The 141,193-nt window shown below is 46.2% G+C and overlaps 4 protein-coding genes and 1 non-coding gene across 14 annotated transcripts; 4 read left to right on the forward strand and 1 right to left on the reverse strand.

The window, feature by feature from the left end:
- Positions 1 to 8,914: 8,914 nt before the first annotated feature.
- On the forward strand, positions 8,915 to 37,382 carry CHD4 (chromodomain helicase DNA binding protein 4). Of its 8 annotated transcripts, XM_053295355.1 has the most exons (40): positions 9,452 to 9,597; positions 10,985 to 11,165; positions 13,986 to 14,113; positions 14,245 to 14,439; positions 14,799 to 14,917; positions 15,473 to 15,714; positions 15,948 to 16,075; positions 16,196 to 16,331; positions 16,860 to 17,041; positions 17,143 to 17,382; positions 18,128 to 18,331; positions 18,424 to 18,629; positions 19,221 to 19,352; positions 19,584 to 19,680; positions 20,473 to 20,664; positions 20,839 to 21,039; positions 21,188 to 21,325; positions 22,695 to 22,816; positions 22,925 to 23,098; positions 23,396 to 23,537; positions 24,073 to 24,204; positions 24,332 to 24,449; positions 24,912 to 25,036; positions 25,221 to 25,485; positions 25,596 to 25,768; positions 26,266 to 26,446; positions 26,543 to 26,629; positions 26,825 to 26,913; positions 27,010 to 27,143; positions 27,471 to 27,615; positions 27,786 to 27,951; positions 28,280 to 28,398; positions 28,759 to 28,885; positions 29,081 to 29,158; positions 29,268 to 29,405; positions 29,499 to 29,607; positions 30,516 to 30,648; positions 30,975 to 31,170; positions 36,581 to 36,756; positions 36,882 to 37,382. In XM_053295355.1, the coding sequence occupies exons 2-40, from the start codon at positions 11,069 to 11,071 to the stop codon at positions 36,897 to 36,899; spliced, it is 5,784 nt and encodes a 1,927-aa protein (XP_053151330.1). In that variant the 5' UTR covers positions 9,452 to 9,597; positions 10,985 to 11,068; the 3' UTR covers positions 36,900 to 37,382. The 8 variants fall into 8 exon arrangements, with proteins under 8 accessions (XP_053151328.1, XP_053151326.1, XP_053151323.1 ...); XM_053295353.1 differs by lacking the exon at positions 9,452 to 9,597 and adding an exon at positions 8,915 to 9,010 and having other exon boundaries at positions 26,266 to 26,629; XM_053295351.1 differs by lacking the exon at positions 9,452 to 9,597 and adding an exon at positions 9,123 to 9,232 and having other exon boundaries at positions 26,266 to 26,629.
- LOC128348434 (small Cajal body-specific RNA 11) lies at positions 28,002 to 28,138 on the forward strand. Its single transcript, XR_008318153.1, has one exon. It is a non-coding gene; the product is annotated as a small Cajal body-specific RNA 11 (non-coding RNA).
- A 3,846-nt stretch (positions 37,383 to 41,228) lies between the features above and the next one.
- NOP2 (NOP2 nucleolar protein) lies at positions 41,229 to 72,947 on the forward strand. The gene is made up of 16 exons (XM_053302794.1): positions 41,229 to 41,448; positions 46,058 to 46,103; positions 50,963 to 51,036; positions 53,024 to 53,262; positions 53,886 to 53,929; positions 54,067 to 54,227; positions 60,280 to 60,479; positions 67,629 to 67,718; positions 67,806 to 67,893; positions 67,995 to 68,135; positions 68,334 to 68,473; positions 69,982 to 70,071; positions 70,690 to 70,812; positions 70,921 to 71,018; positions 71,105 to 71,235; positions 72,399 to 72,947. The coding sequence occupies exons 1-16, from the start codon at positions 41,343 to 41,345 to the stop codon at positions 72,728 to 72,730; spliced, it is 2,103 nt and encodes a 700-aa protein (XP_053158769.1). The 5' UTR covers positions 41,229 to 41,342; the 3' UTR covers positions 72,731 to 72,947.
- A 5,224-nt stretch (positions 72,948 to 78,171) lies between these two features.
- IFFO1 (intermediate filament family orphan 1) lies at positions 78,172 to 102,863 on the forward strand. 3 transcript variants are annotated; one of them, XM_053299754.1, is made up of 9 exons: positions 78,172 to 79,167; positions 91,967 to 92,027; positions 92,114 to 92,209; positions 92,580 to 92,720; positions 93,580 to 93,764; positions 94,836 to 94,956; positions 98,549 to 98,644; positions 101,205 to 101,335; positions 101,614 to 102,075. In XM_053299754.1, exons 1-9 carry the CDS (start codon positions 78,368 to 78,370, stop codon positions 101,648 to 101,650), a joined length of 1,668 nt encoding a protein of 555 aa, XP_053155729.1. In that variant the 5' UTR covers positions 78,172 to 78,367; the 3' UTR covers positions 101,651 to 102,075. The 3 variants fall into 3 exon arrangements, with proteins under 3 accessions (XP_053155729.1, XP_053155727.1, XP_053155728.1); XM_053299752.1 differs by lacking the exon at positions 101,614 to 102,075 and adding an exon at positions 102,101 to 102,863 and having other exon boundaries at positions 78,180 to 79,167; XM_053299753.1 differs by lacking the exon at positions 101,614 to 102,075 and adding an exon at positions 102,101 to 102,863 and having other exon boundaries at positions 78,180 to 79,167; positions 93,604 to 93,764.
- Positions 102,864 to 110,630: 7,767 nt separating this feature from the next.
- GAPDH (glyceraldehyde-3-phosphate dehydrogenase) lies at positions 110,631 to 118,896 on the reverse strand. Its single transcript, XM_053298579.1, has 12 exons — positions 118,785 to 118,896; positions 117,932 to 117,978; positions 115,374 to 115,473; positions 114,854 to 114,960; positions 114,662 to 114,752; positions 114,165 to 114,280; positions 113,959 to 114,040; positions 113,160 to 113,311; positions 112,988 to 113,066; positions 111,625 to 111,708; positions 111,120 to 111,217; positions 110,631 to 110,895 (listed from the first exon to the last, which is right to left on the reverse strand). The coding sequence occupies exons 2-12, from the start codon at positions 117,952 to 117,954 to the stop codon at positions 110,826 to 110,828; spliced, it is 1,002 nt and encodes a 333-aa protein (XP_053154554.1). The 5' UTR covers positions 117,955 to 117,978; positions 118,785 to 118,896; the 3' UTR covers positions 110,631 to 110,825.
- Between the last annotated feature and the right edge of the window lie 22,297 nt (positions 118,897 to 141,193).

The raw sequence follows: 141,193 nt of genomic DNA on the forward strand, positions 1-141,193 counted from the left end.
CTCTGTGCTTCATGGAGCTGCTTAGAGCAGGGCTGCCCATATAGGCATGCAGGAGACACGCCAAAGAGCACCTGCTTGGTCATCTGGGGGGGAAGGTGAAAGCAGTCTTCCCCCTGTACCCTCCCCGTCTGCCTGGGGCAATCGTGTGAATCACCCCTATACCTTCTCCTGATGATGTTGGCATGGAAAAATAGATTTGGGTATCATCAGCATACTGACAACACCCTGCACCAAATCTGATTATCTCTCCAAGCAGTTTCATGTAGATCCTAAACAAAATTGGAAACTACATGGAGCCCTGAGGGACACCATATGAAAGTTCAGATTTTGATGAGCAAGAATTGCAAATCAGTTCTTCCCACCCCCAACCCCCTCAGACACTCCAGAAGGATACTATGGTCAATGAAAGATGCTAAGAGACCCAAAAGGACCAACAGGGTCACACTCCCTCTGTCAATTCCTAATTGGAGATCATCCATCAGGCTGACCATTCTCCACCCCATAGCCCGCCCAGTGGCTCCTCTTGTGTGGTTAGGCTGGATCAGTTGGTTTGTGACTCCTGAGGATATGGACAAGCTGCTTGCAATAGTGCAGCCGACCACCTGCTCTCTTGACCGTTGCCCAACATGGCTTATACCATCTGGCAGCAGGGGGTTGTTGTAGAAGACCTGGTAGAGATTATAAATGCTTCTCTGAGGGAGGGCAGGATGCCTCCTTGCCTTAAGGAGGCAATTATTAGACCTATTCTAAAGAAGCCTGCGTTGGATCCCTCAGAGCTCAGCCACTATAGACCTGTCTCCAACCTTCTATGGTTGGGCAAGGTGATTGAGAGAGTGGTGGCCTCCCAGCTCCAGGCAGTCTTGGAGGAAACCAATTATCTAGACCCATTTCAGACTGATAGATAGGCCTGGTGGATGATCTCCAATTGGGAATTGACAGGAGTGTGACTCTGTCGGTCTTTGGGATGTCTCAGTGGCTTCCGATACTATTTATGTGTTTGTTTGTTTATTTAATTTATATACTGCCTGACTCCAAAAGCTCTAGGTGGTTCATAGTATCCTTCCTTGACCATGGTATCCTTCTGAAGCATTTGAGGGGGTTGGGGTGGGAGACACTGCTTTGCAGTGGTTCCTCTCATACGTCTTGGGCAGATTCCAGATGGTGTCAACATTGTTGGGAGAAGGCATAACTTCCCTAAATGCGTGCCTGGAGACAATAATGGGCTGGATGAGGGATAACAATCAGAAGCTTAATCCAGATAAGATGGAGGTACGTATTGTGCGAGGTCGGAACTCAGGAGATGATCAGGAACTCTGGATGGGGTCACACTTCCCCAGAAGGAACAGGTATACAGTCTGGGGGTGCTGCTGGATCCCAACCTCTTTCTGGTGCTCCAGGTTGTGGCAGTGGCCAGAGGTACCTTCCATCAGCTTTGGCTGATACGCCAGCTCCGTCCGTTTCTTGAGATAAGTGACCTCAAAACAGTGGTACATATGCTGGTAACCAGTTGGTACAGAATGCAGCAGCCAGGTTGGTCTCTGGGTCATCTCGGAGAAACCATATTACTCCTGTGTTGAAAGAGCTGCATTGACTGCCAATAGGTTTTCAGGCAAAATACAAGGTGCTGGTTATAACCTATAGAGCTCTAAACAGCTTAGGCCCTGCATATTTAAGAGAACTTCTTCTTCACCATGAGCCCCACCCGCCCATTAAGATAATCTGGAGAGGTTCATCTGGGGTTGCCACCAGCTCCTCTGTGGGCTACTCAGGGACTGGCCTTCTCCATTGCTGCCCCAAGGCTTTGGAATGTGTTCCGTGCTGAAATAAGAGCCTCCCCATCTCTGACAACTTTTAAAAAGGCCATTAAGACACATTTGTTCAACCAGGCTTTTAGACTTACAGATTTTAACATTGTGTTAAATTTTAAATTATTGTAATGTTTTAACATTTGAATTTTGTTTTAATTTGTATTGTTTTATTATAAACTGCCCAGAGACATACATTTTGGGTGGTACATAAATATGTTAAATAAATAAAAATGTACCTCCAAAAATGGGCGTAGCTGACGTCTCACCCAAAACTGATAAAAAGTGCCCCTAGTCACTGCCAACCTGAGAAATCAGAGAGAGTTTGGGATCCAGGAGCACTCCCAAGCTATGTACTTGTTCTTTATGGGGGAGTGTAACCAGAAGAGGCAGATGTAAATAATCTCCCTTGTTCTGACCCCCACCCCACAGTCACTACCTCCATCTTATATGGATTCAATTTCAGTTTATTATCCTTCATCCAGCCCATTACCACCTGCAGATAGGCATTTATGGAAGTAATGCCATTACCTGATGAAGCTGATATAGAGAACTAGATTTGGCTGTAATTGGCATATTGATATTGGTATACCCAACAGATAACTAAAAAATACCATACGGAGGGCCAGTTCAAGCTAATAGTAGCTGCTACATGTGATAATATGTCTATCATGTTTCTTTTTAGATTGTGAGCCCTTTGGGGACAGGGATCCATCTTATTTATATATTATTTCTCTGTATAAACTGCCCTGAGCCATTTTTGGAAGGGCGGTATAGAAATCAGCTATACCTCCCTCGCAGCTCAGGTGGAAGAGGAATGCTGCAAGTCCATCAAACAGTAGAGGAGGAGAAAAGAGGCCTTGAAGAATATATAAGGGACAGTGAAGAAGATGCACTTCAAATGGTCAATAGCGAGAAACTATTCAACACCAATGAAACAAAGCAGGCCTACCAGAAAGAACAATTCAAGAACCGAGCAGAAAAATGGAGAAATAAGCCCCTGCATGGTCAATATTTGCACAATATAAGTGGAAAATCAGACATCACCAAGACTTGGCAATGGCTTAAGAATGGCAACTTGAAGAAAGAAACAGAGGGTTTAATACTGGCTGCACAAGAACAGGCACTAAGAACAAATGCAATAGAGCAAAAGTTGAAAAATTCACAACAAACAGCAAGTGCCGCCTTTGTAAAGAAGCAGATGAAACAGTGGACCACCTAATCAGCTGTTGTAAAAAGATCGCACAGACTGACTACAAACAAAGGCATGACAAGGTAGCTGGGATGATACACTGGAACATCTGCAAAAAATACAAGCTACCTGTAGCCAAAAATTGGTGGGACCATAAAATTGAAAAAGTTGAAGAAAATGAAGATGTAAAAATATTATGGGACTTCCGACTACAAACAGACAAACATCTGCCACACAATACACCAGATATAACTGTAGTCGAGAAGAAAGAAATACAAGTTAAAATAATCAACATAGCAATACCAGGGGATAGCAGAATAGAAGAAAAAGAAATAGAAAAAATCACCAAATACAAAGATCTACAAATTGAAATTGAAAGGCTGTGGCAGAAAAAGACCCAAATAATCCCAGTGGTAACTGGCACCCTGGGTGCAGTTCCAAAAGACCTTGAAGAGCAAGTCAACACTATAGGGGCCACAGAAATCACCATCAGCCAATTACAAAAAGCAGCTTTACTGGGAACAGCCTATATTCTGCGACAATATCTATAACAACAACAACAACATTGATAATAAAATTCAGCCATCCTAGGTCCTTGGGAAGGACTCGATGTCTGGATAAAACAAACCAGTCAATAACACCTGTCTGACTGTGTAAACAAGAAATAATAATAATAATATCAGAGCCATGGTGAGAATGCGCCTGTCCTGACATGACCAAAAGATGTGCCAATGTGATCTCAGCAAGTCCTTTAAATTACTCATGTAGAGGGGCGATTCTGATTAACACCCCACAGACATGATTAAAGGATGTGCTGGGATTGCATTGGCATGTCCTTTAGTGACACTGATGTGTGCGCATTCTCACCACAGCCCTGACATTACTGCATGTAGTCGCTGCTCTTTGTGTGAACTGGACTATAGAGTTTTGAGTATGATTGAACACATAAAAGCATAAAAGATTACCACAGATGCCAAAAAGGCTTTTGACAGACTAGAACAGGATTATTTGTTTCACTGATTTATTTTAACTTTGGAAAGTTTGCTATTGTTATTCTTTATTAAGCAGAAGGGTAAGATTAAAAGCATATGTATTAATTAATATTGCTAGAACATCAATTTATATCCAAACAAAATTGTTTTATTTTTTACAGTTGTTACTAAAACCAGGGATGAATTTGCTGGTTTTCACCTGGATTTATTATATTGGCCAACATTGTGTACATTCCAACATGGGTGTTTCCAACCCACTAGAGCTACTGTGCATGTGAAAGGCAGCCCTGCCTGGGCAGAGAGTGTTGCAGAGACTGGTAGTTGCACAACTACTTAAAACAGCACACAGGCACTTGTGTTGTGCTATTTCTGTTGTTTCTGCAACACCCCCTGGGGCTGCTTTTCATGTGTACAACAGCCCCAGCAGGTCAGAAGCGCCAACACTGGAATGCGTGACTGCGTCATGTCGGCTATTGTTCTTAATGGATAAACAGAAGCTATTAAAAACTACAATAAAACATGGGGGAAAGATATTTATCAAGAAGTACCACCTGAGATTTAGACTTTTTATATTTTATGGTGGTTCAGAATTCACCATTAATACTACATTAAGGGAGAATTGTATTAAAATGGCCAGTAAGTGGTACTTAAATCCTTTAAAATAATAGCAAAAATATGTAAAGTTGGCCATGGTATTTGCTGGTACTGTAATGAAGGGAATGCTAGTTTTTATCACTTGTGGTAACGTTGTACCAACATTCAACAATTTTGGAACAATTTTCTCATACCTTTCCTATGTAAACCACTTTGAAAACCTTTTTTGAAAAGCAGTATATATGTTATTATTATTAATTAGTACTCTTAATATATCCATTCCACTTGAACTCACCTTTTTTCTATTGAACTTGTTTCGAATGTAATTATTGTAGAATACTATGAAATACCATGAAGCTAAGTTCTAGTTACAACAAGAATTCTATTTGCAAGATTGGAAATCAAACAATGTACCTGCACTAGCAGAGTGGGATAGGAAATGGTAGGAGATTCTTATGCTTGTTACATTGGCAGTTTGTTTAAAATCTATTGATGCTTTTTTGAAACTAATACAATTCTGTTTCTGACAATAATTTGCATGTGGTGGTCATTATCTAACACACAAGATGGTTTGAAAGATTGAATTTTGTATAAAATACAATATAAGGCTGTGACAGATCAGGTGCTATCCTATTCTTTCCTAGGATCTACCCTCAGTAGAGAGATTGCTCTGATCCCAATTTAGGAGCACACCACTCCTTCGAAGATTGGTGACAGCCTATCTTGAAGGAGCGGCATGAGGGCTATTGGACTTGCATATCTGGAGAAATACATTTTGTAGAGGCTTTGGAAACAAAGAATTTTATAAATATTGGCTGATATCCTTACTAACCTAATTATGATATCTGTATTATGTCAAAACGGTGTGTGCAAGCTACCTCTGTAGCATTTGGTAATCCAGAGTCCTGCTGTGTACGTGGGAGGGGGGAATTTTCACCAATCTCCTTAGCCAGAAGTGCTCTTTAATACACAAAAATATGTCCTTGAGGGCTGCACACACCCCCAGGGACATATTTTTGTGTGTAGGGCATCAAGAGCATGTATTATACTCTCTCCAACTTTTCACAAATGAAAACAGGGACATACTTGTAACACCCCTTGTCGTTCCAGGGTTCGCTGCCCGGGACCTGCCTGCCCCCTCCCTCGCTGCATCTTGTATTTGTTTATGATGCAATAGCCTGTCCTCCACTGATTATTAAGCAATAGACTACTCCAAGAGGATGATAATGCTTTTAGTTAAAGGTATATTAGAAATTAAAGCATTAGCCCTTTTCAGACATTATGCTCTCTAGGAAGAGTGAACATATGAAGGGTGCAGTGGGATTACATTGGCTAACTATGTCCCAGTGCCAATGTGCCAGTTAGACATGCCCCAAGGCATCTCCATATCAAGTATTTGTTTGCATAGACAACCACTGAGCACAGGGGCATTTTCTCCTCTTGAGTGAGAATCTTGAGCATTTTCTGGGGAGAAACTTTCCTTACTTCCAGCATCACCTCTGTAGACAAACACTGAATGTGCGTAAAGTGTGGGGGGGTGGCTAGCCAACTCGGTGATGGGGACATGGTTACCAGATGTGCCTGCCTCTCACACATTTGCTCTCCCCAGAGAGGATAAAGCCTGAAGCGGCTATACTTGTTCTGTAATGTTATCAACAGTTCAAAATATACTTCAGCTGATACCTTAGTGCAAATGGTGCTTTAGTGTTAATGCACATTCTACAACTTCAGATGTTGTTGCACATGAAATTACCTATCACTGTGTGAGACAAGCTGTACCTACTCACCCATTTAGAGATGCAATCCTATATACAGAATCCTATGTATGAACTCAGTGGGACTTACTCCTGAATAAACATGCATAGGATTGCGCTGATCACTTCCCTGGGAAGGTAGCTGAATTCTTAAGAATTATAGCACTAGCAACTCACATTAACAAACCAGTTCCCCAAAGGCAAAAATAGAGATATAATAGTGACAGTGATTTTACAGGGACAAGTAACAAGCAGGGACTGTTGGAGCATGTAGTATACAAATGGTTCCAGAGACCTAAAAGATGATAGTGAAAACCAATGTAACAGCATGGGATTGGATGTGTCTTATACTTTTGGACTTGCCTAACAAGCATGAGGTTGCCGGTTCGAATCCCTGCTGGTGTGTTTCCCAGACTATGGGAAGCACCTGTATTGGGCAGCTCTGATACAGGAAGATGCTGAAAGGCATCATCTCATATTGTGAGGGAGATGTCAATGGTAAACCCCTCCTGTATTCTACCAAAGAAAAACCACAGGGCTCTGTGGGCGCCAGGAGTCTACACCAACTCGAGGGCACACTTTACCTTTACTTTTATACTGTTGTTGGAGAATAGCAGCCTTGGCAAAGTTAGGGAGAGGAGCTCCTTGCCAGAATACCACTATAAATGTGGTATTTTGAGGGATTTCTCTGGAAATGTCACAGTATTTGACTGCAGCACACAGAGACTGGACAGCTGTGTGTAATGTTGTTGTGTTTTTATATTTATAGTTAAATTTCTAGACTATTGTGCCAGAGGCTCTCAAAGCAGCTTACAAGAAGTCATTAAACACAATAATTAAAATACAATTAAAATTAGCTACACATACTTGAAACTAGAATAGCAGCTTGGAAAAAATAAAATTCACAATTCAAGAGATCACAGAAGGCCTGCAGAAACAAAGGTTTTTACCATCTGCCTATAAATCCTAATATAGGATGGGCATTGTGCTGTTTTAGTACATACATAGCCATAATAGTGAAATCACTTGTGATCTCATAAACCACAGTGGAATTAACTGAATTCACAAGTTCCTAAGTCAGTCTGAGTTGAGACTGTGACCATAATTATTTAGAACTTTTGAACTGTGGATTTATACTTGCAAAGTATGTTACAGGAGGCTGCCCTATTCCCTGATATGGAACTCCTCTGTCCTGTCCTCCATGGCCCTTTGCCCTGCCTGAATGTATGCTGGTTGGCTTTTAAACGTAGCACGTTACCTGCACTGATTCTTACCTTTGCGGGCCACTTCAAATGTGACAAATTGAAACACTCTGTTTCTCAGATATATCCATAAGATAGCTGTCCTTTATATGGGACAGATATATTGTAGATGATAGTTCATTTATTCAATAAGAAAAAGGTAGATGATAGTAATGGAGGGAGGAAGATATTTGCTATTAAATTAGGGGATGGACAGATGTAATCTTCATCGATGCAATTCACCAAGCACAGCTGCTGAAAATCCCTATTAATTTCAATAGGGTTGGCAAAGCAGCAGTGTAGTGCTTGGTGGGTTGCTGTCCGTGCATGTTGAGGAACGCACTTGATATGGAATACTATGGCAGGTAGTCAACATTGTACATATATTATTGACCACCCTTTTGGTTAATGGGCGTTAATAGTATTAACGGATGTCTGCATATCATAATACTTAAAAATTATAGAATATACAGGCATATGATTACGATTGGAAAAGCTTTATGGAATGTCACAACAGAGATTTTTAACAGACACTATGGATATCCAAGAATGAGCAGTATATTTGTAAATGTTAGTAGTATTGTGGAATATAGCATGTGCATATTGGAAATATACAGTAGATAATATATTTCCAATTTTGATGTGAAAATATTTGTATTATAATGACAGGCCTATGTTTTAAAACTTGTGGGTTGTTATTTTCAGACACTGAAAAGTGGAAGTAATATTCCTTAGGAGGTGCTCATTTGTGTGACTATCACTGAAGTTCGTATGAGCATAATGAGATAATGTGTGCATCATGTTTGCTCATAGGGACACCTGCTATGTATTGGGGATGCCATGCCATATAGCCATTGCTGTCAGTCTGTGTGAGAAGGATGTTTGTATATGTGGAAGGGTGAAGTCTTCCCAGAGGCCTTCGAGTCAGACTGTGAGGGTCTGACTTCTAGTGGCTGCATTGGAGTGTATGAAAGATTATGGGATGTGCAGAGTCTGCATCATCTGAAGGAAGAATAAAGAATCCAGGATTGGAAGGCTGTGCCAGAGTATTATGGGATGTGCCATTGGCCCTATGCCCCCAGTGGTGATTATGGTCTGTGTGTGCAGATGGGGGGATGGGGTGCATTTATAATATATATGTATGCTAAGCATTTTCTTAGGGGTAAGCTGTGGAGAGAGATGCTGGTCTGGAGGGGTTTTGGGGTGTTGTGAACTGCTCAGCAGGGTCCTCTCTCTCAGCCCTGGTTAAGCTGGACTAGGGAGGAACAGAGTGGCAGTGATTATTATGGGCTGCGTGAAGAGGGGGGAGATGTGCAGTAAGTGTGAGCATTGTAGGCTGTGGCTAAGAGTTGCTGGCAGTATTATGGGATGTCTCACTGGACGGGACTATTATGGGATGCCGGTCTGAGCAGGGAGGAAAGAGGTGGAAATGGTGAATATTATGGGATGTCATGGGTGTGCCTATTATGGGATGCCACGGGGGCTCCTATGGAATATTTCAGTGAGGCAGGGGCTGGCTGAAAAGGGAGGAGTGCTTGTTATGGGATGCCAGACTTGGCAACGACTGCGTGATTATTATGGGATGTGTCAGTGAGTGAATGATGGTGGGGGAGATTATTGAGGGTTGGTTGGAATCGCAAGGGAAGGGGATGGGGTAGGTAGTTACTATTATGGGATGCTCAGGGCAGTGAGATGGTGCCTGAGGGAGGAGGGGGGGGGAGAAAGGAGAGAATGTTGTTATTATGGGATGTCTTGTTGGGGGGAAGGGTGACTATTGTGGTGTGCATGAGTAAGGGCGAATATTATGGGATGTTTCCGTAAGGGGGAGGGTGTATTACTGGACGGTCCCCCGCAAGAACTATTATGGGATGTTTTGGAACGGGGGGGGAAGGAGGGAGTGACTATTATGGGATGCAGGGCCAGTCTGAACAGGGAGTTTTGTGGACAGGGGGAAGTATTATGGGATGCCTCAGCCGAGGGGGGGTTGCTGAGGAGACGGAGGTGGGACCCGTCGCTAAGGTACCAGGACATATTATGGGATGGGGGCGGGAGTGTGGGGGGAGAAAGGGGGAGGGGCCTGGCCGAGGCTTTTTTTTTCCCCTTTAAGAGGCGGCGCCGGAGCCGGAGCCATTTTCCCTTCAGCGGCGTCGAGAAATAAGAAGCCGGGCCGCCCCGAGTCGGGTGAGGGCGGGAGAAGGAGAGGGAACCGGGTGGGATCAAAAGCCCCACAGATAGAGAGCGGGGAGGAGGGCCCCCCTGAATCGCTGGGTGCTTGGCAGCAGCAGCAGCAGCCGCCCTCGACACTGAGGCGGGCCCCCCCTCGCCGCCGCCGCCGCCTCCTGAGGGCAGCCCAGCAGCAGCGCCCCACCTCCGCAGGGACCCCTCCCCCCGCCGCCGCCCCCCCCGTGTGCGGCCTCTTCACCGGGGGGGGTGTCTCCGTCTCTGCGGATCTATCCTCTCCCCCCTCCATAGGCTACTCGCTGCCCCCCAGGGCTTGACACACGTGCCAGGGGGCTCCTCCTCGGGGTGGCCGCCGGATCTGTTCCCCCGCCACCGCCCTCCCTCCCCCCCACTTCGGACGGAAAAGATGAAGGAAAGAGGACCTCCTCGCTCCCCCCCGCCCCCCAACCGGCCCTGCCTCCCCACTGGCGACCCTTCCTCCCACCCGCCCCGCCGCCTCCTCCTCCTCCTCCTCCATATTTCTTTCTGACCGCCCGCCGCCCGGCCAAAGCATTCTTCCTTCTCTCTCCTCCGCGGCGCCCCCCCCCCCGCCGCCTTCCATGTGCCTGTCTCTGGTTTCTCTCCCCCGCCGCCCTCATGGCTAGGAATGGGCAGAGTGGGGCAAGTTTCTCGGCTTTGCTCTGAGCTGACTGTGCACCTTTTGTTTGCTCTTTTTTGTTTTGTTTTTAAAATGGGTCTCTATATTTGCTATTCTTCCTCTCCAACTGGACATTTGGGTTAGAACTAAAATAAGAAAGATGAACTCTCCAGTGATGCATTGTTTGCCAAATGTGGTCGTAATAATAATGATAATAATAATAATAATACCACCCAGCCCTCAAGTGGCAACTTTAACAAATCTCGACCTATGGAAGATATCAAGTGGTGGGTGGATATCCCACCTTCTCATGCACTGGTTCTGATTGGCTACAGGTTGCACAGAACTGGAGCCCCAAAGTTGACACTCTCGTCAGTCGACTTATAATGGGATACTGACTTGAACTAATTTGGTATTAGCCTGAAGGCCATCCTTGAGTGCTCAGTCCAAATTGCTAGCAAGTTGCTTGTTCCTCCCTGGCACTGCTTTTCTCCAAACTCCCTTTCAGAGAGTGAAACTCGTTTGCCACTTTGTTGTAACAAGGCTGTGACTTTAAGCCTTATTGCTTTCTCTTCTCTCTTTCGTTAGCACATCACTGGCATTGGTAGTAAGGAGCTGCCAAGGTAGCAGGAGCTGCTTGAGCCCCAAGAATCGTCCTCTGAATTAGAGGACATGGCATCAGGCATAGGATCCCCATCACCCTGCTCTGCTGGCAGTGACGACGAGGAGATGGAGATCATGCTGAACAACAGCATCCACCAACACCAAGGTACACACAGTGTGATATAAGTGACATTTTAGTTTTAGAATGCCTTGAGGTCCTTTTATTGAATGGAGAAACGGAAGACTTCTCTCCTTCTGGTGTATATTTGAACCAGTGGATGGCAGCAACTACAGTGTCCCTCTTGCTGGGTACCTGAGACACTGGGCTCAATCCATGGCTTTGCTTAATGGCTTTGACCTGGAGGTAGAAACTTGTCTTCCATCCTGTTTTTGATGCTTTCTGATAACTGTGCTTGATAGCTCCAGGTAAGGTGAGAGAATGTGAAGTGAGGGGCAGGAGGAGGAGGAGAATGAGAATTGTTCAGAACTTTTAGTTCAACTTCAGATTAATTGCCGACTACTGTTGCTGCTAAAATATTGGATGTGTGCCTTGCTTCCTACTGCAGCCTTCTCTCTGGCTGCCTGGAGAGGGCTTCCTGTAAATCTCTTAACCATTCTGAATATATAGCTTATAATGAAAGCTATAATTTTGAATGAATTTATTTATTTTTTTGAATGACTGTATGATGCAAAAAGACATTGGATGAAGGAGAGTTATGTTTACTAGGAACTTGCACGTATGCTGTAGAAAGATGCATGGAGTACTATTTTCTGTTCCTAAGCATGTGGTGTTTGTTCATTTTGGGAGCCAGTGGGGATGGGGGGAGGTGGAGGAAACCTTTCAGGTGAGTTAATGGGGAAAGAGGAGAGTAAGGGAGATAAGTTCTTTTAAGAAACAAAGTTTCAGCCTTCTGAAAGAAGTATGAGACCGGAGAATGCCTGGCTTTGCCCCACTTTTCCCCACTTGAGATCTCAGACATGTCTCTGTCCAAAAATGATATGTGCCCTTGGCTATTGCATGACCCACTTTTTCTTCCCAGCCACACCCAATGCAGGATTTATTTGTTTTTTGTGAGTCTCGTGACAACTGCTCACCTTAGCCCTGTCTTTTTGTATTGAAAGTGGTCTGGATAATTTGACAGGGAGATGTCAGACAAAATGCACCACTTGCATCTTTTGCTTTGTTCGGCTTTGGAAGAGTTGTATTTGAAATCAGTTGGATGGAGGCACTCTCTAATGAGTTGGGTTTAGGGTAGTGGTTGTCCTAGACATACAATGAGAATCTCCTTGCCTTTGAAGTGCTGTTAGTATTTTGTAACATAACGTTGCTGGTACAGTGAAGGTTTTTGTTGTTCCTTGCGTACTTCAGTGGTGTTCGCTGTCCTTTCCTCTCTTCCAAAGTTTAGGAGGGACAGGGATTGGCAGGGAAAAGGAAGAGCCATTCTATAGCATTTGCACTTCTATGCCAAAGATGATTCCTTTCCTTAGAGTATCAATGCTGGATATTAGAAGGCCTAGAGAAAGGGGTGGAAAGGATGCTTGGATCCAGAGGGCTTGGGAAACACTGTGTTTGGTTTGGGTGGGGGGGAGAATGGGGAGGACATGCTGAGGAAGGGATGCAAGGAAAATACTTCTGGCACAGGATGTATTTGCTCATTTGGGAATGCCGAACTCCACCCTGAGCAATTTCCCCTCTGCTCCTTGTCCTTCGGTTGCAGCAACTGCTGTGACCTGTGGCTTCCCCTGTCCTGCCCAGTGCCTGTGGTTAGGAGGCCATTTTCCCTTGGAGGGAGAGCTGGTGACTCTGACTGCGTGTAATGGGCGGGGGTGGTTGATGAAGAGAGAAGGGAGGGGAGAAAGGGAGGATGGCTGGGTTACTGTGGATCTTGTCACAAAGGAAGCTGCCGGCTGGCTGTGCCCCTCTGGGCTTGTGGGGGTGGAGGAACAGATGGGATTGTGGTCTGTGGGGGTGTGTGTTAGGAGTGACATGTGTTAAGGGGTGGGGGAGAAGGAATGAGTTAAAGCTTGTATTTGCATAGAGAGAAGGTGATCGAGTTTGTAGCCGGCTGGCACCTGAGTAAGCACCTGGTGATTGAAATGGAGGCGCTGAGCAGTAGTGTATCTAGGTAGGATGGGGAGTCCAAGCAGTTGCCTGACAAGTTTATTGTGAATTGTAAAGGTTTCTCGTAGAGGATTCTGAGGGAGGAGAAAGCGTTTGTGCCCCTATAATTAATTAGCAGATACCTCTTTTTACTCCCTCCCCTACTTGTAGACCCAAAATTCATTTGAGAGAGATTAGCCAAGCAAGTGACAGTGCCTTACTAGTGAATCATAGTAATAAAGCCAATATTGTCCCTGTCCTCTGTCTTGCTGTGGGGCCTGGACTAAATACCTAGCAAAGTTTTTTCCTATAGAATGGGGAGCGGGAGATGCTATGGTTATCAAATTCTGGGGTGGCAGGGATAGGATCTTGAAGCAAGTGCTGCCACTTGCCAAGACCTGAGTAGGTTGAAGCCCCAGGGTAAAGGACCTTTTCTAATCTGCATTAATTTGTAGGGATGACTACATCCCTATTGTTCTACCATTCCAGTCCTGACTTGGGAGGAAGGAAGTATGATTTCTTCTGCTTTCTTCTAATGATCAGTCCATGTGTGTGATTTTAAGAGGAGCTCAGATATGTCCTATTCATATTCTAATGTTAATGTTGGGCTAGTGTTCCAATTGCAGATCTCTGAATGCAGCGGCAAGGGATCTGCACCTGAGAATCTTCACACTTTCACCTGTGAAACAGATTATTGGTATCGGGTTGAGGGGACCCAAGTTCAGAAATATTGTTATATGGTCTGACTTGACAGCGTGGTGAGGTAGCACCTGGGCTGCTAGAGTTGGGTGGTCTGTGACAATCGGAGAATCATGGAATGTGATGCAATAGCTGGGATTTGAAAAGTGAGTTGTCATCCCCCTGCTGCCTGTGATTTGCCTTCAGAGCCTGAAGAAGAGCCAGAGGAAGAGCTGTTATCTGAGGCGGAGATGCCGAAAATCAAGAAGAAGAAGAAGCCCAAGAAGCTGAAGGAACCTAAAGTGCCCAAGCTCAGTAAACGTCAGAAAAAAGAGGTGAGGAATAGAGCAGGACTTGAGGCTGTAAGTGGTGGTTTGTTTGTTTGTTTGTTTGTTTGTTTGTTTGTTAAGAGTAAGGTGTTGTTGCTGATTGCATGTGTCAGTTTTTACCTTCCTTCCCAATGCAGCTGGGGGACAGCTCTGGTGAAGGGAATGAGTTTGTGGAGGAGGAGGAGGAGGTGCTACTACGCTCAGACAGTGAGGGAAGTGACTACACCCCTGGCAAGAAGAAGAAAAAGAAACTGGCACCCAAGAAGGAGAAGAAGAGCAAAGCCAAGCGCAAGGAGGAAGAAGAGGAAGAGGATGAAGATGATGACTCCAAGGTGAGAAAGAAATGGTTCAAGCACTTTAGTGGGACATTTAAGACAAGTGATTCTGCTGCCTCAGTAATGCTCTCCCAACCTCCTTTTTGCAGAGCTTAGATTTGGCAGGGTGTGCATGCATATATGCACACATGCAAACACCCCAATGGAGAGAATGATGTCTTCCCTCTGGAAGCCTTGGTTCTGCTTCTACTGGGTTGGTGTCTCTGTTTCTTCTGTTCCTCTCTCTTCTGCCCAGTGTTCTATAAACCTCCCATCTGATCCTGCCTACCTTAGTAAACACTCAGAACAGCAAAGAGAGCCTCTCTAGTGAAAGTATACATCTCCCTAAGATATATCCTTTCCCCCCCTCTCCGCAGGAACCCAAGTCTTCTGCCCAGCTTTTAGAAGACTGGGGCATGGAGGATATTGATCATGTTTTTACAGAGGAAGATTATCGCACTCTTACCAATTACAAGGCCTTCAGCCAGTTTGTCAGGTGTGCTATTTTGGTTTTTACTTCTCAGGAATACAAAGTTTAAAAAATAAACAAACAGGTTCTGGTGTGCTATATGCGGAAAAGGATGGTTCTTTGTTCATCTTTTGGATGACAATAGGCAGTTACTGTTGGTACCTCAGTTCCTTACCTGCACTGTGAGAATAAGGATACTGGCTTACTTTGCATTGCTGTTGTAAGAAATGCTGAGCATTAAGGGATGTACTGTATAAATTATAGTATTGTGTATGCTTGGTGACTTTAAGCATTAAACATGTTGATTTGCTCCAGTATATGGTTTGTTCTTACCAGTTAGATGTGGGAAAAACTTAAATAGCCCTTATTTTAGAAACTTATCAGAAAATCTTCTATTTGTGGTAGAACTGGGCTCTAGGAATGATTGTTTTTCTTTATGCTAACATGCAAGTATATTTCTTCTCCCATATGCAGACTGGTTTCAGGTGTGAATGGTGTGGCTAGTAGTCTTGGGAGAAAGTTCTAAAGTTAGTAATTCCTAAGAAGTCAAATACACGATTTCCCCTTTTCTCAACCACATAGACCGCTTATTGCTGCCAAGAATCCCAAAATTGCTGTCTCAAAAATGATGATGGTGCTGGGGGCCAAATGGAGAGAGTTTAGCACAAACAACCCCTTCAAAGGGAGCTCTGGGGCATCTGTGGCAGCTGCTGCAGCAGCAGCTGTGGCTGTGGTGGAGAGCATGGTGACTACGGTAGATACAGTCCTTCCTCAGCCCCCAGTGGAAGTCCCACTTCGAAAGGCCAAGACCAAAGAAGGCAAAGGTAAGAGGAACGTGTTGTGGGTTGCTAGGGTGGCAGGGGAGGCTGTTATCTCCATAATGACTCTGCCTCATTCTAGCATTTACAGTAAAAGGCAGTATAGAGCACACTTCACCTGGTAGTGTCTTGTAAGTTCTTTTTAGTAAGAGCTTGTCTTGTGTTCCACTTTGCAATGCTTAATGCATTTGGGATCTAAGTACCACTTAATGACAGGGTGGTGGTGATCTGTCTCCTAGGCCCCAATGCCCGGAAAAAACCCAAGGCCAGTCCTCGTGTCCCTGAAATCAAAAAACCCAAAACCAAGAAGGTGGCGCCCTTGAAAATCAAGCTGGGAGGATTTGGCTCCAAGCGTAAAAGATCATCTGTGAGTGTTTCTTCTCTTGGTAAGAGGGTGGGAACTTGCTCCTGCCCCCTTGGCTCCCTGCAAAGTCTAGTGTCACAGGCTTTAGACTCTTTCATCTTCCCCCCCTCCCCCGTCGTTCAGAGCGAGGAAGATGACCTGGATGTCGAGTCAGACTTTGATGATGCAAGCATCAACAGCTACTCTGTGTCGGATGGTTCTACCAGCCGCAGCAGCCGCAGTCGCAAGAAACTAAGAGCAGGAAAGAGGAAAAAGAAAGGTACTGAACTCTGCTCAGCCTAAAACCTGAAGTTGTCTGGAACGAGTGTCTTTAGGGCAGGCCTGCACAACCTTGGCCCTCTAGCTGTTTTTGGACTAACATTCCCGTTATCCCCAGCCACAGTGGCCAATAGTGAGGAATGATGGGAGTTGTAGTCCAACTTCTGCAGCAGGGCTGAAGCTGTGCAGCCCTGCTTTAGGGGGAGTGGGGATTTTATGGGCAGTAGTGTGGATGCAGACTGCGACATGATACATAAAGAAAACTTACTGTTGTGAACCTAGGGAGGAATGAAGAATATGGATGGATCTTTGAAAGGAGACGTCCTGCTGTGAGATCTAGACGCTTTTGAGAAGATCTCCAGGGTCTGTTCTTCAAAGTGAACAATAGCAGTGTTGCTGTTCGGGCCTATGGGATCCAAATGCCTCTGCAGCCATCATAATTTTGAATCTTCTCCAGCTAGCTAGTGCCCTGTGCCAAAACTGGGATATCCCATTGCTACTTGAAGAATTTTAATGCTTTGTCCATTAGGAGAAGAGGATTCTGCCGCGACTGTTGATGGCTACGAAACAGACCACCAGGACTACTGCGAGGTGTGCCAACAGGGGGGAGAGATCATCCTGTGTGACACTTGCCCTCGTGCCTATCACATGGTTTGTCTGGATCCAGATATGGAGAAAGCACCAGAGGGCAAGTGGAGCTGCCCACACTGTGTGAGTTTTGGGTATTATGTTAGAAGACTGGGATAGCAATGGTAGGCAGACTACCTGCTGGGATTTCTCAGCACTGATCTAACAGTTTCTCTCTCCTTTAGGAGAAGGAAGGTATCCAATGGGAGGCCAAAGAAGATAACTCTGAGGGTGAGGAGATCCTGGAGGATGCTGTGGGAGATGCAGAAGAAGAGGATGACCACCACATGGAGTTCTGTCGTGTGTGCAAAGATGGAGGAGAACTGCTCTGCTGTGACACCTGTCCTTCATCCTACCACATCCACTGTCTGAATCCACCTCTGCCAGAGATTCCCAATGGAGAGTGGCTTTGCCCACGCTGTACCGTAAGTTCCTTTACCATTTCATAAATGAGGAAATTAAGCTGAGCTGCCAAAGGCATTGAAGAGTGATTGAACCTTGGCTTTTTTTCATTCAGGTCATTCACTACAAAAATTTCTACTCCCATTTTTAGATTATGTTCTGTGAGCTCTCTCTCTCTCTCTGTGTGTGTGTGTGTGTGTGTGTGTGTGTGTGTGTTTGTTTAACACTGATCCATGACAAGTGGCATGGGGGAAAGGTTTGCAAATCAATATTTTTTTAAAAAAGTGGGGAAGACATGAACTACTAGATGACACTGGGTTGTAGTAAAAGCAGCTAGCTAGATCCTTTAGCCCCAGTTTTTGCAAACTGAAACTGGAAATGTAAGTGTACTCTTGGTGCAGGATGGCCTCTTAAAGACATAACTGTTGGAATTTGAAAATGGCCAACACTGCCTAAAACAGATAATCAGTTGTGATCTATTCTGATTTCTTGGAGACGTAATGCATTTTCCCTGCTTGTTGCCTCTCAGTAATCCGAATACAAAAATGTTGTTTTCTCCATTCACTGGGAAGCAGGTTCTTTTGAAGAAATATTCAGTTGGGGCTAGGGGGCAGGAGAATATATAAAGGAAATTGAGCTTGCCTGACTCTTATGCAGCTGGCAATGAAAACTCTTTAGCTCCAGTTAATGCTGATGTGGTTCAGAGCAAGGGGGAAGAAACTCCCTAGTGAGAGTAATGTTTCTAATGCTCCTTCCTATCTTCTTCAGTGCCCACCTCTGAAGGGGAAGGTGCAGAAGATCTTGACTTGGAAGTGGGGGCAGCCTCCATTGCCCACACCAGTGCCACGTCCAGCTGATGCAGACCCAAATGCACCTTCTCCTAAACCTCTAGAGGGAAGACCTGAGAGACAGTTCTTTGTCAAGTGGCAAGGCATGTCTTACTGGCATTGCTCTTGGGTATCTGAGCTGCAGGTAAGCAAGAGAGGACATTTCACAATTGAGAGCAAAGAAACTGACTAAACCGACATAGAGATGGTGTGTAACCATGTATGTTTATACCACAGCTGGAGCTCCATTGCCAGGTAATGTTTCGCAATTACCAACGTAAAAATGACATGGATGAGCCTCCTTCAGGAGACTTTATGGGGGAAGAAGAGAAAAGCCGCAAACGCAAGAACAAGGATCCCAAGTTTGCAGAGATGGAAGAGCGTTTTTACCGCTATGGGATTAAGCCAGAGTGGATGATGATCCATCGGATTCTCAACCACAGGTGAGGAAGTGATCAGGCTTGCTTGAGTATTTGAATATCCTTGGGGTATGCCCATAAAACGTCCTGAAACTCCCAGAAGGGAGACTAAAATACTGTTCCTACCTAGTCAAGGGAGATTGGTGGATTTTTTCTTTTTTCTTTTTAAAGTAAAATGCTTGTTGCCTTTGCATAGCAAAGGAGATGATTAAAACCTACCATACCAGTAAAAACAAAATTGGCAAGAAAAAGTCAGCCAAATGCCTTCTGGAATGTAAATGTGGGTGTTTACATCTTAGAAGGTGATGATGTGAAGGAAGAGTAACTCCAGCCCTCTTTGGGTAGCTTAGTCCTTAACTTTGGGGCAATAATGGTAAAGAGGCTCTGCTTTTTATGACTGATCTAACTTTGTGTGGATGGTCATAACTGGAACACAGTATAGAGCCCACCTCGATGCAATATCTCTTATTCAACTGAAGATTGGATTTGTGGTTTTAGTTGTTGATCGGCTTATCTTGGAAAGAACAGGTGTAAGAAGTCTAGTTTCATCTCTTGCTTCTATAGACATACAGACTTCAGATGAATCTCACTACCAGTTGCTTTTTTTCTTTCCAGTGTCGATAAGAAGGGGAATGTTCACTACCTCATTAAATGGAGGGATCTACCATATGACCAGGCTTCATGGGAGAATGAGGAAGCAGAAGTACAGGATTATGACATCTACAAGCAGGCATACTGGAATCACAGGTGAGAGCATGGATTTTATTCTTTATTGAATGGATAAGGGAAAGTCTGGGTTGTTTTAGTGGGTTGGTAATGTGGATGGGGCATGGTATCTTGAGACTCCTGCAGCTTTCTCTGAAAGAATTGGGACTATGTAACTGCCTTGGAATTTGTTTCTGGAGCAGTAATATTGTTTCCTGTTTGCCTGTTATGATAGCTTATAGTCTGTTCAACCTGTGTGGCTCTCTTAAACAGGGAATTAATGAGGGGTGAAGAAGGAAGACCTGGCAAGAAGATAAAGAAGGTGAAATTGCGGAAATTAGAAAGACCCCCAGAGACGCCAACAGTGGATGTGAGTTATAGCTTCAGAGGTGGGGGGAAAGGCAAGAAAGGGAAGATAACCTGTTTGGCTCTACAGTTTGTGTCTGGAATGTGAGGGACCCTGTTCCTTTCCCTGATGCCCTATATGCTGAAGGGAGGACTACATTTCTGTAATGCCTTCTGACCATTAACATGGTCAGTTCTAATTTTTGTGCATTAGGGTGCCCAGTGGAAACATTGATGGTGCCAAGTAGTGGAGCAGAAGCCTAATGCGGACTGAATAGAGTGAGCATGCTCAGTCCAGTATTTGCTGCTCCTCATCGAAATGCACCCACTATAGATGAGGCTGTGGAGAAAAGTGGGAGTGATGCTTTCTGTGGTAGTTGCTGGGGAGTTAATGGTGCCCAGAGATGCAACAGTGAATACTGGGGAGCCATGGCTCAGGGCTGCATGATGGTGACTTATTAGTGTTGCATCCATAGCAACCAGCACTTGGTTTTAAACAGGATGCTGAGTGAATGGAACCCTTCATTGGGTAAAGCTTGTGTCTCTCACTTTGTTTTTAAACATTCATGTGTGGCGGGGAAGGAGGAGAGGAAGACAGTAACTATCAATGCTACGGGCAGAGAGGGGAATAGTGGTGAAGGAGGGTGGAGTGAGTTTGGTACAGAATCTAGGCTGCCCATAGTGGCAAGGTTCAGGAAGCAAGTATGTTAGATCAATCTGCAATGGAGCAGCCTTGGCAGTTTGGTGTCTGCCTAATGCTGCCACAGGTGCAGAAACTAAGCATTTCATTCCCTCCTCTTCCCCTATACCTTTGTAGCCAACAGTGAAATATGATAGACAGCCTGATTACTTGGATGTTACTGGAGGAACGCTGCATCCTTATCAGTTGGAGGGCCTGAACTGGCTACGTTTCTCCTGGGCTCAAGGCACAGACACTATCCTGGCTGACGAAATGGGTCTGGGGAAGACAGTACAGACCGCTGTGTTTCTGTACTCTTTGTACAAAGAGGTGAGTGCCAACATGCCCTTCAGCACACTACTTCTGAAGTTCAGTGGGCATGCATTCAGAGCAGCCTTCCTAGTTGTGCCTAGGCTCTGGAATTCTTCCCCCACCCTCCCCGCCCTGCAAGTTCCAGCTGCCCTGTGCCCCCAGCCTTAAAACTCCTTCTGTATCTGACCACAGGGACATTCTAAAGGACCTTTCTTGGTGAGTGCTCCATTGTCCACCATCATCAACTGGGAAAGAGAATTTGAGATGTGGGCCCCAGACATGTATGTGGTGACTTATGTTGGGGACAAAGATAGCCGGGCCATCATCCGTGAGAATGAATTTTCCTTTGAAGACAATGCTATACGTGGAGGAAAGAAGGCTTCCAGGATGAAGGTATTATGGCAAACCAAATTGGGTTCATTTTGGAATGCTGCAGGTGTGGGACCTGCAGAGAATATAGGTTTTGATGTCCAGTGATGGAAAGATGATGTAGCTGTTCATTTTCTTCGAAAAACTAATGTGTGGCCTCTGGTCCTTGCAGAAAGAGGCATCTGTGAAATTCCATGTGTTGCTCACATCCTATGAATTGATCACTATTGATATGGCCATTCTGGGATCTATTGACTGGGCTTGCCTTGTAGTGGATGAAGCGCACAGACTCAAGAATAATCAGTCTAAGGTAGGGAGAAGTTCCTTCAGATCTGTAACCTCAATATGGCATTGTAACACTGAACAACTCCCTTTGTGTCACTTCTTCTTTTACATTCCTTTTTTGTACTCACTGGTCTGTTGCTGTTAAACTTTTTAGACTACTTTGTCACCTGCAGCTGACCAGGAGAGGGATCTTGGGGTCGTGGTGGACAGCTCGTTGAAAGTGTCGACTCAATGTGCGGCAGCTGTAAAAAAGGCCAATTCCATGCTAGGGATCATTAGGAAGGGGATTGAAAATAAAACTGCTAATATTATAATGCCCTTATACAAAACTATGGTGTGGTCACATCTGGAGTACTGCGTAAAATTCTGTTCACCACATCTAAAAAAGGACATTGTAGAACTGGAAAAGGTGCAGAAGAGGGCAACCAAGATGATCAAGGGCCTAGAGCACCTTTCTTATGAGGCAAGGCTACAACACCTGGGGCCATTCAGTTTAGAAAAAGACGACTGCGGGGAGACATGATAGAGGTCTATAAAATTATGCAAGGTGTGGAGAAAGTTGATAGAGAGAAATTCTTCTCCCTCTCCTAACACTAGAACTAGAGGTCATCCCAAGAAATAGATTGCCAGGAAATCTAGGACCAGCAAATGGAAGTACTTTTTCACACAATGCATAATCAACTTGTGGAATTCTCTGCCATGAGATGTGGTGACAGCCAACAACCTGGATGGCTTTAACAGGAGTTTGGATAACTTCATGGAGGAGAGGTCTATCCTCGGCTGCTAGTCGGAGGGCTATAGGCCACCTCCAGCCTCAAAGGCGGGATGCCTCTGAGCACTAGTTGCAGGGGGGTAACAGCAAGAGAGAGGGCATGCCCTCAACTCCTACCTGTAGCTTCCAGTGGCATCTGGTGGGCCACTGTGCGAAACGGGATGCTGGACTAGATGGGCCTTGGGCCTGATCCAGCAGGGCTGTTCTTATGTTCTTATGCTGTGCACATATATGCCAGTTTAGACTCTGGAAGCTATGTTAACCTTCTGTAATGACTGTGTGTATGCTGTGCAGCTCTCCGTTTTGTGCATTATTAGTTAAGCTTTGCAGGAGTGTGTTGAACAAGTACAGTTGCCTTTACCAACAGAAGATGGAATAAAAATGAAGATGCTTCTTTAAAAAGCAACACAAACGCCAACACCACCCTCTGAATTCTCCGTGTTTGTTTTGTATTGGAACAGTGTGGAGCAACTCCGGCTGGCGTTAATGCATTTTCTTTCAATGTTGAGTTATGGCACTTCTTGCATAAGCAGAGGAATATGGAGATGGGGGCACAGTGTGTATTTGGCAATGTGTGGCAGTGTGATGGATGACCTGTGACAACTTCTTTCATTCCCTTCAGTTTTTCCGGGTGCTGAATGGCTACTCTCTTCAGCACAAGCTGCTACTCACAGGGACCCCTTTGCAGAACAATCTGGAAGAATTGTTCCACTTGCTTAACTTCTTGACACCAGAGAGATTTCAGTAAGTTCTACAGTGTACTCAAGTGGAGCTTGCCCCTTGATGTGCAATCCCCATGTTCCTCCTCCCTTCCTTTCCCCCCTTGAATGTTTATCTGGATTTCCTTTGTAGCAATCTGGAGGGCTTCCTGGAAGAGTTTGCAGACATTGCGAAGGAGGATCAAATCAAGAAGCTTCATGATATGCTAGGTCCACACATGCTGAGGCGCCTCAAGGCTGATGTCTTCAAGAACATGCCTTCCAAGACTGAGCTTATTGTCAGAGTGGAACTAAGCCCTATGCAGAAGTGAGTTGGGGAAGATATTCATTTTTTGTTTAGTTTCCTGAAGCTGCTATGGTTGAGTGCAGTGTATCATTCCTATTTTGTTTGCTTCAGGGGGCTGATTAGAACTAAATTTTGAATATGCTCAGTTTCCTTCTGCTTCTCTTATTCTGATCAGCTGTATACAACTCTTACTGTTTGTCCTTCTCCAGAATGCAAGAGTGGGGTGTGGAAGAGAACTGTGCCTTAGTAGTTAACAGGATGCAGCAGACAGATAACCTATAGAAGAAGTCACTGATGCAAATATTAATATTTCCATAGGAAGTACTACAAATATATCCTGACAAGAAACTTTGAAGCACTGAATGCCCGGGGTGGTGGCAACCAAGTTTCTCTTCTCAATGTGGTTATGGATCTGAAGAAATGCTGCAACCACCCCTATCTCTTCCCTGTGGCTGCCATGGTAGGTTCCACTTGTCCCAGAATACTCCTTGTGGTTTCAAGTTTGTTAATGATCTGCATTTTGGGAATGAAACTGTTCTTGCTTCCCCATTTTTGTCCTGTTTACAGCTTAATTCTTCATATAAGTGTATGAATTAACTCTGTCAAGTGTTATCTGCATCTTTCATATGAGAATTTAGTTATTTGAAATAGTTATCAAGGTATCATGCAGTCACTAGAGGCAAGTTTATCACTTGATGATTACCTCTTTAGATGACAATGAATTAGCACAGAGTTTGAAATAGGCCATTTATTTCTTGCTGTGCCACCTCTTCCATGAATCAACTAGAGTTTTCCTGAACTAGAGTCTCCCATGAGTCAACTAGAGTACAATAGTGGGTCAGCTGGAAAAAACGGAAGAACTACTACTATAAGAAAAATCTAATTGGATCAGTGCATAAAATTACTGGAGTACCTGCAGGATGAGCTAAGTGAAGTCTGATATTCACAATGCTGCCGCCGCCTCCTATAACCTTTCTTTTTTAAAAAACGTCCAGGAAGCACCAAAGATGCCGAATGGGATGTATGATGGTAGTGCCCTAATTCGAGCCTCTGGGAAGCTTCTGCTCCTGCAGAAGATGTTGAAAAACCTCAAAGAAGGAGGCCACAGGGTGCTGATTTTCTCTCAGGTAACCAAGAGCATCAGTACCTTACTGTAACTAGGGGTTGTTTGTCAGAGAGGCTGTCCAGGTGGTGATGGCTTAGCTGTGTATGCCCTGTCCGCTTATACTCCTAGCTTTATTTCTTTAACTTTAGATGACTAAGATGTTGGACCTATTGGAGGACTTTCTGGAACATGAAGGGTACAAGTATGAAAGAATTGATGGTGGCATCACAGGAAATATGCGCCAGGAAGCCATTGATCGCTTCAATGGTACGGATATGATGCATTGGGCCAGTTCAGATGATAAACTAAACATAGTTGCCTAGGGTTGTGAACATGACCTCCTCTGCTTGCATGACTCGGAATCCTGGTTTGTTTAAATCTCAACTCCATATTTATGTGAAACCAGTAACTAGGACTTTAATTCTGGCTTACAAACCAGGTTGTTAAACTATTTCCTGTCTTCCACACCAGCTGTTGCTTTAAACAAATCAGGATGTTGTCAGAGCTCTGTGGAGGAGATAAGGGGAGGAGGGGAAGATCATGGGCTTGGGCTACATTCACAATGCTAACTCATTGGCTGATCATCCAAAGTTGGCAAGAACTGGGGCGCCCCTCCAGTTTTGCTATTGATGTCCATTACCTGTTCTAGTGGCCTTGGGCTGCTGGAGAACTCTGTGAAGGAGGACTGGGTATTTCATGCATGTGATCAAGCACTCTCTCTCCCCACAGCTCCTGGTGCCCCGCAGTTCTGTTTTCTACTTTCCACTAGAGCTGGGGGCCTTGGCATCAACCTTGCCACTGCAGACACTGTGATAATCTATGACTCTGACTGGAATCCTCATAATGACATTCAGGTAAGTTTGAACACTAGGATAAATATCTCCAAGAATTGTCCTTAAAATCTCAAAAGCTGAAACAGACTGTGGTGTGGGGAGGATGAAAGGAATAAAAATGTGGGCTGTGAGAAGGCAAAGAAACAGAAGGGAGGGGAATAAATGTGTCATGGGAGACTTTTCTGAGTCCATTTCCCCATTTCAGGCCTTCAGTCGTGCTCACCGAATTGGGCAAAACAAGAAGGTGATGATTTATCGCTTTGTGACACGAGCCTCAGTAGAAGAACGGATTACACAAGTGGCCAAGAAGAAAATGATGCTGACCCATCTGGTTGTGAGGCCAGGGTTGGGCTCCAAGACTGGCTCTATGTCCAAACAGGAACTGGATGACATTCTTAAGTTTGGCACTGAAGAGCTCTTTAAAGATGAAGCTACTGAAAGTGGCAAGAATCTACGTAATGCAATACAAAGTGAGTGAAGAAAGCAAACTTCCTATGGGCTCGGTGGCTGCCATTTTTATTTTGCTTCTCAGCTACTCAGCACATCCTTGAGTGCAGCACATCTGCTTTTTCTCCTGCAGGTGATAACAAGGAAGGTGAAGACAGCAGTGTCATCCATTATGACGATAAGGCAATTGAACGTCTTCTGGACCGGAACCAGGATGAGACTGAGGATGCTGAGCTGCAGGGCATGAATGAATATCTGAGCTCCTTCAAGGTGGCCCAGTATGTGGTGCGTGAAGAAGAAATGGGGGTAAGTGTGAACAGATTGACTGTGTCTTGATTTATTCTCCAGGATGCAAATACATTGGCTGACATCTGGACTAAATCGCTTGACAGAAGTCCTATTGAAATTAAGTTGTCCTTTATTTCATTTCATTTTATTTACTTACATGTTATATCCTGCTCTTCAAGGAGCCCAGAGCGGTGTACTACATACTTAAGTTTCTGCTCACAACAACCCTGTGAAGTAGGTTAGGCTGAGAGAGAAGTGACTGGCCCAGAGTCACCCAGCAAGTATCATGGCTGAATGGGGATTGGAATTCGGGTCTCCCCGGTCCTAGTCCAGCACTCTAACCACTACACCACGCTGGCTCTCTCTTTACTCTACTCTTTCTTTAGAGTAACTCCTGAGTAATACTATTTTGTAACTTACTAGGTGTTGGCTGCTGAGAGCTGATGGCTGATTTGACCAACCTCTAGGACAAAAGGCGATTTTTAACCCTTAATTTCTGGTGCTTTCTGTGGCAGGAGGAGGAGGAGGTTGAACGGGAAATTATAAAACAAGAAGAATCAGTGGATCCAGACTACTGGGAGAAGCTGCTTCGCCACCATTATGAGCAACAGCAAGAAGACTTGGCCCGGAACTTGGGGAAGGGCAAGCGCATCCGTAAGCAGGTTAACTACAATGATGGCTCCCAGGAAGACCGAGGTGTGTTTGTGTGTGATAGGAGGAGGCTGATGTGGTTTAAAGGGGGCATGTGGCTCTTTCCCAGGCAACTTACTTGGGTATTCCTTGTCTTTCCAGACTGGCAGGATGACCAGTCAGATAATCAGTCAGATTATTCTGTGGCCTCTGAGGAAGGCGATGAAGACTTCGATGAGAGGTCGGAAGGTATGGTGGGACGGCTGCAGCTTGTGTGCTTTCCTCTTTCCTTCTGGTAAAGTAGGTTGAGGAACTAGCTTGGCAGAGGACACAGAACAGACGCTTCTCCCACGCTTTCCCCTCTATATAGAAGTGCCATACCAAACTATAGCTGATGTGATCTACTCCCTTGTGTTCAACTGTGTCTCTTTTTTGTCTCGTCAGCTGCTCGCCGGCCTAGCCGTAAAGGCTTAAGGAACGACAAAGACAAGCCTCTACCCCCACTTCTTGCCCGCGTGGGAGGCAACATTGAGGTAAGAGGCAACACTGAAGGAGATCCCTTTTGTGGGATATTTTGAGTCCATGTTCTTGGGGGGACTACTGCATCAAAGCTCCTCTCCCTATCTCAGGTTCTGGGATTCAATGCTCGTCAGCGGAAGGCGTTCCTCAATGCTATCATGCGCTATGGGATGCCCCCTCAGGATGCCTTTACTACCCAGTGGCTGGTGCGAGATCTCCGTGGAAAGTCAGAAAAGGAGTTCAAGTGAGTCTGTGCAAAGATGGAGGAATACTTAAAAGTCTACGGAAAGGGGAGGAGTGAAGTGGTGGCAACGAATTCCGTTTGGCCATGAGTGGCAGAGGAGAGAAGTGATAGAATTTGATAAGCAGTTCCTGAAGAGAAGGCCACGGCAGCCAGATTGGAAAAACAAGAGCCTGGGCAGGCACTCAAGAACATGCAAATAGATTCCATTTGGTGTTGCTAGAGAATAACTCTGGTGATGGTGCTACAGAGTGGAAAGGGATAGCTCATTGCCTTGGGGTTGGTGTCAAGGCTGATCTAACTAGGTTCCCCTCTCCTTACATTCTATAGGGCCTACGTCTCTCTATTCATGCGTCACTTGTGTGAGCCTGGAGCAGATGGTGCAGAAACCTTTGCTGATGGGGTGCCACGTGAGGGTCTGTCTCGACAACATGTCCTCACACGAATTGGGGTCATGTCTCTCATACGCAAGAAGGTGGGTATTACAGGGGAAATATTCTTTTGTGCACAGACAGGTCTTAGCCTTTAATATGTGGGATTAAACCAATGAGTGATATTTTGGCCTCCCACCTTCTCTTTCAGGGTTATGTTCCACCAACTCTGATTTTGAAGAACTAAAAGGAGTGTTTCATTTCTTCTTCTTAGGTGCAAGAGTTTGAGCATGTGAATGGGCGCTGGAGTATGCCTGAACTGGCAGAGATAGAAGAGAACAAGAAGCTCTTGCAGCCCAACTCCCCTTCCCCGAAAACCCCAACTCCCTCTACACCAGGAGACACGCAGCCAAATACTCCAGCCCCTCTTCCTGTACTTGGTGAGAGCTCTCTCTCTCTCTCTCTCTCTGTCTTTTTTTTTTTTTAAGCCCCGTCCAGCCTTCAGCTATTGCTCCACTTGCCACACCTTTTGGTAGGGAGCTTGAGGTGGACGTAGATCAAATTGACTCTTAAGTTAGGAGGGCTTCTTGGAGTATTGACCTGCCCTCAAAGGCACAAGAGGACATCTATATGCGAGGTTGTGAGGGAGGAGGGCTATGGCCGTGCCTTTGGAAACTCAGAGATTTGACTATGACGAAACCTCAGTCTTGGAGTTCTAGCAGAAAAGCGTGCCAAAACTTCATTTTTCTCCCCCTCATGCCAATATAGAAGAGGGCGTGAAAGTGGAAGAGGGAGTCAGTACCAAGGAGCAAGGGGAGCCTACAGAACCTGAGAAGGAGACCAGTCCTAGTGCTGATTCTGCTACTGAAAATGAGGTCCCCATGGAGGTGAGTCTCTGTCAGGTTTGCTTCATAGCATTGATAAGAACTCATATTTCTTCTCGTCTTCCAATCCTCTGATGCTGGAGCTACTTCACCTATCAGGTGCTGTTGTCTCTTGGCCATATTACTGTCGTCTTGATCATTTGTTCCTCCTACTTTTATTCAGTATTCTGGTAGCAGAATATACATTAGGAAAAAAATACAAAATTTCCTAAAGCAGGTTAGGGTCCGAGAATAGAGAGAGCCATCCATTCTCTTTTCTGGATTTACTGTGATGTTGGCCCATGAGGGTTGATTTAGTTATGTTGCTGCCTTGCACTCCATTGAGTAAAGACTCCCTCTCCTGCCTTTCCCCTCTCCACCTAGCAGGCCCCCCCTCCAACAGAGACCCACTCTCAGGATGCTAAATCTCCTGTGAATGCTGTGGAAACTGAAGAGAAGAAACCAGATTTACCAGAGGTGAAAGAGGAGCCAATGGAAACCGAAAACAAAGGTATGAATGTAGCTCATAAGTGTGTGTGTGTGTTGCATCCTGAAGATATATGGAAACTCTAGTGTGTGAGCCACCTTGATGTCTACGTAAGATTTCATAGGTGTCTTCTATGCAGACTTTAAATGTGTTTGGGACTGAATTTGTAACTGCTCACAAGACTAGATACCCAGTCTTTAAAATGCGTCTCTTCCACAGCTGATGTAGAGAAGGTGGAAGAGAAGATGCCTGCAGAGCCACCCTCTGAGCCTCCCACAATTAATCTAGATGAGAAGGGTAAGCTTGCTAGGACATGGCTTGTCTGCCAGGATGCTCCCTATTGTGGATTGTAGTCTCTGGAGACAGAGATCTGATCAGCTTTCAGCAAGTCTCTTTCCCTCTGCAGAAGAGAAGAAGGAGGATGAGAAGAAGGATGTCGTGATGCTGCATAATGGGGAAACAACTAAAGAACCTGCTGACGACAGACATAAGAAGGCTATTAAGCAGCGGTTCATGTTCAACATTGCGGATGGAGGCTTCACTGGTACTAGCTGGTCAAGAGTGTATTGTGCCTGTGGGAGATGGAGGCTTCCTGGCTGTGAGGACACTTTCTGATGGCGTTTCCTCTCTCTTGCAGAGTTGCACTCTTTGTGGCAAAATGAAGAGCGAGCAGCGACTGTTACCAAGAAGACTTATGAGATCTGGCACAGACGCCATGACTACTGGCTCCTGGCAGGAATAATAAAGTATCCTTCCGGACTGGCCCAACTCCGGGCCTTTTAAGATGACCCCATGCAAAAGATTGTAGTGGGATCATCTGTTGCCTGCCCATAAACCCACTGCATCTGCTTGTTACTTTTGATTCTGCCCTTCCCCAAGAAATTTGGGGTATGGTACATGGGTGACCTCGTTTTAGCATTACAATCATTTTTACAAGGTAATTTGGGCTGAAAGCAACTTGCCCAAGGTCACATAGTGACCTTTTTGGCTGAATGGGGTTTGGACCCAAGTCCTAACCCCAGACATTTAAACCTGGAATTCTAACATGAATGCAGGCTACCCACTACTGTCAACATTCCTTGTTTGAACACAGTTTTCTGCCTTCACCTGTTCAGTTTCTGGTTGATGTTCATATTTCCTGCTTTATGCTCCCTGCTGCAATTGCTGCTGTTCCTGTTTTGTTCTCTGCTTATCAAAACTGCTTGAGAGAGAGAGAGAGAGTGTGTGTTGCTGTGTCTGCCAACCCCAATTTGCTCATTTCAAGAAGTGCCATCCAACAGAGAAATGCTTTCTGGTGCAGGAAGGCTATGCTCCAGCAAATTTTGCAGCAGTGGTTTGGCGGGGGAACAGTAAGATGAGGACGTCTGAGCCAGGCAAGAGAGCAGCCAAGGATGGCCGTTTGTCTTGAGGCATACTTCTCACTGTGGAAAGGGATCCTGGGCCTGGTCCGTGACTTGCATCATTGAAAAAGGTCTCTCTTGAGGGGGTAACCTTAGAGGATATCCTTCCCTTAATGACTCCCCTGGTGCCATACCTCTTAGTGGTGGGATTAGACTTTACTCAGACTCCTGGGGATCAGTGTTGAGAGCAACACCAATTGCTGGAACTGTGCATATTTCCCAAGTTATTTCTTCTGAGCTTGGTCAATTCTCAGTCATGGTTATGCTCGCTGGCAAGACATCCAGAATGATCCTCGTTACGCCATCCTCAATGAACCTTTCAAAGGTGAAATGAACAGGGGAAACTTCCTGGAGATAAAGAACAAATTCTTGGCTAGGAGATTTAAGGTGAGAACTTTTTTCTTATTGGAAGGCAAGTTACTGAGTTGGTCAGGTTTCCGAAGGACAAAAGTGGCTTATCTTTCTCTAAAGGCTTTCTGATGAATTTAAGAGTACTTCATAGAACATGTGGCTTTAATTGGGAGGTGGTTTGCTTTGGGAAAAGGTTTGCAAAGGCTTGCCATTTAGATAGAACTTCCCTAGTTCCTCTCATTGAGTGAGAGTCTCTCACCAGTGTTTCTGCACTGATATCAGTATTTCTTTTAAACACACAGCCATGTCTGTTAGTGCACCTAACTAAGGTTTGTTTGTGGGGTTTATTTATTTATTTGCAGCTGCTAGAACAGGCACTGGTTATTGAAGAACAGCTACGGAGAGCTGCTTATCTGAACATGTCAGAAGATCCATCCCATCCCTCTATGGCCCTGAACACCCGTTTTGCTGAAGTGGAGTGCCTGGCTGAGAGCCATCAGCATCTGTCCAAGGAATCAATGGCTGGGAACAAACCAGCCAATGCAGTGCTTCACAAAGGTGAGGAGGAAGCAGCAGATCACATTGAGTGAGGCTGTTGACCGTCCCCCATCTCCCCCCACCCCATCTCTCTCAGGCATATTGCCTGTGTCCATCTCAGTGCTCACCTTCTTTCTTCCCATGAGTGGGGAAGCTCCTCCTCCAGGGCAAGGAAGGCAGACTGTGGTTTTAAACAAGAGGGCCCTGTCTCCTATCCCAAATGACTTCCTGAAGGTCACGCTCTAACAGGGCTCTGTTTGTAGGCACATCAAGCAACTCACGCTCTCCCCGGCAAAAGAGAAGATTATGACAAAACCTTGGAGCAGGAAGTGGGGAGAGCTGGAGATGGGACAGGGCTAGCTGTCTGGGCAACCCCTGCTCAAGTCCCAGCACTGGCTCTGAAAGGGCATTCTCCCCTCTAGCTTCTGGCAGCAGCAGGCATAGCCAAAGAGAATGCATTGGGCTGCCATGAAGCAAAACTGCCACAGCTGCTTTCTCATTAGCAAGGGCTTTTCTCTTGTGCACCTCCTGCCGGGTGGGGACGATACAGTGGGTGCTTCCCTTAGAGCAGGCCTGCTCAACTTTGCACACACACACACACACACCCAGCTGTGTTTGGACTACCACTCATGTAATCCCCAACTACCCTGCCTTAGAGGGTGGGGAAAACAATCCCAGGAATCGGGGCTGGTTTGAAGAGTGGCAATGCCAACTGCTGGCCACAGCCCTCAAGCTGACACAGCAGCATAAGGGGCCATGGCCTGTATAGTGGCATTCTCCCCCTGGCACGTGCATGACTCACTCAGAGAGGTTTCCTTTCTCTTGCTCTCTGGGCAAGAGGGAAAGGAAGCCATCCAGCTGCCAAGCAAAGTGCTTGGCAAGATGGGAGATGCTGATGGGTGGCATGTCCGTGCCCCATTGGTGCGCCAGGAAGTAGCAAGGCAGGTGGGGCAAAAACCTTGGGGGATGACGTAGGATCCCTGGATTTGCCACTCCAGGACACAGCTGCTGCGTGAGACTGTTGCCTGACCTTGCCTCTGCAAGGGATGCAGAAGGTTTTGGCAAGAGGTCCCTCATACAGAACCATTTCTGGGGGAAGATAACGCTAGAGCTTGCGGTGGCCACCGACAGTCATCTTTGGGGAGGAAGCAAGGGGCAGTTGTGTGTGTGGGGGGGGGGGTTTGCTCCCTTCATGCCCCCCCCCCACCAGTAGCTGAGTGGGGAGAGCATCGTTCACATCTCCATTCAGTGGCTCAAGGTGACTAACTCTCCTTATCTGGTCCCAACCTCCTGGCCCCTCTTTGCATTCCTCCTCTCCTATCTAAAGGGCAGTGAAAATTGCAGGCACCTACAGTAGAAGGGAACATTCTCCTTGCTTACAGCTGCTCCAAGGGCAGAAGCTGAGGAAGAAGCTGACCACGCCTCTCTCCTCCTTCCCCGCTCAGATGTAGATGTAAAAGGACCAGCAGGCCCTGGGAGTCTTGCTGCTCTAGATGATGCTCTTGTCATTTGGCTCAGAGACAGGCTCCATCTTAGAGCCTTTAGCAGATCTCCTAAGAAGAAGAGTTCTGCCAGCTTCTGAAAGATTGTAATGCAAGGCTGGGCGACTCCCAAATCGAGTACCGCCCCCCCCTCCGCGCTGTTAAGTTGCTGATGTGCCAGTGTGGCTAAATGTCTGAGGCTCCCCTACTGAGATGCCTCCTAGGATATATGTTCCATGGTGTCCATTCTCACCATTGCCACTTTTTCATGGGTCGGTGAGATGGACAAGGATGGCCTGGACATAGAAAATGAGACGTCCATATGTAGGTGTGCATTCCTTCCTGAGACATCCTGAGGCGTAGTATTTTGTGTCTACATAACTGGGGTGTATATGCCAAGACTATAGCAAACCTAGCTAAATTTTGCTTCTTTGACTGCCTCTGGAGGGTGAAGAACTTGCAATCTTAGTAGAAACTGGTGGCTCTTCATACTTTTTAACTCCTTGAATCCTCCTTGTCTACTAAAAGTCACTTCTATGGTCTTCAAGGCTCTATAGCGACAAAAGCAAAAATAAGATATTCTAGCCTGGGTCCTCTCAATATTCTAGAGAAAAGCCCAAACACCACATTCAAATTATGCCCCCTTCTCCCCCTCATCATGAGCCTGCTGCTTGGAAACCACTGGAAGGAGTTAATGGACATCCAGAAAAATGCCACTGATGGGTACTAGAGTTGCTCTCCAAGTACCATGCTTTGGAATTCATGGGAATACAGACTGATTTTGTGTGTGTTTGCCCTCCTGGCTCCCATATCTAACATCCTTTCAGACATTACTGGATTGCCAAAGCAGTCCTTTGCCTGCTAGATATCTGGACCATCAAACCAGTTTGTATCCTAGAAAAGGTTCAGAGGCATTTCGGTGCACAACACCTTCCCAAAGAAGCATGGTTAGATGTGGGGTCTTGTGGATCTAAAGCATGTCAACTGGTTCTTGGTAGTTTTGCATGGCTTCATCCTTTGTCTGGGGCCTGTCATTGCATCCCCATCAGGAGTAGACATTGCAGATTCTTCCAGTTTAAGTACAGGGGATCAACAGTCCCCAATTCCATGTTCATCTTCTTGGCATCTCTTTGTCTCTTAAGAGTGCTCACCTTAGTGTTAAGACAAAAATGATGACCTGCTTATCTGTTGTTCATTGTAGGGACAGTGCTAAAGTGTACCACTTCCACTCCAGAGATAGGGATTTATAATCCCCTGTTAGAACAGCACACAGGGTCATTCGGTTGCATCTTTACCTGGGAATGGTTCTGAACACCTCTGTGGCAACATGCAGGCCTTGGTGAGCATGCTGGTAACATGACTCCCATACTATCTCACTTTCCACCTCCAGTATCTGGCCAGGCTCTTGGGAATGAGTATTCCCTATCTTGTGTCTCCTATATAGGCAGTGTCCCTCCAAGTCACTGCAGAGCTTTCTACTTGACTTTCAGAGACAGATTGCCAACTGACCTGAAACTGGAAATTCGAGTTCCAGGAATGGCAAGTCTTGGGTGACTGTTTATCCTCTATGCTGAGCTGGGACATACCCATTGAGGATCTATAGTGCAAGCTAGTAATAACCAATGTGAACTTTTAGTGGCTGGGGAGCCACTGTCACTCGCTAACTAAAGAGGCACCTTTTTGATGGTGCCTAATAATGATTCTCTTAATTTCACAGGAGGAGAGCAATTGGCCCTATCCATCCCCAGCACAGCATCCTTTCAGTGGCTGTTGTTAGTGCCTATTTTATGTTTCTTTTTTAGATTAAGAGCCGTTTTGGAGACAGGGAGCCATTTTATTTATATCTATGTAAACTGCTTTGGGAACTTATGTTGAAAAGTGGCATATAAATATTTGTCCTATTCATCGTAAAACAGTAGCCCAGATGACTTGGACATTGCAGGGAATAAGAACACAAATATATGGTGGTCAGACTAGAGCTGCACATTGTGCATCTTATCCAGGGTCTTTCTGCCATGCCCTGATTTATAAGCCTACACTGAAGGCAAAAAGGTGGTTGCTCAAAGTTTTTTTTCTAAACGAAACTAACCTCTTCTCATGGGTACAGAGCCAGCTGGAGTACATAAAAGCAAAACATCTCAAGGGGGATCTTAATCTCCATTTCTGAACTGATGTACTGTTCCATGATGACAGCCAGGTTTGGGAACCGTGTTGCATATTTTGTCTCCTTGAATCAAAAATAAGCTCTCAAAGTTTGGTCCAGAGCTTGAGAGGACCAGGAATAATTGATTGATTGGATTGTCTTCAGTCTTTAGTTCTCATCTCCCAGAGATACAATTCACTAGCAATGGCAGAAATAATCATCAGCTCTCCATGTTACTTGAACTGCTTGAGTTTTAGTATCCAGGGTTCTCTTCCAAAGACATTGGAACATGTATTATAAACTCTTATACATCAGAATCCAGCTTTTGATGTTTCAGCTTGCTGGTTGGAGGTGGGGCAGGACGCCCTCAGAACCCATGGATATTCTAGGGAAATGATCCAGATGCCCATCAACAAATAGTCTCTGGTACCACCAGGAAAGCCTTCATTGGTGACTCCAGTTACCAGGTATTGGCTAGAGGTTATAGTCCTGCATTTCTTTCAGGATGGCTTGTCATCTGGATTTGAACCACATTGTCCACACAGGCAAGTAGTTGATCTAATGACAGTCCCGAGAGATTCAGCCTTTACTACTTAGCCACTCATCTTTGGATTTAGCCATTAATTCCCTGGAGCAACTTCCTTCCCTAACTCTTGGATGATAAATGGGGCTTCAGTGTCATCTTGAGAGGTTTCAAATCCTAAGGCCGTGGAAAGTGGATTCTAGTGACACACTTTCTAGTTGAGCACTGGAGTTGAGGACTTGGAGAAATGGAGCCATGTATCTTTCGCCAGGGTAAAGTGGTCCTTGGGCTGGATTTGACCCTTCACTTCCCAAGCTTAACTCTATATTTCTTGGGGCATAGAACTCATTCTCCCAAGCTTTTATCCATGACTCATCAAGGCATATGCAATTTCTCTAGGACTATCAAATAGTACATGGGCAGAACCATGTTGATTAGACAGGAGAAGTCTCTGTTTGTGTCCCTGTTAAGAAGCCTTCACTTGTCAAAAAGATGCTCTCAGCTACCCTGGTATGCTAGTTGCTGGAAAGCATCTTCCAGTAACTTGCAGGTGCCTGCAGGTATTCTGCCACGCTGCATAAGGGCTGCCTCTGCCATTGTAGCTTTCTGGGAGAGCTCTTCCCTCCGCTCACCCCAGAGATACCAAAACAGCTACTGTGAATAAATTCATCGGGCGCTAGGAGAGATTCCATTTTGCCTTGTCATTCAGAGGCCACCTAAGCCAAGTCCTCCAAATGACTTTGCAGTTGTATTTGAAGTGATACCTTGGGGTTGTTGGCACTGAGGGATATACTGCCTTTTTAATACCTCAACGCTAGCTGTCCTCCTCCTTCCCTCGGTGGGAGAAAAGGAAATTCTGGATATGCTTGTGAATCTGTTCTCGAGGAAAGCAGGGCAGCTAGGCCTAGCCTATGTGGTACCGCTCTATTTCATGGCTCTCTGCTATAATGCTACACTTTAAGGGAGTACTGCTTAGGGGAGGATTGATGCCACCCCTCCACTGGGAGACAGACACACACACACACACACACACCCCTTGCACTCTCCATATTTGTAAAGGTTCTTTTGCATCTGCTTGCAGCTATTTGTTGTAGGTAGTTATTGACTTGAGCATAGGAGCATTCTCGGCTTTGGCTGGGGAATGATCCCTCCTCCTCCAATCAAACTTGGAGTGTGCCTTCCTTGTCCTAGAGGAGGGGTGTTTCCCCAGAGCTAGCTGCCCTCCTTCCCTCCAAGGAGAACAGACATTCACAGGTAAGACCAGAATTTCCTCTTCTTTTCCAGTGCTGAAGCAGCTGGAGGAGTTGCTGAGCGACATGAAGGCCGATGTGACACGGCTGCCTGCTACAATTGCCCGTATCCCTCCAGTGGCTGTGCGACTCCAGATGTCGGAGCGCAACATCCTCAGCCGCTTGGCAAATCGTAGCAGTGAACCTCCACCACCACCACCTCCCCAGCAGGTAAGTGTCTAGCCCTGTCTTCTCTCTCTCTGCCTGACTCTGGCCATGAACTGGAGGGAGGGACTCAGCAAGGTGGGTTCTGCAGGAAGTATTCTGTGCTAAGTTTTTGTCCTCTCTCTGCATAGGTCGCTCAGCAGCAGTGAGATGCTTGCCCAGTGCTGCCAACCCAGTGATTCAGCTGAAGTGACATACGTACACCCTTGTTTTGAATTTTGCCCCCCCTCTTCCTGGCACTCCTGATCAGATGATGTCCTCTTTGGATGGGGGATATGGTTGGAGAGAAGAGGATGTGCAGTCCTCCCTAAGCTACCAGTTGCACTTGGATTGCACTTGGGTGAGAGGGGACATTGGATGGACTCTGTACATAATGACTGGAGGCTGCAGTACCACATCTGTTACACAGAGACCTGGCTGCAACGCTCACCACCTTGGCCCACATTTCCTTGATTTTAATTTTATTTTGAGTTTGTTTACCAAGATGAGTGCAAGCAAAAGTCAGGACAGACACAGCTACCTCCATCAAGATCCTTTTAATACAAAAACTGACTGGACTTGTCCTCTGAAACAACTGAAAAAAGACAAAAAAATCTTGATAAAGTTGAAAATAAAGGTTTCCTTGTATTTTATTTGGTTCTGTCCAAAGTATTTGGGGGCTAGAAGTTCCTCTTTTTGCACAGGCCTGGTCGAGATACAGGAAGTAGGCATATTCTGTGTTAGCTTAAGTAAGGTGAGCAGATCCCAGATTGGGTCAGGCACTTAGAAATGACAAATCAGTTTGAAGGGGATTGAGAAGAATGGGTCATGTCCTCTTCAATAAAAAGCTGCTCTATGTGTGTCTCACAGTTTGACAGAGCTCACTTGGACAATGACTGTGGAGGAAAACGATATGAGCAAATACCTTAAGTCCTCTTTAGATTTTTTTTTTTTTTTAAATATGTGGACACAGTTCAGCATCCTGATAGTGTGTCCTGGTGCTAATGTGCTGTTTGGAAGCATCATCCCTGTGCTAAATACACTGGCAGGAAGGTATTCTCTCTCTGATTGGAAGACTGAGGTATCCTGGGCTTCTAGTCACAGAAAACTTTATGATCTGGATAGTGATCCGTTGCATTCATAACAATGGGTTCTGCGCCTGCGCAGTGACCTCACGGACCGATTAGCTAGCTCCTTGCTCCGCCCCTAACTGCCCTGCATGAGACCGTGCTCTTCTTATCCCTAGCACTTGGGGCGTGTCTCTTTCAGTTTCTGTTTGACCGCCATTGCGTCAACACCTCGGACTTGTCCTTCCTTCCTGCATCTGAGACAGAGCCAATAGCGAAGCAGCTCAGATAACGCACATAGGAGGGGCATGCCCACTGTGCCCTTCCAGTTTCTGCCCTGTCGAGCTCCAGAGCAGGTACCTTGTCTGTCTCTAGGAGAGAAAAGGAGAGGGGACACAGCTGCATTACCCAGCTGAGATTTTTGTTTTTAGCCCACCAAACCTCATTTAATCGTTGTGATGGAGTGTGAGGGAAGCAATGAGAGAGTGCTTCCTCTGCATGCCATGTGAGCTGTGCAAACCTCAGGCAGACTCTCAACTGAAGAAGTGGGAATCTAAGATGCAGTCATGGTCTCCCAAATGGAGATAAACCTGCTTGCCCTTTCAGCTCGGCAATACCTTCCAATGGTGGGGAAGTGGTTGCATATGCAGCAGGTGATGTGGGAGGCTCAGGTAGTCCACCTCCCGCCAAAGGCCTAGAGGAGGGCTGCAAAGTTCTCAAGGGTCAGCATATGCTATTCAATACTGTGGCTGGCAATCCTAGATGTGGCCTTACCCCATCGAACATGGCACAAAATGGACTGAAATCAGAACATATTTTATGGAGGCAGTTTTCTTACTGGCTGCTTAATTAGGAAAAACTTCACAATTAAAAAACCCCACATGTGCCTAATTTCCCTTGCTATAAAGTTGCTGGTTTGCACACAGGACTACCAATCACTTGTCTATACATCTGAGGAAAAATGATCTTAGAATGCAAGTGTTTGCAAAGTAGGAGCTACCTGGATAAGCAGCTAACAGACCCCTGCTAATATTAGGGGCTATCGGCATATGAATATTTGAACACTTGGCTTCTGTTTCTAATTTGTATTGAATTTATTCCTGTCATTCACCTGTCTGCCTTAGGTTTACTGTGTCATAGAAGCATTTATCAATTTCATGAAAGTCTGCAAAGAACAAAAACAAAGTAGAAGCCAAACCCAAGAATATGCAATACTGTTTCCATGCAGACAGAGCTGTGCTTACATGAGAGCAAGAAGCTCCAGTTAAGTTCCCTTCACATTGGGTTTCTGTGTACAATATTATTATTATTATTATTACATGTATATCCCGCTCTTCCTCCAAGGAGCCCAGAGCGGTGTACTACATACTTAGGTTTCTCCTCACAACAACCCTGTGAAGTAGGTTAGGCTGAGAGAGAAGTGACTGGCCCAGAGTCACCCAGCTAGTATCATGGCTGAATGGGGATCTGAACTCGGGTCTCCCCAGTCCTAGTCCAGCACTCTAGCTACTACCCTTATTGGAACATATTGATGGGCATCCTGATCTTGGTCAACTACCCCACCCCCTAAGTTTTAAAAACATTCCAGAGCACAATAGCTCATTAATATATTCTTAAACTGAGATGTGAATCCAGCTGTGGTTATGTCAGTACATGACGAAAAGGAAAAACCTAATGGCCCTGCTGGATCAAGGCCCATCCAGCATCCTGTTTCACACAGATGTCTCTGAGAAGCCCACAGGCAACAGGTGAGGGCATGTTCCCTCTTGCTGTTGCTCCCCTGCAACTGGTTATTTGCAGGCATCTTGCCTCTGAGGCTGGAGATGGCCTATAGCCACAAGACTAGAAGCCATTGATAGATCTGTCTTCCATGAACTTTGTTTAAGCCCCTTCTAAAGCCATCCAAGCTAGTGGCCATCACCACTTCCAAGCTAGTGGCCATCACCACTTCCTGTGACAGAGAATGCCATAGGTTAATTATGTGCTGTGTGGAAAAGTACTTCCTTTTGTTGGACCTAAAATTCCCAGCCTTCAGTTTCAAAAAACGAATTCTAGAGGTGTTTTTTTTGGGGGGGGGGGTGATTTCTCTGTGTCTGCGCTCTCTACTTCATGCATCATTTTATACACCTCTATCTCCCTGTAGTCACCAGTTACCAATCCACTCAGAGCCTTTGGTAGGGAACTTTTTCAAAAGCTTTTTGGAAGTCCAAGTATACTACAGGTATGTCAACCAGATCGCTTTTATCCACATTCCTGCTGACACTCTCAAAGAACTCCAAAAGGTTACTGAGGCAAGACTTGCCCTTGCAGAAGCCATGCTGGTTCTCCTTCAGCAAGGCCTTTTCTTCTATATGTTTAACAATTTTGTCCTTAAGTATGCTTCCCATCAATTTACCTGGCACAGAAATTAAATGAACCAGCCTGTAATTTCCCAGATCCCCCCTGGATCCCTTTTTGAAAACTGGAATTACATTAGCTACTTTCCAGTCCTCTGGTACAGAGCCTGCTTGTAGGGACAAGTTACATATTTTTGCTAGATCAACAATTTCACATTTGAGTTCCTTCAGAACTCTTGGGTGGATGCCATTGGATCCTGGCAATTTGTTAATTTTTAGTTTTTCAAGATAGTTTAGATTTAGAACATTCTTTCTCATCACCTCAGATTGGCCCTGTTCTTCAGCCTCCAAGCTGGAGAAGCTCAGTTCTGTAGCGCCCGGATCTGATCAGTATCCTACGTGGTGGAGACAGATGCAAAGACTTCATTCGGCTTCTATGCAATCTGCTTATCCTTCTTAATGATTATTTCATTACCATTCATGCCCACATCATCTAAGGGTCCAACTGCCTCCCTGGCAAGTTTTCTGCTTTTGATATATTTAAAGAAGTTTTTGTTATTCCCCTTGACACTTCTAGCTACATGTGTCTCAAACTCTCTTTTTGCATCCCTCCTTGCATTTCTTTTGCCAAAGTTTATGTTCATTCCTGTTCTCTTCATTTCGACAAGGCTTCCATTTTCTGAAGGAAGTCTTCTTCCCTTTTATAGCCTCCCTGACTCTACCTGTTAGCCAGGCTGGCGTTGTCCTGAACCTAGTGGTACCTTTTCTCCCTCTTGGTATACAGGCATCGTGGCACTCTATTGCGGATATATTTGGATGCAGGCACTGGAAGCACAGCGCTCTTGGGAACTAGGAAAAACCCAGGTCTGCTACTTCCTGGATGTTTTTCTGAGAAAATCCCCTCTTGCGGTAAACAGCCAAAGTAGTTAGATGGGGCGAGGACCTTCTTTTCTCTGTCGGGTCGGACGGTCGTTGTAGCGAGTGGAAGTCAACAGCCAATCCGAAAGAGACTGAGGGGAGGGAAGAGCCAAGTCTCTCAAATCAAATAAGGCGAAAACAACCCAGCCAATTATAAGGCTGCAAAGGGCGCCGGGGGAGATATCCGCCCAATCAGAGATCGCCTGGAGAGCGGAAGGAAGTCTGCTCGGCCAAGGGGATCACCCACGTGGAGGAACCTGCCCCGTTGCGTAGGAAAAGGGTAGTTGGAGCTATGGGGCGTAAGTTGGATCCGACCCGCAAAGTGAAGCGGGGTCCAGGGCGCAAGGCCCGCAAGCAGCGCGGAGCTGAGGAGGAGCTGGTTCGCTTCCTGCCGCCTGGTAAGTCGTGTCGCCCCACTAGGCCCTCGTGGAGGAAGGGAGCGAAGGGTGAGAGCTGGGTAGAGTACAGTGTGGGCTGAACTCACTCTTTCATGGGTTGCCTTTATTTGCTACCGTTCCCGTAGGCTACTGGTGCACTTTAAAACTTACATTCCAGTTCATATTCCTGATTACCGAATAGTTCTAAGAATTCTTACTGAACGAAGTACACATAAGGTGTTTTCTGCTGGATCACATTAGTTTTTGCAAGAATCCCAGTAACCAGCCAGCGGCAGTTGACTTATTGAGAGTTGGCTAATGGTTCACCAGTGGATGCGGTCAATTTTCTGCTCATTCGGGGTGTAGTGATGGAGGAGAGGAGAGCTGGTCTTGTGGTAGCAAGCATGAATTGCCTCCCTTTGCTAAGCAGGGTCTGCCCTGGTTGCCAATGAATGGGAGACTTGATGTATAAGCACTGTAAATTATTCCTCTCAGGGGATGGAGCCACTCTGGGAAGAGCAGAAGGTTCCAAGTCCCCTCCCTGGCAGCATCTCCAAGATAGGGCTGAGAAAGATTCCTGCCTGCAACCTTGGAGAAGCTGCTGCCAGTCTGTGTAGACAATACTGAGCTAGATAGACCAATGGTCTGACTCAGTATAAGGCAGGTTCCTATGAATGTAATCTGTGTAAACTTATTTGCAAGCAATTTATATTGAATTTGCTGGATCTGATTAAATGTGCTTAGGATTGTACTGCACAAATGTTGGTAGGGAAGTGCCTGGTTTAGCTCTCATTTCTGCCATGAATTCAGAGATGGCCTTTAACACCCCACTGTACTTATTGCTATCTGCACACTGGGGGCAATATTGGCCTGTCTTACAGAGTTGCTATAAAGAGTGTCTACTCAGGCAGTGCAAGTAAAGCCTTTTAAAATATTCAGAATGTGTTTTCGATGATGTTTTGCAGGGTCCCATGGGCTTCAGGGGACTTTCCTCTTGGTTGTTCCCCCATTGCATTCACACATGGCATAGGTTTTTCTGGCAGAGCACTAGGGTGGCCAGATGCAAAGGACGACAGCAGCTTATCTGAATATTTCGTAGTTGTGAAGAAGAGGGGATTCTGGTCAGTGCCGCTTGTCATATGCTTCACTTGCTGAAAGTACCTCTTCTGAACAACCATTAAAGGATGTGTGGTAGAAAACCTTTCCTATATATTTTTTCCACTCCTAAAAATGCATTTTATAACCTTAATTAGTAGCAATAAATGGACACAAAATTGGTCAAATGAAGCAGTTTTCAAGTTATAGCTAACAATTTTCAGGTGACTGTTCCTGGAAATAATCTCTCGCTCTCACATGCTTATTCTTATCTCAGTTTATTTGTAAACAGGGTAGTGAATTGTAATTAAAAGTTCACACAATCCAAACATGATCCAAAATCAGTTAAAGGTGTCAGTGATTTTCTGGCCTAAACATTTCTGGAAAATCCATGTCCTTGCAAGGATCCTTCTCCTTCCTCCATCTGGTCACTCATGAAGTACCTTCTTCTCTTCTCTCTGTGACACTCTGTTTTCCATGGTCAACTCGCTCAAGTATTGCAGAGCAAAGCCATTTACCTATTTGCCACCCTACAGAATCTGCAGTGCAATTCAGATTACTTTCATAAGTGATCCAGTTCGTGTACCCTAAGGAAGCAAGAATATTAAAAAACATTTTCCTCTATTGTTCAAATATGGTGATCAGTTCCACCATTTATTGATTTAGTTGCCCATCCTTTCTGTAAAGAGCTCGTGGCAGTATCACACTCTATTTTTCCAACCATTTTGTGAGGTGGCTTAGCTGAGAGATGCTGCGTTGGCCAAGGCCACCCAGTGAGCTTCTTAGCTAAGCAAGGGCTTAAATTCTAGTCTCCCTAGTTCAAGTCTAGCTCTCTATGCACCACACTGCAGATGAGCAAAAACTCTGAAAGTAGGCGTATATTCTGAGCAAGGCTCTGTAACATCCTTTCTCTAGGATGTCTGTGGTAGGAACATAGGAAGCTGCCATATACTGAGCCAGACCATTGGTCTATCTAGCTCAGTAATGTCTTCACAGACTGGTAGCGGTTTCTCCAAGGTTGCAGGCAGGAATCTCTCTCAGCCCTATCTTGGAGAAGCCAGGGAGGGAACTTGGAACGTTCTGCTCTTCCCAGAGTGGCTCCATCCCCTGAGGGGAATCTCTTACAGTGCTCGCACATCTAGTCTCCCATGCATAGGCAACCAGGGCAGACCCTGCTTAGCTAAGGGGACAATTCATGCTTGCTACCACAAGACCAGCTCTCCTCTCCTGGTAGGCCCTGATACTTAGAAATAGAGCAAAAAGTGAGACATAAAGTGCCAGTGAGACATACAGCACAGGAAGAGAAATCTCAGGCAATTGTCTGACAGCTTATCCAGTTCTGTGCTGCTGAGCCCAGTAAGGTTCTTTACTCCTACTATTCCAAGGAGGATTGTTCCATAGTTTTGCAACTGTAAAGCAAGCTCTTGTGGCTCCCAGTCCAAACCTTCAATATCTACTCTACAAATATCAATTCCTGTAGCTGTTTTTTTTTTCAGTTGTTCTCTCACCTATGCTGGATCATGACAGGCAGCAGTGGAGAAAGGCCAGTGAGCTCTGTGTTGGAATACTCTCCTGTGGATTAAACTCTCTACATATTGAACATTAGCACACTGAGGGTACAAGCTAGGACTAGTTTCTCCACGACATGTAGTTTTCTGTGTGGACAGTTTCTCTCTTTCATGAGGGAGCATCCCTGATGGGGTGCGTTCCCTCATGACCACTGGATTCTGCTGACCGTATACACTGGCCAAGATGCTCTAGAACAAGGTTCGACAAATCCCAGGTCCCGGAGAGCCGTAGTGCCAAGACTAGGCTATATAAAGTAGAGTTATTTAATGATGTCTTTATTTGTCCTAGGCAGCCTTGCTTCTGTTCTAAATACCTTACTTTTAAAGTTGATAAAGAGAAGCCCATCTACTTTCCCACTCCACAGCGTCTGTCACCAATCCGGTAATGAAGGACTATAGTCTGGCTCCTAAATTTTTGTCCCGGCCCCCAAATTAAAAACAACAACTGGTCAAGGCCTGTTCTAGAACAAGAAATCTGAGAGCCTCCCTAGATGTTAATGCTCAGCAAGTGAGAATATCCTTTGATGTAGGGTTTCTGCCTGTTGAATTCTGAAGGCTCCCCCACCAACAGGCAGAGAATGCTGGAGAGGATAGACTGCCTTTCTTCATCCTTTCTTTTATTCTGCACTGCTGAGGCTGTAACACCAAAACACTGTTTAACATTACAAGGATAAGCCTTGGGTTTGCTTGCTTGCTCTCCCCACCACCCCTGTGCATGGCAATTAGTACCTTTCCATTCTTGTTTGTGGCAAATCATAGTGTTCTAGAGCTTTTCTGCTATTTGGGAACAGAAAGGGATAGATGGGAAGAAAAAGTGCTTCTCAATTAATACATTAATAATTTATTAATAGATGGGCCAGTGTAGTATAGTGGTTAGAGTGTTGGACTAGGGCCTGGGAGACCTGAGTTCAAATCCCCACTCAGCCATGAAACTCACTGGGTGACTCTGGGCTAGTCAATTCTCTCTCGGCCTCACCTATCTCACAGTGTGGTTGTGAGGATAAATATAACCATGTATACCACTCTGGGCTCCTTGGAGGAAGAGTGGGATACAAATTAATAAATAAAACTAACCATCAGGCAAACCATAGTTTGCTATTTTGTCTGAACAGGTAAACCACGGTTTTTGCTGGTCTGAAAACGAGGACTCAATCGTAGTTTGTGCTCCTATAGGTATGCATGTACCATGGATTGCCTGTCTGGACAGAATGGCAAGCAGTGGTTGTGGCAAAAATGGAGCCGAAATTATTACTGATTGCCACGTGGAAGGGAAGAAGGATGTTTGTGAGAGCCCAAGGCTCCTTCTCAGCTAAACATCCCCACTGCCTTGCTTCCCAACAGTTAACTTCCCTTGAGGCTCCCATGCGGTTAGCCTGCTTAAGTTCCCCCCCGCCCTTAAATGAGGCTAGCGGAGCGAGCACTCCGCTAACCCCATTTTGGTGATCGTGAGTTGATGCAGCTCTGCGTTTGCCCCGATCCCCGCAGGCCCTACCGGTTCTGTGACGGAGCCGGTAATTGTGTGGGTGGCCAATCCAGCCACCCAGGGCTCTGCGGGTGCTCTTCTGTGGGGAGAGCAAGCTTGGCCTGCTCTCCCCACCTAACACCATCTGGCTCACCACACTGTGTGGAGAGCCTCCTTGTTTGTTACTATCCCAACTCCTAGCGGAAACCAGCCACTAGGGGGAGATAAAGGACAGACAGAGAAGCTGGCCAGGGGCTACTTCCCTAGGTGTATGACTTCTGTCCTTCCAGCGTTCTCTGCCTGGTAATGGGGTACTTCAGAACAAGTAGAGCTCTCCAGCAGTAGGATGCGTCTTTCACATATATCAGTGAGGCTTGGCAGCTCTGTCACTCCAAATAAGTGTGCATTAGAAGTTTCATTCATCTGTGTTCTCAAATGCCAGTACTGTTTGCTATATTGCTCAGCCTTCTGTGGGTTTCTTGTCCCCTTCTTCCTCCCTGCACAGCTCCTGAGGAGGGCACAAGGAAACTCTCCAGTCATGCTCGGCGAAGGTGAGTTGTAATAGCAGTGCTGATCACTGTTTTGTGTTCTCTTTTCTTCTGCTATAGCCACCGAGCAGTTAAAGATTGGGTTTGTTTGTTCTCTGGCTTTTCACTTAATTGATACTTTAAATGCATGTTAAAGAGCCAGTGTAGTTTAGTGGTTAGAGTGTTGGACAAGGGAGACCAGAGTACAAATCCCCATTCAGCCATGAAACTGATTGGGTGACTCTGGGCCAGTCACTTATCTTTCAGCCTCACAGGGTGGTTGTGAGAATAAATGTAACCAGTGTTCCCTCTAACAGGGATCTCCAGGTGTTGTTGACTACAACTCCCATAATCCCCAAGCAAAAGCCATTGCAGCTGGGGATTCTGGGGGTTGTAGTCAACACCTGGGGATCCCTGTTAGAAGGAACACTGAATGTAACCATGTATACAGTTCTGGGCTCCTTGGAGGAAGGGTGGGATATAAATGTCAGAAACAAATGTTATAAATATAGGTGCTTCTCTGAAAATGTGGGAATTCACAGTTCCTGAACAAAACCTGCCAATCATTGTTGGGCCATCTTTTGGGGCGAAGTCCTGGTGAAGTTGGGGCTGGGTGGTTTGGGTCTGGCTTTGAATCCTGATACTCTGCTGGCAGATGAGTAACTGGGAGATGGACCTGAGAGAAGTCCAGAGAGGGCCCGTAGCCCAGTGGGTAAAGCACACACTTGGCATGCAGAAGGTCCCAAGTTCAATCCCCAACACTTTCACAAATGGCAGAGCTGGGCAAAATTTCATTCAAGACCTGCCAGTCAGTATAAAGGATGTTTGGCTACGTGGGCCGGTTGTCTGATTCCATGAAAGACAGATTACTTAATCTTGCATAACATAATATAAAATAGCACAACATAAGATATAAGGAGTCAGTAAATACGGTGAATTTACATTTGTGTTCACAGACAGATGTACCCATTATGTACTCGTTGCTACATATCTTCATTACTGCATGTCTGAACATGTAATACTCATAGCTTCCATATAATGTTGACAGTTTTCAAAATGGTGGCCCTTCCCTCAGATTGCCCTGCAGCTGAGCAGCAAAGTGCCATTTGATTTTGACTATCAGAAGGAGTTAAACCAAGTGACATTTACCACAGATTGTGTGCAAGTATGGGGACAGTGGGTTTATCAAAACCTGTTCTAATACTCTCTCCTCTCACTGTAGAAACAAATATATTTTAAAATGTCACAACCTATTCATAAGAACTGCTCTTGCCACACCTAATGGTTAATATATACATGCCATACAACAAATCTTAAATAGCTTTCATGCTCAACACCATATAGCCCGAGTTATAAACAGTTATATAACATTGCAAGTCCTTCCATAAAGGGGCATAAATCAGAATCTCTACAATAAAATGAATAGTGTCAGTCATAAGAGCCAACAGTCAGACGTGTTTTGACCTGAAATCTGTCATCTTCAGTGGCTTGTCTTGGGAAGTGGTGTTCTCCCAGAAATATATCCAAAGTCCTCCCAGAAAAATCTGCCAGAGCATATACTCCAAATAATATGTATCCATATAATCCAAACATTAAAATGTAGATGTGTCCAAAGATTGTAGGCAGACACATAGTTAATAAGAGATCATAGCAAAAACTTACTGGTAACTTTTATATCAACTTATATCCATCAATGGAGAAACAATACATGTAAATCCTACTTCTCCTTGGGTCCAGTGGCATCGGACACAACAAGCTTAAATGCTATAGTATCAACTGTAGTAAATTAAAGCAGTAAAACTAGACTTAAATAAATCTTTAAAGCAGGGTGGATTTGATTTAAATCATGATTTAAATCACTAGCAGGGTGGATAAAAATAAAAAAAATCCGATTTTTGATTTAAATCCGATTTTTGATTTAAATCCGATTTTTGATTTAAATCCGATTTTTGATTTAAATCCGATTTTTGATTTAAATCCGATTTTTGATTTAAATCCGATTTTTGATTTAAATCCGATTTTTTGATTTTTATCCACCCTGCTAGTGATTTAAATCGTGATTTAAATCAGTTTGATTTAAATCAAATCCACCCTGCTTTAAAGTGACATATACATTAGTTAAAAACATATTTGAATTCTGCAGTGACTTACACATTGATTAACATTAATATATAAGACTTGTCTACGGCTTTTTACAAAAAAGCAAGAGTTTTGAAGGCACAATTACAGGAAAGGGGATATGCCAAATGGATAAGAAAACAGGCCAATTATAAAGCAAAATCTACAAGTAGGCCTCTTGTAGATTTTTCTGGGAGGACTTTGGATATATTTCTGTGAGAACATCACTTCCCAAGTCCAGAATAGTTTTTATGAATAGGTTGTGACATATTTTTAATATATTTGTTTCTTTTGTGAGATGAAATAGTATTAAAACATTTATGGTTTAGTTGCATATACATCTTATCCTGGATTCTTACGTTGTATTTATTGTGGCCTTTTTGTATCTGGGTATCACATGTTCTATTTTAATTGTGTTACAGTACTTGTCACCCAACAGCTCCCAGACCTAACCTTATGCCCCAGGATGAAAGGGTTATATGAGGAGCCCTAGCCACTGTTCCCTCTAAGGCATGCACATATGCGTGTGCCCACACATTTTCTGATGTCTGCTTAGTTAATTTGAGATCCCACTCGGGTTGAATCAGGAAGGCAACACTCTGAATACATGTGCACACACACTGCCTTGATACTGCCACCCAGAACAAAACTCATTCCGCACACAGATGAGAAAAATTAGAGAGAAGACTGTCCCTAGCCCTCTGGCAGAGCATGCATGCCACAACGCAGAAAAAGGCACCCCTAAGAGGATACGGTGCCAGAACCAGTGGGAAGGAACACCACATGGGCCAGTTGCCTGGCCTCTCTACCGGTAACCTGTGTTACCTTTGGCATCTGGATACACGCTCCATTTCCTTGTCTACCTGGTTTACTGGATTATTACCCTAGTATACCACGGTCTCTCCACTCCACCCCCAGACACTGTACCTCATTCATCATGGCAGCAATGGCCTGGCCAGCTGTGAGCTCTGAGGAGCCTGCCCCCTTTCCCCTGCTGGATCTCAAGTGGCTGGAGGAGTCAGAGGTCTGACCCCAGGTAGCAGAGGTGCCCCTCACCCACTCAAAGCCCCACCCAGAGCCCATAGTCCCCATCGTCAAAAGTTCCCCCTTGCCATGTATGCCATGAGGCCCGAGAGAGAGAGCCCCATACTGCATGTTCTGTTTTATATTATTTATTTGTTTGTGGCATTTATATGCTGCTTTTCAGGCAAACCTCCCAAAGTGGTTTACATAAAAACATCAATGAACATAAACCATATGAGCAGTGTGCTTCCATAAATCAGTGCCCTGGAAGGGGGTGTTTTACTGGTGTGGGTGTGCTGTGATGGGCTGCAGAGCAATGTGAATATTATATCCTTTGTTGGCTGGGCTGGGGGGAGGTGGGTGTAGTGTGTTTTGGCTTTCTGTTGAATTCAGTGGGAGAATTTTAATTTGCATCCCCTTTGTTGGTATAGTAGTATGGTGGCATCAGGGCTAGAAACAGGGTCTGGATGAGGACTTAAACTAGGCCTGCTTCGCCCCTAATATGTCCCCGACATTGCCGTTTGGTCTCCTTACCAGTGGAGTTGTGCCAGAGACATTAGTATAACAGTACATTATCTGTGCATCCATGAATTTACACTGATGTAGGATTACTGGTGGTGGCATATATCAAGATTTGTCAGCATAGGGGGATTATTGCCAGACTCTCTCACCCATACCCCTCACCGCTGTCTGGCATAGTTTAAGCAAAAGATTGATGTACCCCAGCATATCTTCTTGCATTTTATCCAAATTGTGGGTTTTAAAAATTTATCTTATTTCTACACCATCCCAAAATTCTGTCTCTAGGTAATTTACAACAACATAAAACAAGTATTAAAAGAAATAAAAACCTTAAAACAAAATTTAAAAGTCTAGTTTAAAAGCTTGGGTAAAAAAAAAGTCTTCAAAGACTTTTTAAAAAGTTATCAGAGACGGGGAGGCTCTTAGTTCAGCAGAGGGCGTGTTCCAGAGTCTTGGGGCGGCAACATAGAAGGCCTGTTCCTGAATAACCACCAGACAAACTGCTGGCAACTGCAGACTGACCTCTCTGGATGATCTCAATGGGCGATGGGGCTCTTGGTTCTCTTAAATACCCAGGGCGTAAGCTGTATGGGGCTTTATGGGTTATAACTAGCACTTTGAATTTTGCCCGGAAACTGATTGGTAGCCAGTGTAGTTCTTTTAATATAGGAGTAATATAGTCTCTTTGAGATGTCCTGGAGACTAACCTGGCTGTGGCATTCTGTACCAACTGCAGTTTCCAGACTATGTACAAAGGCAGCCCCACTTAGAGCGCATTGCAGTAGTCAAGTCTGGATGTTACCTGGATATATATCCCTGTTCTGAGGTTCATACATATCACTGTCCATCTCAAGAAATGGACGCAGCTGCCGTATCGGCCAAAGCTGATAGAAAACACCTCTGGCCACACTCTCAACCTGAGACCTCAGGGAGAGGTTTCGATTGAGAAGCACTCCCAGACTTTGTACCTGTCCCTTCTGGGGAACTGTGACCCCATCCAGAATGTTCAGATCAAAATCGTCTCCTGAGTTCCGACCCCATGCAAGATTCAGTCTGTTTGTTGTTCCTCATCCAGGCAGGCATTTAGGGAGGTTATGCCTTCTCCTGATGATGTTGACATGGAGAAATAGACTTGAGTGTTGTCAGCATATTGATAACATCCTGCTCCAAATTGTGTTTGTTCTTTGTTTTTGTTTGCTCATTCTTCTGTCTGATTTTAGAGCTGCAAAGAGGCGAATCAAATGTGTGAAGTCCCAAACGGGCAAGAATGTCCTTGAACTCCAGGAATTGACAGGTGAGGGTATGGCTGGAAGGGCTAGGGTGGGTGTTCCTATTAATTGCTTCCAAGGGGTTAGGTAGGACTCCTCTGCTGCTGTTCAGTGCCTGGGGTTGGTGGATGTAAAGAACAGCTAACAGAGGACTGTAGAGTGTTTTCTTCCTGTTACTTGCAGAGACCACAAGGGCATTCCATGACAGGCAGTGGCTGGAATCTAGATTTTCTTGCATGAGCAGAAGGGGTGGCTTCATTCCCCCACCGCAGCTGCAGCACTCTTTGCCTCATCCCATTCTGTCCAATGGGTCCTCTGACCCTCAGGAGTGGCTTTTTGGGTTCCAAGGGGAGGAGGAGGTGGCAAGAAAGCCCCATTGCTTGAGTATAACTCTGTGCTGCTCTGGTTCCAAGTCATTTTGGTAGCTAAATTGTCCAGTGTGCATGCAGGAATATCTTGAGATGCGCCTGACCCAACCCAAATTCACAGGAAGGGGGCTCTCCTCTCTTCTCACCAGCCATGCTTGACTTTTGCCACTTTCTGAGAGGACCTGGGCAGTGTTTTTAATCCCTGATATTTCTTGCTTGGGCATTATCAGTTGTGCATTTGGGGGCATTCTGCTCTACAGGAAAACCTAGTACAAAAGTGGGGTCATATGTGTTACCAGTACTGACAAAAAGACCTTACTCAAGATTACCATATTTATGGTGGCATGAGCTTTCACAAATAAGAGCCTGCTGCACCAGATGCTGGGAGAAAACAGTTAATTTTATTTATTGTATTATATTTTTATACCGCCTGATATGTACATATCTAGGCAGTGTAATTTGTCGATGTACAAATTTTGTATTTTGTGTCATTCACTAGCCTTCTGTGGAGCACCACCAAAGCTCTTCCCTGTGCAATATTCTTGATCTGTGCCTGTTTCTGATGCCTCATTCAACAGAAAAGGGGGCTCCTTCTTGATCCCAGCTGGGCATCCCTGAGGCAGGAAATATATAGATTGTTAGGCCAAAAGCTTCAAAAGTGAACAGATATGCCATTAACTCCAGCCCACAGATTAAAATTTGTCCTTGCCAATTAACAATGAAAATGTGTCTTGGTTAGTTCATTGATTTAAAAGTTGCAACCCTTTCTAAATGGATTCCCAACAAGGGAGGACCCAAGTTGCGTAGAGCGTGGCTTCAGTGGGCAGAAGATGGACCTGATCTTCTCAGTGAAGGCAGAGGGGATAAGAACATGAGAACAGCCCTGCTGGATCAGGCCCAAGGCCCATCTAGTCCAGCATCCTGTTTCGCACAGTGGCCCACCAGATGCCGCTGGAAGCCTACAGGCAGGAGTTGAGGGCATGCCCTCTCTCCTGCTGTTACTCTCCTGCAACTGGCACTCAGAGGCATCCTGCCCCTGAGGCTGGAGGTGGCCTATAGCCCTCTGACTAGTAGCCGTTGATAGACCTCTCCTCCATGAAGTTATCCAAACCCCTCTTAAAGCCATCCAGGTTGTTGGCTGTCACCACATCTTGTGGCAGAGAATTCCACAAGTTGATGATGGCTGAGGTTCCATGGAATTAGCTTTCAGTACTTGATCTCCATAGCCAAATTTCTGACTTGCTGGTAGGCAAGTGGGTCCAGCCTACTAAAAATTTACACTTGTGCACCATTCCATCAACCATTATAACAAGTCTTATAAACAAAATCTTGTTTTCAAGAATGATTGCAAGTTTCATTTTTATATGAGAACCTTCCTCCCAAGAGTTCAGGTATACATATGTGGTTCCAAACACTTTAACCCTCCTATTTAATATTTAGCAATACTTGTTTGCCATTTTGCTAAAACTCCTTTATGCCTAGGTTGTGTAGGTGCCTTAAATAATTGTATTTTTTTCCCTTGGAAAATGGAAGTACTTAGCACTCTAAAGATATAAATCCTGGTTAAAAGCCCTAATAGACTTTTTAAAAAATAAATCGACGTCTTCCAAATGACTCCTCTTCTCCCCCCCCCTCCGCTTTCCAGCTGCAAAGAAATTACTCTCAAGTGCAAATGAGGGAGCAGCATCACAAGATGGCTCCCAACCGGGCTTCAGTGATGACAATGCTGCGTGGCTTACTCCTTCTGCCTCTAAGGAAAAGAGATCCAGACCTGAAGAGAGTGATGAAGAGAATGATGTGGCATTCCATGAGAGTGATGAGGATGATATAAGTGAGGATGGGATGATGGACGACTATGGAGCCTTGTCTGATGATGAAGAGGAAGTAAGTACACTTTATATCAGTTGGTGCTAAGCAGGTGTTTGGTTCTGAATACCTGAGGCTGAATGACCTGCACGGCTGCTCCCCAGCACCACTGTCAAGTGACTGTTCCTACCTTTGCAAGTGGCTGTGCTTTTCTCAGCACTGAGGCAACCCTTTAAAGAGAAATGGAGCCCTGCCGAAGCCCACTGATGCATGGGAAGACGTGTTGGGAAGTGGAATCTCCCTGCCCCCCCACCCCAGCCCCGCTTTGCAGTTCTGGCAAACTAGGTTTCCAGATTGAGCTTTGCCACTGATGGTCTGGTTTAGCCCCTAAAATCAGTTGCTCTGTCCAGCAAGGCTGTACTTTGTAAATAAGTGGGATGCAAATAATGGTGTAATTACAGACTCTGGAAGCTGTTTCTGTCTAAGAATTTCCTGTTACATGAACTTTTTTTAAACTTAAACATGAGCTAGCATAACCAAATACGTATGTATTTGTAAAATGAAAATGTAAAAAAACCTGTAGTGCAGACACTCCAGACTCATGCTATTACCTGCCCCCAGCTCTTGAAATTGTATAGTGGTACTTGTGGTATCTGATTAAGATGCCTCTCTCTCCCCCCCCCTTTTTAAATTATCCTCAGCTCCTTCCTATTGAACAAGCTGCCCAGAAGCAGAAGCTGGAGGGGTGAGTAATCCAGGAAAATTTGCATGTGTTGGCTGGCAAGCTGTTTGTCACTTATTCAGGATGGAGTTCTGTAATTTCCTATGAGGTGGCTAGTGGTAGAATCTGTTACTCTAAATGTTTCTCCTCCTGGGATACAGGGAAGGCTTCAGTGAAGACAGCAGTGAAGAGGAGGAGGAAGATCCCCTACAACAAAAGCCAGAGGGAGAGCAGGAGCAAAACAAGGAGACAGACCTGCAGCTCAACCTAGAGGCAGACGAGCGCTTTGTGCTGCCCAGTGGGCAGGAGATAGAGAAAGAAGATATCCTTCCTCTCAATGGTTACTCATTTTACATTAAGACAGAGAGTGTGTGTGTGTGTGTGTGTGTGAGAGAGAGAGAGAGAGAGAGAGAGAGAGAGTGTGACAGAGACAGAGAGAGAGATGTGGGGCTGCCTGGAGCTGAGGGTAATGAACTTCCTTGCACATTCTCTGCTGCTGCAATCCAAGGACGGCTCAATGTGGGTTATGCTTTTCCATGTGGCTCGAGGGCGGGACTATGCAAATTAAGTTGAAGCCTTTAAGAGTCAGGGGAGCCTAGCCCCACCCAGTTCTTTTAGTCTTGTGTGTGGCTCCAGGCAGTTCTCTCTCAGTTTCTTTCGGATTGCTTCCTTGTTTCTCCCTCACCTATTTCCATGTATTCTTCTTGACTGTCTACTTTGTGTCTTTGTTCAAAGATGTTCTAAAACTCTGTCCTATCAAAAAAGAAGGAAGAGGGGAGAGATTAGCTTTAGTTTTACTTTCAGATTTATTTATTTATTTATTTATTCTTATTTTTTACATTTATATCCCGCTCTTCCTCCAAGGAGCCCAGAGCGGTGTACTACATAAGTTTCTCCTCACAACAACCCTGTGAAGTAGGTTAGGCTGAGAGAGAAGTGACTGGCCCAGAGTCACCCAGCAAGTGTCATGGCTGAGCGGGGATTGGAATTCAGGTCTCCCCGGTCCTAGTCCAGCACCCTCACCACTACACCACACTTCTCTCCCCACCTCTCTCCACTGCTTTTTCTTTTCTTCTTTCCCTTTGCTGAATGGACCAAGCTAAGCGCAAAGTTCACATTAGGGTCCTGAAGGGAAAGCACCAGCAAGGCCTTCCAAAGGCCATTGATGCAGCCAGTAAGCCGCCCAGGAGGCCGTATTCCTGCAACTGCCTAGGGAGCCCACAGAGCTCCAGAGAGCACGAAAGCCCCAACCTCCCGCCATCTGGCCATGAGTTTGGCCAAACGTCTGCGAAAAGGGGGATTCTGAGTTGGGAGGAGTGGACCAGGCAGCCACCTCGCTTCCACTCCCCGCCATTGGGGCAGCCCAAGCTGGAGAAGCAGCAGCGCTGTCTCTGCCACTTTCCAGAGCCTTGTTGAGCACGTGGTTGCTGGGAATGAGCCAGCTTCCTTGCCAGTAGCCATTGCCTCCACCAGCGGCATGTCGGGCACTGCAAAGGAAAAGTGCCTGGCCCCCAATGGACGGACTACGGACGCACTGGAGGGTACAGGATCTGGGCACGGCCCAGCTGCAAAGACCTCCTCCTTGGGAGCAAGGACAGTGGTCACAGGAGCACAGCGGCAAGAACAGGGCAGCCAGCTGGTGAGCTCGCCTTCTGCTTCTGCTTCCCTCCCTATCCCAGCAAGCCTTGGTGTGTGTGTGTGTGTGGGGGGGGTGATGAGCGCGTGTCTGAAACTCCTAGTTGGTGTTCTTGGCTTGGCTAGATATGCTGGCACACTCACTTGAACTTTATGACCAATTAAAAAGAGGGCTAGAAGGGAACCATCTTCTCCCTCAAGTGCTTTACCCTCTGCCTCAGAGAGCCCTGCCCCTAAGAAGACACAGGCGGAAAGCGCAAAAACACGTTTTAAGAAATCTAAAAAGGGCAGGTCTAGATCTAGGCAAAAGGGAGAGGAGCGTACATTCGTCTGAACTCTCAGGCCCTGACTTTCCTGACCCTAGAACCGCCCCCCCCCGCCCCTGCGCAGGACCCCTCAGAAGCCTCTGGCTAAGCCTCCATCTACCCCGGGACCTATTATCCCCATGGATGAGGAGCCCATCCCAATGGGAGATTACCCAGAGGACCCCGCTGCAGTGCCAGACCCTGAACACCCAGAAAGAGAAGGAGGGGTGGTCTGATGGGCAAGAACCTGAAGGTTCAGAGGCTTCGCATAGACTTGTCCACTGTTTGGACTTAGATACTTTGGGGCTCAGTCCACCCATGTCTCTGGAATCCCAGCCACCAATTAAAAGTGTGCTGGTGTTTCCTAGCCCAAGGACAAATAATATAGCCCTTCCAATTCCAAAGTTGTTTTTTTTTTTCGTGGAGGCAGCAAAGGTGGCATGAAAACTTCCCACCTCCAACAGAAAGAACTCAGCAATAGCTAGCAAATTCTATCCCCCACCCGCCGCCACCTCAACAGATCCTCCAGTGGAGGTGACGATTTGAGATCAGTCCTCCCCTGGGACAGGGAACCTGCCCCCAAAGTCTCCACTGATAAACGCCTGGAAGATGCCATGGGCCGTACTTATAGCGATGAGAGCTTCTGCAGCTGCCTTTCTAGTAGCCAGGGCACTTGACATCTGGCTAGATGGCTTAATGCAAGAACCAGACTCTGGTACCGCTCGCATGAGGCAAACACTCATAAAACTACATGAGGCACAGGCCTTTATCTCGGCTTCTACTCTTGACTTTATTCACCTTGCATCAGGAGCAGCAATGGCTTCAGTAGTAAAGTGAAACATGCCGTCGAGTTGGTGTTGACTCCTGGTGACCACAGAGCCCTGTGGTTGTCTTGGGTAGGATGCAGGAGAGGTTTACCATTGCCATCTCCCGCCCAGTATGAGATGATGCCTTTCAGATCTTTCTAGATTGCTGCTTTAATTTATGGTTGAAATATTGCCAGGTTGACACTGCCTCCAAAAGCAGCTTTACAGCAGTACCCTTGAGTGGGGGGAAATTGTTTGGGGATGAAGCCTTAAAAGAAACCCACATAGGGTCAAAAGATAAAAATAAAGCTATGCCCTCTTCGATATGTGCACAGAGTTGCTCCCTCATCCTTCTTTGGTGGTAGGGATCGAGGTTTTAGATCACAGCACTCCTCCTGGAACAGATCCAGGCCTTCCAGACAGGGCTTCGGCAACAGGGCAGCCTTCAATATACACACCCCAAAAGCAGTCTAAGCACCAATACTGATGCGGGGGTGTGTGCTCTTGGGTGATCGTCTCTCTGCACACTTGCACGCCTGGGAGTGCACCGCCTCCATCTGCTGGGTACTCATTTCCATTGAGGTGGGCTACTCCATTAGAGTGGCACACAAATCCCCCTCCATGCTTCCTGCCCACTCCAACTTCCCTCCTTCCCTTAAAACACGAGGGTCTCACAGGGGCAGTTCAAGTCATCCTTGTGGCTCTGTTCTGGCCAAAAAAGACCCTGGTTTGTCAGAACTCACCAACCTGGCCACAGCAGAATACCTGATGCTACCTGTCATGGAGCCCTTCTTCAGCAGGGCTCATCCAGCTCCAGGCTGTTCAAAGCTAGCCACCTGAAGACTGAACGGTGGCTTCTATGCCTCCAGCATAGTGTGGTGTTGGACTAGGACCGGGAAGACCCGAATTTGAATCCCCATTCAGCCATGAAGTTCACTGGGTGACTGGCCAGTTACGTATCTCTCAGCCTAACCTACGTCACAGGCTTGTTGTGAAGATAAAAATAAGCATTTATACCGCTCTGAGCTCCTCAGAGGAAGAGCGGGATATAAACGTAATCAATAAAATGGCATGGCTGTTCATCCAAGGTGCTTGGCATAATGTTAGCCACAACAAGTAGGATTTACCAATGTACCTGGGGAGCCTTCCTCAGATGGTCTACCAATCATGCAATCCTCAAGGGGTTGGCTACCATGAGGCACCTCCTCCAGTTCCTCCAGGAAGGACTGGGGTTCCTCTGTAAACATATTCAAATGCCAGGCTTCCTCCCTGGTGGGACTCATCCCAGATCCCCTTCTGAACCGCACTACGCCTCCTATCTTTACAGCTTGCCTTTCTCATAGCGGTCACTTTGGCCCGCAGGGTGTCAGAGCTCCGTGCCCTGTCGGTGCATACGAACTGGTGCATTTTCCCCCTGAAGTTTCTGTTGGGCTAATTCCGGCCTCCTTTTTTCGCTCAGAGGTGGCCTCACCTTTTCACATGTCACAAGATGTGGTTTTGCCCTCGCTTTGCCAAAAGCCGCTACACCCAACGGGGTAGGCCTGGCATAGCTTGGCCGTCCGTAGATGTCTAAAGATGTACATGAGACGTACAAAACATATTTGTACCACAGAATCACGTTCTGTTTCCTCTTTGCCTCGAATGATGGGTCAGGCTGTTTCCCTTGCCACCATAGCTCGGGGGCTCAGGGCTTGCATCGCCCTGGCTTATGAATCCCAGTACCTTAGGGCTCCCATGCAAGTGTTTGCTAATTCTACCAGGGCCAGAGCTACCTGTTTTTCCCCTAACACTCCTATCCAGGATATTTATAGAGCAACTACCTGGAGGGCTCCTTCTACATTCACCAGACTATATGAATTGGACTCCTTCACCTCTGCCCAAGCAACATTTGGGAGGCAGGTTCTCCAGCTGGTGCTTCCTCCAGAGACGTGGGGTGCTCCCTCCGTAGTTGGGGCTGAGGGTTGTAGTATGTCCCCTTACTGAGAGGTCCTTGGATTGCAGCAGTAGAGAATGGAGCATTGGTTCACTCACCGTGAAGGCTGCTGCTTCTTGCCGCTGCATCCAAGGACGTCTCGGCCCTCCCTTCAGCACCCGCGCCTCCTTGTATCTAGGGCACCTTTGGGAGTTGTTTTTTCAGACTGTCTGCCAGTTGTTCCTGACACTTTAGGGTTTGTTCTTTGTCATGGTTTGTGGTTCTGCTTGTTCTATGTTTACTGATCAGTGTTTATCTTTGAGGTATTCTTTGCCTCTTGGCCTAAAAGAACTGGGTGGAACCAGGCTCCCCTGGCTCCACTTAATTTGCATAGTCCTGCCTTCAAGCCATGTGGAGAAGCAGAATCCACACTGAGACATCCTTGGATGCAGCAGCAAGAAGAAGCCTTCCTGATGAGTGAACCAATGCTCCATTTTCCACATTATGTCCTATTTCACCTGCTTGTGACGCATTGGAGCACTGGGGTACTGTAAGGTGCTTTGAAGTCACTGATTTGACACCTAAGAATTCTCTAGCTGCCCTTGGGCTAGCCACAAACTGACTTCCTGTCTGCAGTGGTGGTAATCCTGGATTGCTTAACAGGGCTGTTTTAAGATTACCAAGTTCATGTATGCAGGTTTTTTTGTTGTTGTTGTTTTGCACACTTGGCATTTATACAATGCAGTTCTGAAGTACCATGATGAACCGTTTCCTATCCTGTGCAGAATTGGAGTTCAGTTCATCATGACTAAACTGCACATTTGAGTAACACCCCATGGCAGTTCCTTGCTCCATGTGAATGCTAGCACTTAGCCCCTGATTCTTGGCCATGTGCCTTATGCACTGAACACTTGAGCTGACAACAGTTAAGATTATTTGGGAGAGGACCATAGCTCAGTAGTCTCTGGTAATCTCCAGTTAATAGAATCTCTGGGATCAGGGTTAGGAAAGGCATGAATGAGGTGGAGAGAAACATATTTTTCTCCCTTACTCACAACATTAGAATCAGGGGTTATCACATAAGAACAGCCCTGCTAGACGGGCCCAAGGCCTGTCTAGTCCAGTGCCTGTTTCACACAGTAGCCCACCAGATGCCTCTGGGAAGCCCACAGGCAGGAGCTGAGGGCATCCCCTCTGCAACTGGTATTCAGAGGCATCCTGCCTCTGAACCTGGAGGTTCCCATGACGCTAATTTCCAGGAAATTTAGCATGCACAAAAGGAAATACTTTTTCCACACAGTGTATAATTAATCTGTGGAATTCTCTGACATAGGTGATGGCCATCAGCATGGATGTTGTTAAAAAGGGCTTACACAAATTCATGGAGGACCAGCCGTATCAATGGCCATCAGTCTGGATGGCTATAAGCTACCTCCAGAGGAGTTGCAGGGGAGTATAGCAGTTGTGGAGGAGCAACAACAGGAGAGGAGAGGGAGCATGCCTTCATCTCCTGCTTGGGGGCTTCCCGGAGGCCTCCCTGAGCCTCTGTAAGAAGTAGGGTGCTGGACTAGATGGGCCTTGGGCCTGAACCAGGAAGGAGGCCTTGAAAGGTTGCTGCCAGTCAGGGTAGGTAACACTGGACTAGGCGGACGAATGGTCCAGCTTGCCACAAGGCAGCTTCATATATTTGCTGTTGCTCCTTAACTGCCTTATCACCTGTTCAGCCCCCTGACCTTCAGCTCATTCACCAGCGAATCAAGGAGAATGTAGAGGTGCTTCAGGACTTCAGTAGCAAGCGAGAGGAGGGTCGCTCTCGGCAGGAATACCTGACCCTTCTGCATCGGGACCTTTCTGCCTATTACTCCTACAGTGACTTCTTGATTGGAAAGATGATGGAGCTCTTCCCACTCTCTGAGGTACTCTTGTTCTAGTAGCCCAATTAATCTGATGCCCATTTAATTGAGTTTTAGGGTTCCCCATCATTCTCTTTATAACTAAGCAGGCATACATTTAATACAGCTCCAGCAAACTTTGATATAAGATCTGTTGTTATAAGTTGGTAAGGGTTGGGGGTTACATGTAACTTGAAAAGCATTCAGAACATGAAGCTGCATTCTGTGGGAGAAAGAACAAGGTCCTCCTCTTCCCCCCCCCCCCACACACACACTCACACTTGTACACATACTCAAATCCCTAGAGGGATTATGAAGAGTGCAGGGGTTAAGATCTCCTTTGGTGTTGGGGAAACAGGGGGGATGAATGGAGACATGTGGATGGAATAAGAGTTGCACTGGCTCAGTTCAGACATTATGCCAAAACCATAGTTGTGTTAACTGTAGTGTGGATTACACTTCCAAATGTATAACAGGCAATGTATCTGAGGCTCTTTACCTTGGAAAGGAGGCAACTAAGGGGAGTCATGATTGAAGTGTATAAAATTATGCATGGAGTGGAGAGGGTGGACAGAGATTTTTCTCTCTCACAACACTAGAACCAGGGGTCACCCCATGAAACTGAAGGTTGGGAAATTTAGGACCGTCAAGAGGAAGTACTTTTTCATACAGTGCATAATTAATCTATAGAATTCCTTGCCATGGGATGTGGTGATGGCCACCATCTTGGATGGCTTTAAAAGGGGCTTAGATAGATTCATGGAGGACAGGTCTATCAATGACTACTGGTCTGATGGCTGTGGGCCATCTCCAGCCTCGGAGGCACAGTGCCTCAATACCAGTTGCAGGAGAGAAGGCATGCACATACCTCTTGCCTGTGGGCTCCTCAGAGGCATCTGGTGGGCCACTGTGTGAAACAGGGTGCTGGACTATATGGGCCTCGTGCCTGATCCAGCAGGGCTGTTCTTATGTTATACCTTAGAGCTGCTTGCTTGCTTGCAGTTTCTGTTCTCTTGTTTTCATGAGTTCATTGCCATCTTCCTGGTGCAGCAGCCCTTGGAGGTGGGGCAATGGTTTGTCAATACAAGCATTGCAGCAGATCTAAGTTAGGACAAATGATGGTTTGCAACCATTTCGGAACATAGTTTCTGATTCATTGGCTGACTGCAAGCCACAGTTTGTCAGTTGAGACATCACACTCCTCAAGGTCATCTATGATTTGGCATGATGTCTGAATTGGTTGTTTCTTGAATGGACACAGGGAGGGTTGAACTGTCTAGGCAGGTACTTTGAAACATTCTCATGACTGGTGCTTTGTCTGAAAGATGTAGAAGGTTAAAGAAAGAAGGGAGAACAATTGAGAGTACTTTGTTTACCATATATCCAAGGACAAACCTTTCTTTCATTGGAGATACAGAAATCAAAACTAAAAGTACTTAGCACAATATTGAGTGCTCTTTGAATCATAAAGTTGGTTTCAGGATCTTTCTGTTGGGCACATCCCTTGAGATGGGATGGAGGTACAAAACAGTTGGAATGCACCTTTGTAGGTGGAGCAGAATTCCATTTGGGGTGTGTGGGGCACTTCTCCTTATGGAAACGACACAAAAAACCCGGAAGCATTCACTGGAATGTCGGCAAAAAGGAGACCACATCTCAAGATGCTGTGAAATAGGAGATCCTGTTTATTTCTGGTAGATGGTACATGCCCAACACATTTCAACCGCAAGGCTTTCTTCAGGGCCAGCTATATACTGTAACCATACAAGAGATCTCTGTTTTAAAGTTTGCTACTTGTAAATGTCAAGCTATTAGTGACAGATCTCTTATGCATAGGACATATAACCTCTACCAGAAATAAAAGGATCTCCTATATTTCATAGCATCTTGAGACATGATCTCCTTTTTATTGGAACTTCTCTTAAGGGTGGGTACCATGGGCACCAGTTAGCATTTCATTCATGTCCAGGGGCAGTGAGTGTTAGAACAAGATTATGGTTTCTTGTGATAGTTGCCCTTCTAAAGCCCTTGGGATGGGGCAGGTATTGATCCACTCACTTTGTGTTTAACTTGCATTGACCTTCCTCCTAAGGGCTATGGTGCCTGGTTGATTAATTTGTTTAGATTGAGCTGTTCTTAAAAATTCTTAAGAACATAAGAACAGCCCTGCTGGATCAGGCCCAAGGCCTATCCAGTCCAACATCTTGTTTCCCACAGTGGTCCACCAGATGCCTCCGAGAAGCCCATAGGCAGGAGGTGAGCGCATGCCCTCTCTCTTGCTCCCCTGCAACTGGTATTTATCTTACCTTTGAGGCTGACTAAAAAAATGACTATTCTTCTGACTAAAAGAATGTTCCCAATTAGGCAACATAGTTCTAAAACGTGAATCTGGAAAGCCTTCACTAGGTCTTCATGCATTTTCCTTCTTTCCTTCATAAAGGAAGAGCCTTCCTCCTGAAGAACAAGACCTTGGTGGCAGAAAGGAGAATAAGAGATGCCTGCCTCCTTTCACCCCTTAGAATAGGGCCTACTCTAACTTTCTCAAGAGGCAAGCAACTGTGCTTTACCCAGCTTTCTCTATCTTGCCATGCTTGACTGCAATGTTTCCTTTTGGGAGCAGCTAGTCTCCATCCACTTGCTGTGCTCAGATTTCTGTCCTCGAGACTATGCCCAAGCTTCTCAGAGCTCACTCGGCTACCTTCTGAACACATTTGCATGATCTCCCCCTTTTCCTTGCAGTTACTTCTGCTAGAAGGGTTTACTGTGTGGCTCTACCCATCAAGCTGGGCCTGTGTATTCAGCAAGGATAACTTAATGTTGATGGATATCATTTTATTCTTAAGTTACCTGCACATTCCATAGGTCTTGAGAGAGATGCCTCCCTTGTTGTTGTCCTAATAGGGAGTGGAACGTCTTGGATATGTACCAAACACTCAGAATTTGCATCACCAGAACTTTGGACTGCAGGCACTCAGAATCCGTGATATGTTGGATTTGAGCTTTCTGTCCAGGAGAAGGTCTTCCTGCCTACTAGCCTAGGGAGCAGCCTATTTTAGACAGTTACAGCCCACTCAGTGCCGAGAGATCCTCTTCTGGCTTCCTTCTCCTCCCAACATTTAACTGGAAGATACATTTGCAAGGCAGCTACTCGGGCTTCAGTTTCCACACATGTGGTACTACAGTATTACATCATGACTTCAGCTGGTTCTGTCTTTGGGCATAGGGTACTATCATACTGTCTGCACTGGATAGGCCAGCCGCCCAGGATTGGCAGGTGGTGGTGTTCAGTGTGCCCTTCTAAAGATTCTTTCCTTCACCAAAGAACAACAGAACGTTGGACCTGGTTCAGTCTGAGCCTTTCTTCTGTACAGTTGAAAGGTAGAAATTCTGCCCCATCCTCTGGTGCCACAGATAAGGGAGGAAGATGTCCTTTCTGACTGTTGGCCTTCAGGGTAGTACTTAAGACTCGTCCTGGATTTGGGGACACTCCCAGTGTTTGTTCGTTCATTTATATTTGTATACCACCCCAAATCTCTGTATCTGGGTGATTTAAAGCAAAATAAAACAGAAATTAAAGCCTTAGAACAATTTAAAACCACAGGTCTAGTTTAAAAGCTTGGGTGAATAAATGTGTCTTCAAAGACTTTTTAAAAGTTGTCAGAGATGGGGTGTCTGCCCCAATTAAGCTGGTGGTAACTGCAGATGAACTTCTCCAGATGATCTCAATGTGCGGAGGCCCTCATGGTGAAGAGGATATTCTTTTAAATACCGTGGGCCTAAGCTGTTTAGGGCTTTATAAGTTATAACCAGCTACTTATATTTTGCTTGAAAACTTATTGGGAGCCAGTGTAGCTCTTTTAATATAGGAAATAATATGGACTCTTCGAGACGACCTGGAGACCAACCTGGCTGCCATATTCTGTAACAGCTGCAGTTTCCAGACAACGTACAAGGGCAGCCCCACACAGAGTGCATTGGAGTAGTCACGTCTGGAGGTTACCAGCATATGTACCGAGGTTGTTTATCTGAAGAAATGGATGCAGCTGGTGTATCAGCTGAAGCCGATAGAAAGCACCTCTGGTCACTGCCTCAACCTGAGACACCAGGGAGAGGTTTGGGCCCAAAAGCACTCCCAGACTGCGTGCCTGTTCCTTCTGGGGAAATGTGAACCCACCCAAAACCAGCCAAAACCCACCCAAAATTGTCTCCTGAGTTCCGACCCCACACAATAAGTACCTCTGTCTTATTTGGATTCAGTCTGTTGGTTATCCCTCATCCAGCCCATCACTGCTTCCAAGCAGGCATTTAGGGAGGTTATGCCTTCTCCTGATAATGTTGACATGGAGAAATAGATTTGGTTGCATCAGCATACTGATAATACCCTGCACCAAATTTTCTGATCACCTCTCCCTGTGTTTTCATGTAAGTATTAAAAAGCATTGGAGATAATATGGAGCCCTGGGGGACGCCATACAAAAGTTCACATTTTGAAGAACAGTCTCCAAGCGATACCATCTGGAATCTGCCTGAGAGGTAGGAGCAGAACCAGATTTGTGTGTGTGTTTGAGTCTATTTTGAATAGAAATGGTTTTGGCTTGGGGTCTATGTTTCACTCACACCCATGGAATGTGTTTGAATTTGGGGGGATTGTTCTTCTAGCTTCAGTGCATTTGAAGCTGGTAGAGGAGCTTCCCATCCAGAGGAGATGGAAAACTTTCTCTCTTTGCCCTGCCCCTGGAGAGAGGAGTTGTCCTTTCCATACTAAGAGAAGAAACAAACACATACATCCAGCATTCTTTTTAAAAAAAATTCTCACCCTCCTTGTCGCCATCTGGTGGTCCAGATAATGTGTGCTCTCCTCTCTGTGCACTATGGAGCAAGTTCTTTTTTTTCCTTCTCCTCGAAGAAAGACTGGGAAGGGGGATGGATTAGGAGGTCCCTCTCACTTTTTCTAAGGCTAGTCTCCACAGCAGACTGGCACAGATTTTTGGGCTGCTCTGTTTTGGATAACAAATGGGAAGATTTGAAGAAGAAAAATCTTTAAGGGGTCCTTGAGCCAGCATTGCAATTCTTAACCCCTCTTCTCCAAGAAGATAAAGAAGACACAGGAGGTATGAGTTTGTGCCTTGGGCTCTGCCTTGTGACCCTTGCCCTGAAAGCAGATCCATCCAGATTGGACAGTGGACTCTTCCCCTTTTCTGTTCAATGACTTGTGTTCCCTTACCTCGAATAGTGGTCCTCCTGTACTGCCCTTGTTGGAAGTGTGCCCCTTCCACCTGGAGGAATGCACAGGTGGTGGGGTGATAGATAGCCATCTGCTGTGGTGGGGCAGGCTGGGAGGAAAGCCTCACCTGGGAAACCAGCTTCAGGCCAAACCACGATGGAGCCCCTCTGAGCCAGGGATGTGCCTGCCATTGGGTTGCACTAGGCCTGCTCCTTGCTCAGGGCCGCCGTCTGATTGGTCAGATGGTACATTCTGTTTCAGAATGTGGGTATAATATAAGGGTTCTAACCGGGCTAACAGATTGGCTTGGAGGGCTGTCAGTCAAGATGGGCTGGATGAAGGATAACAAACTGAGATTGAATCAAAATAAGACAGACTTATTGTGTGGGGTTGGAACTCAGGAGACAATTTTGATCTGCCAGTTCTGGCTGGGGTCACACTTCCCCCAGAAGGAACAGGTATGTAATCTGGGAGTGCTTCTGGATCCAAACCTCTCCCTGGTGTGTTGGGTTGAGCCAGTGAAGAGAGGTGCTTTCTATTGGCTTCAGCTGATACGCTGGCTGCTTCCATTTCTTCAGATAAACGACCTCAGTACATATGCTGGTAACCAGGGTATTTAAGAGAATTTCTTCACTATGAGCCGCATTGCAATCATCTGGAGAAGTTCGGCTGCAGTTGCCACCAGCTCACCTGGTTCTTACTCGGGAACTGGCCTTCTCTGTTGCTGCCCTGAGACTCTGGAATGCGTTCCCTGCTGAAATAAGAGCCTCCCCATCTCTGACAACTTTTTAAAAGTCTCTAAAGACTCACTTATTCACCCAAGCCTTTTAACTAGACTTGTGGTTTTAAATTGTTTTGTTTTTGCTGTAAAGCACCCAGAGACAGAAGTTTGAGACAGTGTGCAAATGTAATTTTAAAAAAGAGTCCATCCTACAAATAGAACCCCAAGGACTCACTGTCTTGTGGGGTGGGTGGGGGCTGTTTCAGGCCAGTGTTCTTCATTGCAAGACCTAGGAGCCAGTGGTGGCCCCCAACAACCCTCAATGTGGCTCCCTAACTAACTGCTTATATTAGACCTGTTAGAAGCTTTGGCCAACGCTGAATCCTACCCACAGGCCCTTGACCCTAAAGCTAGCCCCCCCACTTTTATCACCTAAGGGTAGAGGCAGGATGGCATCGAAGACCTTTCTCTCTTTCCAGGCGGCTTGCAGCATGCATTACCGGGGCCAACAAGGTCCTTGGCAAAGCCCGCACTTGGAGGAATCCTGGCACACTCCCTAAGGGGAACTGCCACATTCTGGGCTGTTGGATCTAAGACTTCCTGTGCAGGGTGGCTACTTCGGCCTGCCTTCATTAGACCCATCAGAGTTGTCAACTTCGCATCCGCTCGAAGTAGTTTTTGGCTGAAGGGTGCTTTAATGTGTCTTGCAGTCCGAATTACAGGCTTCACTTGTTCCCTGCCTAAGAATATGGGGTACTGCTCTGTTTAGCTCCAGTGCCTGGGAGAACGGAGAGCTTGTTCACCTGACAGTGATCCAGTTCCTGCCTGGCTTTCTTCTTTCATTCTGGGCTCATATGTTGGGTTTATTCTCTGGATAAGACTAGAGGATTCTGGCTTTTCAATATTACATCAGTAGGAATTGGCTCCAGAGATGTGCCTCCTAATCCGTTCCCCGGCTTAAGTGGGGGGGAGATGACTCCAAGTGGGCAGAGTGGAGAGCACCCAGTGTCTGGGCCACTATCTAGTGAGCAAACCAAAGAAAACTTTACAGATAAGCAAATGTGTTCCTATTTAATTTGTTTAAAACATATGCAAATAACTAAGGCTATCTTAGTCAGATATCAGCCCTGCTTTCCCTTTTCCTGAAGGTGGAGCTAAGCCCCTACAGTCGCTCTTCTTTTGATGGGGAAGGTTCTCACCCTTTTTGTTCTTCCTCTCCCTGCTTTAGCTGATTGACTTCTTGGAGTCCAATGAGGTTTCTCGGCCTGTGACCCTTCGCACCAACACGCTCAAGACGCGGCGCCGTGACCTAGCACAAGTGAGCACATGATCCGCCGCGTGCCCTTTTCTGCTCTCCTCCTGCCTTGGTGAAAAGGCTCCACTCATTTCTTCCTTTGTCCTGCAGGCCCTGATAAATCGGGGAGTGAATCTAGACCCTTTAGGAAAGTGGTCTAAAACGGGACTGGTTGTGTATGACTCCTCTGTGCCCATCGGTGAGTGAGAGGCTGCCTACCCCTCTCAACAGCAAGCTAGCTTCAGCTTCTCAGCGGCGGGTTTCTCACTGTTTTCTCTATGCTTTCCTCTCCACTGCCAGGTGCCACCCCAGAATACTTGGCTGGGCAGTATATGCTGCAAGGAGCATCGAGTCTCCTCCCCGTCATGGCTCTTGCCCCCCAGGAGAATGAGCGCATTCTGGACATGTGCTGCGCCCCAGGAGGCAAGACCAGCTACATAGGTACTGGGGGAGGCTTGGGGTGGGATGGGGCAATGGGTCCATTCTGGCTTGTAGGGAGGAGCGGGGCTGGAAGTGGAAGAGCACAGCAAAAGGAAGGTGAAGGGGAGGAATGTCTGTGTCCTGGGCCTGGAGTGAGATGCAAGGGAGCTGCCTGGCTGTCCTAACCCCCTTTGTGTGGTGCCCCTTTTACTCTGCCAGCTCAGCTGATGAAGAACACCGGTGTGATCCTTGCTAATGACAGCAATGCCGAGCGGCTGCACAGTGTGGTGGGGAACATGCACCGCCTGGGAGTCACAAACACTGTTGTAAGCCACTGTGACGGGCGCCAGTTCCCCAAGGTATATGGCTGCGGGAACAATGATGGGTTGTGGGGAGTGGGTGTCATGGATCTTGCAGCGCTTGGCCACCTGAGGAAGGTCCCTGGTTTGGAAAAGGTGGTCGAGTTGCTACCTTGCAACGCAGCCAGTGGGTGCACGGCTGTGGATACAGCAGGAGACAAGGTCACCATGGCTGCTCTCCCTGTTCAGTCATCGGCCCCATCCTTCTCCTGCCATGGCAAGCAGGACTCCAGGCGTGCTAGGCAGTGAGTGAGGGTGGGAGGCAGATGATAGCAATAGCACTTACAGCAATAGCACTTACATTTATATACCGCTCTATAGCTGAAGCTCTCTAAGCGGTTTACAATGATTTAGCATATTGCCCCCAACACTCTGGGTACTCATTTTACCGACCTCGGAAGGATGGAAGGCTGAGTCAACCTTGAGCCCCTGGTCAGGATCGAACTTGTAACCTTCTGGTTACAGGGCGGCAGTTTTACCACTGCGCCACCAGGGGCTCATAGCAGCTGATGATAGCAGCAGACAGGACCAGCAGCGACTTCCTCACTTCTCACCTCATCTCCCACCACAAAAGTTTGCATCTGATCTCCAGGTTGCAACCTGAGAGAGGAAAATCTCATATGGAACTGAGCGAGTCAGCGTATGGGACAAATGAGGATGTCCTGCATTTAGGCAAAAAATCAGATGCACTAGTATACGATGGGAGAGGTGAAAAGGATCTCAGGGTTGCAGTCTATCACAAACTGAACACTTTGGCAGTGTGCAAAAAAGGCGGACACTGTTATTATTTATTCATTTATTTAATTTATATATCACCTGGCACCGAGGATCTAGGCAGTTCACAACAGTAAATACAATGAAACAAACTGTTAAAATAATGATCTGAAACATTCAGAGATTACTAAAAGCCAGGCTTAAAAATGCATCTTAAGGGCAATTGTAGGCTACATTCATAAAACTGTTGTTGCCAAGTTCTGAGAAGTTATTGTTCTACTTTATTCCACATGGATCAGACCTTATCTGGAGGGCTCTGTCAACAGAAGTTCTGGGTGCCATACTTTGAGAAAGATGCAATCTGAAGGGAAGACAGTCAGAAGAGGACAACAAAGTACTGGATCTGTTTAGCCTGGAGAAGAGAAGACTGAGGGGGGACATGATAGCACTCTTCAAATACTACCTAAAGGGCTTTCACACAGAAGAGAACAAAGCCTTGTTCTCTGCTGCCTCAGAGAGCTGATCTAATGGGTTTAAGTTAAAGTAGATTTCAGGTGAACATTAGGAGAAGCTTCTTAATGGTAAGAGCATCTTGGCAATTGAATCAGTTACTGGGAGGAGGCGATCTTCCTTGCTGGAGGTCTTCAGACACATTGGACAGTCATCTGCTGGGAAGGCTTTACCTCTGAATTGCTTGCATCCACAGGAGGTTGGGACTAGTTGGCCAACAAGGCCCCTTCCGACTTGCAAGTATGAGAAACGTATTTCTGGATTTATTTCTCGTCTCTCTCAAGGTGCTGGGTGGCTTTGACAGAGTCCTGCTTGACGCTCCATGCAGTGGCACAGGTGTTATCTCAAAGGACCCCACAGTCAAAACAAATAAGGTGAACTGGGCCGTGATCACTGCAGGAGGGCATTGAGGGTTGAAGTTGCATGCAGAAAGTAGGGAGAGAAGAGAGGAGCTCTAGTTGAGCCACTGTGAGATTAGGCTGCTGGTGCTTAATATCCAAAAAGGTTGCAGAGCAGCTCTTAAAATGATTTCTGGAGAAAGTTGGCAGGAGCTGTGGAGAATCCTGTTTTCAATGACGCACTGCCAATATAAGGAATGATGGTATAAATGTTCCAAGTCTTCTAAATGAGGGCAGGGTAGAGCTTAACAGTGAGCATGCAGAAAGGCATGATGGCCATTTAAAGAGATGAATGGGTTGTGGGAGAAAATCCATGTACAAAGAACATTTGGAGAGGGGTGGGAGTTATTATGCTAATACCAAACACTAAGGAATATGGAGTGCTTGGTGCTAAGCAAGAAGTAGATACAATGGAGATGTTAGAAATCTGGGGGAATGGGGAGAATCAGTGAAACACAGATATTCCCAGATGCAAAATCTACAGGTGGTATGAGAAGGGCATATTTGGAAGTGGTGTTGCTCTGTGTGTCAAAGAGGGCAGAGATCCAGTAAACTAGAAAAATGGCTATTGACATGTCTGTCTTTCTCTCTCAGGATGAGAAGGACATTTTGCGCTGTGCTCATCTGCAGAAGGAGCTGATCCTCAGTGCCATTGACTCGGTCAATGCCGCCTCAGAGACTGGGGGATACATTGTCTATTGTACCTGCTCAGTCATGGTGAGTTTATTTCTTCTCTTGGTTCTCCACCCTGGCCTAAGTAGTGAAGTGGTCCCTGCTCTCTGAGATACTTTGAATAGGCTGACAGGCCATGCTCTGTGTTGACAGGTGGAGGAAAATGAGTGGGTTGTGGATTATGCCCTGAAGAAGCGCAATGTCCGCTTGGTGCCAACAGGTCTGGACTTTGGCAGAGAAGGATTTACCAGGTGTGCTTCTCAAATACTAAGAATGTATCATCATTTTAATGCTTTTCTCCTTGGAACCTCATAGTGTCTTCCTGTTCAACTCCTAGGTTTAAGGAGCGTCGTTTCCACCCTTCCTTGAAATCCACACGGCGTTTCTACCCTCACACCCACAATATGGATGGCTTTTTTGTTGCTAAACTCAAGAAGTTTTCCAATGCTATCCCAAAGGCTCAGAAAGGTAATGGATCAAAGTTGCCTAATCAGAGATTTATTTTGCTCCCAGACAAAACCTAAACCCACCACAATTGTGTAAGCTGGAAAGTCAAATTCATCCATTTATCCTCAAGCAAAATAGCTTTTTTTAGTGCCAGCTGAACTGTTTGGTGTAACACCCATAACGTATTAGGCAGATTCTCTTTAGCATTAGCAAGTGATAATATCTTATTTTGAGTTTGTATGAATTGAATAAATTATTTTATTTAGAGGAAGGGCCAAATAAACCTAAACTTCTTTTTTAGAAAACTCATTGGAATTTACTTACAAGTAAGCCCTGTTGGAACCAGGATACAAGTTAGGTATGCTGTTGGGCTATAAGTTTATTTTTTACATTTATATCCCACTCTTCCTCCATGGAGCCCAGTGTGGGTACATAGTTATGTTAATCCCCACAACAACCCTGTGAAGTATTGTAGGTTAGGTGCAACAGAAGTTATTGCCCCAGAGTCACCCAGTGAGTTTCATGGCTGAACGGGGATTTGAACTCTAGTCTTCCTGGTCCTAGTCCAACATCCTAACCACTACACCATGCTTGTGTACAAATAGGTGGGATACTTAATTTTTTGAGGCTGTTAGTTCTAATGTTAATATAATTGAGAGTGGAAGAAATTGCCAGAGATGGCCACTCTAACAAGTGGTAGCTTTTAGTTCAAGGTCTCAAAAAGGCAGCTATATTTGACATTATGCAAATGGGGTTCAGTTGAATAAATTAATCTGTTAAAGCAGATTAATCATCTGAAAATTCTTGCATTGGTTGACTGCTCTAGTAGTCTGTCCTAACTGGAACAGAAAAGGAAAGACCGGTGTGGAGGAAGGTGGAATACTGGGGGGACTGGAGCTTCAGAACCTTCAGCAGAAATTGGTAACTTAAAAAAAAAAAAATTAAAAGATCAGATTGTCAGGAGTCTGAACACCCTGGGTACCACACTGAAGACAGAAGCTGGGATTTGTTGTGCTCCTGCAGCAGTAAGTCAGTCCCCTGCAAAATAATGTTCCTTCCTGGCAGCACCACCTGCTGTGTGAGCTTTTTGTTTGTTTTTTGCTGCTCCCGCCCCATGCTTCCTTTGCTGCTCATGCCAGTGTTCGCTCCAGTGTTCTGGTCTTAACATTTGGTTCTGCTTCCAGACGAAGAACCTCAAGGGGAGCCAGGTGTGCAGACAGAAAAAGAGGGATCTGCTCCGGCTGCAGCTGAACCTCGGTTTCCAGGGAAGAAACATGAGGAGTTGAAAGTTAAGAAGCAGACTGCAAAACTGGAATCTTCTGCAGCAATAGCAGCGAAAGTGCAGGTGAAGGGCAACTTGAAAAGTGACAAACAAAAGAAACGGCTGCTAGGCGCACAGCGAGGCTCCCTCCAGAAGCGGCCCAGGCCCATGAAGGCTGCCCGGCCCTCCCATGGGGGTCTGAGGGCTCAGCCAACTCCCAGCAAGAAGCGCAAGGTGCACCGGAGCCACCAATAGGGGTGTTTTCTCCAGTAACTGCTGGCCAGTGCTAAAAAGACTGGTGGGAGATGATGTTGTCCAGGGCACTAGTTCTGATGAGAGCTACGCTGGGTTGGCTCTCATTCATTCTCCTTCATGCTGGGGCCTGCTTCCGACATTTAATTTACTTTTAGCCCTGTTTAAGGGCAGAGACTGTCTGAATGAGACACTTCAGTCATTAAAGATTTTGCCACTTTTTCGCATTCTATGTTTGTCTGGCATAGGATCGTACTTCTCCCACTTAACTGGCAGCATCCTCTTCCAGTCTTCTGCGTATGAGAGGTTATTTCCAGATGTCGGTTCTTCCCAATGTTATGAGCACAGGCGGTGCTCATGCTTGCAACTCCAAAAGTGGGGAGTACTGTCACTCACCCGCTTCTGCTGGCCACTCATGGTTCTGGCTACTTGGAGAGAGGAGAGCTGGTCTTGTGGTAGCAAGCATGACTTGTCCCCATAGCTAAGCAGGGTCTGCCCTGGTTGCATCTGAATGGGAGACTTGATGTGTGAGCACTGCAAGTTATTCCCCGTAGTGGATGGAGCCACTCTGGGAAGAGCAGAAGGTTTCAAGTTCCCTCCCTGGCTTCTCCAAGATAAGGCTGAGAGAGATTCCTGCCTGCAACCTTGGAGAAGCCACTGCCAGTCTGTGAAGACAATACTGAGCTAGATAGACCAATGGTGGGACTCAGTATATGGCAGCTTCCTACGTTCCTGTGTCTGGCGGAGGAAGTGCCATAACTGTGATGGCTGGCGCTTCTGGGAGCGGCAACCTCAGGCAATCCAGGTTGCCTCTCATGGAAGCGCCGGCTTTAGTAACGGTACTTCCCTCTTCAGACAAATGAATCTGTAACCTGGCCAGAGGGGGTGAGTGAAAGTGGCAGGGCAGGGCTTCCTCTCCACTTCTGGTGCTCTAGTTGTGAGCGACAAACATCTGAAGGAGGGTTCTAGACTGCAAGCCCTTAAATTGCTGTTTCTTTCCATCCTTGTCATATTAGCCTTGGCATGGGAAAGAGTTTTTCATTTTCAGCTGATCTGAAAGGAAATGCCAGTTTTTAGCGGCGGCAGTCCCCAGGGTTTAGAGGAGCAGTTTGTTTGTTTAACATTTTTATACTGCCCAAAAGTTGCGTCTCTGGGCAGTTTACAACAAAGCAAACAAACAGAAAAAGTTAAAACATTAGTTAAAATAAATGACAACACAAATTAAAACATTAGTTAAAATAAATGACAACAAAAATTAAAACATCAGTTAAAACAAAGTAAATGATACAGCAAAAGTTAACACTACAACAATTCAAACCTTAACACATTTTAAACAATGTTAAAACTATTGAAACAATATTTAGTTAAAAGCCTGGGTGAATAGATGTGTCTTTAAAGACTTTTTAAAAGTTGTCAAAGATGGGGAGCCTCTTATTTCAGCAGGGAGCGCGTACCAAAGCTTTGGGGAAGTAGCGGAGAAGGCCCGTCCCTGAGTAGCTACAGTGGCAGCTGCAGAAGGACCTCTCTTGATTATCTTAATGGGCAGTGGGGTTCATAACGAAGAAGGCATTCTCTTAAACACCCAGGGCCCAAGCCGTTCAGGGCTTTATAGGTTATAACCAGCACCTTGAATTTTGCCTGGAAACTTATCGGCAGCCAGTGTAGATCTTTCAAAAGGGAAGTAATGGTCTCTCCTAGATGACCCAGAGACCAAAGTGGCTGCCGCATTCTGTACTAATTGTAGTTTCCGGACTACACACAAGGGCAGCCCCACATAGAGCGCATTGCAGTAATTCAGTCTGGAGGTTACTAGCATATGTATCACTGTTCTGAGTTCATTTATCTCAAGAAATGGACACAGCTGGCATATCAGTCAAAGCTGATAGAAGGCATTTCTGGCCACTGCCTCAAACCGGGACACTAGGGAGAGGCTCTGATCCAGAAGCACCCCCCAGACTGTGTACCTGTTCTTACTGGGGAAGTGTGTCCCCAATCCAGAACAGGCAGATCAAACTCATCTCCAGAGTTTCTACCCTGCACAATGAGTAATCTGGATTCATTCTCAGTTTGTTATCCCTCATCCAGCTCATTACCACCTCCAGGCAGGCGTTTAAGGAGGTTATGCCCTCTCCTGATGATGCTGACATGGATAAATAGATTTGGGTGTCATCAGTATACTGATAGCACTCTGCACCAAATCTCCTGATGATCTCTCCCAGTGGTTTAATGTAGATGTTAAACAACATCGGAGACAATATGGAGCCCTGAGGGACACTATACAAAAGTTCAGATTTTGAAGAAAAACAGTCTCCAAGGGTTCATATCTCCAACCTTAGAAGGTAGGTAGGTAGAGCTTTCAATACTTAAAATTCAGACAAAGGCTTGATGTAAATCCAAACTGAGAAAACAGTGTTTAAAAGTCTGTCCTGTACTGTAGATAAAACAGCCTTCAGGGGAAGGCAGAAATGTTGAAATGCTCATGCCCAATGTGGCTGAAAGGTACTTGATGTGAGATGGATGTTCTCCTTTCTAAATGTATACCTCTTGCATATAATGTAAAAAGTAAAGCTTCTGGGGGTGAGCTAGGCTTTACTTCTACAGCAGGGAGAAAGCAGCAAATATCTAATTTCTGCTTCCATCACCCTTTAAAGAAAACCTGGCTCATACTTGGAAAACTGTGATTTTTTCTAAAAGAATGTTGTTTTTAGAACTGGTCTTGTGGTAGCAAGCATGGACTGTGCCCCCCCCCCTCATCTCAGCTGTGTGGAAACCTGCAGATTAGAACATTATTCAACTGAGGAATAGTACACAACACCTCTAATCTATTTCTAAAACCACTTTGCAGGGAAATTCGTAAACAGAAGACACAAAGATCTCTCCTCTCCCCCCACCCATCTACCACCTGAGGTCTGAAGTGTTTACTTCATGAGAATGAGGTGGTAGAATCTTGAAGCAGGCTGGAACACTTCAGACCTCAGCTGAAACATGAGGAAGAGAAAAGGGAGTATTGGTGAGAGGGAATATAAGTGCAAATAAATCTGTGGAGCAGCAAAGTGGTAATGTGGGGGTATCCTGAGGAGAGGAGGAGGAAGCTGGTTCCTAGGCATGAAAACTTAGTTCCTTGTTCAGGCTGGTCATGCAGCTCTTTGTCTCGGTGATGAATAAGGAGCATCCTAGGGAAGAATGTTATTGAGTACAGAGGAAAGAGTAGCCAAGCCGCTAACAGAAATGGAGCTGCAATTGAACTTGTAGCAAAACAGAAAGGGGGTGGAATGGGGAAGGGGGTGTAGACCCTGTTCAGGGGTTGTAGATCCTGTTCAGGGGTTGTAGATCCTGTTCAACAGACAGTTCAGGGGTTGGGTACTCCTTTCTTGGTATCCACCACTCCATACTAGGGAGCAGGAGCGTAGCAAGGTTGAGCCCAGAGATAAGATTTTAAAATGGGGCCCCCCTCACTGAAGCTCAGCTTAGCTCATGAAGAAATCTTAAATGAGGCTGAATAGCGATAACAAAAATCAGTGTGTGTGTGTGTGTGTGTGTGTGTGTCACACACTCTCCTAATCACTCTCCTAATAATCTCCTGTGTGCCACAATAGAACATCATCCTAAATTATTTTTTTAAAGGTTTTGTAAATTGTGGATGATGCAAGTCATTTAATGGTACTAGAAAAAGACATTCTGTTCTGGTAGCTCCAGGTCTTAACACTCACATCAATTTTGGAGAATGAATACAACTGAAGGAAGCCTGGGCGGGTGTGTGGCTTGGGGAGTCAGTCATGTGACTTGCTTCTGGGGGGGCCCCCCAAGGCAGTGAGCCCCCAGACAACTGTCTCCCCTTGCCCTATTATAGTTACGCTTTTGCTAGGGAGGATTAAAGGAAAAGGGGTTAGCTGCGGTGCTGGGCAGAGTATGCTGTGTAGAGTGTGCAGGTTTTCTTTTGCACCTTTTTCAAAGAGAAAACAGTGGCAACACACATTTATGTCATTGGCCTACCCTGATTCAAGAGAGCCAGCCTATGCTTGCTTACCTAAGGTAGAAGGTATTTGAGCTTATAAACCAGAGGAGTGAGGGCAATAGTACTGCTGCAGTTTCACTATTTATTTGGCAATGTTGTGGGTTTAGCGACTTCTCCATTCCTAAGAACACATGACAAGTTATGTAATTCTCTGCTTTCAACAGTCTCTCTAGAAAGTAGGTTTTTAGTTGGACTACATAGTACCATTAATGGCCATGGCACATTACAACCTAACAAAAATAACTCCATACCCTGACGAGTCTTAAATCTGAAATCTGACATGGGGGATGCTTCAGCGAAGGAGGTGGGTAGGGGAGAACATGTCTCCAGTTCAGTTGCGCATACTTGCTGTAAGTGCACATAATTGAACCAGACCAATTACTGAAACTAAGGCTTTATGCTGAAGGCTTCATGGAAAAGGTGTTTTGTTTTTGTGTGTATCTACACCCAGCTGCCTGTTTCCTGCAGGAGGTGCCCTGAAAAGACCTCAAGCCCAGACAGCAGCTAGACAAAGTGCGTGTGTGTTGGGGGGGGGAGTTGGAGCTGCCCCCTTCCGCTTTTCTTTAACCAATCCGAAGCGGGTGGGGGAGAAGGCAGCGGCCCAGGGAGGGCAGTTTATTGTTATTCAAGGGTAAGAGTTTCTGATAGATTTCTTTTCAAGGGCTGGGCAACAGAGTGGCTACAAACGGGGAGACTGAGCATGAGCAAACTCAGAAGAAAAACTTATAGGGTAATGGCGTAGCGGGAAATGACTTGCCTAGCAAGCATGAGGTTGCCGGTTCGAATCCCCACTGGTATCTATAGTGAGCAGCAGCGATACAGGAAGATGCTGAAAGGCATCAGACTGCGCGGCAGGAAGAGGCAATGGTATTTGCCGCCTCCTGTATTTTTTTTTTAACCAAAGACAACCATTGGGCTCTGTGGTCGCCAGGAGTCAACCCCGACTCCACGGCACACCTTACCGTAGGGAATAATGACCATCTAGCGTATCAGGAAAGGAGGAGGAAGTAGAAAACCTGATGAGGTAGGAGCAAATGACAATCTAGCGTATCATAACACGCTACAGAAAGGGAGGCGTTTGTCAATAAGTACCATACAGAAGCGGCAAGACTTTTACAATGAAAATTAATAGCACCTGGGTCAATTGATGGCCGTTTAATGCAGAATTTTATTAGTTCTCAGCATTTCTATGAGACAAAAGCGGGCAGGGACACGCACCACGCACACGCACCCTTGGCCGGGGCCGGCGCTGGGGTGATTAGCACTCAGCTTGGCCCCTCCCTGAGATGTGTGTTGGCTTCGACGGCGGCAGCCAGACCCGTCAGCCGGCCGGCCAGGTGTGTCCTCGGCTCCCCCCAGGACGTGCGGAGCGCGCGCGCACCCATCCTCGTGTCAGCTGGACGCCGCATCGCTTCCCTCCCTCCCTCCTCCCGCCCAGGCCAGGCAGGCACCTCCTCTCCTCTCCTCTCTCTCTGCAGCGGTAGGAGGCGGCCAGCCAGCCAGCCAGCACTTTCCCGGAGCCCCCGCCCCTTCTTTGCCAGCCGGCCTGGAGCCGCCGGCTGTGATTGGCTCCGCCGGCCGCATCTCGCCTGCCCGGTCGCAGCCCCTGGACGGCCGCCGCAGCCATGAACCCGTTATTCGGTCCCAACCTCTTTCTCCTGCAGCAGGAGCAGCAGGGCTTGGCGGCAGCGGAGCCTGAGCAGACCCAGCAGCACCTCCCGGCGCTCTTTCTCCTCCCTGGCGAGCCCCGCTGGGACTTCCTCGACAGGGAGCTGGCCCCGCCGGCCTCTCTCCCCGCCGGGCCCCACTTCGCGGCCCCGCCGGCCGCCATGGCCCTCCGCAACGACCTGGGCTCCAACATCAACGTCCTCAAGACCCTGAACCTCCGCTTCCGATGCTTCCTGGCCAAGGTGCACGAACTGGAGCGCCGCAATCGGCAGCTAGAGAAGCAGCTGCAGCAGGCCCTGGATGAAGGGGGTGCCCGTCGGGGCAGCCTGCAGCGCCGAGACCAAGCCGTCCAGACGGGCTTTGTCAGCCCCATCCGCCCGCTGGGGCTTGCTCTGTCTAGCGGCGGCGGCAGCAGTAGTACCCGGCCCGTGGGGCTGAGCACCCCCTCGAGGGTGCTGAGCTCCCCGAGCTGCCACCACCCTGGGGCCCCGCTCACGCCCACCTCCGCCCAGTCTCCATCCTTGCCTAGCAGCGCCTTCTCATCGTCCTCTCGCTTCTTGCCGGGCACCATCTGGTCCTTCTCGCAGGCTCGCCGTCTGGGACCCGGCCTAGAGACCACCCTGGTGCAAGGGCCCGGCGTCTCCTGGGTCCACCCTGACGGGGTTGGGGTGCAGATAGACACCATCACCCCCGAGATCCGGGCTCTTTACAACGTTCTGGCCAAGGTGAAGAGGGAACGGGATGAGTACAAGCGCAGGTGAGGCGAAGTGGTGATGATCTGTGGGCTCGCAAGTGGCCACAGCCTAGAGCCGAGAGGTGGGGCGATGCCAGAAGTAGCTTGAGGGATAATAAGGCCAGAGATGGGCTGATGGCATCTGTCCAAGTGTTAGCGACAGTGGGGGGAGACGACTCTTGTACCCCCCAAAGTTGCTAGTCATTGCAGGAGCTTCTGGTACTGGTACGATCTGGTCTTTTATTGCTCTGTTGTGATTGGCTCGTATTAGGATGGGACCACAAAAGGGCATAGCTGGTCCATGCCGGGCCTGCTGCAGAATTCTTCTCATTTCGAGGGTGAAAGATCGTATTAAAATGCTTCTTCAAACTTACCTGCTCATGGAATTAGAGCAATAGCTAGCTTCTTCATCTAATGTAGGGGTCTGGGATTTTATGGAGCACCTGCTGGGCATGGCAGAATTCAACTGTAAATACAGAGCGGAGGAGAGTGTCTGAGGAGGTGATCCGGTGGTCCCTTCTGCTTCTGAGCTTTATTGACCTTAGAATCTTCAGATGCTACACAATGGGAAACCGGGATAACCTTTTTACAAGTGGAACAGAGTTACAAAGAGGTGGAACAGTCTGCCCGTCTTAAAAAATAAAAGCAGGACAGCTGCCTGTCTAGAAACAAAACCCACATCTCCTGTTGCCCCAGTATCCTCTCCTAGTCATAACCTACCTCACTTCCATGCTGTCATTATCTTGAGACACCAGTATAAATCTGCATAGTGTCCCCATTTGTACCAACTGTTGTCTTCATTGTCACATTATCTAATGTGAGGACCATATTGGATCAGTTAGTTCTGTGCCACATCCCAAATTCTGTGCCACAGAACTTAGTGGATGCCAACTCAGCTAATTTGTGGTATATATGTGTGTACATGCAGGAATCCAAGCCTTTAAAGAGCCTGGCATCCCCAACTTATTATTATTTGTACTGGTAATATATTATTTATATTGCGTTATCGGTGTACATAGCTCTCCTCAGATATAGATGGCTTTGGTTTACATAAGCAAAAAATTTGCCCTGAAGAATATACAGTCTTACTTTAGGCAGGAAGAGAAAAGAGTAACAAACCATATGAAACGGGTGTAGCTACAACTGAGCAGATGGGTTCAAAGAACCCAGGCCCCCCCCCAGCTCCTCCTCTTTCTATTTTCTTCATTATCTTCCCCACTCCAAGGAGCTGCCGGGGAGAGGGGTTAACCCGGGCACCCTCTCCCCTAGCTATGCCTCTGATATGAAAAATATAAGGGATAAATGTGACCAAATGCCATTAAATGTCTATGGGCATCATTTCAGTTGGGGCAAAAACTAAAAGTCAAAACTTCATGCATCTTTTAAATTTTTTTAAAAATTTTATTTCAACTAAAAGCAACCTCTGGTGCATAGAGTTTTTCAGCAGAGGGAGAAGGGGTTTCATAGCCCTTTCCTTCTTGCCCCACCCTGCTGCAGGTATTTGTGTCTTTCATCTTGCGGTGTGAAAAACTGCTGGGGTATGTGTGACATTTTGAGGAAATAATGGCTGGAACGGCAAGAGTTAAGTAGTCCTCATCCCATTCCTCCGTGAAAGCTGCTCTTGATTCACTAGCAAGTAATAAGGATAGATGATGTATGTGAAGAGACTGCCTGTAATGTAGAGTTTGGCCCTAAGGATAAAGTGGAGAGATTTGAAGGGGGAGAGAGGTAGGAAGATCTGCAGTGTTTGCAAAGTTCCAGGCCCCTTAAATATACCAGGACTGCAGCTGCTTTTAATAGCATTAGGCTTCTGAGAGGGGCCAGGTTCAAATCCATGCTGTCCCCTAAAGCTCATTCATTGGTCTTGTGCCTGCTGCTATTTTTCAGCCTGATTAGCTTATCAAAGGGATAAAGAATAACTTATAATGCATTGGGGTCCCCCCCACCTTTGGTACACTGGTAAGGAATGTAAACGAAGAAGGGTCCAAAGCACTTTCAGATTATCTCTCACATTGGGGAAGGTCTGACCAGTGCTGTAGGAGCAGCTGTTAAGAAACAGTATTCTGTGAAGCTGTCACTAACTGGCTTTGAGCATGAAGGCTCAGGATGGCATCACATGTTACTGATCATGCACCTACTTCTTGTACTATTTGTGCAACATGCAAAAAAAAGATACTTGTGCTAGAAGATACTTCCTCCAGGGTGCCAAATGGGAGCAGGTGCAAGAATGTGTGTGCAGCTCATGAGTGTCATTGCAGGTGAGAGGCACCAGTTTCTCCTTGACATGTTGTACAAGAAGTGTGAGAAGAAGATGCACTAATGTGCAGAGCGACTTTCCTCATAAAGCCTAGTTGTTCATAGCAGTTGATCAGAGACATGGATTGATGGCAGAAGAGGCTGTCAAAAGCGAGAGAAGAATTATATGCACTAATGGCTGCAAGCAAATACAGAATTTGGTGTTGGGCACAGAATCTTGGCTTCTAGAACTCTTAGCTTGAAAGGGAGCTATTTACATGGGCATTGCCTGGGAGACATCAAAAACTGGGGGATTGGAGTGGATTGCCAGCAGCTAGGGATCAGGGCTTTATTGTGTTCTGTACATATCTCCTTGCCTTTTTATGTGACTAGAGCTGGGAAAGATGCAAAAAAGGGAAATCAAAATGATGGAGTAGATGGAGCACCTTCTCAATGAGGAAAGGCTAAAGAATTTAAAGCTTTTTACTTTCGGAAAAAAGTTCAAGGTTCAGCCCAGACATGAGGTGGCAGATCTGTAACCAGGTCTCTCAGCTTCTTAAAAATAAAAATAAAATAAAAAATTAAAAGCTGCTGTGGTGGGGGAGGGAATTGGATCAGGGCAGGGGCTCTGGGGAAGCTTAACCCTTTCCCCTGTGTCATTTTCCCAACTGAAATCACCTTGCTGGGGGAAAGTGCAGGTGCCAGTTTGCTGCTATCTCTTTCTGTGCTCCTTACGCCATGGGCTAAAAGCAGTTTGTGAGGAGGATGACTGATCAGGGAAGTAGTGTGGACAGAAAGAAATGTGTGCATGCGCACACGCGCACACACATACATACACACTCATGCTGCCCTGATTAAATTCAGGCCATCTTACTGCTTTTCTCTTCTTTACTTTTTCAAAAAGCAAAAATGAAAATTTGAAAACAAGTTGGGATCTCCCATTCACATCTTACTTTCTTTTTAAAAAAGATTACAGGGCGATGGTAGACATTTATACAATGATGAATTGTGGGCAGAAAGAAATTCTCTCTCTCGGGTCTCCCAATGAAACCGATGGACAGACAAAATAAAATATTTTTTTGCTCAATGCAGGCAAGATAAAAGAGAGGTGGCAGAAGATCATTCCTGGCATAGCTAGATTAGAACCGAGTGCTTTAATGGGGTAGGGCCAGGGCCCACCAACTGCGCCACACTGGCTTCTTCCCGAGGCTCCATAAGAACTTGGAGTGTTTTGCCAGCAGAGCCACACAAAGGACACTTGACCAAATTACCAGTCTTTGTTGGATGGGGAGGTTTCTCTTCATCCCCTTTACAAGTAACATGCTTGGAACAGAAAAAGTGCCTGGGGCAAATAGAGATTTTATTAAATAACTCAGCCTCTGAATATCCTAGTCTAGGCACGATAGTTCCCTGGTGCCTGGCAATTTGTCAAGCCCTGATACATACTTAAAAACTGCATACAGATATATGTACAGTAAGAAAAGCAATCTTTGTGGTGGTTGGGTGGGGTGGGGGGTAGAATTGTTTGCCTCTTTGTATATTCCAGTTTCAGCTCCTAGCTTCCTTGCAGGGTTGTCCTTAGAGAGCCCTGATGGGGCGCGGGGCCCAGGGCAAATCAGCCAGTGTGGGGCCCCCTTCCAGTTAATTCTAATGGGGGTAAGCAGAGCGGGGCCTGGGGCGGTCACCCTGCTTGCCATGTCCTAAGAACAGCCCTGCTTCCTTGCAAACTCTGTTTAGAACAAGGATCTGTAAAGTGCGGACATCAGATCCAACCCAAACTTTATCCAAGTTAGGATTGGGCATAGAAATCCTTACTCCCTTTTTGCACAAAAACGGGGAGAGCCTGCATGCCCATGGCTAAGCGACATTGCACAGAATTAGGATTCAGTCACGATTCTATGTGGCATCTGAATAAGGCCAGACAGATGACGAAAGGATTGAGCACTGCATTACCACCCTGCTTCTCAGCAATAGATTCCTTTGTTGGGGCTTTTTAAACGTATTTGTGTGCAGACTAATGTGTGGTGCATTTGAGAGAAATTGCTAAAAGCAGAGCCAGCCTAAGACATTTTAGTGCCTGAGGAAGAAAAGTAAAATAGCATCTCCCGCAAATTAACATGCAGCCCAACCTTCTGGAAAGTTATCCTACATAAGAGAGGGGGAACTACAGAAATGGTTGCAACATTTCATTTCCTCACTGGTCTTGTTCCTGTGTTCTTAACATAACAGTAACTTTGCCCACAGAAATTTAGTGGGTGAAGCTCTTCCCGATATGGGGAGAATAATATGCTAGGTAATGCTTCTTTAATTTAATCACTTTAATTTCTCTGTGCTAGGTACTTTTTAAAAGTGCAGGGATAGATCTCTAGATAGAACAGCTGACCCACTCTGAGCTGGATAGGGTATGTGTTCAGTCTGGATATATGTGCCATGCATGAGAAAGTATGCATGTGGTGTATGAATCTCTCTTGTATCATGGTAGTTTTTAAGATTGCTGAGATAATTGCAAAGCACTTTGAGCACTTAAAGTGCTAAATTTCTCTCTCCCTCTTTCTCACTCAGGCTTCAAGGGCCAAGTAGTTAAAAGGGCCTATTAGCTGAACTGAACCTCCCCCCCTCGCAATTAACCCCTCAGTTATCCTGCCCTATGGGGAATTCACCTGTGGAAATCAATATGTGCTGTGGAATGGAGGCCTTTTAGATAATGTGTTCCTTTGAAACTGAAAGCTGGATGAAGTGATAACCACAAAGTGAAGGTGACTTTGCAGTTGAATTCAGCACTACAGATGTTTCATTTTGGGATTAGAAGAGATTTTAAATTACCATCTACTCAATCTTCCCTAGCCTGGTAGTGTTCTAGAAAAAAGTGAATCGTCCATAGCATGTTGCCAGCTTATACCAGTTTCCTACTAGGGATGTGCACGGAACCGGCGGGGAGGGGCATAACTTTAAGGGCGGGGGAAGGTGCCCTTACCTCCCCTGCCGCCGCTACATTTTACAAGTGTCTGTCGGGGCAGCAGCGTACCTCCCTGCCGCCCCACCCCGCGTCCTTTTTGGCCAGAGGTAACAGGAAGTACCTGGCATGCACATGTGTACGGGGTACTTCTTGTTACTTCCGGCCAAAGAGGACATGGGGCGGCAGGGAGGTGTGCTGCTGCCCCGATGGACACTTTTAAAATGGAATGCTGGTGGGGGAAACGTGGCTGGAGCGGTAAGGGCACCCCCCCCCCCGCTTTCGAACCGATCAAACAGCCGGTTGTTCAAACCGATTCGGAAGCCCAAAGGGCCTCCGAACAGGTTCGTGCACATCCCTATTTTATCCCAGTTTAGCTGCTCGTTTTGCTTCTTCCAAAGAATCCTGAGTATTGCAGTTTGGTGAGAATGCTCAGATAGTGGAGAATTTTTCATGCCTGCTTGTGAGCTTTCCTAAGGCACCTGAACTCTTTATGAATTCCTTTGTTGAAAAGAAGCATACAAATACTCCCACAACTATTCTAATAAATAATTGAAATCCAACTCTGGGACAAGTGAAAGCACCCGGAGGAATGTAGTACTGCTTTCTACTGTTCCTGTGCTGGCTTGACAATCCAGCATTGGATTCTGCTGGTTTTGGGAGACCTATAGACTTCTTCTTTCATCGTTTCCATTGTCTTTGGGAGTCAGATGTTCTGAGAGAATGATGGTTCATTGCCTTGAACCTTGACCGCTGCTGACACTGTTTCAGTGACTTGGCCTCTTTGGAGACAGACACTTCAGACACCCTTGTCTTCTTTTCTTTCCCTTCGAGCGGTGTTGGGATGTGTCTATGGATGCCGTGTGGGAGAGGCTTGCAGCTTGAGCTGCTTTGTAGGGAACTGGGAGGTGGGGGTCACACAAGGAAACGGTGTGCTCTGGATGCTCTCTGCTTGTCTGGGCTGTGCAGGGTGTGGAGGAGGGACTTGCAGTGAGACTATTATTAGGAAATGGTGCATTGCAGATGAGAATGAGGAGCTGGGTGGTAGTGAGGAGAGCAAATGAGACGGGACAGGAAGGAAGCTTGGGATTTTCTGCTCATTTGAGTGGCCCGTAATAATGAGTATTGTTCCTTATCGATCCTTTTTTGGTGACTAGTTCGAGAGGAAGGCATAGTTTGTAATAGGCCATACTGTGTTAGAGAGGGACGTAAAAAGCATATTTCCCCTTCATCCCACTAGCCTTTCTGCTCTGGGAAGGGAATTTGATGAGGCTCTGGGCCGAGATGGAAACTGCCAGGAGAAAAGACTGATTTAAATCAAGTTCTCCATCTGTCCATCCATATGTACAGAATCCAGTTCCCAGGACTCCACCCCACTCTTCCAGCATCCTGTCATTCAGTCCTGGGGCCAAGGTGAGCTATGCTGATAGGAACCTATCTGATTCTCAGGGGTTGTGCCCGGCAGGAAACGAGTGTCCCCCAGAACCCCGAGTACACCTGTGTTGTCTTCCATATGAGCCAGTCCCATTCACTTCTGTGGGGTCAAAGTCAACCTGCGCGTCCTGGAACCCGGTTGCTTCCCCTGTACACACACCCCTCAACTGGCTGCAACCTCAGACACAAATGAGAGGATGCAAAATTTAGGGTCAGCTTGAGCCCCTGCCACACTATTGTCCCCCAGTTTGCACATACTGACTTCTTCTGTATCAGTGAGGAGCTGTCATTCATTCTTGTAGGGAAGATGAAAATGCTGATGCACCTGAGGACAGTTTTGTAGGGCAGTATTACAGCCCCGTTTGAGTAGGGAGCAAGGGGGCAGCCACTGCTGATGGGAGCTCTGTGGGAGGGATGGGGCAATATATTCCCACCACTTCCTCCCTCCCAAACAGGAGCCAGGTCTGGAGTAAGGGCTAAGGTGACCTCTCCCCCCCACACCCCATTGCAGAGGAAAATGCAGAGTTCTGGGGGCAGAGAAGTGTCCTTTATTCTTCTTGTCAGGGCCTGGATGCAAGGTTCAGGCTTTAGACAAAACAAGTCTGGCCTCACTTCTCCCTTGCTTTGTCTGAGGTAATGGCCTCACGGATGGATGGGAGGGTGGGTGTGAGAAAAGGCTGGGATTCAGCATCCCTCCACCTCCCCTTCTGATCATGCTTTATAGACCTTTAGCTAATTCATATTAATTGCTTCATTTAACCTCCTGGATAGGTTGCAAGTCAACATAATAGAGCCTTTATTACCTACAAGATACACTCTTATTTTAGTGCTTATACTTATAACTCACCGCCTAGAGATGTATATATCAGGCGATATAGAAATATGATAAATAAATAGCTTGCATGATTTGTATCAAGCTACATTAGGATTATAGGTAGAAGTTAATTACACATCTGGAAACATAAATGCACAAGCTGCATTTTTGCTTCAAAGCCTCTTTCCCTGTACACACGAACAACACTGAGCAAAACCATTCCTTTGCAGAACAGATGCTTCTTCAGAACTGTTGTAGCTCCTGGCCACAACAAGAGTTTCTTTAAGATGGGAAGTAACACATATGGTTTTTTGGTAGGGGGAGAAACAGTAAGATTCATAAGTTGAAGAATACTGAGCAAAGTGCAACACTCGGGTAGTTGGAGAGCATAATGTAAGAGGGCTTGGAGATCCTCGTGGGAGATGGGATGGTGTGTCTTGGAGGCTGGAGCCCAATACCTGTGTGACTTGCCAGTCCTTGGCCTCCCAGTATTGAGCTAATAATAGAGCCACATATACTATGTGTAGTGTTATGCTATACCGTACATTATCTCAAAAAGCAGATTATATTTTTACAAAGCAATCTTTATCTTGCATCTTTAAAAACTGGGATATGTGTTTTGCTCTCTGCTCATGAATTCAGTTTTAAGAGTTTCTAAACAGGTTTTGTTTTAGCATAATTATTATATCGATTTCAGTTTAAAGCAGACTAATTTTAAAGAGAGAAGATAGCCCCCAGACCAGAGCTTTGACAATGCGAGTGTTCAGTGATTTCCCCCTTCCTTCAATCAATCAATCAGTCTTCATTATGGTCTAAGACCAGCACATGTTATAATATAGTAATACAATATAATAGATTGTGAGAAAGAATGTTGCATGTATCACTAAGATTGAGATTGGTATTATAATGAAAACTAAAGACAGGAGGATCTAAAAAAATACAAAATCCCCTTCCCTCTGCTGCCCCTGCACTCCCCGCAAAATGGACTCCTATGGGTCTCCTAACCTTTGGGGATATATTATGGGGTACTGCAGAAGGAAGGGGGGAGGGGTCAGTAAAAATGGCCCCTTTCTCCTTGCATGAGTGAAACCTTTTCCATTCATGGAAATGCTAGTCTTTGTGCTACCAAGAAGCTTTTTTTTTTTTTTTTTTTTAAGTTTTTAGGTTACCCTGGGACAGAAGCAGGAGCGTAGCTAGGGGAGAGGGGCCCATGTTCCCTCCTCTCCCCGGTGGCCCCTTGAAGTGAGGGGGATAATGAAGAAAACAGGGAGGGGTGGAGCTGGGGGCCCCGGGTTCTTTGAACCCATCTGCTCAATTATAGCTGCACCCCTGAACAGAAGAGTCCAGCAGCTTTAAAGACATTTTGCAGCAGTGACATGTTTTCATCTTCAGAAATGTAAGCTGCCAGTTTGCCCCTCCCGGTACATCTGCTCTGCCTGAGTCATTCTTCTTCGCATTCTGCCTAGCTTTCGGTATTCTTTCCCAACAGTGAGTAATCGCCAATTTGTCCTAAAGAGGAGGGTGTGCGGGCACATTCTTCTGGCATTCGGGATGTTTTGCTTGAGTTGTGCCTAAGAAAAATTCCATGGATTTAACCAAGGGAAGATTGCAGTGCAACTCATTGCTGCTGGAAGGAAAAGGACCGTTGCAAGCCTTTGTTGCACAGGGTTTGCTCTGTGCAGTACTAAAAACATGTCGGAGTGGGGAAGAATGGGAGAACAAATACTCACCACTGAGCACCTAGAGACAAGATTCAAAATCGTGGCCCTGATCCCTGTGACAACTACTGAACGATCTGTCTCCTCCTTCCCACTCTGCATCCTCCCCATGGGATGTAAATTCTCATCAAAAGATGGATGCAGCCAGTTCAGTGGGCTCAGATCAAGCACTGTAATGTAGACGTGGATTCAAAGCCCTGGCGTCCATAGCAGCTATGTGTGCACCACTGGCCTGCTTCTCTATGGGGAACTTGCAGGGGTGAACCAGAAAGAGAACTGGTTGGGACACTGGAAGGCTCTAAACATCTCTAGTTTGGTTGGGACCTTTGTATGTGAATAGGCTGGAGAAGAAATTGGTTGGAGGTGCTTTGGATACAAATAACCATGCAACTAGTTCCATTCACCCAAAAGGGCCTTGGACTCTTAGTCCTCAAAGCAATAGCCCTCTTCAAGGCCACTGGGCAAGCCCCTTTAACATGGAAGGGGAACTCAAAACCAGATAGAGCATTGGGGATGGTGGTCTCCGCTGGTCAAAGAAAAATGTTGAAAATGCCACTGGGTGTGTCTAAATATTTGAGCCACTTCCAAAGTAACTTTTGGGGTCCCAGCCCAGAGTGCAAGGCTGGACTAGATGGCTGGCTGATTCTCTTCTGACTATGGGGCTGTATTATTCTGTTGCTCCCTTTGTAGCCCTGAGAAGGTGTTGTATATACAGCTAACAACAAGAGGAATATAATACACCCTTCTTGTACCAACTATGTGCAACATGTTGAGCACTAGCAGCTAAAGTAATCTACAGGGTATGCAACAACATGAACCAGCAGAGCACTACATAATTTGTTTTGATATATATCTTTTTAAATTTCCCACCTTTCAGTTTACAGGGAATTGCTAAGGTGCTCTTCCAGCCTGTAACAATTTGGCTGGGGATGGGGACCATAGTTCAGTGGTAGAGCATTTGCATGCTTGCATTCAGAAGGTTCCAGGTTCAATCCCTGGCATCTCTAGGCATAGCTGGAAGAGACTTCCTGCCTGAAACACTGCCAGCCAATATTGAGCTAATTGGACCGATGTTCTGACTCGATATATGGCAGCACCCTACGTTCCTATGGCTTGATAGGGCAACTGTCCCACATATTGGGACAATTGCCCCAGTGCTGCACAGCCTCTTGCAATGAGTGCAGTCCATCACAAAATGGACACAAAGGTACACATGTTGCAGCTGCAGAATTGTTAAGACCAGTGTGTGTGGTTCCTTTTGCAAATTCTGTGCTGCTAATGCCTTTAAACCAACCTATTACCCTAAAAGGGAATGATACGGAGCTGGAAACATGATCGTCGTTCTAGACTTCCTTGTAATGCACAAAATCAACTTAAGCTGAACCTAATGTTCACCACATAAAAATGTTTCAAGGGTAGTCTCCCCACCCCTCAGTGTTTTGGTTTTAAAAGCATGAATGTGAAAAGAAGCCAATATTCAGGCGACTCTGCTCTTAACAATTTGCACCTAGATTAAGTAACCTAAATTCTGCACTGAGAGAAGTAAAATTCTGTGGCCTGACTAAACTAATCACATATTTAAATATACTCATTTTGCATAATTTCTTGTAGGCTGGTGCAAAGTTCTCTCTAGGGCGTTAGAGTTACAGCCCCTTGACTACCAGAAGCCACCACCACCTGAAACCCACCCAGCTGCAAGGATTTCACCAGCCATCTCCCAATAGTTTTCAATTCTGTCACCACATTAAGGACTAGAAGTGTGCCTCTTGAAGTGAGAACTGAGATTCTCAAGATGCTGAATTCTGTTCTCAATGCCAGTTTTAGCCCGTGTGTGCTGTGGTCATGGATTTGCAGAATACATACAGATTGAAGGGATTTCTTCATCTGTGTATTTCTCCACTTGTGGGATTGTAATTTTTTTTTAATTTTTTAAATGATGGGTTAGTTTGGCACTTACGAAGGGATTGGGTTGGCATTCACCAATATAATCAGCATCTCTTCTTAGTGTCGCTCTACAGTCCTCTGTGTCAGGAGCATCACAGTGGAATCCATTCAGTGGCAGTAAAGGGTAGTGAAGTTGCTTGAATGCTTGAGCATGCAGTGGCTGTCATGGAGGAGTAAAGCCTCCGAGGATTTTAAGGGTTGTCTGTGCTTAAGAGCCCCCCAGAATGATCTCCTTGTCTCCATTGCCACCAGCTAGCAATTTTGAACTAAAGTTTGGTAGGAAACTTCATACAAAAAGTACTGTACAGTACTGTACAAGTCCAGGGCCTTCACAGCCCCTGGGACCCCCCGAATCCTCTTTAGTCTGTCCAGGGTGGTGTGGTCGCCCAGCGGAACGTGATGATGCTTAATTTGCAGGGGAGAGGGGCCTCCAAAGGCCTTTCGGTCCAGGCTCCAAAATGACCTAGGTGCACCTCTGACTGTACCCCAGTACTACTGTGGAGTCTTCAGGTGCTCAGAAAATGGAATTTTCCGTGAACCTGAACAGGACCTAAAACTTTAGTAGCTCGTGCCCAGAGGAGTAGGGCAAAGTGTGAAATGAATGCTCAAGCACAGTCGGATTGTAGTAGAAAAAGTGAAATAAGATATATTAAAGGAAGCTAGAACTTACAGGCAAGATTAAAGCAAAGAAGTAAGCACAGCAGGAATCTTACAACTGACTAGATTGCTTAGTACTTAGAAGGGGAGCGGGAAAGATTCAAAGTACCAGCCGTCTTTTAAGAGAAAAGGACCGTCGTTCTTGTCCTTCAGAGGACAGAGGGGGGCCCCTTGGGAAGAAGGAGGAAACTGACACCCATAAGTCTTTAGACAGAAGCCCACTCCAAGGGTTTCTCCCCTCTGCAGGATGAAAACAAGTGAACTGAGCAGAGCCCACCCTCCTTATAGCAAAACAGGTCACTTGGGAAAGGGGAGGAATGATTTGCCACGGAAATAGGATTATTTCAATGTGAAGTGCGAGTCCTCACACCTAGGGTTACAGGAAAGCAGATTTTGCACTGGACAGTCAAGGGCATCTGAGTGCTTAGCAGCAAAGACTCTGATTTGCCAGCTCACCCCAGGAGCTACGTGAGCGCACGCACACAGCCACACACCCCTCTGGGCTGTTTGGAACAAGGCTTGGACCTCAACAATGGCGTCTCAGTTGACCAAACTAGATACCAAGATGGCTCGGGTTCTTAACAGACAATTGAGCACTAGGTAATATGGTGGAGGGAGGGCAGGAGAAGGCTAGCTCTGGCTGCCCCCAAACTGATGAGGCTAGGCATACCCACTGGCCTGCTCCAGCATAGCAGAGAGGAGAGGCCGGGTCTCATCTGTCAATGTGGTTTATTCTGAGGCAGGGGCAGGGAGGGTGTTGCAGTTACTAAACATAGTGTGTGGTTGCTTTCCTCAATCTGCCTCCCCTCGGGTGCGAAAAGGAGCAAGTGAATTCGGAGCCAGATGAGTCAAGTCTGTGTGGCAGCGTCTACCAGCTGTCACTGCAAGGCATTCCAAAGGGTATCTCTGCTCCTATGCCATTTCCTCTTGTGTTTCATAGACCAGAGTAAAGGTTCCTGTGCTACACCCAAATCTCACCATAGCAGGGGGAGAGATTCTTCTGCTTTCCAGATCGACCTGTCCCCGCAGAGGACTAGCATGTCACTGGTCCATTATTTGTCTCCCCAGGTGGGAAGAGGAGTATACGTTGCGTGTGCAGCTGCAAGACCGAGTGACTGAGCTGCATGAGGTAAGGTCCTCCCTTCTCCTCCCACCCCTTGTGCCCTGGTCCTGTCTCTTTCCAGGTTCTGATTCATGTGTCTCCCTCTCAACCAGGAGGCCCAAGAGGCAGAAGCATGTCAGGAAGAGCTGGCTATGAAGGTGGATCAGCTGAAAGCAGAGCTGGTGGTTTTCAAGGGGCTGATGAGTAATGTGAGTCTATATGTACCCCAAAACATACACACTCTTAACTACCACCTCATTTCAGGCCTGGGGAGAGATGGTGAGGGAATAGCTGTACATAGAGGGGCAGCGAATACCAAACTGTTGGATATGATGCTTGGCACAAAGTTGATTTTGTTTTCCCCTATACTTAATATGAGATCTCACAATTCATGCTTTTAAGCCATCTTATTTCCTGCCATTTTATGTTTTTTACACCTCGTATACTTTGTACTTTATGCTGGTCTAATAATAAAGATGGATTGAGCGAGCTCACAAAGCAGCACCGTTGCTGTCGGAAACGTCAAAGGATCTTGAGTCTAATTCCCACCTTTTTCTTGTTTACTTGGTGCCGGGCCAGAACCTTACAGAGCTGGATACCAAGATCCAAGAGAAAGCCATGAAAGTGGACATGGACATCTGTAGGCGCATAGATATCACAGCTAAACTGTGTGACGTAGCCCAGCAGCGCAACTGTGAGGACATGATCAAAATGTTTCAGGTGAGAGGTGCTAGATACCGTTCCCATTTGTTGCGGGAGGGAGGCCTTGAGGAATGGACACAAGGAGAGCCCTACCCCCATCTCCTCGTCACTAACTCTCATTCCATGTCTTCATCTCAGTCATGGGGGAAACTCCATTTCTTGGTCTGTGGGGAGCCTCTGTGAAGCCCCTGGGGGGCTGTGGGGGAGCGCTTCTTCAGCAAGAGTTGGTGGGCCCTATCAGGGCAGGGAAGCAGCTACTGGAGAGGGAGACATGGGCGAAGTGTGTATTTCTCTCTAACTCCGCCTCTCTCCTCTCCCCCCACCCCTTTTTCTCTCTCTCTTTGTCTGATTCACTCACTCACTATCTGGCACTTGCTCTCTCACTCTTCCTTCTCTTGCTTCCCCTACAGAAGCAGTTGGTTAGTTTTTTTCATTGAGCTGGAAAAATGTGCAAGTTAGAAGCTTTTTGTAAAATACAATATAACTGTTAAATCCTGGCAATTTTCTCCCTCTACTTTAAACCTCTGTCTTGCTCTGTCCTCCTGTCTCCATCTTTGGGATATGATTTGAGTTCCTTCACTGTGAGTCCTCATTGGATTCCATCTTCAGTTGCTTAGTTTTTAATTTTAAAAAAATAGAGGTTTCTAAAATCGCATTTTAGCCATCGCACCATCTTTAACTTGGTCATAATGAGCCCATCTCTCTCTCTCTCTCTCTCTCTCTCTCTCTCTCTCTCTCTCTCCCCCACTCCCTCTTTCTCCCTCTTTCTCACTTGTTCTTTCTCTCTCTTTGTCTTTATCACCCAACACCATCCTCTCTTCCCTCCATCTCTTCTCACCTACCCACCTCTGACCTCCAACCCAACCTCGTTCTGTAGTCTCTGCACTTGTCTCCCATTAAGGTCCCAGCTACTGTGGGGCGGAAGCGGGAGCGGAAGCTGGTCAGTGATGAGGACACCTCTCAGTCTGAAAGCGAGGCCTCCAAAAAGCCCGAGGAGGAGGAAGAGGATGAGACCACGGCCATGAGCATAAATGAGGAGATGCAAAGGATGCTGAACCAGCTGTGAGTGTAGCCCAGCCTCATGCTCTCTGGGCCAGGGAAGGAACCAGCTGCTTGCGATGTTGCTCTATGGCTTGGGAATTGCCAGTCTGTCCCCCAAAGGGTAGCCTTCAAGACTGATCTTTCATGGCCCTGCCACACTTGAAGCATGGTGTGGTGAGATGTTTGCCCACAGCACGGTTCAATTTCTAAAGGAAAGGAACAATCCTGGGTGTCTTTCATATAAATCGAGTTGGCTTGTATAGCTCTCTCGTGCCCATTCTGGAAAGGCAATGAAGCCCTGCCAGTCTGCCTCTTGAGAGGGCCTTTCAGGAAGCACCTTCACCCCATGGAAACCATTCCCATTCACCACCCACTTAATGACCACATACAACTGGAGAAGAGAGCTGGTCTGGTGGTAGCAAGCATGAATTGTCCCCTTAGCTAAGCAGGATCTGCCCTGGTTGCTTTTGAATGGGAGACCACGTGTGAGCACTGTAAGATATTCCCCTGAGGGGATGGAGCTGCTCTGGGAAGAGCAGAAGGTTTCAAGTTCCCTCCCTGGCAGCATCTCCAAGACAGGGCTGAGAGAGATTCCTGCCTGCAACCTTGGAGAAGCTGCTGCCAGTCTGTGAAGACAATACTGAGCTAGATAGACCAATGGTCTGAGTCAGTATATGGCAGCTTCCTATGTTCCTATGACTGCTACTACTATTTATAGACCGCTGTTCAACAAAAAGTTCTCAAGGCATTTTACATAGAATAATAATGATGTTTTGGATCATACCATCCAAACCCTTTGTTCATGAAGCCTTTACTGCTAGGTGAAGCCAAATTTAATATATAGCCTGCCTGTCTGTGGAGGGGTCTAGACAGTGGTTCCAGCCCTTGGTGTGGTGCCTGGAGGACTCTGTTCTCAGGGGCCACACAAAAGTGGGCCATCCCTGCTTGTTGAGAGAGGTATTTCCCCCCTCAACCTGCTCTGTCCCAATAGGCAATGAGGACAGGGACATAGCAAAACCAGCACCCCTGTCCGACTCCCAGGGTGAGCCTTCCTGTCTTCTCTCTGCTGATGTACGATTCCTTTGTCCCCAGGAGGGAGTATGATTTTGAAGATGACTGTGATAGCCTCACCTGGGAGGAGACTGAAGAAACGCTGCTGCTGTGGGAGGATTTCTCTGGCTATGCTATTGCTGCTGCAGAGGCACAGGGGGAGGTAACGGATGACCCCTCTGACTTCCAGGCACATGTGGCCGTCTTTCCCCACACCCTAACCCTCCACATCCCTCTAGTTTTCTCCATGCACTCTTCTGTGTCCTTCGCACTTGAGGGTGAGGGTCAGGGCTGTGTGTGCTTTGCACTTAAAAAAAACACACTGAAGTCATAATCTGGGACCCAAAAAAAGGGTCACATGTACATAATCCTTCCTTTGTGGAAAATACTATAGTTCTACTTTGTAAGGGAGGAGCAATTAGTTAAGCAAGGCCCTTGAATCCTGGCTGTCGAATATCTCTGACTTTGCGGATTTTGCCCACATACTTTGAAGCAGGCCTCCATAGCCTGTGACTCATCAAGGCTGGAGCTGTGTGATACACAAAGAATACATGTGTTCAGAAAATGGCTGCTGTTCTCCCAACTCCTCTTGCCTTGTGCTGCAGTGTCTGGTACAGAGGGAAAAGTCTGTGTTTTGATACCAGCTATATTTTGGCCTAACCAATGCTTGACAACATTCCCACCCAGCAGCTTTTCAAGGCCTCAGTTGACGAGGGAGGAGGGGCATTTATTGAATCACTATTGGATTGCATTCATTCTGTGTCATGAGTTTTTCAGGCCTGCTATAAAGCGGTTTTTGCAGTGAAGGCTATAAACCTTGTTTTTATGATGAAAGCAGAGACTATTAGTATGCTAAATTTTGCAGCCAGAACAAAATAAAATTCTCTGACTCTTATGTGCTTGCAAAATCCATTCTTGACCTGAGTGGCACAGCAAAGGAGGCCCAGTATAGTTGGGCCAGAGACACCTGGGTCTAAATCTCCAATAGAATATTGGATGATCTTGGTCCAGCTAGTGTTGCTCTCGGATAACTCGCAGAGTTGTTGTGAAGAAAGCCTGCTGGTAGAGTGCTCCGAGTTCCTCAGAAGGAAGGGTGGGATCCAAATGTGAGAAACATCATCTCTAAGTTTCTCCTCAAGGAAGTCACAATTGGAAATGGAGAGAAAGGCAACCAAGAAAAGAGGTGCCAGCTTATGGGAGGGCTTTTGCCTAACAGGGTTTTTTTGTTCTACATCACCTGTCCTGATTCCATTGGTGTGGTGCTTGGACTAACAGGGACCATCCAAGCCCCCATGTAATTAATCAAGTGTGCTGAATGGATAACCTCCCTGCCCCCACTTCATTTGAGAGCATTCTCAGCTCTAGGGGATCTTTGCCAGCTATGTCATTTAGCTACTGTCACATGCACCTGTACTGACTCCTTTGCAGGTTCTATAACCAAAGCGAAGAAGAATCAAAAGCCAATATCTCTCTTCTTATTGGTCAGGGCCTTGTGATTCCTGCTTCATGCTAATGAGTTGTATTGCTCCCTGGTAGAGAAGGCAATTAATGTTACACTGCTGAAAGTCTAAGCTAGCTTCCCTTGGCATTTTTGCCTGGATGGTGATTACAGTAATTTGGAGGAATCTGTGTCTGTATGGATGATGTGAATAGTCTTAGTGTTGATTTCAGTCATAGATCTGGCAACTGACACAGAAACAATTGAGTCATCTGTGTAATGTTGGAGAGGTAAACTCCTTCAAGATTGCAACACTTCTTCCACAACAAGAATTACAATACAGTTATGTGTGCTATGTCTATCTGGAGGCAGTTATAGAAGGGCAACGCTGAACCCAGGAATGTAAGAAGTGGCATATCTAAGGAAATGATGGGCGATATACAGAAGGAATTGCCAGTCTGGCCTCCAGAAAAGCTGCTTTATTTATTGATCATATTTTTATACCGCCTGATATGTACATCTCTAGGCGGTGTACAAAATTTAAAATGTTTAAAAGTCAAAACAGATTAAAATACACGACATAATAAAAACAACATAAAACAGTTATTAAAACAAATTGTTACAATTATTAAAAATTAATTCTAATTAAAAGCCTGCAAAAACAGTAGAGTCTTGAGGGTCTTCCTGAAAACAGGAGATGCTCTTATTTCAGCAGGTAGCATATTCCAAAGCCCTTGGGCAACCACAGAGAAAGCCTGGTCCTGGGATGCCACCAAATGAGCTGGTGGCAACCATAACCAGACCTCTCCAGAAGATCGTAACAGGTGACAGGGATTATGACAAAAGAGGCGCTCTCTTTGATAACTTGGACCCAAGCCATTAAGGGCTTTATAGGTAATAACCAGCACTTTGTATTTCACCTGGAAACATATCGGCAGCCAGTACAGTTCTTTTAACTGCACTGTTAAATTGCACGGTGTTATGTGGTCCCTTCGTGTTGTCCCAGAAACCAGTCTGGCTGCCGCATTCTATACAAATTGTAGTTTCTGGACTATGTACAAAGGCAGCCCCACGTAGAGCACATTATAGTAGTCAAGCCTGGAGGTCACCAGCATAGTAAGTAAGTAAATTTTTATTACGGTCCATTAGACCAGCTTATCAGGTCACCAGCATATGTACCACTGTTTTAAGGTCATTAACCTCTAGGAATGGACATAGCTGACTTATCAGCCAAAGCTGATAAAAAACGCTCCTGGCCACTGCCTCGACCTGAGAAACCAGGGAGAGCTTTGGGTCCAGGAGCACTCCCAAGCTTACATACCTGATCTTTCATTTTATTTAATTCTTTTGTGGCCCTACCAAATTTTAATCTAGTGAATCTATTGCTCAGGGTTCCACTTCTAAAGAAAAAGAAGGAACAATCCTGTGTGCGTTTCATGTTGTATATCTATCTCCTGTGCATTCTGGAAAGACAAAAAGACCCTTTGCAGGTATGCAGGTCACAGAGGTTGATTAAACTGAGCCAGAAAGCTAGTATAACCCCTGCAAAATTACTTGCATATTTTCCCACTTCCTCACATTCTCCAGGAGGTGGCAATAGCATTTGGAATCTGCGGAAGCTTTCAAGTTGTCTTCCAAGACCATCTTAATACATCAATATTGCAGTACAAATATGACAAATATTCATATACAATAAGCCTTAAAAACAAGGTAGCGACTGGAAAATATTCTGCTAGTGAAGGTTCAGTGTCCCAAAGCTACAGCAGCTTCTCCAGTAGCACCCAGGCCTCGCAGAACCTTTGAAGGCAGAGAATGCTCAAAGCAATTAACAAAGGCTTTTGGAATGTTTCACATACAGTTTTCCAGATTCAGTGATGATTAGTATTTCTATAGCCCTTTTGAAGAGTCAGAGTGCTTTACTATGTGATCTTGTCCATAATCCTAACAATAACCTAATAAAAAGCTATATCATGATTATCCATTATTCTCCCCCTCCTGCAAATGCAGGGGTGGGGACGGGAGCGGGCCTGAGAGGACGGTTTGTCTGAGGCCACTTAGTGAGATCATAGCTGAGCTGAGATTTGAACTGGGGACTGGTTGCTCACTCTCTTAGCTGCTGTTCTGTACCACTGCTCCAGAGAATCAGCAAACCCCGTGAAGATGCCATCGCCGAGGCTTTGAAAATGGGATTTTCCGTGCTAGTGAGGTGTTCTGCAATCGGCTGTCCTTTGCCTCAGTGTTTTTGTGGTGATGCTGGTTCTTTCTGTAAATCTTTTCTTTTCTTTTTTTCCTTGGGCACCACTGCTTTCCCTGCCAGCAAGCAGATGATAGTTTGGAGAAAGTGATCAAGGACACAGAGTCACTCTTCAAAAGCAGGGAGAAGGAGTATCAGGAAACCATCGACCAAATTGAGGTGGGAGAGGAGGGATGTCTGGAAACAAATATGTTGGCAGGTGGGTGGGATGAAGAGTAACTGAAATAGTGCTTTTATTGGCCCACCAATTATTCAGGATGCTGGAAGCAGACCTGTGAGTAGCACAGAACTCTTCTTCAGGTACAGATGTGTTAAAGCAAAAATAATGTTACATTTTTGAGGCTGATAGGTTTTCAAAATACTTCTAGATGTACTATATATGTTCAAAATATTGCTAGACAAGGGATCTAAAAGGTCTAAGCAGGGGACAATGTTAATTGGATTCCAAATGGTGTAATCTTGCTGGAGGGAGAAGGATACATATATTTTCTTACATATCCAACCAAGAAAATATGAAACCTGTAAAATGCAGGATAACTGTCTGCCTCTAATGCAGTCTTTGAGACTTGCAAGCTCCTGGCAATTTACTGGAATAAATAAGACAAGGCACACCAAACTTGCTAGCTTAGCAAAGTTGGAAATAAATTGTAGAAAGCTCACTGGGTGCGGTGAAAACTGTCTGGAAAAGAGGATTAGTCATGAAGTGCATGTTTCACTGAGACTGGCTCCCTGTGGAAGAAGGGGTTCACCCAGGGCCAGTGCCAGACTATTTTGCACCCTAGGCAAGGCTAAGTACTTGCACCCCACAAAATAATTTTCAACTTCGATTTTCAAAAACAGATGTTTTGTAGAAATAATGAAAAGCACAAAACTTGAAACTGCTAAATTTATTTTAAATTGCAAAAATAGGTAATACATCAATCTTTCTCAAATACAAAAGAAAATATTTTGGCACACAAATCATTTTGAACTAGAAGGGCACTCTTAACACATTGACACTCTATGCTCTACGCCCCTCTGAGGTCTGCGCCCTAGGCGGCTGCCTAGTTGGCCTATGGTAGCTCTGGCCCTGGGTTCACCCTGGGTGCTGGCTCAACTCAGAGGGTAGTACAGGCAGCTGCCTAAGAGGGCAGAATTCTTGGGACATCTGGCAAATAGGAAACCTCCTTGGGCAGCGGGGAACCACTTGCTTTCCTTGGGACAACAGGGCAGGGAGCAGCTGTGTCCTAGGCGCTTTCTCCTGCATACATGCTCTTCCTAGTTTCCCGGCCCATTCTCCTTATTACATTGTTGAGCAGGAAAGGGGCTGCAATTGGAGGGAAACCTTCGAAGGTCGTGGTGGGAACAGAGTAAAAGTGTCTTCTTGTTTGCTGCCACTTCCTGCTCCATTCACTTACAGATTAAAAAAAGAGAGAACCTTAAAATTTAACATTCACTATAAGCCACCTAATGGCATAGCGGGGAAGTAACTTGCCTAGGGAGCAAGAGGTTGTCGGTTCAAATCCCTGCTGGCATGTTTCCCAGACTATGGGAAACACCTATATCAGGCAGGCAGCAGCAATACAGGAAGATGCTGAAAGGCATTATCTCATACTGTGTGGGAGATGGCTATGGTAAACCCCTCCTCTATTCTACCAAAGACAACCACAGGGCTCTGTGGTCGCCAGGAGTCGACACTGACTCGATGGCACAACTTTGCCTTTAGGACAATCGTAATTCCAGCATTTTTCCTCCCCGCCTTCCTTCTTAGGGCCAAGTTGAGAGGCATGCTTAAAAAGCAGAAGGGTTATTTCCAGTGGACTTACTCTTGTGTCACACCACTTGATCAATCTGTGGAACCTGCATGCAGGCCAAATTACTGGGCTAATGTATTGCTTTCTTTTGGCTGGGCAGGATATATGAGGAGAGCAAGCAGGTGTGTTGCATTCAGTTGCAATTCCTAAAGGTGCCCTCTCATTGAAGTGACTGCCCAATGTCCAGGAGGGAAGGCAAGCTCTGTCCCCAGATGCAGTGTTTTGCCTTTCCCCATGGGGTAAATGGAGGCACTTGGGGACACCACTGAGGGCGGGACTAAGTCGATCTTTCTCCCTGACCATCCCCACCACTCAGAATCCAGCCAGCATTCTTGTCTGCCTAATTCCACCTTGCTTTCCATTTCTTGGCCACCCTTGAAGTGTGATGGAATGCTGAGAACTGGCTTGGAAGACAATGCAGTGTTGTGGGGCATCCCTCAAGGGAACAGCCCACTCTCTCTCCCCTGAGTCCCCACCCCATATAACAAGAAGCCAGTGTGAAAGTGACAGAAGTTTGCCTAAGGCTGTAATAGTGTTTGAGCAACCTTGATTGCTTGGAGGCAGGGGCGTAACTATAATAGGGCAAGGGGAGACAGTTGTCTGGGGGCCCACTGCCTTGGGGGAGGCCCCCAGAGGCAAGTCACATGACTGACTCCCCCAGCCGCGCACCCGCCCGGGCTTCCTTCAGTTGTGTTCCGAAATTGATGTGAGCGTTAAGACCTGGAGCTACCAGAATAGCATGTCTTTCTCTAGTACCATTAAATGACTTGCATTGTCCACAGTGTACAAAACCTTTGTATGATGTTCTATTGTGGCACAAAGTACGCCCCTGCTTGGAGGGGACTGGCAGGGGAGGGCATGTTTTGGGGAGGGCGGCTTGCATGCTCTCTGCAGGGTGACGTCTTCATTGCTCCACTTCTATGCAGCTGGAGTTGGCAACAGCAAAGAATGACATGAATCGGCACCTTCACGAGTATATGGAGATGTGTAGCATGAAGCGTGGGCTGGATGTGCAGATGGAGACCTGTCGCCGGCTCATCACTCAGTCTGGAGACAGGTGAGCACCTCTGTGGGGACATCCCTGGGTCCTAATCCTGGGTTGTGGGGTTGACGAGGGAAGGGGGAAGGTGGGTGGGTTTCAGATAACTTGGCTTCTCTTGCTAGCACTAGGAAGGGGGCAGTAGGATCTCTGGGTTGAGAGCAAGGGGCTGGCAAGGGAGACATATGGGTTCCCTTCCCCCATCTTGGGAGGGGATGGGAGAGGCGTGTGTGCATCAGAGGGGGTGGTGAAGTGGGGCTGGCTTCTGAGTGATTGGCTGTAACCCCCCCTTGCAGACTTGCAGGCGTTGTGTTTCGTGCCATGTGTCTCTAGAAGGTGATGCAGTTTTGACAGATGCAATCGCTGTCGAAAGAGAACCTCCACCGGACAAAAGAAGCATCGCTGACCTGCTGGGCTTTTGCACTAGCTTATGGGACAAATGAATTCAGTGCAGTGCTGGGCTGGGGAGGATTTTCGCATTGCCCCCCTCCACATCCCCCATGCAGTCCTGGGCTTGGCAAGATCCCAAGGAATCTCCTTTGTCCTCCTCCTCCTCCTCACTAGTTCTCAGTGTCCAGTCTAGTGGTCGAGTCGCCTCCTGTGTTCCAGCAGGGCCCCGCTTAGGGCACCAGAGCATTTCCCCAGGTCCCCCTTGGTCCACCAGCATCCTCTTGGTTGTCCTGCCCTGTTAGCCTTGTAACTGGCTCCCGTGCCCCCCCCACCTTTCCACCCCTCCCACAGCCCCAGTGCCCATGTGACCCCCCCGCCCTTTTTTTCTTTCAGAAAATCTCCTGCTTTCACTCCGGCATCGAACAGTGAATCGGCCCCAAACGAGGAAACGGAGGAGTCCGATCGTGACCTCCCCAGCGATGCCTCCATAAGATGAGGGTGGCCCTGCCCCCTCTGCATCTCCCTCTCCTGGCCCAGGAGTGTGAGCGTGTGGCAGGGGATGGGGGGGGGAGCCAGGTCCCAGCCGTGGCCAAGCGGGGCGGAGGGGGACAAGGGGCCACGATTAGAATCCGGCCGCTCGCTCTCCACACTTGGAGGGGAAGCTGGATGAGATGCCCTTGAGGATCCCAGTTTTTCTCCTTTTGATCATCTCCTTCCCCTCCCCTACCCCAGTATTTTGCAGGCTTTAATGGGGAGGTCCCCACTTTATAGCAGCTGCTCCTTCTGGGGTTTGCTTCATGAAGCCCCCTCTCCCTTGCCTCCCCTTAGTATACCTGACTGTCTTCCCCTTGCTACACTGAAGCAGAACTGGATCCATTTCTCTCTGCAAACCTGAATCTCTTGGTGCCAAGTGGACTGAAAGGCTGGACTCCTGATGGCTCTCCCTGCTCACAAATTCTGAACACTTCTCTCGTCCCCAGTACACAATAGCAAAGGCCTCTCCTGGTGGGGACAAAGAGAGAGAGAGCTACAGCCTCCTCCACCCCAGCTCCGTCCTTGCATTTTGCTTAGTTGTGCATCTGTGGCACAAAAGTTGTATGTGATGTGCTATGTCTTGAAACAAGGAACCATTAAATGGATAGCTTCCTTTTCTACAGCTGTTGTCTGTGTGAGGCTTTGTTTCTGAGGGGTGTCTTGGGATGGGTGCTGCTGTTCTAAGCTAGAGATTGTCCTCTGTGAAACTCAAGGCTGTTCTGTTGTCTGTTGGGACATGTGGTGCCTCTCTCCCTCCCTCCCTCCCTCCCTCCCTCTCTCCCTATGTGACTTAGAGGAAGAGTAAAGCCATAATGTTCTGTAGTACATACACCACAGTCAGCACCGAGCACCTCCTGCTGTTGACTGTAGTCGCAGCTCATAATATGTGGCATTAACAATATCACAAAGTGCAGAATGTCAAAAAGGACCAAAAGCTACCCAGGGCCTCTTCAGGGCTGCTCGCAACAGAGAGATAAAGGATGCTTGGAAGGCTGTTGGTTGCACTCCAAAGACATCCATTCTTCCCACTGACTTCTCAGAGTTTTGCAATACAAGTATCTGAGGACAAGTCTAGGTGTTGTGATGGCAGACCTCAAAATGCAGGTTGCTGCTAAAGGGCAGAGAAGTCGGAAGGAGCTGCAAAGATCCCACAGGCTGTCTGTCTGTCTCTTGTCTTGGAGCCCAGCTTGAAGAAGAGCAGTGAGCAGGAGAAGAATTTGGCACATACCACTTGTCAGCTTGAAATCTACCCACACCATAGAATAGTGTTCTATCTCCCCACCCCCAGGAGAGAGCATTCAGAAATGTCACACCCACCCATCTCTGCTCTGAAGTGGCACAGTCCACTCAGCTCTGTAACACTTCCTGGCTGTGTGGCGTTTTCATCGGGTTGTTTAAAAATAACAGACGTGGCGCTCAAATTTCTGTCATGAAACAGATCTGGCTCAGGAGCAGGAATCCTTCACTCTGATGTAGGTGGCAGAGAGAGAATAGATAAGATTGCCTGTTGCTAAGCACTCAGCTTGTTGATCGGGGCTGTTTAACAACGGTCACCCAGGCGTCCTCCGTAAGCGTGTGGAGTGGTGGTTCTTCCACTGTGGTCTCTCTCTTCCTCCCTCCCCCATATCTCTCAGTGCTCCGCAGTTATATCTGACACAGTTTGTCATCGATAACTTCCTGCTTCTCCTGCCCTTGTGGTATATTTTGGAACCCTCCCCACCACTGTCACAATTGACCTGTTCCTTTACCAGAACAACTGCAATGATTTGAAGAGTCAAAAGTAGCAGTAGTACAATTCTTTTTGTTAGGCTGACAGGAGCTGGGCGGTAATCCAGTTCAGCAAATGCCATCCCTTAAAGTGCCAGGGTGTGAATGCTTCAGATAAACCAGAAGGAGACAGAGTAGAACCAGGTAAAGAGCAGACGGGAGGATGTGCTAGCTGGTCAAAGAGATCAAATGGCCATAAGAAAGATAGCAGACACCAGGGAAGAGGTTCAGCGTATAGGTGCTTATAATGCCAATCCCAGAAGCCTCCGAGCCAAGATGGGCCAGCTGGAGTGCTGGGTTGCTAATGAAAACAGATATAGTGGACATAATAACAGAAACATGGTGGAATGGTAAGAACCAGGGGGACACTTATTCCTGGATATATAAATTCCCTGTGGGTGATCATACAAGGCCTGGAGGCAAATGTGGTGCCCTCCTGATCAAAATACCGACAGTTACTGGGAGTTGCAGAAGGAAATCAGGGGGGTGTCAGAGAGCTGTAATAATGGGTGACTTCAATTACCCTCACATAGACTGGGTAAATTCTAGTAAATACATCTTATTTATGTATTTTCTATGTAAACGGCTTTGAGGATTTTGGTTGAAGGGCGGTATATAAATATCCATAGTAGTAGTAGCAGTAGCAGTAGTAATGACAAAGAGGCCATATATCTAATATTCTGAACTGTGCCCTAGAACAGTTGGTCATGGAACCAACCAGAGAGTAGGCAACCTTGGATTTAAGGTCCTGGATCTGCACCCAGGACCTGGTGTGAGATGTCAGTGTTGTGGAACTTTTAGGGATCAATGACCGTAGTGTGGTCAAATTCAGCATACATCACCAGGGGAGACACTTTGAATTTCAGAAATGGAAACTTCTCTAAAATGAGTTTGCTGATTTTCCCTTTCAGTTTTCTTTTAACCAGAGTTACTTTGCTCCACAATGCATGGAGTTTATTTAGAACCACAATAATAGAAGCCCAGTTATAATGTATACCAAAAAGGAGGAAAGGATGCCAGCATGGCTAACAAGTACAGTCAAAGAAGCGATAAAGGGGAAGAAGACTTCTGTTAGAAATTGGAAGACCTGCCCAAATGAAAAGAACAGAAAAGAACACAAACTCTGGCAACAGAAATGCAAAGAGACCATAAAGGAGGCAAAAAGAGAGTTTGAGGAACATTTAACTAAAAGCATCAAGGGGAAGAACAAAAACTTCTTTAAATACATCAGAAGCAGGAAACCAGCCAGGGAGGTGGTTGGACTGTTAGATAATGGGGGAGTGAAAGGGATTATTGAGGAAGCTATGGAGATTGCAGAGAAGCTAAATGAATTATTTGCATCTGTCTTCACAGCAGAGGATACAGAGTGTATACTTGTGTCTGAACTGAGCTTCTCGGGGACAGAGGCTAAGGAACTGAGTCAGAAAGATGTGATGAGAGATGATGATCTAAACTGTCTGAAACAATTAAAAATTAAAAAATTGCCAGGACCAGATGGCATCCACTCGAGAGTCCTTAAAGAACTCTTCTAATAGATTATTTGTGTGTGTGTGTGTGTGTGTGTGTGTGTGTCTACAAATGGAACAGAGGGAAGGGGCTTGAGCACTGCAAGTCAGGATCCATGTCCACCCATAGGGCACAGAGATGCAGAAAATCTCCCCAGATCTCCTGGAATGTGTTGACTTTGTCTTCCTTGGAATATACCACATTCCCCTGGGATGCAAACTATAACAAATTGGTTACTCAGTGATCAATCTCTGGAGAGGTTTTGGCCTTCCATTGTGGGAGCACAAGGTATCTGGCAGTAACCAAAACTCTCTCAACAGCCACACCTTTTGGTGTTCGGGCTGCTCCCAGCTTGGTAGGATAGGCCTAGCAGGACACCAACTGGCCTCATATGAGTGGTGCTCCCACTCAAAGCAATTTCTTCCAAAATGGCCTGGCAGAATATTGCATTCCCAGAGAAAAAATGGAGTAAATTTATACTCCCTGCTCTACAGTATCAGCAGTCGTCACAACTAGTAATCCTGAGTGCACAGAAGTGGGCAGGAATCCAATACACTGAATAGCATCTTTTGCTGGATTCATTAGAGTTGCTAATCTAAGGATAATTAATGGATGTCTCATACTGCATACTGTCACCACCCAGGGATGCAGTGTGAGCCGAATATGCAGCCCTTTTCTCCATTTCTGCCACTCAACCTCAAGGGAGCTGGCCATTTTGGATCCAATGAACACAGTAATTGCTTTCCGAGCAAGATCTAAGTTAAACACCCAAGACCAGAGCTTCAATGCGGCTAGCACGCAAGAGGTTCCAAAGGCATCAGGCCCGAACCATGTAACGTGTTTACAGCGGATCTCTTGCTAGGCTGCTGCTGCTGGTGGCCTCTTGAACTCTGCCTGAAGAATCTGGCAAGATTTAAACATGTCAGTTATTTGCCGTCTCAGTTGTGTGAATGCCAGGGTCAGCCCAAACTTTCCACAGGATGATGTGACTTGTAGTTTTAAGATGTGGGTTTCCCAAAGTGTATGGTCACTATATGCAAATCAGTCATCCTTGAAATGCAACAGAATTCTTGACTATGCCAGCCCTGAAGCTACGCTGGCAAGTATGAGCGGGTTGGGGTGTGTCAAAATTTTGAGGCCAGAACATCAGATATGCTTCATCTCTCTGTTTCATATAATTAAAAATAAAATGGTTAGACATCTAGATGAATAGCCTTTATTGAAGGAGAATCAGCATGCCTTCTGCAAAGGTAAGTCTTGCCTCACTAACCTGTTAGAATTCTTTGAGAGTGACTGATCCATTTTATACAGTATACTTGGGCTTCCCAAAAGCTCTTGATAAAGTCCCTCATCAAAAGCTCTTGGAACAGGTTTGGTTACGGACTGGTAACTGGTTGAAAGACAGGAAATGGTAGGAAAAAATGTCAACTCAATGCACAGCAGCTGTGAAAAAGGCACATTTCATGCTAGGGAGCATTAGGAAGGGGAATGAAAATAAAAGAGACAATATTATAATGCCATTTATACTACGCTATACTCTATTCCAAATGCAGCCACATGTGGGAAAATGTATGAGTTTTGGTCACACATCTCAAAAAGAAACATAAATAGAACTGGAAGAGATGCAGAAGAGGGCAACCAAAACTATCAGGGGTCTAAACCATCAGGGGTCTAAAGCACTTTCCTTATGAGGTAAGTCTACATCCTTTGGGACTTTTCCCCCCTCTCATGCAGGAAAAAAAAAGGCAACTAAGGGGAGACATTATAAAATTATGCATGGTGTGGAGAAAGTGGATAGAGAGAACATTTTCTTTCATACCACTAGAACCAGGGGTCATTCCATGCAATTGATTGCTGGGAGATTTAGGACAGACAAAAGGGACTATTTTTTCATACAGTGTATCATTAATCTGTGGAATGCTTTGCCACAGAATGTGGTGATGGCCACTAGCTTGGATGGCTTGAGAAGGGAACTACACTGCAAGATATTCCCCTCAGGGGATGGAGCTGCTCTGGGAAGAGCAGGTTTCAAGTTTCCTCCCTGGCTTCTCCAAAGTAGGGCTGAGAGAAATTCCTGCCTGCAACTTTGGAGAAAGTCGCTGCCAGTCTGTGAAGACAATATTGAGCTACATAGACCAATGGTCTGACTCAGTATATGGCAGGTTCCTTTGTTCCATGTGGGCCTGTAGAATTACCTACTCTGAGAGGAGCCTGCATGTTTTCGTTATCGCTCTGCACTTGGTGCCACCAAATTAGGCTTTGTGCAGACCCTTGGGACATAGACCTAGACATCTGAAATGGTTTCAAGGTGGACAAGTAAAGTGTTGCTCCTATTTTAACTGGGTTGGGGACTATATTGTGGTGCTGAGACATCTGGGGCACATTGGCTTCAGGGGGTCCTGTTGTATTCTATCTGGCCATCCTTTATGTTTTGTTGATTAGACCGTTGTACCAGTGGGGATCCTGTGTGGAGTTTGGGGTCAGAAAGAAAAGGGAAGGGAAGGAGAACTTTGAGTTGTCCCTGGACTAAAATCTTAGTTAATCAAACATAAGACTACTTTGTATTTATGAGGGAAGCAGCTATAAAAGAGCCCTCCCCCCATCTCATCTTGCTGGGCTTGAGCATTACAGCCAATTGCTGTCAGCAGCTGAAACTGCTGCCCTCTGGCAGCAAAATCTCTTCAATAAGCCCCAGGAATGTAGAACTTCAGTATCTGGAGTGTCTCTGCTTCAGGTGAGGAAAGCACTACGGTAATTTGTAAGCTGTTCTGGTTGGGGTGCTGGTTTGGAGCAGTGATTGTATCTCCTTGGTGAGAAGGGTTAAGAGGAAACCATACCTTACAAATGCATTTGCACCTCAATAGCTGTACCATTCCGCTCATACATACTCCACTTAGAGTGTTCAGATTGCTCTAGAAGAGCTGTCTCATGGACAGAGCTAGAGAGACGGACTTGTCTCTGCAGCCTTCGGTTATCCCTGTGTGACCTGACAAGTGGTGCGTGACTACAGTGCCCTCTACAGGCCAGACTCAATATAGTTCTGGAGCAGTCTATCGACTTCTACACTGTAGTGAGGCAACTCCAAAGAAAGAAATGCAAGTACAGCTGTGAGGCAAGCTGGCAGTAGACTTTGCTGCTTGTTCGGAATAGCAGCCTGATGCATCAGCTTTACAAGCGAATGATGATGGTCTGTGTAACTCCTGTTTGGGTGTTTGTTTCGTTTTTTTGCTGTAGAACCTATGCACTAGAACATTTCCTTGGATTATATGCAGATGAACACATAATTTGGTGGTTTGGGGCCAGGGTGTGTGTGTGTGTTTTGCCTGGAGCACCAAAATCTCTTGGGCAGGCTCCAAATGCATCACTTGTCTTTTACATCTTTGCCTTTTGTAACAGGTGTGCTATTATGCTTTGTAATCTGGCTATTTTTGATGCAATTTTTTTGCACCTCCTTCTGAGGTGCTTTTAGGGAACAGCATGTTTGACTTGAAACATTTGCTTTGGCTAAAGTGGGGAAAAGCCCAGTAATGGAACTACTGCAAGATCAGATACTTTGTATTTCTGCACCATTTATCTCAAAAGCTCTTGGTAATCACCAAGCAATGGCTTGACAGCATTTCCCACTTTGCACTCTTCTATGTTGATCCTTTTGAGTCGATGCACAAAGTTGCACTAACCACTACACCAGTGTGGCATAGTGGTTAGAGTGCTGGACTAGGACCTGGGAGACCAGAGTTCAAATGCCCATTCAGCCATGACTCTGAGCCAGTCACTGCTCTCTCAGCCTAACTTACTTCACAGGGTTGTTGTGAGGACAAACTTAACTATGTACACTCTGGGCTCCTTGGAAGAGCAGAATAATTTTATTTTTTTAAAAAAAATGGACTAATTTAGACACCAGTTAAAATTTGAGATCTTCCACAGTCCCATTGCACAGGATAAGAGATTGTGTCCTATGGGTCATGTCTATGCTACCTCCCTGAATGTCACCCTAATTTTTCACCTGTGGTAATTCTTATTGCACAGCCCAAGTTAAAGGCTGGAGTTAGGTTTCACATCTTGAATGTTAGCTCTATACTAAGAGGACAGCCTATTCATCACAGCAGAGGGGAAGGAAAACTATCTCCATTTCATAGCTGTCTTATCAAACAAAGGGTTAGTATAGTTGTGTTCTCTTGGTAATTACCCAAGTGAACAGGTTTGCCCACAGCTGCTGCTGCTTTCCAGAGTCAATATTGATACTTTGCCAATTCTGCCAGGAGTTACACAGCACGTTCATATGCATGTCATATATATGTTCTGTCATTTACCTTCTGTTGACAAATTGCTTAGCATGCCTGTACCTTGTAGAGGTTACATGTATTCACACTGAACAAAAGAGGTTTTAATGCAGCCCTAAATCCACCTTGTGAAGACTGACAAGTAATCATGGAAGGGACCAAGGCTTGTTTTTAAAGTGATTACCTTTTGTCATTACTTTCAACCAATCAGACAGTGAAGGGGTCAGTATTAAGGCATGTCTACCAAGTTGGTAGTGTTTGTTTTTATGTTAGAAAATATTACATTGGGGGAAAGTTACTAAGATTACTATTTGAAAATAGTTTTGAAGTAGCCAGTCAAACCGATTGTATCAAGACTAAAGTCATCCCAGGGTTGCAGCTGTGAATGTTGCAGCATGAATGGAAACATTACACAGCACAAGAGGGTGTAGAATAAGGCCAACCTCCCTCATTGCCAGTGAACTAACAATGCAGCTGCTCTGGAGAAACAGCAACTGCTCAGCTAGTGCAGCTTTGAACACTGTTGTGGAAGAGAGAGTTAGCTGAATTATTAGAAGCTCCCTCCCCCTATCCCACTTCCCTAGGCAAGTCCATGGAGCAGTGGTTACAGAGGATTTTATCCTATAAGCAGTCCCACAAAGGTGCAGCATCTTAGCACGAGCTAAGCCAGATGGCCATGCACAGAGAGGTTTCACACAGCAGAGGCTGTTAAGTAATGCAGCCTCTAGGTAGGGCATGTAGTGGCAGCCGCATAGGGGGCAGACATCCCAACCCTCCAAAGACAAGGCCTTTGCCCTCACACCCTCCCTTCCCCACAGAAGAGAGCAGGCATCTGAGACAGTGATGACTTTTATTGAGAGGGAAGGAGGTGTTACTGAAACATGCAAAGTTTCTTCCAGCCTCTCCACTTCCTCAGAGGCAGATGGAACATAAGAGCCTCTAACTGCAAGGTACAGAGCTGAGTGGTAAGAAAAAGGAGGGGTGCCTTCAGTGATACATTGCCCCCAAGACAGGGTGCAGTGACTCCATCTTTACTCCTTGGATGCCATGTGAACCAACAAGTCCACCACACGGTTGCTGTATCCAAATTCATTGTCATACCTGGAAAAACGGAAGCATGGTTTAGTGGATGAGGCAGAGAACTTCATTCCCTTCAGAAAGTGGCATTTCTACCAGGTGTTAAGCAGAAAGATGGGTTTTGATTGCTAGTCCCATTCCCTGAAGTCCAGCAAGCCATCAGAAGACCAACATTATCCAACAGCAGGAGTTTTATGCCACTTCTAAGCTATTCCCAGACAAGGCACCCACCCAACCCCATCTCTTACCAGGAGACCAGCTTGACAAAGTGATCATTAAGGGCAATGCCAGCAGCTGCATCAAAGATGGATGAGTGGGCGTCACCATTGAAGTCACAGGAGACAACCTTTGGAAGAAGAACAGCAGTGAGACCTTCTGCATGGAGGAGTAGAGCACTGGAGGCAGAGTTCAGCCTCCAACCCAAAACACATTCAAGTGAATCAAGGAAATTTTATCTTCTCTATAAAAGAAATACATATCCACTCAAGGACACACATAGATATTGGGATACAACTGGCTTTGCTGCCCATTTCTTAGCCATATAACATTGAGGGGGAAGGACAGAGTGCTATGCAAACTGTACAAGGACACTTTCAGCTATTTCCACAACTGTGGCACCACTTTTAGCACCATCACTGTAAGCACCAAAACACTTGGCAGTCCTTTCGAACACGCACATGTTTGAGGGCAAGGAGAAGACTACTGGTGTGAAGTTGCCCTTAAAATTATTCTGAAGAGGCAATGGCAGTTTACCTGGTCCTCTGTGTATCCCAGAATACCCTTCATTGGGCCTTCAGAAGCAGCCTTCACAACTTTCTTAATGTCATCGTACTTGGCCTGAGAAAGGGAAAAGATGGAAATCAAGATTCCCAGAGCCCAATTCCTACATGTAGGAGCCAATGGCAAAGCAACTATGAACCAGGTAGAGGCTAGGTGCCAGTTCTATGGTGGTTGCAATTGGGCCCTGGGTATTTAAGAGAATGTCGTCTTCATTATGAGTCTCACCACCCACTGAGGTCATCTGGAGAGGTAGTCTCCAGTTGCTGCCAGCTTGGCTGGTGGCCACACAGCTCGGCAGAAATTGTGGAATGCGCTCCCTACTGAAATATGATCCTCCCCATCTCTGGCAATTTTTTAACGAGCATTTGAAAACCCACCTCTTCACCCAAGCCTTTTCACTTTTTTAGATTTTGAGGTTTTAATCTGTGTTTGATTTTAAATTATCTAAATTGTTTTAAGTTTGTGTTATGTTTTAAACTTGTTTTTATATTAATCACCCAGAGATGAAAGTTTGGGCTGGTGTACAAATCTGATAAATAAATTGCAAGTTGGAATGGATATTTGATGTCTTTTATTCCAACCCCCTACTTAGTGTATGAATCTGCTACAGCATCCAAAAGCTGGCTGTCTACAGCCTGTTTGAAAACCTCCAGAAAGAGCTTGCCACCATGCAGACTATTGTACTAGTCTGATACAGTTAATTAGAGCATTAACCATTAGCAAGTTCTACTCTAGCCTGTAACTGCTTCCTTATTTCAACTCTGTTGCTTCTAATCCTGCCCTCTGAAACAAAAGCCTATTTTTTTCCTATAGTGAAACCAACCAGTATTTGGATCCATGGCTGTTGGGGCTCTAGTCATGCTCCTTTCTCCAGTATGCTACATGCCAGTCACTGAAGGCAGCCTAGTGATGAGAACACTGGACTGGCCTCCTCCAGTGCTCCCTCTGCGTTGAGCAAGACACTGCAGTCTCAGGTGTGACTGTAGGGTCCCCCAGCCTTTTCAAGTAAGAGCACAACTAGGGTTTGAACCTGCCACCATGACCCAAGCTGGCTGCGCTTTTAGGTCTTTTTTTTTTTTTGCAAGTGTCTGGAGCCAATCAAGCTAGACATCCCATTTGCTCTGTGGATGACCAGAGAACACCACCAGAGACATGAACCATTGGAGAGTAACAAGTAGAGAGAACAGATATCTGTGCATAATGCAAGGGTTATACAGGCACTTTATCCACAGGTTTCTGCACTGGCAGGTACCAAGCAATCCTCTAAATCACAAGGAATATATTCCACACAGCACCACTAGAGTCAAAACGTTACTCTACACTCCAAGATACTCACTGGTTTCTCCAAGCGGCATGTCAAGTCTACAACGGACACATTGGGAGTTGGGACCCGGAAAGCCATCCCTGTGAGTTTCCTGTGGGTGTTAAGATTCAGGTCAATACCACGCTTCAGGAACACTGTTGATCCAATGCCTCAGGCACCTTTCTTTGGAACCAGGACAACTTACCCATTCAACTCAGGGATGACCTTGCCGACAGCCTTAGCGGCTCCTGTGGATGCTGGGATGATGTTCTGAGAAGCACCTCTGCCATCTCTCCAGAGCTTCCCAGAGGGACCATCCACAGTCTTCTGTGTGGCTGTGATGGCATGGACTGTGGTCTGGAGGAGCAGAAGACACTTTCATTGCAAGCACACAATTATGTCGGAAGTATCTTCCTGTGAACAATATGCTTTCCCCCTCTGTCACCTTTCCTCTAATCTGTCTTTCATCACTGTGGGTCAAGCCCTGAAAAGCATGTGGGGAAAACCAATATACCCACTAGCCCTAGTCCCTGAACTTCCAGGGTATGAACACAGGCCATCCAATTCAATAATCTTAAATAGTTACATTGGACAGCATTTAGAGCAAGGTATGAGAGCCAAGCTCCTCCATTCATGCATTTGAGGGGGGTGGGCATGATTTTCACAACATCCCTTTAGCAGGTATGGAGACTGCAGAACGAAAGAGTCCCACAATTGGAGACTGTGGGACTGTTGAGGAGACTGTTCGGAGACTGTTGAGCACAGTGTCCTGCTTATGCATGTCTTACTCTGGATGCTCCCCATTCCTACTTAGTGAGTAAGGGGTAGAATACAGCCTGTATTTTCCCCTTTAACTCTCCACAAACAAGAGGGCTAACAAGCAAACCTACAAATTAGAGGGGCTGTCCTTCTGTGGCCCTATGTATACCATTACAATGCTAATGCCTTGACAGGAAGCATGATGGGGGAAGTTCTGAACCGTTTGGTACAGGCAGATCACCTACCATAAGGCCTTCCACAATGCCATAGTTGTCATGGATGACCTTCGCCAAGGGAGCCAGGCAGTTGGTGGTACAGGAGGCATTGCTGGAGGAAAAGGAGAGCCACTCAATGGGGCGGGGTCACACATATGCTCTCCACACCCCTTCAAACCAGAATAGGGCAGACTGTTCCAATTCCAGTTACCACAATTTCACACATTTCCCCTCACCTGACTATTTTCAGAGAGTTGTCGTATTTCTCATGGTTGACCCCCATCACAAACATGGGAGCATCAGCTGATGGGGCAGAAATGACAACACGCTTTGCACCGCCTTTCAGATGAGCCTAGGAGGAGGACAAAGACTTGAGCATTATGTTCAAAACTTAAGGACAGGGAATATACACAACTAGGACAGATGGGTCTGTGAACAAGGTTCTTATCAAGACCCATTCAGATGACACCACAGTGGCCAGGGAGCTACTTTCCCCATGGGCTTGTCCCGAAATTACACAAGAAATACTCAGAAGCTGAGAGTCATGAGGAGGAGCCCAGCTGTGTAGGCCCTTCACATTTGGTCATGGCCCAGTCAAGGGGAAAGTTAGTGAGTGGGTAGAAAGGGAGGGAAAGCAGCTCCTGCCCCACTGCAGTGGCATGGACTCCATTGTCATTCTAGATTTGCAGTCTAGCCCCGGTCGCAACAGGCAACTCCCACCTCACCCACTTACGTTGGCCTTCTCTATAGTGGTGAACACACCAGTGGACTCCACAACATACTCTGCACCGGCCTCTCCCCACTTGATGTTGGCAGGGTCACGCCTGACAAAAAAAGAGAGCAGAGACTCTTTGAACCTGTCCACTTCCAACAGGGCCAGCCCTGCCCCAGGAAGGAAGGTTGGAGAAGAAAGGATGTTACTCACTCTTGGAAGATTGTGATAGCATTTCCATTGACCACAAGTTTCCCATTCTCAGCCTTGACAGTGCCATGGAAACGACCATGAGTGGAGTCATATTTGAACATGTAGACCTGAATTTGAAACACCTTGTTGTTATTTGGGCTGAATTTGAAACACCTTGTTGTTATTTGGGCTGTTGCATCTCCACCCGCCAAGCCATTTTTCCATCCAAGCTGCCCTTATGCACACAAGTAACATGGAAGCAGTGCTGTGAACTGGCACAGAGCCATTTTAGTGCTGTGGCAGTGAGGAAAGGGCAGCAAGCTACTGTCACAATGACAGAAGCCGCCCCCACTAAGTGTATCCATGTACTGCTGGACTGCACATTACTTTCAGAGGTAACAGCATGGAGCGGTTTGGGTGTCACAATAAGTTAAGCCAGCCCTTTGAAAGTTATGACTGGAAACTGCTTCCCAGCACAGTTTTGCCTTCAACCAGCAAGGGGGCTCAGACTTGGAAGGGACACGTGTGGGCTCTCACTCACCATGTAGTTCAGATCAATGAAAGGGTCATTGATAGCCACAACCTGGACTTTTCCAGAGATGAAAGCAGCTCTGGTGACCAGACGACCAATACGGCCAAATCTAGAGAAAGACAGTAGCCAAGGACAGTCATCATCGCAAGGAGAGACACACGGAACTTGAGAGCGCTGGTGTAGCAATAGCTGTTGTGCTTGGACTGGGGTGACCCAGGTTCAAACCTCCACTCAGCCACAAAACTCACTGGGTAGCCAAAGCAAAAAACCCAACAACGCCCACCCACTCTCGGGCACCTGAACTGCCTCACAGGATTGCGGCGAGGATGGTGTGGGAGCAAGAACCAAGGACTGCACTCCTGAGATGAAGAGAAGGCTATAAATAAAAATAAAACGGCTCTCTTCAGGGCTCACTACTCCACAAGGAGACAGCAGATATTACCCTGCCTCATGCCAAGGCTGCTCAACTTGTGTTCTAGGACTTGCCGGGTGTGCAAGAAAAGCCTTTGAGCTTGGTCAGGGGACACAGGCCATCAGCCCCAGCCTGAGGCTGGCATCCAGCTCAAAGATCTCTCTCAGGAGGTCAGAGCCCCTGCTGAGTTCTACATACATGCTATTCACAGATGCAAAGTGCAGAGGGAGACTCACCAAGGTAATTTCTTGTTAAGCAAATGTCTACCACTAGACCTTTGATAGCTCATGTAGTCCCTGGAATACTTAACTCCTACATTGGACAACCCACATTTAAATATGGTTGGCCAACACGTTTCAGCACTGCATCCTTCACTGTGTGTCTGTTCCACAGCTAGACCAGTCAATCCACTCAGATCTGACCACCCCCTGCCTACCCTGAGCCTGCTCCCTGCTTGCACCCCCGCCCCCCACTGTGGGCATTCCAGAAGGCAGCAAAGTCCATTCTACTGATTTATAGGGCATGAGGAGCTGGAACCAGGAATTGCATCACTGAGGCAGCTCCAATTTGGGAAACAAAAAATTCCCCCAATTTGGGGAAACAGATGGATTTCAAGCAGGGACTAGTAAGAAAAGCAGAAGGGGGGACCATTGCAGTCACAGAGAAAGAATTCTCTCCACAAGATGGCGGCAGCAGCAGCTGCTCCATCTCTGTCCACTGGGGTATCAAACCTTTTATTGGTCTACAAAAGCAAGGGGCAGGAAGCCATATGGTTTGGGAGTCACATGATGAAGGCTTTGTATTGGAGACAAAGAATAACTGCATGAGACCGAATCTCATCCATTGCCCCTTCCACTTGCTTTCTTTTTAACCCCTTTCTCCCCTGCAGCTAGGAACAGACAATGTGCAAGTATTGAGGAGATCCCAGTCCTTCCACTTAGCCATGAAGCTCCCTGCCCAGGAAGTGCATGTGCTTGAAGAGCTGTGGTGGCAGATTGCTGTTAGTTTCCATGCGCTCTGTGCACTGTCGTTCTGTGACAAAACTACCTTGTACAGAGTGCATCCAATTCACTAGGCTCTACTCCCAACTCCTAGCAGCTGCCCTGTACCTTAGGCAGAGTACATTCCCAGCTCTGCTACTAAAGAGCCTCAAGTCCTGAACCCAGAACCTTCTGCAAACACTGCCAGTGAGCAAACACTGGAGGAATCCCTAATGTGAAGCAGTTTGGGAACATCCCCACAGGCAGCTTTTGAGCTGGACCGGTCTCTCACTCAAGTTGTACCTGGAACAGACTGCCCATTTCCTCCATTTCCAGGCAATATGGCTTCCAAGTCTCTCTCCTGCCCCTGCCCCCCCTCTTTTGCACCCCCAGCCTGCCACAGAAAGGTCAGGCACTAACTTTAGAGCCAGCTCTCTCCCAGACACGGAGTTGCAGAGTTATCTGGTTACAGTTTTCTGCCGGCAAGTGCTACAGGCAGAAGGTCACATTCCTTGTGGCCCTGACACACAATCCTCCCAGTGACATCCAAGAGAGACTTTGGTTTTTGCGGGGGGTGGGAGAGAAGAGGCAGGAGATGGCGACAGACAAGTGGGGTGGAACTGATCAGGGAGCTCCATGCACACTACTGCTTCCTGCTCAGTGTGACTCAGCAGCAAGGGAAATGAGTCACCCCCAGCCTGGGCACATCCTGGCCATTAGCTTCCCCCATGTGCTTTATCAGACCAAGTCAGCAAACAGGGAGATCAGAAATCGAGGGGATCAAGTGAGTGTCGTCTGTTCAAAGGAGGCAGCTGTGCCAAGAAAGACACAAGCAAACCCTGTCTGAGGGGGAACAACTGCTGTGGGGAGGGGGAGGCAGATGAGCCAGGGTGACTTTCAGATGTCCTTGGGTGGGGGTGGAGGGACGCCAGGCTAGGTCATCTCCTGCTGCAATCCTTCAAGAGCTGCCACAGGCTGAGAGACAGAGGAGCAGGCATCGAGACGCCAAGAGCTTTCATTGGCTGGAAAGTTTTTAAAGCGCTACCCAGGGACTGGCGGGGGGGGGGAGGGAGGGGCAGCCCCCGCCTCCTCCCGCAAGCCGGACTCTCCCTCCACTCGCCCCGCCCCGCCATGCTCAGGCAGGCTCCAAGCACGTCCACTCCCTCCGGACTCACCCGTTAATTCCGATTTTCTTCATTTTGTCTCTGGAAAAATGGTGCTCCTACAGAAAGAGAACACACGGAGGGATGAGCATCGCGTCCAGGGATTTAGAGGGGGTCCCGCGCTAGCTCCCTCCCAGGAACAGCCCACTCGGCTCCAGGTAGTTCAAGCTTGGAGCGAGCCCCGATTCACAATCGGCAGACAAAAGTTCATCCCAGCCTCGCATCGAAAAGGGACATTTTCCCTTAAAGGAGAGTGAGGAGCCGCCACGCCCTCCCTCGCCCAAGGGGGGTAAATGCGAAACTGCACAGACCTAGAGAGCAGAAGGGGGTTGGGGTGTGGGGGCGTGTAGGGGGGCGCGCGGTTGCGTCCAGGAAACGCTGCTAGCCTTGCAAGCGCCACCCGCCCTGAGATGCGGGCTCGGCTTCCGCAGCCGCCTTCCCCGCTCAGCAGGCTCCTGAAACTTTGTTACTGGCAGGCCCGACTGTGAAAGACGCCGCCCCCTCTGGGCAGCCAGGAAAAGGGACACAGAGGAGGAAGAGCGCAGCTCGCGGTTCTCAGACACCCCCCCCGCCCCATATTTCTCAGAAGCGAACCCCGTCGAATTCGGAAGTGACCGTGCACAGGCTTGAAGTTCCCGTTTGCGCATCCTGGGACAGCCAGCAGTCTTGCCGAAGCACAGAGAACCGAGGCGCCGGCCAAAGCAAGGCAATCGCGACCCCTTTGGGCGATGCCCTTTGCCCCCCTAACCTTGGCGCGGCAGTCTCCCGGGGTCCCGCCACTCCCCCACCACCCAAGCACCAGCACCTGCTGCTCCCCTTTCTTCCCTCCTCCTACCCAGCCCCCGCCGCGGCGTCTTTTTCTTACCCAGGCGCTCCTTGACCTTACTCAGCTCTGTAGTGCGGTGATGAGGAGGTGAGAGCGAAGGGTTGCGCGGCCCGCCCTTTATACACCCCGATATGGTAATGACGAGGCCCAGCCCTGCGCGCAGGCACCAAATCAGAGTCCGAGGGGAAGCTACGTGCAGCCCTAATGCCGCGAGCGCAGGCTCTCCCAATTCCCCACCCGCTTTCTGTCTCCTTCCTCCCCTATTCAGTTAGTTAGGAAGTCGCCTTTGTTCCTTCCCGCCAACTTTCACCACCACTGCCATCACCCTCGACCAGGTTTTGTGGGGGACGGGGACCCCACCATCACCCCCACTCATTTTGCAGTTCTGTTGTACTTCCACAGCCTGGAACTCTCCAGGATGCATTTTCAACTTTGCTGGATTGTTGAACTACTTTGATTACTCAATTACTCAGTACCTGGCCTAGCTAAACCCAGGACCGCAGAGGATGGATGTCCCCTTGTATAACCACAAAACAGAAGAGACCAGGGACTGGCAACAGATCCCAGGAATTCTGCCCTTCCCGGTGACATCCGGACTTTCCATCCCCATTCTCTTTGGAATGTGCCCTTTCTTCTACTTGGCAACACCTGCACATTTTGCAGTCCCAAACAAAGTGTTTTGGAGTTGAATTGAGAGGTCCCGCACTTGCCCGGCTATGTTCAGGGCCTGTGTACAACTGAGTACCAAAAGCAGGAAACAAATCAGGAATGGCCCTTGAGTTTTTATTTTAATTAATATATCAATACATATATGCAATCAACAACCTAATCCAGGGTTGCACAACAACTTTGGCCTTTCAGCTGTTTTGGGATTCAACTCCCATCATCACCGAGACACAGTGGCCAATAGTCAGGGATGATGTGGGTTGTAGTCCAACATCTACAGGAGAGCCAAAGTGGTAGTCCAGCATCTGCAGGTCCGGAACATAAAAGTCACTGAACATTCATTTTATTGATATCCATAACGACATTTTCTCTTGGAGTTGTCTGATTCCAGTAGTGTATAAATACAAAACAAAACAAAAACCCCACCCCAAATTACTCTTATTTTTCTTGTGGTCTGTTATTTTTGTGAGCCATCCCAAACAGCATTGAACTGGAGGGGCAGGATAGAAACATTTTAAATAATAATAGTATACATGGGAGTCCAGTTATTCAGAAATACTGTATTTCGTGCCCCAGCCAAGGCAACTGTAGCCGTGCCCATCTCCTCATATCAACCCTCCCTTTTTTTTCTATGATAGGTGTCAATCATCTTCTAATTTGAGAGAGGGTCAGATATATGAGGGAATGGCCCTGATTTTCATGCCCCGATAGTGAAATTATAGAAAGGTTTCACAAGGTGGTCACTACTGGAGAGAGCCTGCTGGGGCAGATGGAAATTGATTTGATTCAGTATGACAGCTCTTATGCTCTCTACCAGCTAGGACAATAGAATGGAACTCCCATGATCAGAGGCAGTCTACCTGGTAGTATCAGCTGCTCCCCCTTGTTAGAAACCAAATGCTAGCCTGGGCTGGCTTTTGGCCTAATGCAGCAAGAAAGTTTATAGGAGTTGATAGATGTCCACCGTTAGAAAGAGCTACTACAAGCCCCCAACTACTTGCACAGACTAGGGCAGCGATTGTCCTTCCTTCCCAATCAGTTCCTGAATCAAAGGCCTACCGCTCCCAATTTCCTTCTCAAAACAAAAACAAAAACAAGGTTTATTTTGCAGCTGTCAGATGCTAAAGTCCATGCCTATGTGTGGTAGCCCCTGTAATGGCTGATGGCAAAAAGCAAGAGTGGATAGGATCGGCAACTTTTCTCCTTGGGAAGATGTCAACAGGCCGGCCCACAAACCAGAATAGTGTTGGTCCGGACTCTGGATCTGCTGAAAGGAAGGCGCACAATTCAAGCGCTCTGGGTTCCGGGTCTCTGTAATCCTTCGCAGAACTTTTGGTTTCGTTCCCTTTGATGAGCCCCAGCCAGTCCCCAGGGATGTTCGGGAAGAGAAGACGGAGGCAATGGAATGGAAGGTGTGGGCGAATGGACGGCAATTGGTCCCCAAGGCCTTTATCAGCGAGGTGGCGGCGACTGCGACCTTCACACATCGCTTGACTACCCCGGATGCGCCTTAAAAGTGTGAACGGGCTCTGCGGCACAAAGAAGTCGGGAGAAGGTGTGTGCAAGTTCGATGGGGATACCTCTGCGGTCCCATCTACGCTGGCAGCTTATCTCTTTGGGCACTAGAGAACCAGCCTTGAGATACCCTCGGGCGTCTCTCACTGCAAAAGTTCTCGCACCGAGATTAGCAAGAGAACCGACATCCGGCACGTTGCTACTTTCCAAATTCACCTTCCTCTCTCTTCCCCCACCTATCCCGAGCAGAAGACGCCTCTATCAAAGTTAATACGGTAAGGGGGCGAGAGGCCAAGCCCAGCCCTCTAGCACAGGCCTCGGGGTTGGGGGTGAAGAGAAAAAGAGGCACTTCCTTTCCTTCTAGCTGCTGTTCCCCTCCCCCCATCCCAAATGCCCGAAGGACTGCAGCGTGTTTCCCAAGCAACCTCAGGCGTAATCGGGGGCGCGGGGGGTGGTGGTGGTGGAGTCATTCCCCTCCTGCTAGTTTTGGTTTCTTAAAGGCCTGCATGGCTAACCCTGCCCTCTTTTCTCGCATCGTTCTAGAGGAGAGATATTCCTGATGCGAAGACTTCTTAAACCGCTCAATCCCGCGCAGAGGCTTCGGTGGGGCCAAGGAGGCATTAGTCCCACGTCTCTGCGGAAGGAATGCAGCCTGAGCCGCCGGCACTGGGAAATTCCCCGCTCGCACACCTACCACCGCTCGCCCACTCCCCAAGAAAAGTTGCTTTTTACCAGCGTCTGGTCTTTCAGGGGTGTCGGGCACGAACCTCCAGAGCGACACTCGGTTCTGTCCCAAACAAATCAGTTCGAATCTCTTTTCACGAACGGAAGAGAAGTGGCGCGGCTCAAACCTGCCCGGTCGCCGCCTTGGACCGCGCTAACCCCAGACGCATGCGAGTTGGGCAGCAGTCCGTTTCCTCGGTGGTAAAGGGAACAGAAAATTCACATGTTCAGAGCATACGTTTATCTTTACGCCAGGTTGCCTCCACCAGCATGAAAAATACACTGTAGGGGAAAACGCAACGCTGTCGTAAAATAGTTACTTGAAAAGACGTTCTATCTGTTTTGCATGCAAAAGGTCCCCAGGTTCAATCTCTGGCATCTCCCAGGTAGGGCTGGGAAAGACTCCTTCCTGCCTGAAGCCTTGTAGTAGCTGCTGCCAGCCAGTGTACACAATACTGAGCTAGAGGGACAAAGTCTGACTCGGTATAAAGCACAATCCTATGTAATTCACAAGCTTGTAATCTCATATATTGATTGTAGACGCGACTCTCACAACATAGGGAATTGTCATTTTGGTTGCTGCTCCCCCCGCCCCCCGCCCGTGTGAACGGAACAGAAACATTCTACATACAAATGAGCAAACTTTGCAAAAAGTTGCCACGGTCAATGACAACTCCACGACTGGGTCCCCCGCCCCGCTTCTTTTCGGCATTGCTCTAGCCAATCACGTTTCAATTGCTCATTGCCCCAGCAACATCTCCCCCCGCCCCCCGACGCCGCGCGCGGGCTTTCCTCCAACACAGCGTGAGCAACATTTCCAATAAGGCCGTGAGAGGGGAAGTCTGCTGCAGGATTGTACCTGCTGAACGTGATTGCGGAAATCCCGCCTTCTCCTTATGATTGGGTTGCACTCGTCAATCGGAGTCACAGCATTGCTATGACGGGGCGAGAGGCACTTTCCCCATTAGCAGCCTTTAACTTAAACTCAAGTCGGCTGTCCCGACTCAGTATGTGTATGGACGCAAGCATGTTTGAAGTTGAGCAGGGGTGTGATTGCAGCTGTGGAAATGGCATCACTTTTTACTGCCTCCCTGGGGCGTAACAAGGTTGTAGTGGGCCCAGAGACAAGACTTTAAAATGCCGCCCCCCTTCACTGAAGCTCAGCTCATGAAGTAAAGAAATAAACTCCTATGTGCCGCAATAGAACATCATCCTAAATTATTTTTTAAAAGGTTTTGTAAATTGTGGACAATGCAAGTCATTTGATGGTACTAGAGAAAGACATGCTGTTCTGGTAGCTCCAGGTCTTAACACTCACATCAGTTTCAGAAGATGGATACAACTGAAGGAAGCCTGGGATGGTGCATGGCTGGGGGAGTCAGTCATGTGACTTGCCTCGGGGGTGGGGCAAGGCAGTGGCCCCCCAGACAACTGTCTCCCCTGGCCCTATTATAGTTACGCCCCTGCTGCCTCCGTGTGCAGATCACTGCAAAAAATGCTTAAAGCAAACTAAGGCTGAGGAGAGGAACCTTCCAGTGGGGGCACACCACCATAGTGTAGTGTGCAAAATTTTGAGCAGGCTCTTGCTGCATAGAAAAGTAGTACCTGAAGATTGCAAAGGAGTGCATTATGCATCAGGGTTGGGGGGAGCTGAATGGCAGAATACACACGTCTTATTGAGGGAAGGGAGAACGTGTGGCAAAGAACATAGTGAGGGAAAGGCATAGTTTGTCAGGAGGTGGGGGAAAAGGTAAAGTATCAGCCAGTTTCCATTGGGTCACCTAGCACCTGCTGGTTTCTGGATTAAATTTATTCCTTCCTCAAAGTGTCATGGCACATGATAACATCTGACATCAATGACAGTGGGGTGGAGACCATAGGGTTTTTCACACAGGGTTTAAAAAACCCTTTAGCTCTCATCTCCTCTGGAACGGAGGGTCTGCATTCACATACTGGGCAGATTTACTCTGAAGTTTCTGTGAGCTATCGGGGAGCACTTCACATGCAATTCAGGGTTTTAAGTCCGTGTTAGAGTATAGTCCAATTTCTATCTGAGGTAAAAACATCAACTTTTTGCATGGGGATTTGGGGACAACTTCGAGTTCATAGTCTCAGTAAACCCGCGGTAATGCCTGCGGTCTGGGAAAGCTCCATGAAATGGGAGAGATGACATTTCGCTGAGGCCATGGGATACTAGGAATAAGTTGTGATAAAAAGCTCAGATGACTGAGTCCCAAATGTGTTGCCTATGATCTGCCTGGCCCATATTATACCTTTGATCTTAAAATGCTAACTCAGCAGTACTTAAGACAATTAGGCTTTAGTATTCCTTCTAACAGGACTTCTGGTCATCTTTATCTGGTGGGCACTAGAATAAAATGTCTGCAGATGAGGTCAAATTTCGTCTTAACTGTATATGGAGTAGGGATGGAGGGTATTTGACAGAGACCAAGAAAGAGCACCGGCACAATCTGAAATGGACATTTCAGACAGATGACCCCTTGAGGTCATTCCTTTGAAGTGTATGTACAGTGCAGTGAGACTTTAGTCCATGACTGTTGCAGCACAGGCAGAGGAATCTGTCCAGTTGATTATAATTACACTGTAATTATGAACCTTTCAGTTTTGACTTCTAGGAGCCTAGTGATTAATAAAACAAGTCAGATGTGATAGCTTCTGAGATGTAATGAATTAACAGTATTCAGTCCCTTGTGGTTGCACAAAGGCAGCTGGGAAGTTGACTCTAGTCGTATGGCCACTGAAGGCTTACGCAGAGCTTTGCCTCCCCAAATGTCAGAGTTGTAAAGACGGCCTGGCGTTGAGGTTCTGAACAGAACTTGGGTTGAGAAACTTACAAATTTCCACGGTAATGTTTTAACCTTTATAGCAGAAATCAGTCCTCTTCCTTGGTATGTGTGGCTTGACACAAAAAAAGAAAAAGAAAAAAGACAGAGATGGTGAAGAGAGGCAGGTGGAAGATGCGCAGCAGGGTAAATACCAAGAGGCGCTGAAGAAAGTTCATTTGGCTCAGGGTGTAACCCGATTCTCATCAGGCTGCTATTCCCACTCATACTGGAGGACCAAGACACTAAGTTTAGCTCTGGCTGAGGTTATGACCTTTAGCAAAAGGCCAGAGGGATGGCTTATAACTTGATACCAAAAGGATGCCAGGAGATGGTCCAGACCCCATTGCCATGATCTTCATTAAGATGACCACTCCTGCACTCTCAGACAACCCCACACAACTTGCGACCCACCATGCCACGGGCATATTGTGACCTGCCAGGGTGCTTAGCCACCACTATGCGTCGTGCTTGTTCCTTGATTTTAACATGCTAACCCAGCAGTATTTCAAGACAATTCGGCTTCGTGCCACTTCAGGCAGGCAGCAAAAACAGGAAGCACACCAAGGCCCTGACAGGCCACAGTACACAGGCGGGGGGTGCATTTGTGGTCACATGTTGTTCAGATCTACCGTAAAGGAAAGGGGACAAAGAGTCCGACTGTGGGATTGCTGGGGCGTTTGCACAATTGCAGCATCTTGTTTGATGAGCAAATAATGGCCAGCAAGGACTCTGTGCAGGGGACAGAGGGCAAACGAGAGAGGAACATCCAATGGTAAAATTTCCCTGTGTTTACATTATAACCGGGGCCAGAACACTTACCTTGTTCATCCTAGGACTATGTGATTGGAGAAGTCAGCACTTGAATTTACCACATGGATACCCCGTGTGTTACATATAAGGATTTCCCAAACGTTTGCACAAGGAAGCAAAGTGTGGCAGTGGGAAGCAGAACCTAACAAAAGCCCTGCTGGATCAGGCCCAAGGCCCATCTAGTCCAGCATCCGGATTCACACAGTGGCCCAACAGATGCCTCTGGGGAGCCCACAGGCAGACGTTGAGGGCATGCCCTCTCTCCTGCTGTTACTCCCCTGCAACTGGTACTCAGAGGCATCTTGCCTCTGAGGCTGGAGGTGGCCTATAGCCCTCCGACTAGTAGCCTTAGACCTCTCCTCCATGAAGTTATCCAAACCCCTCTTAAAGCAATCAAGGCTGTTGCCTGTCACTCCATCTTATGGCAGAGAATTCCATAGGTTGATGATATGTTGTGTGAAAAAATACTTCATTTTGTTGGTCATAAATTTCTTGGCAATCAATTTAATGGGATGACCCCTGCTTCTAGTGTTATGTGAGAGGGAGAAAAATCTATCTCTATCAGTCATCTTTTTTCAAAACTAAAAAGCCCCAGGTGTTGTAACCTTGCTTCATAAGGAAAATGCTCTTGCGGCTCTGACTCAGTGCCCTGTGAAGATGTTGATAGGTTACACTTAGGTTTAGAAACTTCAGCAACAGGGCAGTGTTATTCATTGTAAGGCCCAGAGCAGGGAGGCCCCCACCCTCTGACTAATTGTTTATTGGGCCTGTGTTAAGCTTTGACAGAGAATGGAGACAACCATTCTCGCTGCGCTATGCCTAGCCGGAGGGTGATGGTGGTCCTTTAAGGGAAACAGAACCCACTTGAGCCCCTGCATCATTTTGAAAGATGTGCACAGAGAACTGGGAGGTGTAGCTCTTCCTAGCACTTTCCTCATAGAGCAGTTGAGAGAGGGCGCCATCTCTCTTAAAGGGCCCTCATAGCATTAAAAAAGTACAACACAGTGTGGAGGTGCTCCATAGTGTGGAAGACTACAGTACTAGAAGCCCAGTTAGATAGTATACCCCAAAGGAGGAAAGGTACCACTTAGTCCAGGAGGATGCCAGCATGGCTAACAGGTACCGTCAAGTAAGCCATAAAAGGGAAGAAGATTTCCTTCCAAAATTGGAAGGCCTGTCCAAATGCAAAGAACAGAAAGGAACACAAACTCTGGCAAAAGAAATGCAAGGCAACAATAAGGGAGGTGAAAAGAGTTTGAGGAACATTTAGCTAAAAACATCAAGGGGAATAACAAAAACTTCTTTAAATACATCAGAAGCAGGAAACCTGCCAGGGAGGCCATTGGACCATTAGACAATGAGGGAGTGAAAGGGATTATTAAGGAGGATATGGAAGTTACAGAGAAGCTAAATGAGTTCTTTTCATCTGTCTTCACGGCAGAGGATAATGAGCATATACCTGCTCCTGAACCAAGCTTTTCGGGGATGGAGGCTAAAGAACTGAGTCAGATAGAAGTGACAAGCAATGATGTTCTAAACTGTCTGGAAAAACTGAACACTAGCAAATGACATCCATCCAAGAGTCCTCAAATAACTCAAATGTGAAATTGCTGACCCCCTTGCTAAAATATATAACTTATCCCTAAAATCAGGCTCTGTACCGGAGGACTGGAAAGTAGCAAATGTAACACCAATTTTCAAAAAGAGATCCAGGGGTGATCTGGGAAATACAGGCCGGTAAGCTGAACGTCTGTTCCAGGCAAATTGATGGAAAGCATCCTCAAGGATAAAATTGTAAAGCACATAGAAGAAAAGGACCAGCTGGGAGAGAACCAGCATGGCTTCTGCAAAGGGAAATCTTGCCTCACAAACATTCTGGAGTTCTTTGAGAGTGTCAACAAGTGTGTGGATCAAGGTGATCCAGTTGACATAGTATACCTGGACTTCCAAAAAGCTTTCGACAAAGTTCCTCATCAAAGGCTCCTGAGAAAACTTAGCAGTCACGGGATAAGGAGACAAGTACATATGATATGTGAATTGCTAACTGGTTGAAGGACAGGAAACATAGGGTAGGTATAAATGGAGAGTCTTCACAATGGAGAGAAGTAAGAAGTGGGGTCCCCCAGGGATCTGGACTGGAAGTGGTGCTTTTTAATTTATTCATAAATGATCTAGAAGTAGTGGTTAGCAGCCAGATGGCCAAATTTGCAGATGATACCAAACTCTTTCGTGTAGTGAAATCCAAAATGGATTGTGAGGAGCTCCAAAAGGATCTCTCCAAACAGGGTGAGTGGGCGACAAAATGGCAAATGCAGTTCAATGTTGGCAAGTGTAAAGTGATGCACATTGGGACGAAAACCCCAACTTCAAGTATATGTTGATGGGATCTGAGCTGTTGGTGACTGACCAGGAGAGGGATTTTGGGGTTGTGGTGGACAGCTCATTGGAAGTGTCGACTCAATGCGTGGCCCGGAAGACACTAAGACTAGGGGGGAGGTGCCCCCCTGCAAGACCCTTCTGAAGGGGATCCCACAGTTTTGCCTTCATTGAAGGTGCCTGAGGTTGTTGTACCCTGCCCACAACTCTTCTTGGATATTATCCATTCAGAGTGGGATCATCCCACTGAAGCCAAGGGCCCTCCCCCTGGGGTTAAGTGACTCTATACCACCACCAAGGCAGTGATGGATAAGCTCCAGGTTCCACCAGTAGACGCTGAGGTTGCGGCCCTGGTGACCGGCGCTGTCTTACCTAGGGATGGAGATGAGCTCCTACGCAATCATGATGATAAAAAATGCGATGCTGCCCTGCGCAGATCTCATGAGGCATCTTCCCTGGCTATGCGGGCTTCCACTGCCAATTCGATTTTTGCCCGCGCCTCGGCATTGTGGATTAAGGAACTCCTACCCCTGGTGCCTCCCGAGCTGCTGGCCCTGAGGCAGGGCCTCAATAAGCTACACAAAGCTTCCGCCTTCATGGCCGATAGCTCTCTGGACGCGACGCAGCTTTCGGCTAGGGCCATGGCCTCTGATGTCACAGTCAGGCGTCATCTATGGCTAAAACATTGCAGGGTGGACCAGAAGTCCAGGTCCAATTTGGCTAATTCGGCCTTTAAAGGGAACAAACTTTTGGGGGATATTTTGGAACCTGTATTGGTCGAAGGAAAGGATAAGAAGAAGGCGATGCCTTCTTCTTCCATACAGCGGCAGTGGCAAGAACGCAAGCAATTCCCCTCTAATTCCTCTTCTTTTAGGGGTTTCCGGTCGTCCTTTCGTCCCCGTCAGGATAGACAAGACAAGTTCCCTTGGAAGAAGCCTCAGCAGTCCTTTCGTGACAACTCGCAGTCCAGATTCCCAGCCCGGAAATCAGCAGAAGTCCGGATTTAAGCTCTCAGCCACACAATGATGGTTTTCCGGAACCCCAGGTGGGCGGCAGACTGCAGTTCTTTGCCCAGGCCTGGGCGGGGACCTGCTCGGACGCTTGGGTCCTTCAGACCGTGGCCCATGGCTACAAGTTGGATTTTCTTGCCTACCCTCCCGATTGCTTCCTGGTGTCCCCTAGCTCCAGAAAGGGGGGCAAACACGCCCTGATGTCGTCTGCCATCCGCCACCTGGCTGACATTCAGGCAATCAAACCGGTTCCTCCTGAAGAGATTGGGTGTGGCGTCTACTCTATTCTCTTCTTGGTGCCAGAGAAGAATGGGGAATGGAGAGCCATACTCGATCTGAAGTTTGTGAACCAGTTCCTCCGGGTCAAGCACTTCCGGATGGAGACCCTTCGTTCCATCTTGCTGGCACTCCAGAGGGGCGACTTCCTGTCCTCGGTGGACTTGAAGGAGGCCTACCTCCACGTCCCTATCCATCCCCAGGACAGGAGGTTTCTTCGGTTCACTTATGTGGGGGCCCACTTCCAATACCGGGCTCTCCCCTTCGGTCTGTCGACTGCGCCACGCGTGTTCACCAAGATTATGGTAGCACTCGTGGCGCACTTGAGGACGAAGGGGATTCATTTGTACCCGTATCTGGACGATCTTGTAATAAGATCGCCGTCTTTCCGGAAGGCCCTGGGGGACGTGGAGGAGACCCTCTCCATCCTCCAGGCCCACGGCTTTCTCGTGAACCGCCAAAAGAGCTCTCTGTTTCCCCCAAACCGGATTCAACACTTCGGGGCTGTGATAGATTCTGTAAAGGGGACGGCATCCCTCTCTCAGGAGAGACGACGGAAGCTGTCCAACGCGTGCCGAAGGGCGGGCCTCCGCAGTCATTCGGAGGTCCTCTTCCTCAGCCAGCTTTGGGGGATGATGGTGTCCGCCATAGGAATAGTACCTTGGGCCCATCTTCATTCACGCCCGCTCCAGTGGCTGCTTCTGCCTCTCCAGGACTTGGTAAAAATGCGGGACTGCACGACCAGCTAGTGATAGATAAACATGAACCGTGCAGTAGGGTTAGGGTTAAAAAGCCCCTGCCATGTTCCTTCCGCCTTATGTACGCTATGATAAGAGATATTCACAAGTTCCCCATTTAGGACAGATTGAGACAATTTCCTGGCTGTTGATATTCAATTCATGTTTAGAAACATTTTTTTAAAAAGGTAAATGACAATACTTCCCTGTAATTGGCATTGTGAGCAGAATTGCTATTAACTAATATTTCTTAAGGGCTTTGTAATAGTGTTTTTAGTGATATACATCTAACTGATGAATACAGCCCGTAATAATCCAGAATTATGTCATCACTTATTGGTAATTTTCATAGGTTTTGCAAGCTAAGCAATTACATTGATAATTATTGTTGATGACTGGTCATGACCAATATTTTCTGTAACATGTAAGCATCACATAGGGTGCTTTTCCCCCCCATAAAAATGGGCACACTTTTCTTTGATTCATGAATTTGGATGGTTGTCTCCATGGTTGGCCAATTTTTGAGAGCTCTGTCGTATACAGATACTCTGTACAGATCTGCTCACTAGCAATTATATTACACCTTCGTTCTCAACATTCCTGCACTTTCTCTCAAAACAACAAGCTCCTCTTATATCTATTTATCACCTGGAGCTCAAGGACTTGTTATCTCAATGCAATGTTTGCAATTGTTATTTTAGTTATGTCAGAATTCAGGTGATTTGTGACTCTTGTGATTGGTATAAGCATGCATATGTATTCAGTACTTGGTTTGGGCCCCTTTTGCAGCAATTACTGCCTCAATGCGGCGTGGCATGGATGCTATCAGCCTTTGGCACTGATGAGGTGTTATGGAAGACCAGGATGCTTCATTAGCGGCCTTCAGCTCTTCTGCATTGTTTGGTCTCATGTCTCTCATCCTTCTCTTGGCAATGCCCCATAGATTCTCTATGGGGTCAGGTCAGGCGAGTTTGCTGGCCAATCAAGCACAGTACACTGTATACTTTTCAGAGGTCCGATATTGTTCTATTCTACAATCCTTGTCTTCTTGGTTCCATGTAATATTCTAATTTTCTGGGATTGTGGATTTGGGGTTTTCATGAGCTGTATGCCATGATCATCACAATTATAACAAATTAAGGCTTGACTTATCTCGCTTTGCATGTAATGCGTCTATCTCATATATCAGTTTCACCTTTTAATTTGCATTACTGAAATTAATGGACTTTTGCACGATATTCTAATTTTCCGAGTTTCACCTGTATGTCAGGCAGCAGTGATATAGGAAGGTGCTGAAAGGCATCATCTCATACTGTGCGGGAGAAGGCAATGGTAAACCCCTCCTGTATTCTACCAAAGACAACCACAGGGCTTTGTGGTCGCCAGGAGTCGACACCGACTCGACGGCACAACTTTGCCTTTAGTGTCCTAGGGTACCAATAAATGGCAGTAAATGGTCAATTATATTTACTATAATGTTAGCATTGGTTTTACCATCATGGGAGTCACTGTTTGGACTTCTGCCTGAGGCATGAACAGGGCTTGTGGTGGTTCTGTTTATTCATAGGTACAGCAAGGCCTCACTTCTCCCTGAGCTGGTAGGAGGTGAGCACACTGAGGTAATTCAGCACAGCAAGCTGGAGCAAGCCGGCACCCACTAATTGGGCAAATTGGTCGGAGTGCCTGGCAGGGGAAATACAGCTCCCAGTGCCTTCTCTCCTCTCCCTCCTCTTACACACATGCCCATGGCTTGAGAGAACAGGGTGATGAGCCTGACAAAAGGGAAGAGAAAGCAATGGGAATGGACTCTCTTTTGTATAAAAGGGAGGTCAGAGGGGGGGAGAGGCACATGGGCAGCCTCAGGGTAGGCACAAGAGGCCAGTGTTGCTGTGAAGTAATCCGAGAGAGTTTCCATAGCTACAGCATGTCAGCATTGCCAGGACTTGACCCAACCTGTCGCCCATAAACTGAGTGGTAGCTGTGAGGAACAATGGGGAATGAGTGCTTTTGAAACGCTAGAAACATTTCTGTCTAGAAGAGGGTTGGAAAAGTAGTCCCTTGTAGAGGCTCCTGGCTGTTATGTCATTGAGATGCTGGTGGTGGTGCCATCTGCTGGCTACAGAGTTTGCCAGTTCCAACCCTTACACGAATCAGAAAAGAAAATCCTGACTCCCTTGCCAAGAGAACTGTGGGGAAAGGGCCAAACTAGAAATGATTGCCTCACAAGAAATCCATACAAAGATGACATCTAGCACTTGACATAACTGTTGACGATAAGTTTTCTTGTTTGATGACTTTGTTTTTTGTATTGTTAAAATATAAAAGTACAGAGTTTTAAAAGTGCAGCACTATATTCAGAAAGGGCAGTTTGCCTAATGAATGGCTTCATGTGTGCAGAAAAATTGGTTCTTAAATATGCATGTGTAACACAGGTTCCCCCCCTCCATTGTATAATATAGTAAAGGAAAGGAAACTCCTGGTGCCCACAGAGCCCTGTGGTTGTCTTTGGTAGAATACAGGAGGGGTTTACCATTGCCAGCTCCCACGCAGTATGAAATGATGCCTTTCAGTGCTTTCCCATATCACTGCTGCCTGATATAGAAGTTTCCCATATTCTGGGAAACACACCAGCGGGGATTTGAACCAACAGTCTCCTGCTATCTAGGCTAGTTGCTTCCCCACAGTAGGAATTCCATATTTTAAACTGTGAAAACCTGAAAGTCCCTGATCAGTTTTGTGAATGCCAAATTACTCAGATACACTGTCACTTAAGTGACAGTTCTCCAACAAGAGTGGAAAGGTGTATCTGGCCACTTACAAAACATTTGGAATCATCAGTGTTTATAGCTGATTGTTGACACTCAGCAGTTTGGACACAGACAGCACTTCCCCTTCCACCTGCTACACTTTTAAGCACACAGTTCCCCATGCGGCCTTCCTATTAAGTGAGCCACTGTCCAAGTCCTTTTTTCACGCTAAGGGTTGCCTGTTTGTACACCTTCTCCCATCAACCTCCTCTAGGAGCTGAGTGGTAACGTATCACTTCCTCACTGCATCCCAGCCCAAGAGGTTGATTACCATTGCTTAAGCAGTTATCCAGATACCACAGCAGCACACGTAGGAGGAGGTGGTGGTGAGGTGTGTCAGTTTTGGTCTATTCCTCTCCCTCTCTATTAAAAAAGCTCCTTGTACATAGATGGCTGGTGGCATCAGAAGGTGCCTTCAGTCTCTTTGTCATGAATGCAGACTGAGGAGTAGAGAAAATGGAGGGAAAGTTGCATGTTTGCATTGCATTGGGCTTCCCCTGCTAAGCACAAAGGATACCTCTTCAAAAGCAAATGCTTTGGCTGTTTGATTTTCAATAGCTACCTGACCAGGAACATGAAGCTATGTCCAACTCCAGCCACAAAGCAAAAGGAATTAAATGCCCAAAACATGATGTTTGATCCCATATATTGTCTGTTAGTGGGAAAATAATTTGCTGGGTCTGTTTCAGTGGTCTATCCATTAATTTATTATACTTGGAGTAAGAATAGATACAGTGTTAAACGTGTCATTTGCACACACATGTGCGCGTGCATATGTGCCCCATCCCTCCAAACACTGGACTGGAAGCTCTGGTAAAATGTTTTTCAATTTCCAGGTAAGTGGTGGTGATGGTGGGGAAATCTTATTGTTGCTTATAAACATTATGCTTATAAGTTGGCCTACAGCCAACTAATGGTGCAGCGGGGAAATGACTTGACTAGCAAGCCAGAGGTTGCCGGTTTGAATCCTGCTGGTATGTTTCCCAGACTATGGGGAACACCTATATTGGGCAGCAGTGATAGAGGAAGATGCTGAAAGGGCATCATCTCATACTGTGCGGGAGATGACCATGGTAAACCCCTCCTGTATTCTACCAAAGACAACCACAAGGCTCTGTGGTTGGCAGGAGTGGACACCAACTCAATGGCGCAACTTTACTTTACACTCTAGAGCTAGTATTCCTGGAACTAAATTCCAAGATTAGTTTCAGCAATATCATCCTGCAGCAATATCATCCTGCCTAGAGCACAAAAATACCTCTTCCCAGGAGCTAGTAATAGCTGATTAGGGACATGTAAACTATCCTTAAAGAGAAGGAATTTCCCAGGATATTTGAAGTGGAGTTAGAAGAAACCTTGTCAAGAGAGAGAGAGAGAGAGAACGAGAACTCCTGGAGACTTTTGAGGGAACTAGAAAAAATTGTGTGTGGTGTGGGGAAGTACATTCAGCCTCAACCTAAGATATTCTTTAAGGAACTAACAACAATTACAACAACTAACAACAAGAAACAGGCCTTTTATAGTTGTGAAGTGTGTTTGTAGCAGTTTAGAGAAAGTTAGAGCATTTATTCTAAAATATTTCTTTTCCATTTTAGTCTCATGAGCTTGTAAAATATACCTTTTGCTTTATAGTTTTAGTATAAGCAGGAAATTAGTAAACGTTCATTCTTTTAAAAATAAGAATCAAGCCTGTATGATTTCATTTTTCTGGTTCTCTGCTAAATAACCACACTGCTTCTAATAAATGAGAGGGACTTCCAACTGGCTGGGTTTTATATAAATAAGACTAAAACAAAGGTGTTGACAAAAAATATGGATCAGAAATCTAAGGATAGATTTTTTGAAATAAGTGAACTGAAAGTGGAGAAGAAAATTAAATACTTGGGCGTCTGGTTGACAAACAAAAACGCTTTGTTGTTTTTAAATAATTATATTAAAATATGGGATATAGTAAAAACTGACTTGCAAAGATGGACTAGAATGAACTTATCTTTAATGGGAAGAATTTCAGTTGTGAAGATGAATGTTTTACCTAAAATGCTGTTTCTTTTCCAGACTATTCCTATAATTAACACCTTAACTTGTTTCAAGCAATGGCAAAAGGACATAACCAAATTTGTTTGGCAAGGGAAAAGACCAAGAATTAAATTTAAAAATTTAACAGATGCTAAAGAAAGAGGTGGTCTTACCCTGCCTGATTTACGGTTGTATTTTGATGCTGTTTGTTTGACGTGGTTAAAAGAATGGATAACATTAAGAAATCCCAGAATACTTGATCTGGAAGGATTCGATAGAAGGTTTGGATGGCATTCATATCTGTGGTACAATAAAAGTAAAGTGCATAAAGATTTTCTTAATCGTTATGTAAGAAGGAGTCTAATGAGAGTGTGGGTAAAATATAAAAAATGGTTGGAATCGAAACTCCATTATGGTTATCCCCAATTGAAGCTTTAGCATGTAAAGAGACAAATATGCAACCTGAATAGGGTACCTATAGGGATTTGTTATGTTTCCAAGAAAAGGGCTGTAAATTAAAAAAACCTAATCGAAGTACAAAATTTGGTTAGTAACTGATTTCAGTACCATCAGTTAAATGAAGTTTATAAGAAGGATCTTAAAGTTGGATTTGAGGATCAAATGTTGAGATTTGAGAAGGAGCTGCGTGAAAATGATGAAAGATTAGTTTCTAAGATGTATAGGCTGTTGCTTTTGGAGGAGACAAGAGATGAAGTGGTTAAAATGACTATGATAAAATGGGCTCAAGATGTGGGTCATAATATAGATATGGCAGCTTGGGAAAAATTATGGAAAATGGATTTAAAGTTCACTGCATGTTATACTTTAAAAGAAAATTATTATAAGATGATGTACAGGTGGTATTTGACACCTAAAAAATTAGCACTAATGTATAAAAATGTTTCAAACAAATGTTGGAAATGTGGACACTGTGAAGGAACTTTTTTCCATATGTGGTGGTCTTGTATGAAGGCAAAGGCCTTTTGGGACATGATATATAATGAGTTAAAGAATTTTTTAAAAATGATATTTCCTAAGAGACCAGAATCCTTCCTGCTGGGAATAACACAAGGAGAGATTTCCACAATAAATTTAACATTCTTTATGTATGCAACCACGGCGGCCAGAATAGTATATGCGCAGAAATGGAAGGATAATGAATTGCCCTCAAAAGAAGATTGGTTGATAAAAATTTTGGAATATGCTGAGATGGAAAAACTTACAGTACTGATAAGAGATCAAAACTTGGAATCTTGGTATTCTTATTATACCTAAAGAACTATTTTTCTAATATTGATTTTTCAACAGGGTTTGAAATTTAGTAATCTTAGCAGGTTGAGTAGAGTAAAATAGAGTTTGTAAGGTATAGGATCTATGTTTTGAATTACTATAGCAATGGTTGAATTGTATAGTTAGTGATTCGCGCGGATTGGTGAGCAGGAAGTCAACATTTGTTTAATTGGATGTAACGAGATTGTTAAGATATTGTAAAAATCAATAAAAATTTTAAAATAAAATAAAAATTAAAAAAAATGAGAGGGACGGATATCCTCCCGTTTGTAATTATTTCAGCCCAGAGAAGGACTCTTCAAAGTTGGAACTTTTGGTCACGTGGGGAAATTATCCCCAGGGAGTAATCTAGGACAAGGAGAGATACCAGAGTTTCCTAAAGAGGAGTTTACGTGTGCATGAGCATTTAACCAGCATTACGTTTACGGCCACCAACATGGGGAACAATGAAGAGAATATTGGTCTCTGTTTAGATTAGTGAGGTAACTAGGACAAGGGAAGAAAATTCTACTCATTAAGATCTAGCAGCTTGGGATTTCAACTGGACTGGAATTCCTCTCACCAGCTGACACTGGTGTGTGCAAGCCATTTACTCACAGGGACCTGTGTGTGTGTGTGTGTGTGTGTGGTGTTTTCTTCTCACATTATGATCCCAATGAAAGTCCACCACTTCACCCCCACCCCCAAAGATGCACCACCAGCAGCTTCCTCCTGGAGCCAATAGTGGCTGCAGGGGAGGTGGTGTGATTTTCAGCAACAATATTCCAACTGAGTAAATCAAAATATCCATGAAATGGGCCAGAACCCCTGATCCCCAACCTTATTTCAGAAGTCAGCCAAAGACATCCCACAAGCCAAAAGACATGCAACACAAGCAAGAGATAAGCTTAAATACTGCACACAACTGCTAAATGTTAAATGCCCAGCTCTCCAGAGTTAACACTTTTCCAATACAAACTTGCAAATCAAACCTGTAAGCAACTATAGCACCTCTGTCCTCTCAGAGCCATGACATCACAACAGTGCTTTTTAACTAGTGGCACAAATACCACTGGTGGCACCCCTGCTGAGCAGAGAGACACCTTTGTAAAGTGACAATTCTTTATTTAGCAGGGGGAGAGCAACTGGCCCTATCCATCCCCAGCACAGCATTCCTCCAGTGACTATTGCTGGTCTCTCTCTTATGCTTCTTTTTAGATTGTGAGCCCTTTGGGGACAGGGAGACATTTTATTTATATCTAGGTAAACTGCTTTGGGGACTTTTGTTGAAAAGTGGTATATAAATATTCGTCATATCTGTTCATATATTCAGTGTGGCAGGTGGTACTTGGCCCCACTGCCTGGTGTCGCTCCAGCTGGTCCAGTTTTACTGGAAAGGGAAATCTGGGGCAGCTGTGCTCTGGCAGCAAGGGACAGTTGTGCAGCAGCAGCCCAGACTTTCTAAAGAGGCATGCGTTGGTTAGGCAAGGAGGGTATAGAGGAGGAGCGACAGCAGCAGCAGCAACTGATAAAGCCTGCTCCTATACCTTCTCTGGTGACCATGGTACCTGCAAAGGTGGCATGAAAAAAGCAGGGGGCGGTGGGGGGGGGGGGAGCAGAGGTTGGGAAAGCTCTGCATTGCACTAAATATCTTAGGTAGCCAACCTCTCCTGTGAACCGTTGCATCGGCTGCAGTACTACAGAATCCGTGGGGAGATCTCTTTGTTTCCCATGTGCTATTTAACCTCTATTTCCTCCTGTTCCAGAGTCGACTGTATTGTTTTCCCCTTCTGTTCATTCTCTCTGCCAGCTAGTGGGCTCACACACAGACACCTCCCCCCATCCCCCTGTGGGTATATATACATTTATATCCAAGATGTTGAGGTTGCAGGCAGGGATTTGTGTTTTCTATTTTTGTATAGTGCTTGGCACTGATTGATTGATTGATTGGATTGCTGTCAAGTCGGTGTCGACTCTTAGCGACCACATAGATAGATTATCTCCAGGATGACCTGTCTTCAACTTGGCCTTTAAGGTCTCATTGAGCACTTTTATATTATTATTATTTCTTGTTTACTCAGTCAGACAGGTGTTATTGACTGGTTTGTTTTATCCAGACATCGAGTCCTTCCCAAGGACCTGGGATGCCAGAATTTTATTGTCAGTTGTTACAGATATCATCGCAGAATATAGGCTGTTCCCAGTAAAGCTGCTTTTTGTAATTGGCTGATGGTGATTTCTGTGGCCCCTATGGTGTTGAGGTGCTCTTCAAAGTCTTTTGGAACTGCACCCAGGGCGCCAATTACCACTGGGATGATTTTGGTCTTCTTCTGCCACAGCCTTTCGATTTCAATTTGTAGATCTTTGTATTTGGTGATTTTTTCTATTTCTTTTTCTTCTGTTCTGCTATCCCCTGGTATTGTTATGTCGATTATTTTAACTTGTTTTTCTTTCTTCTCGACTACAGTTATATCTGGTGTATTGTGTGGCAGATGTTTGTCTGTTTGTAGTCGGAAGTCCCATAATATTTTTACATCTTCATTTTCTACCACTTTTTCAATTTTATGGTCCCACCAATTTTTGGCTACAGGTAGCTTGTATTTTTTGCAGATGTTCCAGTGTATCATCCCTGCTACCTTGTCATGCCTTTGTTTGTAGTCAGTCTGTGTGATCTTTTTACAACAGCTGATTAGGTGGTCCACTGTTTCATCTGCTTCTTTACAAAGGCGGCACTTGCTGTTTGTTGTGGATTTTTCGATTTTTGCATTTGTTCTTAGTGCCTGTTCTTGCACAGCCAGTATTAAACCCTCTGTTTCTTTCTTCAGGTTGCCATTCTTAAGCCATTGCCAGGTCTTGGTGATGTCTGATTTTCCACTTATATTGTGCAAATATTGACCATGCAGGGGCTTATTTCTCCATTTTTCTGCTCGGTTCTTGACTTGTTCTTTCTTGTAGGCCTGCTTTCTTTCATTGGTGTTGAATAGTTTCGCGTTATTGACCATTTGAAGTGCATCGTCTTCACTGTCCTTGATATATTCTTCAAGGCCTCTTTTCTCCTCCTCTACTGTTTGATGGACTTGCAGCATTCCTCTTCCACCTGAGCTGCGAGGGAGCTATAGCCTATCGACATCACTGCGGGGGTGCAGAGCATGATTGATGGTCATGATTTTCCTGGTCTTACGATCTAGCGTCTCTAGCTCTGCCTTGTCTATTATTCTTGTCTATTATCTAGCTCTGTCCAGTCTATTATTCCTGCAGTGTATCTGATAACAGGTATAGCCCAGGTGTTTATGGCTTGTATGGTGTTCCTGCCATTGAGTTTGGACTTGAGGATTTTTCTAACTCTCCTCATGTATTCACTTCCAATTTTTCTTTTAACTTCAGTGTGAGCAATGTTATCAGCCTGGAGAATGCCCAAGTATTTGTAAGGTTCTTTCTCTTCCAGGTTCTTGATTTTGCTTCCATTGGGCAGTTCTATTCCTTCTGTTTTTCTTATTTTTCCTCTGTTCATTATTAATGCAGCACACTTGTCTAGTCCAAACTCCATTGCTATATCGCTACTGAATATACGGACAGTGCTTAGCAGTGATTCGATTTCTGACTGGGACTTTCCATACAACTTCAGATCGTCCATGTACAGCAGATGGTTGATTTGACTTGATGTTTTAGATGTTTGGTATCCGAGGCCTGTTTTGTTTAGTATTTGTGAAAGTGGGGTCATGGCGATTACAAACAACAGAGGGGATAGTGAGTCCCCTTGGAAAATGCCTCTTCTAATGCTAACCTGTCCAAGTGTCTCGCCATTGATTGTTAACTGTGTACTCCACATGCTCATTGCTTTTTTAAATAAATATCTGAATGTTTTTGCTGACACCAGTTGTTTCTAAACATTTTAGTATCCATGTGTGAGGCAATGAATCGAAGGCTTTCTTGTAGTCAATCCATGCAACACTTAGATTTGTTTTTCTTCTCTTGCAATTTTCTAAAATCATTTTGTCAATCAGCAGCTGGTCTTTTGTGCCTCCGGTGTTCGGACAATTTCCTTTCTGTTATTATTATTACTATTATTATTATTAATACTACTACTACTACTACTACATTTATATCCCGCTCTTCCTCCAAGGAGCCCAGAGCGGTGTACTACATACTTGAGTTTCTTTCACAACAACCCTGTGAAGTAGGTTAGGCTGAGAGAGAAGTGACTGGCCCAGAGTCACCCAGCTAGTTTCATGGCTGAATGGGGATTGGAACTCGGGTCTCCCCGGTCCTAGTCCAGCACTCTAACCACTACACCACGCTGGCTCTATTAAAAGGTTGAGGTATTTATTTATTTAATGTATTAAATAATATAGTAATGCGATGGTGCTGCAATTTTGCTGAAGGCAAAATGAGTAAAACATGAGAATCACTGTTCAGAAGCATCTATTCCAGACATCTTCACCTGCTCTGGGCTTCCTACTAGACCTCTAGCAAAACTTCCTGCGTTGCCATCTATGGAGAAGAGGCTTCCTTCACGTTACCTTGGCCAGAAGGTTTAGTGAGGCCTTTTATTTCCATGGCTTTAAAAAGACTCCTTTTCATGGCGCTAAGGAAAGCAGATATTCATCCCTTTACCTGTCAGGATGGAATTCACACCAGGTTAATGGCTGCCAAGCCATCAAGTTAAGAGATGTAAATGGAAAGACTTCAGCCCAGGTAATTGTTCCCCTATTTAAGAGTGTGTGAGGTGATAATAGCTGGAGCATCTATGGCCCTTCTCACTTCACAAATGCACAAACCCTAACTTGCAAATTTAGAGGGTGAAGTGCAATTAACTATTGTATCCAGCTGTCTTCCTGTACTCAGATGGGAGACCACTGGGATGAGATCAGTTTTCCTCTTTCATGTTCTGGGCATTAGAAGATTCAACCTCTTAACCCTTGAAGTCCTTCCCTCTCAAATGAGGCAGGACTTAAGAACTCCTTCCTCATGAGGAAGAATTTAGGGAGAGCTTCTAGCCTTAGAGAGCAGGAGGCTGCTGGTTCGAATCCCCGCTGGTGTGTTTCCCAGAATATGGGAAACGCCTATATCGGGCAGCAGTGATATAGGAAAGTGCTGAAAGGCATCATCTCATACTGCATGGGAGATGGCAGTGGTAAACCCCTCCTGTATTCTACCAAGAAAATCACATGGCTCTGTGTCAGGAGTCGACACCGACTCGGTGGCACAACCTTTTCTGGCCCCTACTTTGCTAGGCTGCAGGCTGGGTTTTGGATTTTTGTTGTTCCTCTCCGAGGATAAAGAACAGTGACCATGCTTTGTACGTTTTGAGCTCTTTCCCATTAAGAATCAAGCCCGCCAATTTTAACAGAAGACCAGGTAGTATGTCAGAATACAACTAGCTTTTCACTCTTTCTC

This window comes from Hemicordylus capensis, chromosome 2 (genome assembly GCF_027244095.1).
Source record: "Hemicordylus capensis ecotype Gifberg chromosome 2, rHemCap1.1.pri, whole genome shotgun sequence".
Classification (NCBI taxonomy): Eukaryota; Metazoa; Chordata; class Lepidosauria; order Squamata; family Cordylidae; genus Hemicordylus; species Hemicordylus capensis.

Excerpts from the sequence above, each read along its gene's own strand:
- CHD4 (XM_053295353.1), top strand. The coding sequence starts at position 11,069 with ATGGCATCAGGCATAGGATCCCCATCACCCTGCTCTGCTGGCAGTGAC. Across the intron at positions 22,817-22,924 it reads TTGACACCAGAGAGATTTCA|CAATCTGGAGGGCTTCCTGG; the intron begins GTAAGTTCTACA and ends TTTCCTTTGTAG. Across the intron at positions 29,608-30,515 it reads CTCCTGGCAGGAATAATAAA|TCATGGTTATGCTCGCTGGC; the intron begins GTATCCTTCCGG and ends GTCAATTCTCAG.
- NOP2 (XM_053302794.1), top strand. The coding sequence starts at position 41,343 with ATGGGGCGTAAGTTGGATCCGACCCGCAAAGTGAAGCGGGGTCCAGGG. Across the intron at positions 67,719-67,805 it reads GGCGCCGTGACCTAGCACAA|GCCCTGATAAATCGGGGAGT; the intron begins GTGAGCACATGA and ends TTTGTCCTGCAG. Across the intron at positions 71,019-71,104 it reads GGCAGAGAAGGATTTACCAG|GTTTAAGGAGCGTCGTTTCC; the intron begins GTGTGCTTCTCA and ends TTCAACTCCTAG.
- IFFO1 (XM_053299752.1), top strand. The coding sequence starts at position 78,368 with ATGAACCCGTTATTCGGTCCCAACCTCTTTCTCCTGCAGCAGGAGCAG. Across the intron at positions 79,168-91,966 it reads CGGGATGAGTACAAGCGCAG|GTGGGAAGAGGAGTATACGT; the intron begins GTGAGGCGAAGT and ends TTGTCTCCCCAG. Across the intron at positions 92,721-93,579 it reads ACATGATCAAAATGTTTCAG|TCTCTGCACTTGTCTCCCAT; the intron begins GTGAGAGGTGCT and ends CTCGTTCTGTAG.
- GAPDH (XM_053298579.1), bottom strand. The coding sequence starts at position 117,954 with ATGAAGAAAATCGGAATTAACGG. Across the intron at positions 114,753-114,853 it reads GCTATCACAATCTTCCAAGA|GCGTGACCCTGCCAACATCA; the intron begins GTGAGTAACATC and ends TTTTTTTGTCAG. Across the intron at positions 111,709-112,987 it reads CATGCCGCTTGGAGAAACCA|GCCAAGTACGATGACATTAA; the intron begins GTGAGTATCTTG and ends TCCCTTTCTCAG.